Here is a 137,974-nt window from a genome sequence, read left to right as displayed (position 1 = left end):
TTTATTTGAAATTAATGAAATAGAAGAGAAAGAAAAAGAAATGTGAGAAAGTGAAGAAGTTGAAAGATGTGATACGTTGGATATGATGGAAAAGAAGGAAGTATGAGTAATTTTAGGTAATCAATGACCAAAACTTATCATTTTTTATGAAGGGAAATGCATGGAAGATGATTAAAATTTAAAATCAATAAATAAAATGAGACACGCGATGAATTTATTTTATTATATATTAATTTATTATAATACTCTCACATTTGACGTTTTAACAATTATGCTATGATATTTTATTTAATTTTTTTAGTCAAAATCCATTAATTATAAATATCTGTGTGAAATCTCTTTTAACACGTTTGATTATCTTTAGAATCAATGATTATCTCTATAACCTTAGACAAAACTTTTTTTTATGTTTTATCCCACTCACATACTTTATGGAAAACTTTCCAAAAAATCATTCAAGAAGTATTTGTAATTTTAGGCAAGTTAATGAGTAAAACTTATTCTTTAACATGAGGGGAAATGCATGGAAGATGATTAAATTTTGAAACCAATAAATAAAATGAGATACACGATGAATTTATCTTATTATATATTAATTTATTATAACACTCTTACATTTGACATTTCAACAGTTATACTATGATATTTTATTTAACTTTTTGTTAGTCAAAATCTACCAGTCAGAAACATTTATGTGAAGTCCCTTTAAACATGTTTGATTATCTTTAAAATCAATGATTATCTCCATAACCTAAGACAAAACTTTTCTTTATATTTTATCCCACTCACATACTTTATGGAAAACTTTCCAAAAAAATCATTCAAGAAGTATGTGTAATTTTAGGTATCTTAATGAGTATAACTTATTCTTTAACATGAGGAAAAATGTGTGAAAGATAATTAAAATTTGAAACTAATAAATAAAATGAGGTACACAATAAATTTATCTTATTATAAATTTACTTATTATAACACTCTTAAATTTGACGTTTCAACAGTTACACTTTATAACACTATATTCAAATTTTTGCTAGTTAAAACGAACGTGTAAAACCCTTTTTAAAATATTCAATCATCTTTAAAATTAATGATTGTCTCCACAAATCAAGACAAACTTTTTCTTATGTTTTATACTCATTCACATACTTTATAAAAAATTTTCTAGAAAATTATTCATTCTTAAATTATTTTGTTTTAAACGATAAGTTATTAAAAAATAAATATATTTTAATGATATAAATAATATTATATGAATTCCTTTACATCATTATCAACTATATAATCTCCTAAACTTTTTATTCTATTGTGTCTCACATATTACACTTATAAAATAATAAATTAAAATATATATATTTTTTAATATTTCTTATTCATGGCGACGAATAAACCAATCTTACGATACGTATATTACATAGCATATGTATAAGGTGAAAACGAGTCAAGCTTTGTCTTTTTTTTTTTTCTTTTTTAATGAATTACATGTAAATAAAAAATATTATTGAAAATCTAAAATCATTATGTTTATTAATTTTTATAATAATTATCTTAAAATTTAAATCAATAATATTTTTTATTGATAATATATATTTTTTATATTGGTAATACATAAAATTAAATTCTTATTACTTTATCATTGTTGCAATTATTTGTAAGACTTTTTTAATAAGAAATAGGAGGATAAAATACAAAAATATGATAATTGACACAAAATAAACTTTAATAATTTTTATAATTTATTCTATGCGTAAATATTTAATCAACGGATATAACTTCATACCTTGCTTTTAGAAATGCATATCCTTCCTTTTAGACAAACCAACTTTATTTTATAATAATGGTAGCAAATGCATGTGTCAATTAAACTAATCTACCATTAAAATAATGAAATAATCTAAATATCTTTATACAAGCGTGCTCCGTGGGTTCGAAAATCTCACGTTACCAAAAAGGTCCATTGAGTTTATAATGTGAACCATATATTGTGATTTGTAACAATCATTGTAAAGTAACTTATCATAAAGAATACAACTTTATAAAGGGAGAATAATTAAAGACCTTATTCCGTTTTATTTTTGTATCGATTTCATGAAAACATCTTTGAAGCTATTTTCTTTTCTTTCTTTTTTTTTTCAGGTGGAACCTCATTTATCCGTACTTTATAAAGCATGTTTTTATGATTTGTGTAGAAAATATCATAAAAAATAAAATAAAAATTAAAGGTATGAAAATGAGGCCTAGTGAACTTTCACGTTGATATAATCAAAAACCAGATCAGTGTGTAAGAAAAAGGCTTTTCTATGATTTTATTAGCACTTTTTTAATTTTTATTTATTTTTTCTTTTTCTGAAAACATTAGCACTGTGAGAGACGTTTTGGCAAATCGTGGGCCGTCTCACAAAGGGCCCTTTACTTTTCAGGCCGACGGGTTTGTCGAAAATGGTTTCTTGCATAACTTTTTTAGTTCAACTATTTTTGTTTTTTTTTTATTTTTATAAATTTTATTTCTTGCATTACTTTTTTAGTTCAACTATTTTGTTTGTAATCACTTTTAGAATTTGAATTTCAAAACAATTTTGAAGCACATTCTAAGCCTATTTTTTTCATGAGTTTAATAAATTATTATTTTATTTTTTTGGAAATATCGATCATTTTAAAAAATTTGAATTTTGGAATACTTTTTAAATTTCAAATTTAGAGTGCATTTACAAATGTTTAAGAATTAAATTTCAGAAAGAATCATCTGATCTAGAATTTATTAATTTGAAAATACCAGTATAAAGCAAAAAAAAAAAAAAAGTACCACCTTAATGGTTGCTTGCTGGAAAAATTAACTCTAAAAATCAAAAATAGCTTTATTCTATTAAAGAAAAAGTTAAAAGCAAACGTTTTATAAAAAATCTAACTGTTAGAGCTTTTAAATTTATAGAAAAAAATTTAAAAAAATCAATAAAATACTGCTTAATATAATTATTAATGCTAGTTAGAACACGTATCAAGAGAAAAAAAAATTGACAACCACAAGAATAAACTTAGTGAGTAGGTAAAGAATGATTGGGATAATCAGAAACATAAGAACTTAGGTTCAATTTTATTGTGATCATCTTTGTAATCTTTCTTATCTTTATAAAAAAAATACTAATTAAATTCTTAAAATATATCATAAAATCTTCTTCCAAAGATGATGGGAGAAAGCAAAGCATAATTTATGATGGGGACAACATTGAAGTTATTTGGTTTAATTGCATGTGTTAGAAGGAGCAACATTAATCTGATATACAAGTTGATGGTTAGTGTTTAAAGAATGGGGTTGTTAAAAGCTGCCACCATCAACATAATCATTAATCCACACAAAGCATAGCTTTTCTTTAGGGCGAATCTTAATTTAGTTTCAACAAAAAGCAAAAAACATTTTCCTTTATAGTCCCTTTGTTTGGAGCAGGTGAGGCATAGTATCGCTAATATTTATAATAAATATGATTAAATTTACCTTCGAAAATTATATAAGCGTCATGAATGTTAGTAGCTGTTTGGATTTGGTACAATTATTAATATAAAAACGTGTTTTTTTATTTTGCTGGGCTAATGAAAAGCATAATAACTACGCTTTTATTAATGAAAGGCGACAAAGTAGAAAACGAGAGGCAAGAGCAGAGACAAAAAGAGAATAACAATTCTTATCGCTCACGCAAACACAACCTTTTCTTTAAATCAACATTAGGTACACCAATTCATTTTTTTTTTTGAACGGAGATTCATTTCCAGAGCTTTTTATTTAAATATTAAAAAAATTATCCAAATATTATACCATAAAATATATTTACCAAACTGTTACTTTTACTATTTATGTTAAGAATTTGATTTTCAATTAATCAATTTTTTTAATCTAAGTTTTTTAAAGAAAATTTATTTACGCATGGAAAAGTTGATTAACTAGTAATCAATTTCTCTATTGCGATTTTTTTATTATATAATTTTGTTTTTTTTAATATTATTATTTTTATGATATATATCTTTATTTAATTTATTAACTTGAAAAGTTAATTAATATATAAGTAAATTTATAACTTTTATTTTATAATTTTAAAGTTTTGTAAGAAGAGATTATAAACAATTTTAAAGATGTATAAATTTATTGTGTAATATAGATTAAAGAGTACACATACATCATCCAAAACAATATTTAAAAATATCAATTACATTATATACATATATATATATATGTATATATATATAAATTAATTTTTACACATATTTCGAAATCAAATTTATAACATACACTATACATGAGTAAAAATAAAAATAAAAAAAACACAAATAATTAACTTTAACACATACTTCGAAATCAAACTCATGGGCAACAATTAATGGTGCATGTATCCACCAATATCACATCTAAGAGGATTTTTGTACTTATTGGATTTTGACGTATTTGTGGTTGACCAATGAGAAAAGACAGGTAGTTGTAGTTGATTACAAGTTGAAGGAGCTTAGGGGCAAGTCCATCAGTTTAGTGAAAGTTCTTTGGAATGCAACTACTAATAAGGCGACCTGGAAGGTGGAGAGTTAGTTCAGGGAACAATATCTATTCCTCTTTACAGGTAAGCCTATTTTCGAGGACAAAAATTCTTATTTGTTAGGAGTATTGTAACGTGGTAAGTTAATTGTTTAGAGTTTAGTTACTCTAGAGAGAAGGGTATATAAGGTTTCCTTTGAAAATAGAGCCTTATAAGCTCATTCTCAGAAAATTCTAGAGAAAAGTTTTAGAGAGAAGGGCTCTGGATTCGTGAGCTTCTTTCTTTATTAAATTTATCTATTTGATTCTTCTTTTTCTGTAGATCACTAATCTCTTTTGTATCTTCTTTGAATTTAGGTTAGAAAGCTTTTTTTGGGCGATTGAAGTTTGTAGGATGGGTATTTGGAATTTCTTCTCCTTCTTCCTCTTCTAGGCTGTTATGAGCCAATTTTCAGGTGAGGAAAGCTACATTGTAAGTTGTTTGGTTGCATGTGAGTTCAGAAACTCAATTTGGGCTTGATTTTTGGGAATTAATGGCTGAATTGAGGGATTTTCCTACTTTGGGGTTTCGGGCCATTTTCAGGGTTTGGAGACTTTGAATGCAAAGGGGTGTGTGTTTGTTGAATCTAATAGCGTTTCTGGATTGTATGATGGTTGATTGATCTACGAGATGCTTTGCATGCTATTGGATTGTCTGAATTTGCAGGTTTGGATTGGATTTATGAGTTATGGGGTGGTGCTATTTGAATATGCACTAAGCGTCTGTTCATGGCGTCGGGCGTGCATTCATTAGAGGTATCCATTTTGTAATTGCGTCAAGCGTGATTCGAGATGGAAGCCTCTAGATGAATTGTGTCGGGCATGAGGTGGACCACACCGAGCGTGATATCAGATAATGGCTATGTGGGAGAATTTATTGATATGGCGTCGGGCATATGGCTGGATGCACCGGGCGTGGTTAACCCCTGTAGGTCCTTGGCCTTGGGGAGTTGGGTGTGATGTAGGTCACGTCGGGCTAATTTCCAAAGGATTAGCCTCTGCCAGGCTAACGCCGAACGTATAATTGGGTGCGTCAGGCATGGAGATCCCTAGAAGTCTCTAACTTCATGGGCATCAGGCGCAAGGCTGAGCGTGTCGAGTGTGTGAGTCTCCAACTCTACTGGGACAGGCGCAAGCAGGGCTGTGCTGGCCACAAGTCATACTATGTTGATGTGGTTGAGTTATGATGCTTTTACATGTATTGATGTTTAATGTTGGTTCATATATGTATGGTGTGAATAACCAATTTTATACAAAATATTTTATAAAGAATGAAAAATAAAGCTAAATGACAAAGCAGTTATAGGAGAATAGGACAATGAGGAAGTTAGCAAAAATCAAGGGAGGATGATGTAGTGGTTAAGTAGTGGCTGAAAAATAGGAGATAATAGTATTATTACGGTTATAAATGTGGATAGTAAAACAAGTTGTAACACCCCAATTTTTATAAATTATATTAATACGTAATATTTATTTTGATATTTTAATGTGTTTATTTGAAGGGTTTTTAATAATATTTAGCTATTTGATATGAGCTTTATTTTTATATAAAACATGTTATTTTTACTAAAAGGGAGAAATATATTTTATATTATTTTTCTATTTTATGTGAGCTCTATTTTAATACAAAACATAATTTTTAATTAATATTTGGATTATTTGCTATAAGACTATTTTTATGAAAATATGTTTTTATCAAGAATTATGTTTATGTCATTTATTAAAAAGAAGAAAATATGTTTAATTATTTTAATTATTTTATGAGAAGGGAAGGAAGGAAGGACGTTGTGGTCATTTATTAATGTTATTATTATTTTATTATTATTATTATTATCATTATTTTAAGTAAAATGGGAGGGTCAGGAGTCAATTTCTATGTTTTTCATTCTTGACTCTATTTATTTCCTTTTTATGCTCTTTGAAGACGAAGGAAAACCAGGAGAAGGAGATCAACCGGAGATTGTTGTCGCTTCATCTTTTGCTTATCAAGGTAAAAGCAGAGTGAGAAATCTCACTTGGGAGTGTGGAGATATATGTAGGGTAGTCAAATTAGCCCCCAATCCCTTGTCCGATGTATACCTATAAGAACAAACATTTTATGAAAGTTTTTTGTTTTACTTTTTGATTGTTCTGTTGTGTTTCTTGTGTGATTCGGAGTGTGGATATGTGTTCAATTTTAATAATGGATATGTTTGGTAGCGGGATTGACCTCAATCCCTTTCCTGATGCATGCTCTTAGAAACATACACTTTTCAAATGTTTAATGTTTTCGTGTTTGAGTTTTTTGCTGTGTTCCTTGATGGTTGTTTAATGTGAATATGTGATTAATTTAAAAAATATACAAGTTTTGATATGAATTAGAGTGCTATGTGGGTTCCTGTGAGAAACCCTATGAAGTGAAATTAGGGATATGATCTTTGGATGGATTTTGAGGCATTATATGTAAAATTGATGATGGATTCGTGTTTTGGGTAATATTTGGAGTGTTTTGACTGATTGAAATATTATATTAACGGGTTGGTCGTAGAAAATGCATGAAATCATGAAGTTGGTGGGTCTATGACCTTTATGCTTTGTATGTTATGAATTGCGAATTGAATGTTTATGATGTTTGATAATTTCCTGGTATGGTTTATGTGCTATTATGATGTATATGACTATGAAAAGTTCCTTGTATAAAACTATATGAATATCACGTGAAAATGTGAAAAGTGAACGTGTGACCTGTGACATAATATTATGAGATAATGTGACATAAGATATGATGAGACATGATAAGTGTAGTGTTGAGTCAATGAAATAGTGAATGTGTGACATGCATCATGTGCATATCTGAATCCTAGTGTGCCGCGTAGGCCACATGCCAATGTAATGAGCTATTTCAGGTGTGTCACTAAGGCCACATACTAGTGTATCCATGTGAAAGTCTAGGTGTGCCATAGGCCATCGGTGATATATGTGCCCCATGTATTACTGTATCAACATGCCAGTGATGATATCCATGCAAATTCCGTATGGCGCCACATGCATGCATTTATGAGTCGAGTCCATGGCTTCATTGCGTAATGAGTGTATGTGTATGTGATAATGTTTGTGTATGGATTGAGCTTGTTATGACTGTTGTGTGTGTTACTATCTAACCTGTATTTCTGCACCTAAACCCGAGTGAGACGTTTCTCACTCCCCTATTTGTTTTATATATGTTGTCCTTGTGTTGCAGATGATCATCAACTTGAGGATGTTGATGATGAGACTTAGGCTCCAGTGGACATGCTCTAATAGGATATGTGACATCGGAACTTAGTTAGGACTAGTTTAGGATGTTGGGGTAGAGGGTATCATACAAGTTATATAAAAGAAGAATGGGAAAAGACAAAAATTAAAACTACAGCAAAGAGAAAGGAAAAAAATTGGAATTGCATCGGAGAGAAGAAAGAGGACAAAAGGGTTCTTCAAGAAATTATGAAGATAGAAAAATTAATCAAATCATCTCTTTTTACTCTTTGTACTCAGGTTCCACTCACTTTCTTTTCTTTTTCTTTTTATATGCCGAATTTTCCTTGTAATATACTTACATTTTTCTTTCTGTAACCATATATGACATTGTTTTCCTTCTGTATAGGGTTTGCGTGATGTTATTGGTAACAATTATAACATTGAACATGTTATTAAATTTTTTAAAAGTTTTAATTCGTCCTTTTTTTTTCAATCATAAGGTAACAATACATTTAAATGTCTTTATCTTTTTTATAGTTAATTTTTCTCTTTTAATTAATGTGAGAATTAAAAAACTATAGAATAGAACTAAAGGTCACGTACATGCATATTCTTTTTTTTTTGTTTTTTTTTAATTTAATATGTATAATAAAAGTAATAGGATTAAAATCTTGAACTTTTATCTTTCTCATTAATTATAACGCACGGTTGTTTTCTTTTAGGACATTTATAAAAAAAAAATTTAATTTGTGCAATAATTCATTATAATAATGAAGTAACACTTTTATCTTTAATATTATGTAAATCATAAAAGTTTATAGAATAAGTATTTGTTATCATAAACTTTTACTCACAGGGTAAAATAAATTATCTTTTTTATGGAAGATTAAAAATGGTAACTATCGATAACACTAACATAATAATAATTTTATCCTTAATGTTATCAAATGTGAGAGTTTAATGACTAGCCATTTGCTAGCTTAAATTCTTATCCAAGTTTATTTTCTTTAAATAAAAACCCAAAAAAGGGTCTATTCATATATATAAGTTATCTTAAAATAATCTTACAATGATTGGTGATATTAATTAAGTAGCAATTCTATCTTTAATATCATCTAAATCAAAAGGTTTATGAAATAGTCTTTTACTATTATGAATTCTGTGCATGGAGTAAAATATGAATAGTCTTTTTCAAAAATTATTGTTTAGAAAACATTCAATATACAAAAATTAATAACGTCAATTGAATAACATTTTTTTTTATATTTTTGACGTTATTTGATTATGAGAGTTTAATGACTAGTCATTTGCTAGCTTAAATTCTTCTGAAAGAATAATTCTTTTATATATATATATATAATGTATAAAAATGAAAATTTTCATCTTTTGGTTATATATATATATATATATATATATATATATATTGTAACCCTAAACAATTAGTAACGTTAATTGAATAACTTTTCTATCTTTAATGTTATTGTAAGGGTTTAGTGATTAACCACTTGCTAACTTAAATTCTTGTGTAAGTTTTTTTTCAAAATAAAATAAAATAAAATGTACAAATATGAAAGTTTTATTTTAATATAATATCAAAGAATAAATATCAAGAACATTAATTGAATAACAATTCTATCATTAATGTTATTGCAAGGGTTTATTGATTAACCATGTACTAATTCAAATCCTTATGAAAAATTTTGTTTCTTTAATTAAAAATATTAAAAGAGTATATCCCATGTATAAATTATTTTAACTTGTGTAATGATTCACGATATTAATTGAGTAACATTCCTACCTTTAATATCGCAGGCCATGAAAGTTTATAAAATAGTCACATGCTATCATAAGCTTTTATGCATAAAGTAAGATAAAAGTTGTTTTTTTTTTACGAAAAATCAACAATTGTAATTATTGATAATATCATTTGAATAGCAAATTCTATCTTTAATTTTATCAAATTTTAGAGTTTAATGACTAACCCTTTGTTAACTTAAATTCTCATCCAAACTTTTTTTTAAAAATAAAAATACAAAAGAAGCCTATTTCACATTTTAAACAAAATACATTTCTTAGGGATAAAATAAATATTTGTAAATTTATATAATTTTACGTAATTAATTAAAGGTACTGTTTTTAACAGACGTTGTAGAGTGTTAATATCTTTCTTACACGTAATTGACTTCCGAATCCAACTCTGTTTTCAATGACCACATTTTCTAAAGGATTTTCCAATGTTTTTCCCCTCAAAATAAAAAATTGGTGGTGGCTTCATCAAAAATAATTTTTGCGTCAGTCTTGTCATGACTCCGGTTGCGACATATGGCATATGATGTGAAGTGATGCTCGATTCATATGTGTGCTTAGAAAGATATGTATGAATAACTTGATTTGATATGTATGTATGTATGTTTCTACATGGATGATATTGATCATGATGGTAGATTGACCATGTATGATGTGTGATGCATTATTTGCATATGGTGCCTTATGGCATGTGTCTAGCAGAGGGTTTGAGGAGAGGGAAAAAATGTTTTGAACTGGAATAGCTCACATAGAATCTCTTAAAAGTGGTGCTTGGATAGTCCACTAGTTTTGAATGAGAATGGTGCTTGGATAGGCCACTGGTTTAAGTGAGTTTCCTCTAAGTCCTTAGCTAGTGTTAGAGTGGGGTATGAGGTTGAGGGTTATTCCCTTAACCAAGTACTGGGGAAGGTGCGTTGTTTCTTGCGGATAATCGGTGGGTGAACTCCACAAGTGACTTGATAATGCATGCTAAGATCGTGGTAAGTCTGTACCTAACTATGCTATATCCCGATTTTGCTGTTAACCCAGCGGGGCGCTTCAGGCATAAAAGTCGACAGGGTAATTTCAGTAGATGAGATGTCACTTATACTGCTATGTTATTAGGGAGATCTCCAGGTGAATGCATGACGATGCATTAGATGATTGATACGTATGGATATTTATCATGAGTTGAATTTATTGCATGATTATGGTATGATAGGGTATGGCATAATGATTGTTGATTTGATGATTGTGTAGCATAAAATTTTATTCTTATACTTGTATGATTGTTTATTGAACTCTAGCTTACCCTTATGTTTTTCATGTGGATGGATTATGATGATCATACCTTGTATAGGAGCAGGTTAGGGTTAGTATGGAGCTGGCTGTTGTTGGATGTTGGAGTTTTGTTCTAGTGCCAAGGTTACCATCTTGGGTAACTAATAGGACGTGCTTAACCGGCACTAGGAGAACATTATTATTTTAGATGACTACACACACACACACACATATATATATATAGCACTCTATTTTGTATATAGTTCAGTGTTTTTTATAACTATTATTGTTATATATATATATATATGTTTATATTGTTATCCAGTTTAAAAGTTTCTCTTAGTTAACTAGTGTAGTTAGTGTGATTCCACTAAGCGTAGGGACCACAATGGATCGTTGCATTATTTCAACTCGAGACAATTATCTGTCTTCATGCTCAACACTACCAATCTTGTGTTCAACGTGAGCAAAACATAGTACCTCTGGTTGAAACCATGCTCGACGTTATGAAGGTGTGCCTAGTGTGATGATGAGTTTTACACTTATAGACTCATGATTTTGGCTTAAACCACCTCAAAACCAGCAAATTCCAAGCATGCAATCCAATATATCACATGCATTTATCATCCGCATCTTATTTCCAACAACAAATTCAACATGCAACCAATATTGAACAACAATCATTCAAAATCACCCCAATATGCTAAAGTGACCCAAAAACCTCACCATGCAATAATTTAATCTTCAAACCACCAACACATGCCAACAACTTATATTCAATTCAATATATTCAACAACCAACTCAATTAATGTTCAAGTTTTAGCTTTCTTTACCTCGAAATTGTTGAGATCTGAGAAAGAAGAAAAAGCAAAAGTCGAGCTCCAAGCAACAAAAAGCTCTACACCACACCTCTACAATGATAATCTTCAACTAAGGGTATCTAATCACTACTTAAGCATCAAATGGAATTCCTTTATGCCTTAAGGGAGCCTAGAAAGAAGAAAGGGAAGATTAGAATTCTAGAGACTTTCTCTCTAGTTTATCTCTCTAAGGTTCTCAAGAACTAAACTTATGAAATTTAATTCTTAAAAGAAATCGTATATACTTCTCCTCTTAAAAGTCAAACTGAACCTCTACCTACAAAAATCCTTTAAAACACTTAAGGACTCCTCAATAGTTTCCTTAACTTTCATAATCTCTCAATCACACATCAAAATAATTCAACACATAATTATTATCAAAAGATAATAATTAATTAAAAAAACTTACAATGTTACAAAAGACACAAATATTCTTTGAAAGTTTCCTTAATTCTCAAAATCTCTCAATTATATATCAAAATAACTCAACACATAATTATTATTAAAAGATAATAATTAAACAAAAACTTAGAGTATTACAAAAACACACAAATAATCTCATGTAAAAGTTAAACATGAAAATATGTTGTATTTATCTTTTTTCTTAAATATCAAATGATAATACAATTTTAGCTAGAAACCTAATTTGTTCCCTTATAATATTTGTTTGTTTCAATTTAGTTCCACTTTAATTTTTGGTTTCAATTTGGTCCCTAATAATTTAAATTATTGCAATGTCAGACTTCCATCCAAATTATTTAAACGGAGTTAACTATTGGCCACGTGGATGCCACGTAGATGCATAGGTGGATGCCAAATTTTTTGAATGCACCTGGAACCAGAACGGTCCATTCTGATACCAGAACGGCCCGTTCTGGTTGCACATGTTGTGTGTTAATTTTACATCTGGAACGGGTCATTCCAGATGCAAAATTAACACACCACGAGTGCAGCAAAACGGGCCATTCTGAAACCAGAACGGGCCGTTCTGATTTTAGAACGAACCATTCTAGATTCAAAACGGACCGTTATAGAACGCCAACCATTTACGTACGTTCAACAAAATGCCGCAATGTGATTCAAAAATTGAAAATAATAATTCATAACATATCATAAATTCAAAGACAGAAATATGGTTCAGAGACAGAAAATAAAAGTTCATAACATAACATATACTAAGAAAGTTCAAAGAAATTACTGATAAGGAAAATCATCTGGATAACGTTGAAGGTGCCAATAATACATCTTATCCACCATATAACACTGAATGACTGATAGGATATCAGCATTATCTAACTGTACATGTGGTTGTGTGGTGAAATGTTGGTCCTGTGTATCCTCTTCCTTTACTTCAGGTTGTACCTCCTCAAGAACAAGTTGTTGTTGTTGAGGTACATCGGTCAATAACTTCAAGGGAAAACACCATGTCGTTTCATCCTTGACTGTATAGTGTCAATTCGGTAGTAAGTGATTCACTCCAGTGTTTGAAATGCTTTGTACCGTGGGTCTTTTTCCTTGTATGATTCACAACCGTGAACTATAATCATCAACCGTTTGTGTTTGACATTTTGGAACCAGACCAGAATGGGCCGTTCTTGTTCCAGATGCATTAAAGAAATTTGACATCCACTTATGTATCTACGTGGCATCCATGTGACCAATAGTTAACTTTGTTTAAATAATTTGGACGGAAGTCCGACATTGCACTAATTTAAATTATTAGAGACCAAATTAAAATTAAAAATTAAAGTGAGACTAAATTAAAACAAACAAATATTATAAGCGACTAAATTAAGGTTTTAGCCTATAATTTTTTAACATATGTTTAACAATGTTTAAATTTAAAATATTTTTGAAAATAATAAAATAAATAATTAATATTTATTCAACAATCATTTTATTAAAACTACCAGAGTTAGATCTTTGCAGAGAAGATAAATCTTGCGGTTGGATTTTGTATTGAAAGAAATATTAACAATTGTTTCATCGATCCACATCTCACTCTTTGTCCTTTTCATGACAAGGCATTAAATAATGCAGATTTCAGACACCAATAATTGACTTCAGGACGATGTGCTGATTTCGTTAACTGAACCAATTAAATTCGGCCACATAAAATTCAACTTTATATTTGCTAATTAAATCTCAGACCTACACCATCACTTAACACATCCAATTATCGCACCTTCCAAAATTCCTTATTACCTTATGCTTTTTTCTCGGTAAAATCTCAGAGAAAATACAAAAGACAGAAAGAAACAGTGGTCTAGAGATGCCATAACCAATAGACAAGCTACTTTAACATTTCAATCTTCAGCTGAACCCGTTTCTCACTGAACACAAAAAAACTGAAACTTTTTTTTTTTAAAAAAAAAAAAAGAAAACTTAGCTCGTCGAGCTGCCCATTGCGATTTTGATTCACGAGCTTTTCATTTCCGTTTAAATTTTCAATCTTTCTGAAGAATAAGGCAACCCCATCTGTTTATAATTATATGGGGCAAAAGTAAACAAAAAAAAATTGATTGTATTTTTCGAGGGAATTCAGGTTTGAAGTTTGTAACGTGTCTTAGAACATGTCTTTGATTCGACGGAGAAAAGGGTCGGAAGCGGAAAAGGATCCAAGTCCGAGTTCGGAGCCGAAGATTCTAAGCGAAGAGGATAAGGAAGATGATAATGATAAGAACAAGACTAAGAAGAAGAAAGATGCGAAGGTGAAGAGGAACAAATGGTCGTGCATCGACACGTGTTGTTGGTTCGTAGGTTGCATTTGCACGGTATGGTGGTTTCTTCTGTTTATGTATCAGATGATGCCTTCTTCGCTTCCTCAGTATGTGACTGAGGCCTTCACTGGGCCCATGCCTGACCCACCGGGCCTCAAGCTCAAGAAGGAGGGGCTCAAGGCCAAGCACCCTGTGGTTTTTGTGCCCGGGATTGTCACCGGAGGCCTTGAACTATGGGAGGGTCATCAGTGCTCTGAGGGCTTGTTCAGGAAACGCTTGTGGGGTGGCACTTTCGGAGAAGTCTATAAAAGGTATCATCAAACAACCTTGCTTGTGTTTGTTTTTGTTTGTTACTTTACTTTAATGAGTTTAATTTACATGTTTAGTCAATTTTTACACTTTCAATCGATCACAAATCATGGTAGATGTGATATAACTTTTAAGGTAGTTATTGTAGTATTTATCAGATACGACAATCTGTGACGTGATTGGATTGTAAAAATATGCAAGTACTATTTACTCTTCTTTGATTTGGTGGTGATGCTTGGATGTGGCTTGTTTAGTTATGCTGCTAGGTAAGTGGTTTATGGTGTTGGTGTGTTGTGTTTTCTGTTTTTGGCTGTAATGATCAGGATGGTAATTGGTGATAACAGATTGGAATGGTCTTAAATAGGTAACGTTCGATGATGTTTGGATGGTAGGGTGATTTGGTGAATATGTCATTCTAGTTTCGAATTATTGGATGGATTTGCCATTTGTCAACTTGTTTCCATGATTGGCGAGGTCATTGGAAGCAGTTAATTGAAAGGGGATTCCCTTTTATGGCCTTGTTTTGGTTCATGATGAGATTGCTTGAGATGGTTGAATTTTTTGCTTTTGAGTTATTTTGTTTGAATTAACTTGTCGTAAGAAAGTAAGTTTGTTCTCAGAATTTGTCTTTATTTGAATAGTGTGTGGTCCAACATTGTTTTACTATAAACCCTTGACTCTGATCAAATTGTCCTCAATTAATGTTCCTATGCCACTACTAATATTCATCTGAGAAGAAAAATATTGGATTGACTAGTTTTAAGTTCACCTTTAACTTGTTTAAATGCAAGTCTTGCTTGATGGTAGAAAATTTAGTTTCTTCTGTATCAATTTTGTGAGTGGAACTATGGAAGGACTATTCAGTTTGAAAGTATAGAGAATGTTTTTGATTGACATTAGTTTCATTACTTTCACAAGACAGATAATTTCAAAAGTATTCAACGATTGATGGATGAAGCAATAGTCAATCACCAGTATGGTCAAACACTGAACTTCTGATATAGGAATTCCAGTATTTTTGAACTGCACCATTGAAAGCATACAAAAGTCCATACACTATTTATTCTTATTACCAGTAATCTTTTTTGAATTGAATTGTTACGGAAGTACAAGTATTGGTTATGGCTTTGGGATGCCACTTCTTACTTACCCGGAGACCAGAGTTCTTTTTACATTCAATCTTAATCTATTCTTTTGATACTTGTAACTATTATTATCAAACTCTCAGGTAAGAGTTTATGTTTCTAGGTAGAGAAATTGAGCTACCTTGTTGACAAACTCTTTTTTGAATAAACTCGGTAAACTCTTACAAACCTAAGTCAAGAAGCAATTTAGTGAGTTTAAATCCAAATATAATTTTTACCCCCAATGGACCACAACGATGGTGTTTTATGCTGCTTGTGCACCATTTTGTTAGCCAACATAATGCGACATTTTACTTACTAGGGCTTAGATCAACTGCACAAATTAATCAAATCCACATCAAATTATGTCTTCTGCAAACCAATTGAAGCTCAGTTGTAGTTTGAGTTTTGTTACTATCAAAATAGTGTTGTTAACTTAACATCCTTCTTTCATGAAAATGGCTAGAACCTGACATCCATCGTGAATTATCAGAACAACCCAAAGTTGTGAAGGATCAAGGATATGTAATTGTGTACTAATAGAAGGCTTTGTAAAAACTATAACTAAGCTATTTTGTGCCTTGATGTGTAATACTTTCTAGACAACCACCATTCTATCCTTCTAAATTCTAATATACCATGTTGAAAAAACTAATATAACTACAGTTTGTGACTTTTAACAACACTGGCTAGACCTGTTTTGGAGCCAAATTAGATGACAATTTATCATATTTACAAGCATGGAGATCTATGTTTGTGTATCCAATTATGGCTTGTGATGAGGTTTTCACCTTATGTTGTAGTTTTTTTTTTTTAATAAATGTTTTTATACTAGTAAACTCTTGCTAGTTTACAAGTTGAGTTTACGAGTCAAGTATACAGAAACTTCACGAGTTTACCTAAACTTTAGAGCTTGACATCCTTGTAACTAAATTCCCGTAGGCCTAGAAATGGTGGGATGAGGATTCATGTCTTGTTTCTTTATGGATGTTTTGTAGACCTTCATGCTGGGTGGAGCACATGTCACTGGACAATGAAACGGGATTGGATCCACCTGGCATAAGAGTTAGGCCTGTCTCTGGACTTGTAGCTGCTGATTACTTTGCTGCAGGATACTTTGTATGGGCAGTCCTAATTGCTAACTTGGCACGCATTGGTTATGAAGAAAAAACTATGCACATGGCTGCATATGATTGGAGAATATCATTTCAAAACACTGAGGTATTATTTACCTAGAGTTCTTATGCCTCATGGCCCTCACCAAAAGAAGTACTACATTCATTATTCACCTGTAATAATAATAAGATTGACAAGAATTACTGAATCTGTTTTTGTTCTCTAATTGTTAAATTACTTGATCAGGTTAGGGATCAAACACTCAGTCGGATAAAAAGCAACATAGAACTTATGGTTGCTACTAATGGTGGGAATAAGGCAGTTATTATTCCACACTCAATGGGTGTGTTGTACTTTCTTCATTTTATGAAGTGGGTTGAAGCACCAGCTCCAATGGGTGGTGGGGGAGGACCAGATTGGTGTTCCAAATATATAAAGGCAGTTGTAAACATTGGTGGACCATTTTTAGGTGTTCCCAAGGCTATAGCTGGCCTTTTTTCAGCTGAGGCCAGGGATATTGCTGTTGCCAGGTAAATTTACTTATTGGTCATGTTAGTTGTTAAGCAGCAAATTGTTGATTACTTGATGAGTTTTGGATTTGTGTGAATAAACTTCTACAAAAACACTTTGTTAAGTAAATAATAGTGTCCAACATTTTCTGCTTAGCCTATTAGTACTATCTGTATTAGAGAAACCATATTCAAATTTCATCTGGCACTCATGCTATAGAATTTTTTGTTTTTTGTTCAGCCAACTGTTCAATAACTTACACTATTTTTTTTTCTTTCTTGTTATATATCAAGGACAATAGCACCAGGATTTTTAGATAACGATTTGTTTCGCCTTCAAACCTTGCAACATGTAATGAAGATGACCCGTACTTGGGACTCAACAATGTCAATGATACCAAGAGGAGGAAATACTATATGGGGTGATCTTGATTGGTCACCAGAGGAAGGCTATCTCCCTAGAAAGAGAAAGCAAAACAATAACTATACTCAGTTGGCAAGCCAAGAGACAAATCAAACAAATGTCAACTATGGAAGAATTATATCATTCGGAAGAGACGTGGCGGAGGCACATTTCTCTAAGATTGAGATGGTTGACTTCCGGGTGAGCCTATGAATCTTGAAATAGGTCTAGTCTTGTATGCTTGTGAGTTGTGGTAGAAGTCATAGAACCAACTTGTTCCTATCAGCTATGTATGCTTGTTCAACATAAAGATGTATGAAAATGTTGTCAACTATGTATGCTTGTTCCTTACTAACTAACCCTATAACTTTATAAGCTTGTTCATGAATCCATTATGATTATAGTTTACACTAAGTTTATTGTTAACAGGGTGCCATCAAGGGTCGGAGTGTTGCAAATACCACTTGTCGTGATGTGTGGACTGAATACCATGAAATGGGATTGGAGGGAGTAAGAGCAGTTGCTGAGCATAAAATTTACACAGCTGACTCAATCGTAGACCTGCTTCAGTTTGTTGCTCCAAAGATGATGGCTCGTGGTAGTGCTCATTTCTCTTATGGAATTGCTGACAATTTGGATGATCCTAAATACAATCACTACAAATATTGGTCAAACCCCTTGGAAACAAAGTAAGAATTTTGATTCCTTACTTCTGTCAGTTTATTTATTTTGGTAGACAATGTGTTGATCACTTCTCATATGTAGGATTTTGTATTGTGTACACTTTATTCGGTCACCTATTTAATTGATGTCTTTTGCTACCCCAAAATAATTGCAGATTACCAAATGCTCCTGATATGGAAATCTTCTCTATGTATGGAGTTGGCTTACCAACTGAAAGAGCTTATATTTACAAGTTAACTCCCTTTGCCGAGTGTTACATTCCTTTTGAAATTGACCCTCACGCAGATGGTGGTAGTGACGAAGACAGTTGTCTAAAAGGTGGTGTCTACACTGTTGATGGCGATGAGACTGTGCCAGTTCTAAGTTCAGGCTTCATGTGTGCCAAAGGTTGGCGCGGAAAAACAAGATTTAACCCTTCCGGTATTCGCACCTACGTTAGAGAATATGATCATTCTCCTCCGGCCAACCTTCTAGAGGGCAGGGGAACACAAAGTGGTGCTCATGTTGACATCATGGGAAACTTTGCATTGATTGAGGATGTTATAAGAGTGGCTGCTGGGGCCTCAGGAGAAGAACTAGGAGGTGATAAGGTGTATTCTGATATCTTTAAATGGTCTGAGAAAATCAAGTTACCCCTGTGAATGAAGCACATTGTACTTCCACTCACACTCAACCACTTCTCTTGAAGGATCAGATCGGATTATTAGCTTGTTTGGATACAATTTAAAAGTGTTTTTGAAAAATTCTCATTTAAAAAATACTCTTTATATTTTTATTGGAAAAACTCTTAAAAACATTTAGTTTGTATCCAAACAGGCTTTATGTATAATTTTTGCAGTATAATTTCACTGCTACCAGAGTCCTGTAAGTTGCTCTTCGAATTCTTATTCTGCATATCAAATACCAGTTCCATGGTGAACTGTGTAAATTGGTTACGTTGAAAGAGCATGTATTGAATATAATAGTTATTGATGTAAGCATTTGATCAATCATTCATCTATGAGAAACCTAGCCTGGAGTTTGACATTATTCTTAATGAGATCAACAGTTTAGTTATGGTATACCAGAGGTACAACTTTGAGGTACAATCATTTTTCCTCATTCTTTATTTAGTGACACAGTAATCTCTAATCAGAAATGCTCTGAGAGACTGTTTACATCAGTCAAACGAAATGTTTGAATGAGCTTGTAACATGTTTTCAAAATACACCTTATAATCTAAAGAGACTAAATTTCTTTTGCAAAATAGTTTGACTCAAACATGTAATATTTTCGCCTCATATTAACAATTTAGTAAGTAGGATTACTTTTGACAAATATATCTTTTTTTAATAAAAAAATAATTTGTTCAGTTAGTATAATTTGTTTTAGGTGTGAGACCCATAATTTTTAAACATTTGTATTTTTGCCTCGAAATGATTTTGAAGGAATTAATATTAGAAAATTAATTTATATTTATGAATTAATTCCTTTTTATATATAATGGCAGTAAAGAAATGCAAAACTAAAATCTCATAAAACTACCCAACCTGCCAACCCACCACACTAACTAAGCCTACTTTAATGGAGTTATGAATCAATATTTTAAATGAGTTAGAATAATTGATATTCTTTAGATGATACAATACAGTCACTTATAAAATGTAAATTCATGCAATTTAAAATAAAATGAATCTTTCGCTTAAAACCATTTTTAACAAGGCCAGTATTTAATATATATATTATTTTAGTGGCATCAAATAATTTTAAATAAAAATTTCTATATTTATTTGCTTAATTTATAACCATAGGACACTTGACACATCTTATCCAGTATTTGATTTCATAACATCTTATATTTGTTTTCAGTTTTTCACACAACTGATTTTGAGAAACCATTCGATACACTCATTTTAAAATAATTAGATCTACAACTCTTGTAATGCACGATATAATTTTTTAATTAAACTCATAATACTATTAAGATAAGATTAACACAATATTTTAATATACATATATATATATATATGTATATATATATATATATATAATAACTACTCAATATATAAATATTATATAATATATCAATAATATTAATTTATTATATTAGAGATAGTTATATTTTATTTTTAATCATTCAAAAATACAATAACAACATGTGCATACTATTTTAGTCCTCCCCATAATATTAACAAAAACACAAACATGATAGTCTAAATTTTTTTTTTCATTGAAACAAAGGAAAAAAGAAAAATAAACATAATATCAATAATAGTGAAATATAAAAAAGTAACAACATGATAAAATAGAGATTCTGTCAAAAAAAAGAAAAGGAAAACACATGTAAAAAATAAATATATCATAATGGAGAAATTTTTTTTTCCTTTCAAATTCATGTGTACTTACATTTCTTTTAAATTGAATTGACAGCCAATTTTCTAAGATCAGAGTTTAGTCATTCAAAAAATTTCAAATAAGTAACCTCATTCATGATTACAGAAATGAGATGGTTTAGATCACCAACTCCGATTGAACCACTAGGAGATAAATCAACAAAAGAATGAAAACATATGAAAAATATTAAAAAAAAAAAAGTATATGAAGGTTATTTGTTGAGAATTTTTTCTAAGAATAAAAGAATGTTAATGAGAAAGTTGTTTCAAGATAAAAAGCATTTATATAATATTGTAGAAAAGAATATGCAAATAATAATGGAAGTTATATATGTTATACATTTATTCAATAACGGAAAATTAAAAATTAAAATAACAAATCAATGGAGAAAAGTTACAATTTTTTTGGAAATTAAAAATATTTAAGATAGACAACGCAAATCAGTATCTTAATCAACAAAAGTTACATAATGTATTATAATTAGTATAAATATTATTTAAAAAAATCTGTTGGAGACATTTCCATTATATTTAATATAGATCGATAAATTAATTTTATGTGTTTATATTTTTAATAAATTATATATTATTTGAAATAACTTAAATTGTTCGTAACATGAAATTTTCAATCAATGTTTTTTTGGTCAAATATTGACAATTAATATAAATATTTTATGTGAATTTCAAACCCAATAATTAAATTTAATAATAAAAAATAATAGTTAGTAATAACAATTTTTTGTTTTTATTAGTAATACTTTTCAATTATTAAATAAAAAAATGCTTATCACAAATTTAGTAATTATTGATACCGAATAAAATATTAAAATAATAATATAAGAAAAGAAAATAATTAGTCAATGATTAATAGATATATGATTTAATTTAATTCAATGGTAATTAAAATATTATGATTTCATAATTATATAAAAAGTAACGGTATTTTTTTGGTCATTAGGGAAAATTATTAGTAAATGTTAGTAATAATATTTATAGTTATTACTACTCATATTAAAACGGAAATTAATAAAATAATAATTTTTATTTTTAATTACATAAAATTAATATTTTAATCTATGCATTTCACATGTTAAATCCTTATTATATTTTACAACTAAAATTTATAATAAATTATATGTAAATAAATATTGTGTTTAATATATATAAATTACATTTAAAATTTGTAAATTTTTTAAAGTATATATATTTTATTTTAGATTCATGGTAATTAATTTTTATTGTGATACAAATTATTTTTATTTATTAACTAGTGAGATCGAAATACATTTAATTTAAAAATTTAAAAATAAAATAAAAGAATTGAGATTAAGTAATAAAGTATTTGATTAATAATTTGAGAATTTGAGTAATTATGAATGGTTAACTTATTTGAGTGGTGAAATATAAATAATTTTCAATTTTATCATTTAAAGATTCAGGTCTAATGTGGAGATGAAAAATCATTACAAATTAATGTATCTCTATAGATAATTTATTTGAAAAATATCAAAAATTAATTTATAAATAATTACAATAAAAAAAATCAAATTAAATAACAAGTAAAAAAAATCTTTAAATTTTTTTTATAGTTGAATAAAATCTACTAAAAATACATTCAAACAAAATAATCATCTTTATGTTTAATATATAAAAGCTGATTTATAATAGTACTGCACATAAGTTTACATTAAAATATAATATTTTGATTGTTACTATGTTTTGTTTAAATTAATATTAAATATTTTTACGGTACATCGCACAAGTATGTTAATTTATTTTATAATAGGAGATGATATATATATATATATATATATATATATATATATATATATATATATAATTGTCCCTCTTTTATTTTACAAAAATAACATAATGTATAACGATTAGATTTTGCAAAATTTTAATAATGATTAGTAATTATTAAAATATTTTTATCCAATTTTTTTAATTTTAGAAAATAATTTTCTTTTATATAAATTTTTTTAAAATATTTTTTATTTTTATATTAAACATGAACTTTTATCTTATAAGATAATGTTTTTAAGAATTTTTCTTTGACGATAGAGCTTTGACAAATTTTTTTAACTTTTCATTTAATTTAATTTTTATTTATCATAATTATTTGATAATTAAATTTTAATATTTAAAAATAAATCATTAATAAATAAAAATAATATTATGCTATGATATAAATTATTTATCATAAATCTAAAATATAATTTATATGTTTAAAAGTATCTATTTATAAAAATCTTAAATATGATTTATGTATTTAAATTAATATTTATTTATATATATATAATTTATTATAAATTTTAATAACAAATAATAAATATATATTCTTTACATTACACGGATTAAAATACTAGGTAGTAATAATACCTATTGAGTTTTAAAAAAAATTAATAACTAGCAATTACTAAAGTATTTTTATGCAATTTTTTATTTTAAAAATAAATTTATTTTACATATATATATATATATAATTATATCCAATTTTTTCATTTTATTTTGTAAAATTAATTTTTATAATGTTTAATGATTAAATTTTTTGAAAATTTAATAATCATCAGTAATTAGTAAAATATTTTTATATAATTTTTTAATTTTGTTTTGATATATTTATTTATTTTTTTATAATAATTTATCTTATAATAATACTCATATATAAAAATATTTATTAAAGAGTTATTTGAGAAAAATTTTGAAAAAAATATTTAAAAGGAAGTTATTATAGAAAATAAATTTTTTTTACAGATATTATTTATTTATAGATTCTTTATGGGCGGGGAAGTTTCATGGGAACTCTGCTACAGGAAATGGACTTGCACTCCTTAGTCAAAATTATATACGGTACAATTTACTGAGAAATAAGTATAGATAAATTTTATATTTAAGTACTTAATAAAATAAAAAAAATTAAATTAATTAAATTTATTATATAAGTTAAAATTAATTTATATATCTCAATTCATATAATTAATTAAATACACAATAATAATTAAGAGTATTTTATATTTTATAATTATTTAAGATGATTTTATCTAAAATATAAGAGTGAGATTATATAGTCATAAGATTATATTATTTGATTATATTAAATCACATATATCTTTATCATTTAACCTATTTATCTTATATATTTTTAAAGTCATTTATTATAGACAAATTATTATTATTTTTAATATATTGAGATTAATATTTTTAATGATAAATATATTATTTTGTAGGTTTACAAACCAAATCCATAAATTTGAAAAGATGTAAATTTTTTGTAAATTGATTCATATTAAGATGAGTAACTTCAAATCAATCCATCACAAGTTTAGAAAGTGGATGGGCTATATCTTAAGAGAATGTAACCAAATACATGATATATGTTTATTTTCATATAATTAAAATTTATAAAAAATAAATATTTAGCATATAAATAACTTTTTTTTAATTTATTTTTTATTTTTAATTTATTATTTTTTATCACCGATATCCAAACATAGTCTTGGAGTCAGGCCGGATTACCGGAGGAAACGGGTGAGTAACGAGAAGCAGAAGGTTAGACTTGAACCTTGACTCCCAATAAATTATTGATTTGAAGAAAATAATTAGTAATCAGAATTAACAATTATCTCTAATCCTTAATTATCAATAAAATAAAATAAAATAATGACTCTGTTAATAGTTGAAGTGCTTGGTGGCTCCTTTTTTTAATTGATTTTTGTCTCGGCATTGAAAACCGTGATTCTGATTCTCTCTCCGACGCTGCAATCCGTGCCTCCTTCACCGCAATTCCTATTCTGATCGCACTCCCAGGTATCCCTATTCCCTTTTTCAATTCCCTCACCACTTTGCTCCTTTCGTCTATGAATTCAATTTCCAAAATCAACCCACGCTAGCATATGCATTCGTTTCCTTCCTAGGTCAGCCAAATTTCTCGTGCATTTCTTCGTTCCTCAAGAATTTTATCGATTTATTAGTTTTTAATTGATGAGGGAGAGGAGTAGCAAATTGATCAGGGTAGAGGAAAAGTAGAAACGCAGCTTCATCGCCAGGAAGGAATGACGGCAATAGAACTTTGCCCTTGAAGGTTTATGTAGTGTTGCCCTAGGCTTTGTAGTCAACTGTTGGTGGTGTTTGAAAATTTGAAGACCTTCTTGTTAAGGGCATTGAGGTTCTGATTTCCGCGCTTTGTTTTGGGTTTAGGAATGGGGGAATGGTTTATGGGGTTTGGTGGTTGATTTGTTTTGTTCGAACATGGTTGAGTTGTAGTAAACTAAAACGGGTTTGGAATGAGAGGAACAACGTGGTGTGTATCAATGTGACTGGGACTTCAGATGATTTGGATTAGTATAATTACGGTTCTTTTGCTGGTAAAGGCCTGGAAAAGTTTTGGGGATGTAGGTTCTGTTGCTTATGAAGATGGGGCAGAATTTGATGCTGCAGATAGGAAAAGGAAAATGAGGGCCGAACAAGTTTGAGGAAGAGAACAGGAAAGTGATGAGAGAATAGAAACTCAACTTCTTTTTATTTTATTCTTAGATACAATGACGGCAACATAAGACTTGTTAAGCCTCTAAAAAATATCTTCACAAAACTTAAATTTCTGTGAAATACAGCTTAAAATATTATCTTTTTAAGAACCTTTAATGTAAAAGTACTTGGTGCTAGACTGCTAGTCCTTTGTAGATATTTGTCTTATATTATATAGGGCCTGTTTGGATTTCTATAAGCACTTATAGAAAAAGAAAATAAGAAGGAAAAGTAATTTTTTTCCCCCATAAACTAATTTATAAAAGCTCTCTTATATTAACTTTTCCAAAAACTTCTTTTTAACTTAATGTATAAACAAATTTTAACTTATGGGATAGATTATTTCATTTTTTCTTCATATTCTCTCTCCAGTAAGTGTTTATAAAGAAGTTTATCTAAACAAATTCATACTATACTTCTCTTGGCCAAATATAACCAGTCTGTTGCTACATGAATGTTGAATATGGATGGGCAGATAGTGAAACCCTTTGCTACGAATCCCACACTCTCCAAAAATGTGTTGTACTCATATCCAGTACTGATATGTCTTTGATACTCCTAAACATGTATTCAAAGGTGTATCCTCTAATTTTCTTATACATATTTGAAAAAATTATTTTGACTGATACATATGGGATACATATTTCTCTATCCTTTCTTTTCTGTAAATAATAGAATTATACAGAGACATACTTCTTTTGAATAAGACTAATGATGCTTTTTATGACATTCTAAGTTTCTAACAAATTGGGGAAAAATTATGTAATTCTCGTATCATGTTGATAGGGGAGGAATATATTGTGATATGAACAACAAAATGATATGTAACTATGGACCTGTATGGGTGAACTTTTTCAAAAGTACTTATAGGAGAAGAAAGTAGAAAGGAAAAAATGAAATTAGTTTCTCCAAAATCTAATATTAGCTTATGCATAAGCTAACTTGTAGAAGCTTTCTCATATTGATTTTTTCAAAAACTTTTTTTAACTTATGAAAAGCTCATTTTAGTTTATGGAGAAGCTAATTTCAATTTTTTTCTTTCTATTTTCTTTTCCTATAAGTGTTTTTGGAGAATTTTATCCAAACAAGTCCTATGTTATATTGCTATTATTATTATTATTATTATTATTATTATTATTATTATTATTATTCTAGTGCTTTTTTGTTGTTGCAAATTGTGGTTATCATCTCTAATATGATCATGCATTAATGAGAAAAAATCTGTATGTCTTTATAGATATTGTGCATTTATGTAAAGTGTTTCTTTAAATTCATGTTAACATTTAGGTCCTTGAATTTATATGTTTCTGCTTTGTAATGTTTAGCAAATTCTTTTGAGATTACTGTTTTATGAATATATATGTATACCTTTTCTTTGCCATCTTTAATGGAATGAAGTCTTGTAAATTAACTTTCTTAGTATTCTAGATTTTAGTGGGGCAAGGGCTGTGGGTGATGATGAATTTGCAACAAATTGGGCAGCCTAAATCATCTAATGGATACGGTCGTTGGAAATCGGAGAAAGAAGGGGCAACTAAGTCTGATAATAAGATCCCCTCTGGAAAATCAAATGCCAGCAGCAGATTACCAAGTACAGGTAAACTTCAGACCTGACTTATTAACTATTTTCTATTTTACTTACTGCTTTGCTGATATTTATTATTACAGGTTTTGTGACTGACAACAAAGTTGGTAGTTATGGGACTCCTTCACATGATCGACTAGTATATTTAACAACATGCCTTATTGGGCAGCATGTGGAAGTCCAGGTGAAAAATGGATCTATATACTCTGGAATATTTCATGCAACAAATACTGACAAAGATTTTGGTATGTTCTGTTATGTTTGTGTTATCGATTGATGATATTGGAGACAATAATATTTTTTTGTATTGTTGTAGTGCTTAATAGATTCCAGCTTCTGGTTTTCATTATTATCTTTATAGATCATTTAAAAATTGACATTTTTTTTTACTCCTTATGTTATCATTACTGTACTTTTAGGAATCATTTTGAAAATGGCTCGCTTGACAAAGGAGGGCACTTTGCAAGGACAGAGATCTGGTGTAGAATTTGTCAGCAAAGCACCTTCTAAGACATTAATTATACCTGCCAATGACCTTGTACAAGTTATTGTGAAGGTTTGCCACTTTTCATTTATTTGCACTCTGCAGTGTACTGGGAAAATAGTGTTAGTAATTCCAGTTTAAGTTTTGCTATGTTTTCAAAAAGAAAGATGCTGTATAGTAATAAGTGGTGTTGGGAAACTTTTAGTTCAGGAATAGATTTAGTTGCATTGAACACACTGTCAATTTGTTTGTTGATGATATTTTTGATGTGGCATTTTGGCAGGATTTGGCTGTTTCCAGAGATGGTCTACCTAGTGAATCTCACTATGATATGCAGCACGAGATCATGGTTGATTCAGTAATATCTCAATCTCGTCATGTTGAGATAGGTAGAGAGTTACAGCGATGGGTGCCCGATGAAGATGATCCACAATGCCCTGAACTGGAAAATATCTTTGATGGCCCTTGGAATAGGTGGTTTTATATTTTTCTTATTATTCCAAAAGGAATTCTTTTTTGAATGATAGGATTTTTTCCAGTGGACCCCCCACATATTGCACAAGCTTTATAGCATTAGGCTGCATATTTTGAGAAATAGAATTGTTTCTTTTCTTGAAGTCTTGATGCCTGAATGCATGCTTACAAGTCTCCTTTGTTAATCTTTAACTTAGAAGTTGGCTGAGTGAACCTTTTATTGTTTACATTTAGAAGTTTGTTAAAAAGATAGGATGTAAGATGTTAATGGAGTAATGGTAGATGTCTCAATATCACTCTTTGAATTTTTATTTGAAGAAATCTTTCTCCTCCATTTTAAAATTATAAATATGGATACTGGGGATAATAGAAAATATTGAAAGTCAAGACCAAGAAAATCATACCTCCCCTCGCCCGTATAATGGTGTATCATTGGTCATAGTGCAGTAGAATCACCTGTGGCAACATTCTGTATTTTTACCTATTTCTATTTTCTCCAGTCTAAAACCTGTTTACTTTCTAATCACACGTTTCTGGTTCATCTCTGTGACTTTTCGAAACTAGGTTTTTCATTAGGGACATTTCAGTTTGCTATGATTCGAAAATCTTTTTCCTTCTCTTTCTCAGTAATTTTTTTTCCTGAGTAATTACTTCAGTAAAACATGACTAATCTCTCTTTATAGGGCAGTATAATGATTATAGACTTAAGGATCACTGGACTAACATAATAGCTTGGATGAGATCTTCGCTGAAATCAGAAATGCCCTGTGGGATGTTCCTGTAACAAGTGAAGGAAAAGTAATAAATAATGAATTTTTGAATGATGAAGATGAACTTTGGAAGAGCTTAATAATTCCTTTGTTTATAAATGTTTCCTAGTTATTTTGTTTTTCTCTTTTTTTTACTTGGATGGCATTACTTTCATTTCTGCCATTTGTAGTTGAACTGTCCCTCCTTGAAGCCTTCTAATATTATGATTACTTGTCAAGACAAAAAATTGGATCAGTTTTCTTGTTGTCCCTATCTTATGGAAATATTGAAAGGATATTGCTTGTGGAAATATTGAAAGGATATTGCAATAAAATCTGGTTATGAATTATTCTCACATAGCATAAAGGAAATAAGGGATTTTTTTGAAGGTCTTTAGTTATAAGATGAGGCTTAATTGAGTACATGACATTGTTACTACTAATATTTATATCCATTTCTTTTTCATTTGTTTATGCTGATTGCAATTCTTAACAGCTCCTCTGTTTTGTTTTATGTTGACAATTATTTTTGACTCTTTTTTGTATTTTTCTAGGGGATGGGATCAGTTTGAAACAAATGAGACATTGTTTGGTGTAAAAAGCACATTCAATGAGGAAATCTATACAACAAAGCTTGAAAAAGGGCCTAAGACAAGAGAGCTGGAAAAGCAAGCTTTAAAAATAGCTAGAGAAATTGAGGGTGAAGAAACCGAAGATCTACATCTGGCTGAGGTATGTGTGGTTTCAATGCCCTTTTTCTCCCTTATATTTAGGTTTAATTACTTATGTGGTAACTAAGCCTTTGCCCAAGGGTGGTTTTTTCTCCCTAATTTTTTTTAATTGGGTCCCTAAACTTAAAAGTAGGTCTCTAGGGTTATCTTTGGTGGCTTGAAACTGCCAAAAAATGACAATTGATGGTGGCTTTAAAAATACTAGGGACTCGATCAAAGAAATTACATGATCAAGGACCCATTTAATTTTTTTAGTTTAAGGTTTGTATTTGAAAATTTCCAAATAGTTTAGGGACCAATTGAGCATTTTAATTTTTTATTTGTCTATTTGAATTCCTCAAATTCTGTTTTTCTCAACAGGAAAGAGGCCTTTATCATAACTTTGATATTGATGAAGAAACCAGATTTTCTTCAGTCTATAGGGGTAAAGGTGTTGATGATATTGGTTATGATGAAAATGAGGACAAGCTGTTGGATTCGCACAATTCTGAAACATTTGGTAGTATTTATGATTTAGCCATTACGAGACCAGGTGAAGCAATTGGTCAAAAAGGCAATAACGGAACACAAACATGGTCAAATTTATCTTCTGCGGTACCTCCTCAACCAGTTATTTACTAAGTGTTGTATTTTAGCAAGTCTCAATCATTTGTTGCTTTGGATATCACTGGCTTGTCTTTTTTGTGACTGAATCATACCATAACGTGTTTAACTGTTTATGCATTACTGATCTTCAGTAAACAATTTCTTTTGGATGTGCTAGCATCTGGCATTTTTCAGATTCATAAGGGCGTCACAGTGTAGTATTGTCTCAATATTCTACAATTTTGTGATTCTGCAATTTTAAATTAATATTAGAGTATGAGTGTCATAATGGGAAGATGTGTGTTAGTTGTTTAGGAGGTTAATGATGTTGCTGGGTAAATGATATATGTGTCTTATAATAGTTATTTGAACTCTATTTTTACCCCTCCTGGACTTCAAATTACGAGTGAGACAACTGCCAGGTGATGGAGGAGGCCCATGGGCCAAAGGCCCAACTACTAGGGCTATGGCCAAGAGGATTCATGAAGAATGGGCCCATGCTCAAGAGAAGCCCATAGTACTCTTCGCTTTGACTCAAGCCCAAGTAGAATAGGGTGTAGTATAGGTTTGGGCCTTTGGGCTTGTACTGTATTTTGGGCCTTGTATTTCGGCCACCTAGGTTAGGAATTTTCATTTCATTGCCATGTGAATTTAGGGTTAATCTAGGTTAGCATGTGCATGTTCATTTGCATGTAATTAGTAGTTCATTTAGTATGCATTTCGGCCATGTGCACACATGCACAAGGTGTGACTGAAATGATGCTTAAATGAGTACCAAATTACATCCAAATGAGAGGCGCACATGGAGGTGACCGGTTTGGCACCAAAATTTGAATTTAAACATTCAAATTTTGACGCCTAAGGTTAGTTAAACCATGGTATGGTTTAACTTAACCTTGGGTCAAGCCAAACTTGCTCACTACACTAGCTTCCCTATATATTCACTTTGGCCGGATATTGTAGCCACTTTTGGATATTATATGAGAATTTTCTTCTTGTGCAAATTCTCCACCGAAAGTCACTCAAAGATCCTCTCCTCTTCTCTACTTGAGCTCCTCCCTTTGTACAGTTAGGATCACCAATCTTCTAACCGGAATTGGAAGATTAACCTTGGCTACTCTTACTCCTTTTCTTAGCTTCAAGTCCTTGTATCCATCTCAAGGATCCGAGAAGGAGTTTTCTTGTGAAGCATCATGGAGTTTTCACCATTGAAGATTCCATCACCAGGCATTTGCTTCAGTGCTTTCAGTTCACAGTTTTATTTTTTTTTGGTTTAATTACCATGTTGGTTCTTGTAGTTTCATGAATTTTATCTTTTAGTTCCTATAATTAAAAATATTTCATTTTAGTCCTTATACATACAACTTTTGTTTCCTTTTAATCTCCGTAGTTGCATAAACTTAACCTTTCAGCCCCTATAGAAATAAACGATAGGACTAAAAGAGACAAAAAGAATGGTATTTATAAAGACTAAACTGGAATGTTTTTAACTATAATGACTGAAAGGTAATGCTTGTGAAAGTATAAGGATCAAAAGAGTAATTAAACCATTTTTTTTAATGTTCTGAAACCCATGAACTCTGTTTGTTCTGGGCCTTCATTTGAAATTTAACCTCTGATCCTGTTATCTTTCTACTCCTTTTCTCTTCCTTTCCATAATCACTATCATATGTAGATTTTAGTAATACAATGCAATAACTATGAAGTAAATTCCTAACTTCTTACTTGATGTTTAGTGGTATCATTACCTTTTTTAATTATTTATATTATTGCATTTTCTATGTTAAAATATCCTTTTATATTTTCAATACTCTCTATATTTCGATCACATGATTGATAATATTTCATCCCCACCCCACCCCTTAGGATCTTGGTTTTGACAAACTTCTATAAATCAATTATTTCTAAACCAATTATCAAATTTTCCTTTTTGTCCATGCTTTTGCTTTCTCCCCCTCCTTCCTTATAAAGTAATCACTTTATTTCCTAAATTCAGCTTAGTATTTTATGCTACTTTCATGCACAGGATTACTCTCAGTCAGGTACTGGTGTGGAATTATGTCGCTCTGGTTCTAATGATCATGCCAAGCAGATAGCATATGAACTCCCTGCCCAGAGTTGCTCATTTTCAGAAAGCAGGTATTTGTTTATTTATTTATTTGTATATAATTACTTATTTCATTGCAATTATTTGCATTCCCTTGCCCAAGGGTGGCTTTTGCAGCATAAAAACATAATTATCAACATTATCATTCATTCTCAAATCGACCGACAGGATTCAAGAGAACTCAGTTAATGATCTACATGGAGCAATTGATAATACAGTGGAAGAAGATTGGATAGTAAGTTGATATTACAGAGTTACAACTCACATATCTGCTCAAATTTCTCATGAGATTGCTATAATGTAATAATCTTAAATCTCATTTTTCTCTTTTTGTTTTATCTTTCATTGTTAATTGATGCAGCAAACTGGGGATGTCCAGCTGTCAAAATCTGAGGGTATGTGGTGTTTCTTTCTCATTTTAGTGAATTGATTAGATCTAAAGCATTGTGCTTGAAACTAATATTGATGGAAACTATACCAAAGCCATTTAAGTGATTATTCTGTTTATTATAAATGAAGTATTGAAGCTTTCTGTCAGTACTTGGTGGTACTTTCTGAATGGAGGCTCTTGCCTTCAGTTGAAATTTCATTTCAGTGATTGATTCCTTTATTATGTACTAGTAGGATATAAGGCACTCACTGCCTTTGAGAGAATAGGAGTTTTTTTAACAGTTAATTAATAAGTAATTTCTTTATAGTTATATATATATATATATATATATATATATTTTAAGGTAGTTAACTAAAGGGTAAAATTGAAAAATAAATTGTGGACACCAAAAAGTGGTATCCCTTTTATTATTAATATAGTTTATACTTATCTAGGGAATTTTTTGTGTAGATTTACAGTCATCACTTAAGTTGAAGAAAGATGGCTCTGATGAAGGTGGGTTAGCTCATAATGAGGCTTCCCGTGCCCCTTCTACTCATATTTTGTCAAAGACTCCTGAAGAAACTGGGTCAGTTGGGGAAAAAAAGGCTGTAATATCACGTGGAAGACTAGGTAGTTGTACATCGGGTTCGGATTGTGTGGCAGCATCCTCTGGTCGTGGTCTATCACCAAGTTCTTCAGTTGGTTCACTTTCTTCTGAAAAATCGACTCTGAATCCCAATGCCAAGGTGTGAAAGTACAAGATTGACTTTACAAAATAGAAAATAGCACCCACAAATGCTAGTCTATTATTTTAAGTCAGGCACATAAATTCTGGTTTTTTATGCTACTGGCATTTTTCAGAGCTCCCCCTTTTTTGTTTTCCCTTTGTTGTCAGGAGTTTAAGCTCAACCCTAATGCAAAGAGTTTTGTTCCGTCTCAAACACATGCTAGGCCTCGCTCCCCTGTGTCTGATGGTTCCTTCTATTTCCCAGCTACTGTATCCACCGTACCAAATGTGCCGACCATGCCCATGGGTATTGGAGTAAGTATTAAATGGAATGATATTCTCAATCTCCAACGAGGAAACTATGTTTTATTCTATTGTAGTTAGTGTTTCAATATTTTCACCCACGTTACTCAATGAGGTTTTCTTCCAAGGACATTATTGTATAATAGTCATATTGTTATAATAATAACATTTATGACTGTTGTGGTGAACTGATATCGAACGGATTGGGGCTTCTAATGTATTTCTCCAATCTCATTTTCTGATTTGGTCATCCAACACATGTTACATTAACCTGGGATGTGTGAATTTCCTGATGAGTTATGAGATGTAAAAAAAGACGAATATTAGTAATTACTTGCTTGTTCGTTTCATATATTTGTATGCCATGCTTTGAGATTTGCTACTGGGTAAGAAAAAATTAAGTAAACCATACTATTTAACTTTATGGTTAAGTGCCAAATTGGCCTAGCTCTGCATAGGAGACTATATGTAAAATTATTATTAAGGTCTAAAAGTTGTACCAAGTTACAGCTGACTTGCTTCTTTTTTATTATGTTATGTTGTTGTGCAGGTTGGAACTACTTTTGCAGGGCCACAGCAACCTGTCATATACAATCCACAGGTGGCACAAATGTCATCCCAACCATATTTTCATCCAAATGGACCACAGGTGGGATTTCACTTGTAGTTTCTCTCTCATTTGTGACTTTTATGCGAATATTGATGCTTTAGAAAGTTATTTAATATTATTAATCTTATTGCAGTATGGACAACTTCTTGGTCATCCTAGGCAAGTTTTATACATGCCAAGTTACCTACCTGTAAGGACTCACATGTCTTGCTCATAATGTTTGGTTTCTATTCCTTTTGATGGTTTTGTTTCTAGTTAATTTCCATTTTCCATTACTTAGGTTAGAAGACTTCACCTATGTCTGCTTTAATTTTATGTATCCTAGTGCTGTTGTCTTTAGCATTGTGATAAAGACATGATAAAATCAGTTATCTCAAATCTCAATAGTTTTATACCTGCGATGTATCATGATTCATGGATGTTGGACATCCTTGTAAGAGCCATGGAGCTGCCGGACTTTTCTTCATTTAGCCATTTGATCTGGATTTGAACAAACTTAGCTACATGTCATCGTATATTTCCTGGATAACTTTTACGGTCAGTATTTTGGGAACTCAATCTTCCAATTCCTTTTTTTTTTCTTTTTTTTTACAGGAGATGCCATATAAGGGACGGGATTATTGACCACTTAGTTGAATGCTTTCATGGCAACTTGGCTCTTTGCCTGAAAAGATGAACTATCGAGTGGAGAGCTAAAAGAGTTTCAAATGACAAAAATATATGCAGCCAGCTTATGGGAAGATTTATTTAAAAATTCGATGATTTGCAGGCAAGCTGGCTTATTATGTATGAGATATAAATTAATTGATCGTATATTAACTCGTTATCTTTTGGGATTTCTCAGTTTTCGGTCATGTAATAGTAGCTTAACGCAGATTTAGTATTATTATTATTATGCAACATTTACTTTAATTTGCGTCTTACCTAGTTTAACTACTACCATTCTTTTGACCTTTAGTCGTGTCTACAACCATTAGGTTATCTGTTAGATACAGGTATTAACCCCTTCTTTTTATGATCGTCAATCAATTAATTTCTTATACACACGGACCTTCAGTTCAGGTACGAATATCTATTTTTAACAAATGCTTTTTCATATTCATGGGTTTAGAAATTGAATCCTTGATTACCTACTTAAGAGCATATGCATCATGTTGCTGTAAACTTTTAAACTTTAAGTTGACAGTATAAGTGTTTTCTTTTGGTAAATTTAGTTCGGTTGTTTAAACATCATTTTATTTATTAAAATATGAATATCGATAATGATACATATAAAATTACTTGATAATATCTTTAAGTCAACATTTGATATGCAATAAAATATAGAGAAGAATGTGAGAGAATAGGAAACAGCACGATTTCCTTCTTAAGGATAGTGTACGATAAGGAGAGTTTTCAAGCAGGTTCATCTTATGTTTTACTCACTACTATTTTTTTAAGGGACTAATTTAAAATAAATAAAATATTATAAGGACTAAAAAAAGACATTACTAGGACAGACAAAATTCCATGGATCACACTAAAAAAGATTTTGCAAGGACTATCTAAAAAAAAATTACAAGAACTAAAATAAAAAAAGATGTATTATAGGATAAAAACATATTTATATTTTTATTCATTTAGTTTGTTCCCATTATTTAGTATCAACTTTCTATTTTCATTTATTTAGATTTGGTCTATATAATTTTTAAGCATCAAAAAATTAATAGTCTTTATTTTTTGTGAAAAAATAGTCTTTATTATTTAGCTTAAACTAATAATTCTGAACGACCAAAATCTCAACAATACAAAATTATAAAAAGAGAATGCTAAATGAAATTAAAGAAAATGAGATTTTCCTATGAAATTATATTGACTTAACATATTTCTACACTTACTACACCTTAATGACTAAGCAACGGAAAACATAAATGTCATCTAATATAGGATTATTATGCAAGTAATACCTAAATATTTATGTAATAATATATATGTATATGAATTAACTATTGAAATATAAAAATCCTTTATGAAATTACAATATAATCAATATACACACTATCAGAATTGCAAAACATAACATCCTAAGTTGTTGGTTAAATAACACTTAGCTGTATTAGAACAACCTCCACCAAAGTATCGTCATAACTAGAATGACACAATATCCAACTCGCTCTTTAGCCTAATTTTGTCCTACTCACATAATAATATGATTATCACAATCCAATAACATTAAAAAAATAAGGGTAAGCTTGTACACAAATATCATATAATATAAAAGTAAATTAGCTAACTATATATACAAATTCATGACCAAACAACTTTGTCACACAAATTTCAGCAATATTTTTACTAAACAGCACATCAACCAGTTATACAACTTATCAATATATTAACATAACAAACTACACAAAAACTTATCAACACATCTTTGTATGTTGTCACACATGTCAACTAAGAAATCTTTATATAATCTCTAAAAGGGAGATTAAGTCAACACAATGTCTGACATACCAATATCAAGTCAACACAATATGTGGCATACTAATGCTTATTAAACAATTTTACTGATTTCTCGGATGTTGCCACTTAGACTAGGAAGGTCCAATACCATTATGAGGAGTAGAACAATTTGGGTTTGGGTCTACCATGACATTAATATGCATTAACTAAGCCTACATGAAATTAGCCCGCTAACTACCCTCCAAATATTGTCCATTTTTTAGCAATCAATTAAGGATTTTACCCATCGATTTCATCCCTACTTGATTTTTTCATTTCTAAATTAGTATGACTTGACCTATTCGTCATATGATATCAACTAAGGACCTAGAGAAGACTCAAGGTTCCACTTCAAGAGTAAACTACTTGTGGACTGTTGTAGTTTCTTGAGTTTGATTCATAGAACTCCTTCGTCTAATCTTTAGAGAGAGAAAGTATTTGTTGGTGCATTAAATGCTTCAATTAATGTCTTTTACCTAGACATAGTCCTTATCTTTGATAGATCAATCTACTTATCAGAGTAGAGTAGCAAAGTAGGAACAATAAGAAGCAAAGTTAGCATGCAGACGAGAATGCAGTCCTTTTTCAGTGCCTTTTTCGTGAAATTTAGGATCTTTGTCTTTTGTTCTACTACTCTTTATGCTTTTATTCATTTTTAACATAATGTGGGTTCCAAGACAACAACTTTCGACTTGTTAATGTATAAAGCATTCATTTAAACATTTAAACTCGTCAGTCACAATAAATAATGATCATTAGAAACAGTTTATATGTTTCATCTAATTAGCTTCATCTTATAAATACTACTTCATCTTATATAGTCTAAAACAACGACTTTTACAATGCGTTTTCTTATTAAAAGGTGTAGTGTTTGTTATCATTAAAACTTATAAATCATGAAGGATCTAAAATCATCTTTTGACTTAACACTACTCAAGAAAGGTTTTTCAACAATTTAGATTCTCAAAGCACCACAATACATATTCACACTATGGGATATCTCATCTTTCAAAGTTTACAACACAACTCAACAACATAGGATAACAACGCAACTCAACAACACAACTTAATTATACAACACTAGAATCATCTCTGTTCAACTTCCTACAACATGATTTATTAATCATAACAACATATTTCAATATTATTTGATCTTATCTTCTCAACAATATCACAATTAACACTAAGTTAAAAAGTCACAAAACAGGGATCTTGTTGAGCGAGAGTACCCTTGTTGGGAAAACTAAGCTCTTTGGAGCTCCTCGCTAGGTGACACCACTTTCACTCAATGAGGGAAGTACTTTGCCACTTTCCTTGTTAGTTGGGCTTTTGGCTCGTCATGTAGCCAAAATCCCTTGGAGCTTGTTGCTAAATGTCAAAAGCTTGCTAAGTGATCAAATTTCTTTATGTAAATTCTCGCAAAACAAGCATATAACATTGAGCGACCAGGAGCCTTTGTGGTCCTTCCATTAGGCACAATATGTCTCGCTAGGCAATCTTAGCCACAAAATCATTCTCTTACTGTGCAATGCTTATGCCGCTTAGAAAGAATGCAATTCTAGATACATGTTCATCTATTCTTGGATGAGCATTGGGCATCATAAAACCTGCATTGAGCAAAAATTAAGGTTTTCACCCAAAAATAACATAAACCTTCTTCTTCTTCAACTCATCAAATACCTATCCAATTCAACACACAATCATCAATTTAACATCTTTACAACTTCTACAATTCAGATTCACCATAATAAACAACATGTAACAACAACACGATCTAAGATAATCAATTTCTCTTCCAACACCAAGAAAAACCCAACTACATAGAATACAAAGATTTCAATCTTTCAAATTCAATACAAATGTCATTCTAGACATGATTAACTCAACAAATCAACATATTTAACATAAGAAGATTAAACTACAAACTTCCTTCCTTACCTTGAATCCTCCAGAAACAATTCTCTCTTTGATTCTTAACTCATCAACTTTGAATCTCTCTTCAACTACAAAAATCTCTACTCCATGAAAGGATCATGACCCTATGAGGTTAGAAGAAAGAAAGATTTATTTCGACTCCAAAGTCTATCTCTCTAAAACTTTAAGAAATGAATTATGAGATTTAAGTTTTTTGAGAACCTTATTTACTTTCTCCAAACTTGGTCAACCTTAACTTTACACAAAGCAACTTCAAACAACTAAACTCATAAAGATTTATTAATTCTTAGAATTTTAAAATATCAAAATAATACATATTCATAAATAAATTAAATATTAAAATTTAAAATATACAACAATTCACAATATAGTGTTACAAAAATCATGTTATAAAATATATCATTGAAATTGATTGTCATGACTCAAGCCGTACGTATTTAAGTAAAATAATTGTAACTTCGATTGTATGATTAACCTATTTTATTGGTCACACTTAGATTATATCTAGCCTATATAATATAATATAGTATACTATATTATAATAATATAATGCGTGTAGAAAATATCCATTTAAGTTATCTTTATAATGGAACATAAGTTGTAGTTGTCTGTCATTAAATGTATTTGTAAAGAAACCAACATGGTATGATATGTAAATGAAAAGGACAATCACCTTCTAAAAAGAAGTTTAAAATATTATTACACGTCTATCAACTTTTTTAAGTAAATGTCATCCTGATCCTATCATAATCATCGGTAAAACACCTATTAATTATTGAATATCAACATACGACATGATGATTAGCTGCCAAAATATGGGTCGTCATTCTTTTCTTCTATTTTGTTTTTTACTTCCTTTTCCTTTGTGGAGATGACAACATTTAATCTTTGCTGATAATGTAAATTAGTATTCATTGTATATAGCTTTTGAGTTGTGTTTGGTATATTGCATTGATTATGTAATGGGGTATTTTATAATATTTGTTTAACAGATATTTTATGAGTGTTATTTTTATAAGGCACACATAATTTTATAATAATGAGATATTGTTCGTTTTGGGCCTAAGTTTTCACAATTTTGTTTTTAGTCATCACCCAAAGTGTCTCTCTAACATTGGAGTATATGTGTATTTTATAAATTGTTATTTTTTCTCTTATTTTATCAATGTGAGACTTGTTTATATCCCAACACTATGAAACTATAATTAAAATTAAATTTTGGTTTGCAAGAGCAAATTTAATTAAAAAAGTAAAACAAATGGTGTATACACGTCCATATGTATGATTTGTATTTTGGCCATCAAAATGTGTAAGTATTTTGTTTCTTAACTTACGGCACACAAATTGAATAGAAACGGGATTATCCATGTTGTATAAGATGATAATGAATCTAATAACCAAGAGTTTCTCAAGGTTCATGGACAGCAAAATCAGTGCAACGATATTAATTTAAAAACTAAGCAATAAACTCTTTACCCAAAAATAAAAAGCACAATGAACTAATATAAAAATTTATCAACAATTTAGTTAATATGTCTCTTAATTTTTTTTATCACCTTATTATTTGTGTAAAATATCATAACTTTTTCGATAATTATTTTTCATCAAAGAATCTAGTTAATTATATACAATGAAGTTTCTTATTTCAACTATTTTTTTCATACATAATACTCAAACTTAATATCTTATATAAGAGATTGAAGGCAAGTTCAATTCAAATAAATAACACGCGCTAATAAATATTTCTTAATATTAGCAATAAAAATTATTTATATATTTTATTATGCATCTATCAAAATATTAAAAATTTTATTTTTTAATTTTTTAACTGATTATTCAAGGTTAAAATATATTTTTCATCCCTTATTTTTTCACTAAAACTTTTGTTTTATCCTTTATTTTTTAAAAGATTTATTTTAGTCGATCTTTTATTTTTCAAAAGATTTATTTTGTCCTTTATTTCCATATTATAGTTCATGTTGTCATTCTAAAATGATAACTATTTTCAACTTTAGAGCATGATTTTTAAAGTTTTACATCGGTTCAAGACATAATTTTACTTATTATATTAATGAATAAAATATTTTTGAATTAAAATAATGTTTGAATCTCAAAGGGTTACAAGCATATTAAAAAGTTAAATTGTATTTTTGTCTGTTTATTTTTATTAATCTGTAATTTTAAATTTTTTATTTTAAAACAAAGATATTTAGTCCCTCTAATTTTAAAAATATAATTTTAATTCTTCTATCAAATTGACATATATTAATCATTAAGTTTTAACATTTATTCAAACTTAAGTGATTGACATTTAGAAATAAAAAAAAAATATTAATAAAATAAATATTAGTCTCTCAAAAAATATTTACAGATGAAGATCTTTTATATGTTATTTTTAATTTTTATACTTATGCGTTATGTCACTAAATAGCATGTCACTTAAGTGGTGACAATCTCAAAAAATGTTATAATTTAATGATCAATGATCAAATTAATGTTAGAATCAAAATTTCATATTTTTAAAATAAGGGAATTAAATGTCCCTAATTTAAAATAGAGAAACCAAAATTACAAATCTATAAAAATAGAGAGACCAAAAATATAATTTAACTTAAATAAGTTTTATGAGTAACCAAAAATAATTTCATATTAAAATTTTCAATTTTATAATTGTATATAAGATTTTATTTTTTATGTGATTTTCATTATGTATATAATATTTGTTAATTTTAATATTAGACAAATTTCTTAATTTTCATGTCAGTAAATTTAATAGAATAAGTCTAACATCTTAAATTGGTCTAAAAAATATATTTAAAACTATCTTTTTAAGAGTTAAATAATTAAAATGAGTCTTTTATGAGACAAATTACAACATCAACTAATTTGAAAATTAAATGGTCAAAACTTTTGATTTTTAAAAGTAAAAAATTAAAACAGATTTTGGTAAAGATGAAAAGCATATTCTAATCATTATTTAATATTCTCTTTTGTTACGTGTTAAATTTTATTGCTCATTTTTTTTCTCAATTTCCGTTTTGATGAAAGGTGAATTCTAGAATCCTCGTAATGTTTTTGAAAAATATATTAACTAGGTAATTAGCCAACTAAAATTAAAGGTTTATTAGTAAATAAAAATATTAATTATAAATTATTATTCCTTCTATTTTTAATTCTCATATTTTTAACAGTATTTTATTTTTAATTTATTTGTCATTTTCAAAATTTAAGAAAATAAATTTTCTTTATTAATTATAGTTTTGTTTCATATTCTTTATGATGTTGAATATAAGTAACAGAAAATATATATATTTATTGTTCTTGAATATAAGTAAATTTTAACTGAATTTACTTTATTTAATGTTACCATATTTAAAATACCTCTTTAATAAATTAAGATGGTATCTTTATCTTTATTATAATAAAAGGAAGGAAGTCTGTGATTCTTTTTTCCCGCTCAAAATAACAGTACTTATGTAATTTTATCTTATCATAATTATTCTGAATTTTATTTTTTTATTTTAATAAATTCTGAACATAAGAAAAATCCTTCATCTTCCTCTCTGCTTTATACGTTTCCCATCAAATTGTTTGCATTTTGTCTTCCACTCAGATAAGCAATTATGAATATCTATTTCCTATGTATTGGTTGCATCTTTTCAATGCCAATTAATCTCAACTATCCTCTAATTTTTAAAGCATTTTTATTTTCAAAACTTCATTTTGATTGTCCAGTTCCATCATACTCCCTATTTCTAAAAATACTCTCTCCATATATACATTGTCCACTTTTTGATTTGGGTACTTTTGTACTTCTAATATGAGGATTCACATTTTCTCTATCAATCATAGGAAAACCATTTTCAGGTAAGTTTGTATGAAATTTTAATTTTAAAGGTTGGTTGTTTCAATGTTGATGTATAGTGAACATATTATTAAAAGTTTTATCCTTTTTCTTTCATCTTTTTTTTTAAACTACGTGACTCAGAGGTTTACATTACTAAAGGACATTGCAGCGGAGAGAATTGATTGGAAGATAAGAGTTCGTATAATAAGATTGTGGAGGCTGTTAGAGTTTAAGAATCCATTGCAAACAAATTCCTTGGAGATAATTTGGGTGGATGAAGAGGTTTTTTTTCTCCATAAATTATAACAGTTATAAATTTCATTGTTGGATAGTGTAGTTTTTGTTTTTGTTTCTGTTTGAAGTTTTCATCTTCACAAAAAAAAATATAATTAGTAAATATATTATTTTCAGAATCAATTACAATGAGTCAATGATCTTAGTAAGGAAATTGATAAATTTTTCTGCACGTATGTTATTTTTTAGAAGCTAATGTATTTTTCCCTTTATTCTTTTAATTATTTTTACCTATATATAATTCAAATAATAATCTTATTTTAAAACAAATGAAATTAGTCTCATTCAAATCTTTCAATTTTTCTTTTTAACCAAATCTTACAACTCAATATCTTTTTTATAAAAAACTTACCGTCACTTTTGTATGTACAAATCATTTTATTTAAGGCTAATTACTACAGTAGTCATGTTGTATTCTTGCATTTTTAATTGATGAATTTTTATGTAGTGTTGCTGGATTTTTACAATTTGACCTTTATATTTTGTTGCCAACTCATTACATGTCCTTCACTTCAATTTTTTCTTATTCGATTTAATTTTGCCAGAGTTTAAGAATTCATTGTAAACAAATTCCTTAGAGATGATTTTGGTGGATGAAGAGTTTTATTTTTAGATTGTTATGTTAGAAGCTGTTCATTTCTTATATGTCATAGGTAGTATAAAGTTATTTATATGACAGAGGATAGACACTTTATACTTTAAAAGAGGTATGTGTTATGTTATTTATTTAAAGTATTTTATTAAAATACATTATTATAATATTATTATCCTCTCTTTATTTTTTATTTCTTCTTTTCTGAATATTCTTCTCTTAATGTTATTGTTTTTTTTCTCTCTCTTTGAACACAAATGATTCAATTGATGGATTTATCTACTGCATCGTATATACCATGAGTGATTATTGGTTTCTAAAATTTAATCACCATCCAAGCTGAACATGTTATGCCTCATACATATATTGAATTTTTTTTTGAAAAATTCTACTGTATATATATTTCTTCCTCTGTGACTATTCTTCTCTCAATATGACATTTTTTTTCCTCTTTCAATGCTAAAGATTCCATTGTCTCATTTATTTACTACCAAACATATACCGTGCATGTGATTTTTAAATTATCTAACCTTTTATTTGCTTGCCAAATTATAGTTTTCTAAATGTTTATGATTTTGATTCATATTAAAAAGACAAAGGTTTGTTGTATAACTCTTTATGATTGTTTGGAAGGTTTTAATTTTTAATTTAAAAAGGAAAAAAGGAAACTTAATAGGTGGGCATTTGACTTCTGTTAGTACACTAATACCCCCTGGTAATATTGTCCTTTTAGATTTGGCTCCCAAGTGAGAGTCATTTAAGAAAATAAATAAATAATTTTATTTATTGACAGGTTGAACTTCTTAAATTTGCTTTCAATGCTAAACATTATAAATTGTTTATAATAGATATTTAACATTTTCTTTAGTTTTTTCAGATTTTGAGTATTCAGAAACAAGTAGTGTTATGGATGATAATGTTGGAAAAAAGTGAAATAACTCCGGTGAAGATGTTCAATATTGTAATCACAGTAAATGTGTCAGAGTGTGTCATTCAAATGTCACCAATGGTGAGTGATAGTATGTCCTAATGTTACATATTAACAATAAGAAATATTTTTCTGTCAAAGTATTTAGTTATATAAAGCACTTTAAAATGTAATTAATATATGAGTGTACATTTTACAATTGCAGGAAATACTATTCCAAGTGATCATTCCCGTGAGCATTATCTAAATGATTTTATTGGAGGAAGTGCATCTAATAAAGTAGAATTATGTAGTATTCCATTGTCGGATATTACTAATGGTAAAATTAAATTTTGTAAAAGATGTCTCATTCTATTTATATGTTTGAAAATTAATAATTATTCATATTTTGTTATCATTATTACTTGGTGTCAACAGTCAAAATGTTTTCCCCTCTTTTGCTAGAAATAAACTATTATTTGATAAAGTTGCACGTATGCAACGTTGATGTAATATGTCTCAATCTTCTGATGTAACAACTGTCAGGTTAACAGGTTAGTACTAAACAAAATTTTTTGATCTATTATTTATTTCTCAAAATTATTTATGGAGAAACTTATTTACAAGGTTAGTTTTTTTTTTTTCAGTTAATGATCTAACACTGTCTTAAATAGAGTTGTTAGAAGAGGTGTATGTATGACAGAACAATTTACTCAATTTTCATTGTCGAATGTCACAAATGGTAATTTATGGAGTCTTATTTCTTTTAATATAACTATATTATTTAATTTTATAATGTTCATATTTACCATTTCTTATTTGATTATCCTTTTAGGTTGTTATTTTATAGTTAAGATATTATCTAGCCAAAGAGTAAACTACACATCAAATCAAAACAATGAATTTGATGACAAGTTGTTCGAAAAATGTGAATCACATCATAATAACCATGCACAAAGGAAATAACCACAAAAATTAATATGGAACAATGGTAGATTAATAAGAACTTCAGAGCAAAATGCACTCATTGATGGTATACATGAAGATGCATCCACTACCGATTGTATGTCTTTAATATTGTATTTTATTTTAAGTTTCATATTTTAACCATTAATCTATTACATGAAGGATTATTATTTTCTTATAATAATAATAAACAGTTTATTGCGATATTGGTAATCCTACTTGTAAATGCCAAGAATGTGGAGCAATAATGTGGTATTCTCAGAGAGTGCAAAAAGGTTACAATCTAGCAAACTCTAATTCTCTTTGTGTTGCATTCAAGGTAAAATAAAGCTTCCTGATTTGTTGCCTGCACCGCAATCTTTGACAGATCTTTACTTCAAGAATGACACAAAGAGTAAGCTATTCTTGGAGAATATTAGATCATTTAACATGATGTTTTCATTCACCACTATGGGGGGTAAGATAGATGGATCGTTAAATAATGAATCAAGTCCTCCAATTTTTGTCATGAGTGGTGAGAATTATCATAGAATTGGTAGTTTGCTTCCTAATCTAGGAGAGCAACCCAAATTTTCTCAATTGTACATATATGACACGGAAAATGAAGTTGCTAACAGGATTTCTATTGGTAGGTAATTATTGATACATTTGGATATATTATTTATTTCTTTTCTGAAATTTCTATACTCAATTTATGTGTTAAGTCCTTATCTTAAATGGTTTTTTATTCTATTATATTGTAGGATGGATAAAAATTCTAATCCATTACATACAGAAATAGTGTCTGACATTAAAGAGATGCTTGACTATCATAATCCTTATGTTCAAACATATAGGATGGTTCAAGATCGTCTAAAGGAAAGTAATGCATGCAACCTGAAATTGAAAATAATAGGGAAAATGGGAAAGAATGGTAGGAGGTATAATCTTCCAACTACGTCTAAGGTTACAACTTTAGTTATGGGTGATTTTGATGTAGGTAATGGTGAGAGAGACATTATTTTAGAGACTCAACAAGGATACCTGCAACGAATTTTTGTAGTAAGTTCTGCTTATTTACCACTGCATTATCCACTTTTGTTCCCACATAGAGAGGATAGATATAGTGATGACATTCCATTAAATGAAACTACAATAGACACTTCCAAAAAAAGGGAAAAGGTATCCATGAGGGAGTTTTTTGCTCATAGAATTCAACAAAGAGGAGATAAGCAGGTAGTTTTGTTGTACTCCAAAAGGCTTTTTCAACAATTTTTTGTGGATGCTTATAGCATGATTGAGTCAATCAAATTGAATTATGTAAAAACTCACCAAAAGCAGTTAAGGTCAGAAATATATAAAGGTTTAAAAATTTAATTTTACCATTAGTAGAGATTACCAATTCAATTTCTAATGCTGTAGAGATTAAATTTTTTTTAGATTGAGTGTTGAGCATCGGTGATGGAACTGTTGGTCAAGGAGATGATGAAGAAATGAACATTGAATTTCTTGAAGATTTGCTTATAAAGAATACATGTGACCCTCTTTCATCAATTGTTGATAGCACTTATTCATCATTGTTGTGAAACATGACTGACCACACGTTTTTCCAACATAGAGCCATATTAGCACCAACAAATGAAATTGTTAACCAATTAAATGATTACATACTATCATTGATTCCTGGAGAATTAAAGTCATATTTGAGTTCAGATAGTACATGTTCTACTGAAGGGCAATTAGGTACACCTAATGATGTTCATATCCCTGAATTCCTTAATACTATCACTGCTTCCAGACTTCCAAATCATGAGGTAAAATTGAAAGTCAGTGTTCCGATAATGTTGTTGAGAAATATAGATCAATCTTCTAGATTGTGTAATGGAACTAGACTTATCATAACTCAGTTGGGTAAATATATTTTGGAGGCAAAAGTGATATCAGACAACAATATTGGACAAAAGGTTTTTATTCGTCCATTGTCCTTAATTACATCAAATAAGGGAATTCCTTTCAAATTTCAACGTAGACAATTTCCAATAAATGTCTCTTTTGCCATGACAATAAATAAAAGCCAAGGATAATCATTGAAGCATTATGTCATCTATCTTCCACAACCTATTTTCTCATATGGCCAATTATATGCCGTAATATCTCGAATCACATCTCGCAATGGTCTAAAAATTCTTATTTGTGACGATGAGGTAAATGATTTAACATCGACTACTAATGTAGTTTATAAAGAAGTCTTTCAAACTCTGACATAGGTAACTTGTATTTTTTTATAGTATTATAAAAGGAAAACATGTATACTTTAGTTCTAATTTTACCAATTTTTCAGACATTTCACCAAGTTTATTTTTCATGATGGATGTATTCAGGAGTCATTTGATAATTAATGTATAAGGTAAAAAATTTAATTTTGTTTTTTTTTCTATTTGAATTACTACATCTTTATAGCATTTTAATATTACACCTCTTATAAGTTAATTATAAGGTTTTTTTTTCTTCAGGTTAATGCATTAGATCATATTATAGATGTTGATATTTTTGAAGTCGAGACATAATGCAATTTAGTTTTTCTAATACTTTATATTATCATGTTTTCAATCGTTTATCATTGTCATTTTATTTGTATATATATTTAGATATTTTTTTCATGTTACATTAAGTTTAATTAATTTTAATAATTTTATATATTAATTATTAAAATAAAATTTATTAACTATAATAATTTATTTTCTGTGCAATGCACGGGTACAAGTCTAGTTTCTAATAATTCTTTTTATTTTTAATGGTTACTAATATTTGGTGAGTACCTTGTCATTAGTATTATGCAATTCCCTTATCAACATGAACAATGTATAAGCAAACTTATTCTTATCTTTACAACCTAACACCTTAAAGATCTTCTCCATATCACAAATCAAATGATTAGCCACTTTTTGGATATGTATTTCCCTGAACTAAGGAAGATGACATTTCATGAACTCATTCATGTTCTTACTCTCTTATGATCCTGTAACACCCCAATTTTCAAAAAGGTTATTATTATTATTATTATTATTATTATTATTATTATTATTATTATTATTATTATTATTATTATTATTATTATTATTATTATTATTATTAGATGGTATTTGGTCATAATTATTTTAATAATTATAGAGGAATATTATTTTGTACGTTTTAAATAATTATTATTTTGGACAATTATTTTGTACGTATTAAATAAGTATTTTTATTAGCATTTTTAAATAAATATTTATATGTTTTAAGAGAAGGTTGATTTTATATGATATTTTGTTATTGAAATTATATTATTATATTTAGGGTCAGAAATATATTATTATTATAGAGAAAAAATATTTTATAATATACATGTATTTATTTTATTTAATTATTTTGAGGAAAATTAGAAGTGGGTTAGAAGAGAAGGAAAATGGGTTGGGTTGACCCAGTCCAATGGATTAATTTTAAGAAAGGAGTCAGGTGGTGTTAACCCTATCTGCCTCATTTGCGTTCTGAAGGGTTAGGGAAAAAAAGAGGGGAAACAAAGAGCTCTAAGGAAGAGTACTCAGGAACGATCTTAGATCACACCAAGACCATTCATCTTCTGCTCATCCAGGTACGGGGGAGATGGGTTTCTTCATATGTGAATATAGGGGTGTTCGGGTAGTGAGGGCAATCCCTAAGTCCCTCTAGGAACTCTATTTAAAATTCTAAACGATTATCTGTGCAATCGATGTTCTAAATTCTTAATTCATTTGGAAGAACTTATTTCTTGAATTGTCTTTGAATTCCATTGGGGCTTTCTTGTTAATTCTTTATCCTTAAATTTGATGACTTGAATTTTATGTGTTAAGAAGAGTTTAGATTTTTTTTTTGTAAAACCAATGGAAACCAATTTTTGAGGCTTGAGATGTGTATGGATTGATTTGGAACGTATGAAGAATATAAATGGAGTTAAACTGAACCAACGGGGTGTAGAAGTAGTGAGAATTGGTAAAAACCTTGTTGAAACTCGTAAAACGCAGGTTTAATTTCACAGAGGGGAGTCTGGGCAGAGATTTGGGCGCTCAGTGCCAGTTTTGGGCGTCGGGCGTCGGGACCCCGACATACGTTTGTAATTTTGAGATATCTTTCTGTGTAGTTATCCAAATCAAGTGCCGTTTGTTGTGTTAGAAACTAGACATCTGGGGCTACCATTTAGACACAAGAATCGTGTAAAAATATTAATATTTGATCAAGTTATGTGAGTTGCAATTTGAGCCTTCCAATCTGTGTGCGAACCACAACATTAATTTTTGTGAGCCCTGAATGGTAACCTAAACGACTTTATTAGGATTTGTGTTCTTCATGAAAGTTGTAGATATTGATGTTAGGATTCTAATGGAGTTGGGATCACTTAGAAAGGATATGTATATATCGAGTTATGGTTAAATTATTAACTGAATGTCATAGATATTGTGATGTGTGTGAAGAATTATGTGAAATTTGTGGTCTATGATGTTGATAACTTAATGATAGGTACCTAGCATGTGAGGATGATATTGCATGGATTGTTATTGACATGTGATGATGTTATATAATGGAGATGCATTAATTATGAGTTACGTGGGATGCATGAGTTGCATGAGACTTATGAGTTGCATGTGGTGCTTGAGAAGCCAGACGTGGCTATATTGCATTGGACCCTGGGCCCAGAGAGGGGTTGAGACAGGGGGGACCATGACGGGAGGCATTCCATGCGTGGGCCGTTGGGTGTTTAACTGCGCAGCTCACTGGCCACAGAGGGTTTAACGGTGGGTGGATTGCCTTTGCACGGGCCGCTGGGTGTTTAACCGTGCAACATACCGGCCCTGGGAGGGTGTGAGAACGGTATGCCCGCATTGGCAACAACTAAGGGAATTGACGAGGTACGCCCATTGTGCGGAGTGCCAAGTTGAGACTCTTAGGAGAGAAGATGTGTATGAGCATATAGTGAGCATGTGTATGAAAGCTTGTATGATTGAAAAAAAATGATGTTTGGTAATTATATGAGATGTATTTGTTGTTTATAGTTAATGATGATATTTTGGTGCACGGTGTGGGGTGGGAATTGGGTAGCTCTATGTTCATATATGATGTTATCTATCTCTCACCGTCCTGTTTTTATGTGGTTTTCTTTTAGGTGAAGATGAAGGCACTCATAGTGTTGAGTTCTAATGGGAAAGGGTTCTGCTCTAATAGGATGTGACATTGGGGCATGAATTTAGGATGCTTTAGTTATGAATTGTTATTTGTCGTTTGAGGAGACTTATTTTTAGGAGTTTTATATTCACCTTATATTTGTAAATTCTGGATCCCTTTCATTTTTCTTTAGAGACCTAATAATTTTCTTTTAAGAGTAAAACTTTATTATTATTATTATTATTATTATTTCTATTTATTTCAAGACTTGTGAACCTATGAGTTTTTATTAAAATATGTGGACCCTTCTTGATGTTATATTTATTGAATTATTCTTATTGTTGTTACTTATCTATTATGGGGTAGAAGGGTGTCACATTTAGTGGTATCAGAGCAGGTCGATCCAATCGGCCGTGAGTTATGAGTCTACTATGCTTGTTTGGTAGATGAATGATGGAATATGTTTTGCTTTATGATGAGGATAATGATGATGATGATGATGTTTCCCTTGTGTTGTTAGTGTTGTGCTTACACTTATATTGTTTTCTCAGAATTTGGCTGAAAGACATGATATAGCTTAGTTGAGGCTATTCATGATTGCTTATTTGTTTTGATACTTCTTGCTTACGTAAGAAGTAGTGGTTGAGTGATATCGCTCGTATTGCAAGCATATGTGCCAGTAGTAGTGGACGAAGCCTTGCTAATCAACTAGAAATTATTGGGACCTTAGATTTGGGTGAGACATTGATTTGTCGAGAGTTTACGGTTAATGGAGTTTCTAGAATCTATAGTTGTAGCGATTGAATCCAAGGAGGTTGTATATGAGAATTGGAGTTTTGGTATCCTTGATGAGAGATTGAAATGTTGGTAATTCCCTTGAGTGTTGGTGTTGGCATGTTTACCGTTTATGGTTTAGGTAGCATGTGAGTTTTATTTTCTAAGTCTGTTGTGCTAAATATGTGAGTTGTTTGGTTTAGGATTGTAGTGAGAAGCTTGAATATGAAGTTGAGGTGTGAGTTTGGAAGGGTTGATGTATTTTTGTGGCCTTAGATATATTGATATACTATTGCTGTTTGGTGTAGAGGATATTTTCGCTGCCGTTTTGTTGTGCCATTATGACTACCATATTGACAGATTTAGATTTTATGATCTTCATAAAAGTTGTAGCCTTAGACGTTATCTTTCCAATGGAATTGGAATCAGGTAAAACGGAGGTCTAGAACTCCAGTTATAGCTACTTTGGTGATCAAAGGTCTAGCTGTAAGCGCCGAATATATCTGCTGCGGTTTTTGAAATTTTTAGCTAAGAAGAGGATCTTTTAGAATTTTATGTCTTCATAAGAGTTTTAACTTATTCTCTTATCTTTCTTTTGAGATAGGTTTGAGATCATTTGGATGAGTATAACTCTCTGGGTATCATTTTCTTTGATCATTGTTGAAGGGATATGTATGGTGTCATGATATTTTTGAATCGTTAGACAATGCAAAGATAAAAATTGATTTTTGTCATGATTCTAAGATGTTAGGTGGATTGAGAGGTTGTTTAAGATTGTATGATGTTATGTGGTAAAGTTGATTCATGCTTTATGGTGTAAACGATGATTGATTCGTATATGCTTAGGGATAGTATATATGAAGATTTTAAAGTAGGTATTCTAATATGATTTGATATGCATGTATGTATATATGAGGATAGATGACTTTATGGATCAATTAGTGGATGTTTGTGTATTAATGAGATTGATCTTAGGATGTGATATCACCATATTAAGAGTTAAGTGTGAAGATATATCCAAGATAAATTTAGGATAGATTATCTAAGTATGATTTTTGACTGTATGAGATGAGTGTTCTAGGCCATGTAATTTTCTTGCGGAGGTATAACGTAGATCTATCTAAGATAGAAGTTGTGCTTAAGTGAGAGATACATGAGTCTATTAGCGAGGTTATGAGTTTCTTGGATTAGCTCATTGTTGTTGGATATTTATTGAGTAACTTTCTAAGATAGCATTACCTTTGAACATATTGAGTAAGAAGAGTGTTATTTTTGTGTGAGATAGTAAGTGTGATAGTAGTTTCCAAATTCTTAAGGAAAGATCGACTAGTGCGCTAGTGTGAGCATTGGCCGATCTTAGTAAGCCTTTTGTGATATATAGTTATGCTTCTAAAGATATGTTTGGGAGGAGTATTGTGACAAGAAGGAAAGGTAGTAGGTTATGATTTTAGGCAATTGAAAATTCATGAGAGGAATTTTCTTATCTATGACCTTGAGTTAGTAGCTTTAATATTTATACTAAGATTTGGAGACATTATGTATATGATTCTAAGCTTGAAGTATTTTTTGATCGTTAGAGCCTTAATTATCTGTTGACTGAGTAGTTAATTATGTGACTAAAGAGATAGTTTAATTTCTAGAGGACTAATATTTCAAACTTAGTTGTTAATTGAGTAAAGCTATTGTGGTGACCGATGTTTTGTGTAGGAAACCTTTATATTTATCTTCCCTTATGATTAGAGAGATGAATCCTTTTGGCTCAAATTAGAGATTTAAGTTTGGCTTATAAGGTTACTCTTAGTAGTGTGAGACTAAGTATGACTTGAGTAACGAATGAATTGTTGAAGGAAATTGGAGAAGCACAATTTTGGTGACAAGATATGAGGCTATAGGATAAGGTGATGGATAAGAGTTTGACTTGGGTGTAGATGGAGTGGTGAAATTAGAGATCTGATATGTATACCTAGTGAACTTACGCTTAGGTGCTTAATCTTTAGAGATGATCATAGAAGTAAAACCAATGTTGTAGCAGATGCCTTGATTATGATAACTTCTGGTATATCGTTTATGATGATTTAAGGGTTGGATTTGATTGAAGAATTTAGAGACTTATGCTTTGTGTGTGAGATTATCCTTAGGAGCATTGAATTGATTATGTTGAAAGTGACTAGTGAATTAATGGATGAGATTAGAGAAGCCTAGGAGTTAGAGTCTTTCTTAGAGAACCAAGTGGAAAAGATTGGTAGGAGTGTAGATAATTTTTTTGAGTAGAATCGATGTTATTTTGAGGTGCAAGAACAAATTTGGGTGCTTAGTAACCTTCAATTAAGAAAGATGATTTTAGAGGAAGGACATTCATTTAGGAGCTACTGAGATGTATCGGGACCTTAGGAGGATGTATCAGAGTGGTGCAGCGGAAGCATGGTGGCCTAAGGTGAAGAGAGGAGTAGAGAAATTGTATGCTCGTGTTTAGTATGCAAGAAGTCTTTTGGAATTTTGTAGCACTTAGACGTCCCATTTTGGAACTGTAATGGTGAGTGGATAGACCTTAATTGTAGGTTTGTCTGAGATACTTAAGAGATCGATTCTATTTGTGTTTTAGTGGATAGACTCGCCAAGTTTACTTGTTTTACCTTTAGATATCCTTTGGTGAAATTGATAGAGTTGTACATCAATAAGGTAGTGAGGTTGCATAAGGATTAGAAAGTAAGAAGAGAGAAGTCTACCATTACAAAAATTTCGGGGACGAAATTTCTTAAAGGAGAGGAATATTGTAACACCCCAATTTTCAAAAAGGTTATTATTATTATTAGATGGTATTTGGTCATAATTATTTTAATAATTATAGAGGAATATTATTTTGTACGTTTTAAATAATTATTATTTTGGACAATTATTTTTTACGTATTAAATAAGTATTTTTATTAGCATTTTTAAATAAATATTTATATGTTTTAAGAGAAGGTTGATTTTATATGATATTTTGTTATTGAAATTATATTATTATATTTAGGGTCAGAAATATATTATTATTATAGAGAAAAAATATTTTATAATATACATGTATTTATTTTATTTAATTATTTTGAGGAAAATTAGAAGTGGGTTAGAAGAGAAGGAAAATGGGTTGGGTTGACCCAGTCCAATGGATTAATTTTAAGAAAGGAGTCAGGTGGTGTTAACCCTATCTAACTCATTTGCGTTCTGAAGGGTTAGGGAAAAAAAGAGGGGAAACAAAGAGCTCTAAGGAAGAGTACTCAGGAACGATCTTAGATCACACCAAGACCATTCATCTTCTGCTCATCCAGGTACGGGGGAGATGAGTTTCTTCATATGTGAATATAGGGGTGTTCGGGTAGTGAGGGCAATCCCTAAGTCCCTCTAGGAACTCTATTTAAAATTCTAAACGATTATCTGTGCAATCGATGTTCTAAATTCTTAATTCATTTGGAAGAAATTATTTCTTGAATTGTCTTTGAATTCCATTGGGGCTTTCTTGTTAATTCTTTATCCTTAAATTTGATGACTTGAATTTTATGTGTTAAGAAGAGTTTAGATTTTTTTTTTTGTAAAACCAATGGAAACCAATTTTTGAGGCTTGAGATGTGTATGGATTGATTTGGAACGTATGAAGAATATAAATGGAGTTAAACTGAACCAACGGGGTGTAGAAGTAGTGAAAATTGGTAAAAACCTTGTTGAAACTCGTAAAACGCAGGTTTAATTTCACAGAGGGGGGTCTGGGCAGAGATTTGGGCGCTCAGCGCCAGTTTTGGGCGTCGGGCGTCGGGACCCCGACATACGTTTGTAATTTTGCGATATCTTTCTGTGTAGTTATCCAAATCGAGTGCCGTTTGTTTTGTTAGAAACTAGACATCTGGGGCTACCATTTAGACACAAGAATCGTGTAAAAATATTAATATTTGATCAAGTTATGTAAGTTGAAATTTGAGCCTTCCAATCTGTGTGCGAACCACAACATCAATTTTTGTGAGCCCTGAATGGTAACCTAAACGACTTTATTAGGATTTGTGTTCTTCATGAAAGTTATAGATATTGATGTTAGGATTCTAATGGAGTTGGGATCACTTATAAAGGATATGTATATCTCGAGTTATGGTTAAATTATTAACTGAATGTCATAGATATTGTGATGTGTGTGAAGAATTATGTGAAATTTGTGGTCTATGATGTTGATAACTTAATGATAGGTACCTAGCATGTGATGATGATATTGCATGGATTGTTATTGACATGTGATGATGTTATATAATGGAGATGCATTAATTATGAGTTACGTGGGATGCATGAGTTGCATGAGACTTATGAGTTGCATGTGGTGCTTGAGAAGCCAGACGTGGCTATATTGCATTGGACCCTGGGCCCAGAGAGGGGTTGAGACAGGGGGGACCATGACGGGAGGCATTCCATGCGTGGGCCGTTGGGTGTTTAACTGCGCAGCTCACTGGCCACAGAGGGTTTAACTGTGGGTGGATTGCCTTTGCACGGGCCGCTGAGTATTTAACCGTGCAACATACCGGCCCTGGGAGGGTGTGAGAACGGTATGCCCGCATTGGCAACAACTAAGGGAATTGACGAGGTACGCCCATTGTGCGGAGTGCCAAGTTGAGACTCTTAGGAGAGGAGATGTGTATGAGCATATAGTGAGCATGTGTATGAAAGCTTGTATGATTGAAAAAAAATGATGTTTGGTAATTATATGAGATGTATTTGTTGTTTATAGTTAATGATGATATTTTGGTGCACGGTGTGGGGTGGGAATTGGGTAGCTCTATGTTCATATATGATGTTATCTATCTCTCACCGTCCTGTTTTTATGTGGTTTTCTTTTAGGTGAAGATGAAGGCACTCATAGTGTTGAGTTCTAAAGGGAAAGGGTTCTGCTCTGATAGGATGTGACATTGGGGCATGAATTTATGATGCTTTAGTTATGAATTGTTATTTGTCGTTTGAGGAGACTTATTTTTAGGAGTTTTATATTCACCTTATATTTGTAAATTCTGGATCCCTTTCATTTTTCTTTAGAGACCTTGATAATTTTCTTTTAAGAGTAAAACTTTATTATTATTATTATTATTATTTCTATTTATTTCAAGACTTGTGAACCTATGAGTTTTTATTAAAATATGTGGACCCTTCTTGATGTTATATTTATTGAATTATTCTTATTGTTGTTACTTATCTATTATGGGGTAGAAGGGTGTCACAATCCCACTAGTCTAGCTGCCTCAGCCACAACTTGTTCACCTCCACTTGAGAAAAATGAGCATTTTGTTGCCGCATAGCCATGACCATCATCTCCATGGTCGAACTATCTGATCATATTGGAACCTAACCATCTTTTACAAAGATCGATAAATCTTTAAGGTAACACAATAAACAACAACAACCATAATACAACCTAACAACTACACAACAGAACCACAACAAGTTCACCCCCACAAAGTGTCCATAAGAGACTTAGCTCACTCTGATATCATAAAAGTGTAATGACCTGACAGGTTATTACACTTACTACAGTTTAGTTACTATGCAGTAGAAGAATTAAAAACATTAATCAACTAGCCTAAGGTAATCATGCAATAAATGTATGTATAGTGCAAAAGACAAAAAGAATTATTGGGCATCAGTTGGAAAACCTAACTCCCCTTAATAAGGTCACATGTACACTTTGTACATATATAAATAATCTACACAAAATATACCTTAATCATCGATCAAGTGTTTATACACGACCAAACTACATTAGAGTAACATCAACAAAATAAGTCATAATCAACATGACTCCCAACCAACCAACCTTGTCAAACCTAGTAATCTTATACTACTCTCATAACAAGTATGATCATTGTAGTTCCAACTACAAGAAAAAGAAAATGTAAGCTTGTGAAAAGAATCAACATAACATCAATAGAGTAAATTAATCACATAAATAACTTAAATAACAACATGCAACTATCTCATAGTCACAACTTCAATGATCACCAGCTACCACACATATAGTTTTCAACACAGCATATAACAACTTTAACATATCACATTCTCAACATTAACATCAAAGATTAATAAATGTGTCATTACATATATCAACTACAAAAATCTCCTACAATAAAGGTGAATAGTTTAAGTGGCTTGACTTTATTGAACCACAACAACTGATTTATTATAACTAGGTCAAGTATAAACATTGTTAGGCCTCAAAGAATGTTAATATACGACTTAAATTTGATTTATCAAGTTTCGTCATTTAAACTAGGAAGTCTAAAATTCTTATTAAGGTAAAACAACTTGGATATGAGCTTATCACAACATTAACTTGCAACACTAAGCCTTCTATGGGATTAACCCGCTGGCTACCCTCTAAAAACCACATCCTTCCGATATTTAGTTAGGAAACTAAGTCATCCAACCTTATACCTTACTTGATTTACCACTTTATACATGTATGTCTCGACCTAATCCACATATGGATTGCACATAAATCCTATAGGAGATCACTTATAACAACTACCTATTCAGAAACCAACTTACTTATTAAAGGGTTCTCAAATTGGGCTTTTAAAGCACCATAACTTATATCCACAAAATGTAATATTTTAATTTCAAAAACAAATTTTTCCCTCCTCTAATTTTTATGTATCTCAACAAAGAGATGTATCTACATCACATGCCTAACAACTTAACAGCTTTATCAACTATAACATCATTCAACTTTACAACTTTATCATCTATCAACTTATAACTTAACAACATAAACATCATTATATAGCATATCAACTTAAAAACATAATGAATTATCATCATACGACCTTCATTATACAACTTAATCACCATTCTTCAACTATTTAGACAACTTAGAATATCACATAAAAATCAAATAACTCACATCCAATGCCATCCCCTAGGTGCCCGATGCCATTGAGGAAAGGGTTTCCTATCTCACCCACGTTCAATGGAAAAATATTTATGTATAGCATGGATTAGGAAGAGAGCCTCCCACTCTTAATATAAGCTTGGAGTGGCAAAATTCACGCTCGCCCCCATTCAGGCAAAGGGCCTCTGCCTGACTCACATTCAATGTGACTCTATTGACACCTAACGTCAATTCAGACCGAGACAATTCTCTCTCTTCATATGCCGACGTCAAGAAACTAAGAATCCTTGACTTTAAGCCACGTCCAATGTTATGAAGGCGTACTCGGTGTGATGGTGAATTATGCACTTGATAGAAATTCAATCCATTCAAAACCACCTAAAACTCATAAATTAACCAAAATGCAACTTGTATTTCTACATTTAGACATCATAGGCAACTCAAAAACAAAGAAAAACAACATGCAACCATTACACTTAAAAATCACTAAGTTCTACTCATAAATAACTTCAAGAAACTATAACTTCATCAATTCTCATCTCATGGATTCAATCAACATTCAACTACAAGTTAACTAATTCTAATCATCAACTATCATCATGCATCAATAATGTGTTAAACCTCTACGATAAAAAATAATAAAATATTTATTACTTGGTCATTAGTCCTTGATACAAATTATAGAATAAAAACAAAGAATATAGAGTATAATATGAAAACATACCTCTACTTACAACCATTATTATCACAAAGAAATCCACACAAATATTAGAGATTTTTTTATAAAGAGAATAGAGAAGTCTTCTAGCCTTTACCTTTTTTGAATGTTTGAATCAATGGAGTATCATAGGCTTTATATAAGGAAGGCTAGAGACCCCTTCATAAATTCAAAAGTTTAACTACTCATTTAATTTGACTCCTCCATTAAAAGCCAATAATGCAAAAATTTGAAACTTATAATAGTTATATTAATTCATTGTGAGTCACTTAATGTTTATATTATAATATTCTCCCATTTGCCTCATATATTATTAATGATGATCTTTATTTTTGACAATTAAGTATGACCATAACATGTCAACTTAAACTTGATATTGTCACCAAAAAAATAATCACACATGAACTGTAGCAGTTATATTTTAGATTAATATTTTCTTCCATGTATTACAATGTGTAACCTTTTCTTAGTGAAATATAGAGTCCTAATATTATTGATTCAATATGAATTCATTCATGACTAACTTTAATGTGCACAAGGTCATAAAATAAAAAAGACAAGCTTTAATGCAAGCCTTTGAGTGTATGATCCTAAAATATTGTAGCTAACATTCTTATACTGAATTGTTGATTTTGTAATATACTAAATAGAGATTAACTCTCTTTTGATGTCAACCTCAAGCGTGTGGTTTAACGATAGGGGTTGATCCACGCTTAAGCAAGGTCAGGGGTTTGAATCCTGCCTTGTGTATGCAGCTACGTTAAATCTTGGGACCCATCACTACTATCGATGGTGGATACTCCAGGGACGAACAAAAAAAAAACTCTCTTTTGATGTCTATTTTATATCAATTTGTTTGCCTAGGCTTTCACCTTTAATATTTTTCAAAAGAATACTTAACCGAGAGTTCTTAATTGATTTTCAATAGAATTGAAAACTTTAAGACCGAAAACATTATGCCTGTGATGTTATCTTATAGCATCCAACAAATATTTTTTTTTAAAGTGATATTCAAGAGTATCATATACTTTCCCTTATTTTCTCAAATTTCACTTGTCGAGAATTCACTTTTATTATTTGACTTCCACTGACTTTTGGAACGTTTGTATAAGAACTATATATCATTTTCATAATATAAAATTAATGCTATGATAATTCATAAATCAGTAAATTCAAAAAATTTTATGCAAAATATGCACAAAATTTACAAACTTTATATATGGACAATAAATATCATAATAAAAAAATCATGCCTATGAGTATAAAAATATCCTATCATGACATTTAATCCATAACCTTAATTAATTATTTTTTCCTTATGAAATAACTCTTTTGTAAAATTGTCTAGGATGTTATGCCTACTCCCAAATATGTAATTCATATATTAATTCATGAATTAATCATTTATCATAATTTACAATAGAAACATTTGCAAATTACATAATTGCAAAGTTTAAACATGGTCACTCATTATTCATAATATGAGATAAGTGTAAATTATGTATAAGCCTATAAATTTGATGACATAAAACTTGTGTATGAGCTAAAGTTTTTCTCAATTTGATTCATTACATAACCTTATGATAAAACTATCAAATTATGCTCCTTTTGTACTAATTGATTATACATACAACAATAACTCATGTGAGATAAACTTATTATATTTAATTATAATCCATCATAATATTATGTCTAATTCTTTATATGATTTTAAGCAACAAAATATATAATTTAATAAATTAAAGATGCTATGTATAGTCAATAATTAATTGAAAAAATAAACATCACTAGACAAATATATTCTTTTATAAACTTTATGATTTTTAGAATCATCAAGATTTGAGACACATTATAACTCACAATTTGAATTGCATATATCATAATATGTGTCCAATACCAATTATCAATATCATCGTGAATTAAAATCAACGATTATAACTAGATTCAAATCATGAAAATAATCGTGATAATTTTAATTAATATAAATTAAAATTAAACTTAATTATAGCAATTAATGTGAATTAAGACACATTACAATAGTTGTATGTCAAATCACGTAATCTCCATTAAGATAAATATTAATTGAATTCTAATAGATTAACAAACAGATAAATATTAATTTAAATAAATAAATGCAAGACTATTTAAAAGAATTTTGATACAATTTTAATCTGTATATACATTGGTATATTTATTCATAAATAAATTGATTCCTTTTTTTATGATTAATCCATAGACGTAAAATAAATGAATAAATAAAATTTAGTATAAGTATGATCCTTGCAATGGTATGTAGCCAAAATAACATAATTATATATATATATATATATATATATATATATATATATATATATATGAATAAAATGGTTGTAAGTTTAGCTTTGATATCAATTGTTGGATCTTAACGATAAATATAATAAAATATTCTTTTGTTCTTAATACATATTATAGATTAAGAACAAAGAATTTAGAGTATAATGTGGAAACAAACCTCTATTTACAGTCATTATTATCATAAAGAAACTTACACAAATATTATAGTTTTTGCATTTTTTGAATATGTGAATTTATATAGGTAAGATCAGAGACCCCTTCATAAACTCAAAAATGTAATTATTCCTTTAATTTGACTTTTCCATTAAAAGTCAATAATGCAAAAAATTTGAAACTTATAATGATTATATTAATTATGATTATGAGTGTTTATATTCTAACATAATGATTCAAACACAAAGTTTCCTTTACCTTTACATGTTTAGAAATCAAAGCAAGCGGAAGAAAACTCGAAGACTCTTGGTTGTTGTGTGACTCCTATAAACTTAGATTTTCAGCTTTAGGGCCTTTGAATCTTCCACTCAGTCACTTTGGATAAGTTATAGGGAAGAGTTGAAAAAAGATTTTCAATGGAAAAAGAAGAAGAAAGATTCGGTTTGCAAATAACTTTTCTCTAACTTCTCTTTAACTTTGCTTATAACTTGAATTTATAAGGTTCACCTTTTTAGGGTACCTTGACCAAAGTTCTAAAACAACAACACTAACAATAACTTACAACTAATCATACAATTAAATTAAAATACCCCAAAACACATAGTATTAAAAAAATCACAAATCATATCTCATTTGACTAATCTCTCATAATTTAGTAGTAAAATTAATATAAAAAATGTAATTTTATTAGAAATATATGTAAAAAATAAGGTTTTTATTATTTCTTTTATTACAAAATAACTATAGTTTGAAAATTTTATACACAAAATAAAAAAAAATATATCACTTATGAAATAATTTTACTAAAATAGTCTCATTTTCTTAATAAAATGTATTACTTTTACACAATTTGATTATGTAATTTATGTGAGAGAAAATTATGAAAAAAAATTAATACTTACATTGAAATATAAGATCTTCCGTTAGGAAAAAAAAATCAAATGTTAGAGCTAAAACTATAGTCATTGAAAAACAAATATAAGTCAATATACTTATCATTATTATAATTACTGTACTCTGAAAGCTGCTTCAATATTTAAATGATTAGTTTGATTATTTTCTATCAATTTTTTCAAATTTTTGTTTTATACATATGATTATGAATTGAATCTTAACTAAAATGATTTAAAAAATATTTAATTACTTTTTATACATTTAAAAATATTAAATAGAAACTAAATCAACTCAAAAATAAAATTAAGGATTTTTAAATAATATTATTACATAAATACTAGTTTTCTTTACATTCATCATTAAATTTTTATTATAAATTTAAATATATAAACATTTTTTATAATTAATATTTGTCATTTTATTTTTTCTTTACAATTTAAATAAAATTATTAAAGAAAACTAATAATTATAAAATGTAATATAAAATATAAATATTAATAATATTTCTTATTAAAATTATGTATATGTGTGCACGAAATAGACGAAGATTGCAAAAATAAAATTAAATATTTTTAAATAATATTATTACATAAATACTATTTTTCTTTACATTCATCATTAATTTTTTATTATAAATTAAATATAAAAATAATTTTTTTATAATTAATATTCGCCATTTTATTTTTTCTTTATAATGTAAAAAAAAATAATCAAAGAAAACTAATCATTATAAAATGTAATATAAAATATAAATATTATTAATATTTCTTATTAAAATTGTGTACATTTATGTGCGCACACATATATAAACTATATTATATATAAATATGAATATATTATAAATATAATATTATTTGAAAGAAACATTTGTATAAATTAAAGTAATATAAATTATTTTAATATTCATAATTATTTTATAATATTTTTAATTATAATGTAATTTACATATTCAAATATATTATTCATTTGTCTCTATACTTTTTGTAAATTTTAATTATATATAATAAATATTTAATTTATGTAATTTATAAACTAAAATAATAATAATTTTAAAATAAAGCTAAAAGGTTAAAATATTAATAATTTTGAAATAAAAATATACTGTATAATTTTGATGTAAAGTTAAGACCTTTTTTTATTTTATTTATCAAGTATGTAAAGTTAAGACTTGAGAGTTTAAAATTTAGGATTAAGTTAATTACATTTTATTTCTTATTAGCATGACAGAGTTAGAAAGATAAGAAGAGAATTTTTTTTTTTTAAAAAAAAAGTGTTAAGAAAAGAAACGTGTGGATTGGGCGAAAATTGAAGGATCTTTGAATGCATTTATGACGAACACAGAAGTCTATGAGTAGGAGACATCACAGTCTGATGTGAGGTTGAAACTTGCATTGCATTTGCAGCACTCAATTCATTTCAAATCTCCCAACTCACCAAAAGACAAAAAAAAACTCATTTGCATCTCTTCATTTTCACTTGTCTTATTTTTAATCACATCAAGATGTGATCATAGTCATGTGTGATATGTCAATGTCGTCATAGAAAAAAGTTATTAAAAAATGGATTCTTATTAACACTATTTCATAGTACCTTTTTCTTTTTCTCTCTCTAATGTTAATAACAACAATTAATAATAATAATCATAATGGAGAATTAAGAAAGGTAGTGTGACCTGTGGAAGGTGGGGTGGTGAGAGATTAGATTACACTTGAACTTGATAGACGTGAGTTAATGCAGAGAGAGAAAGACTTTATATTTTGTTTATTAAGTCTTTGATGTACTTAAAAGAGACCAGACATCAGTGAAAGTTTGAATAGTGAGTAAGTGAGTGGTGATGAAGTGGATGAGTATTAGACACTGTGGAGTACCACTTTCAGTTTCAGTTTAAGATTCAGATTGAGAGTTTTTTCTGTGCTTTTAAGTACATACATGTACATGCACAGCTTTTGGTTTGGTTAGTATCAAAATCTCATATCTTGTTCCTCTTCACTTTACTGAATTTTCAAGGTCTCTTTCTCTCTTTTACTATTCTTTTTGCTTTTCTTGGTCCATCTTCCTTTGTACCCTTATCCCTTTACTATTGTTTTTCTGATTAAGATTTTAAAAAAATAATAAAATAGAAAACTTGAATTTTTGTGGTGTGATAGTGAATCTATGACAGAGGACTTCTTGTTATGGGTAAGGCAGGAAGGCTTTAATTTGTTGATGGTTGATAGGGTACTGTTGATTTTAACAATAACTTTGTTTCTTGTTTATGTGAGTGTTCTGGGAATTAACCATTAATGAAGAGTCTGTTCAATTTTGACATGATTTTTATGATGTCAAAAGTCTTAAAAAGGAAGAATTCCTTTTTGTTCAACTTCTCACTCTTTTTTTTCCTCATCTTTTAATGTCCCGATATATTTTTTTCTTTTATCTTTTCACAAATATTTAACAGTTCACATGCATTCTATCTCTCTACTCTGTTATGTTGATTCAAGTTGTTTTTTTTTTGTTAGATTGCTTTCTAAAGGTTTGAAACTTGTAAATGATTCCTAGACTTTTATGCTTTTCAAAGGAATTAACTTTATTGTTATTGACACTTCTTTATTATCAAATGAAACTCTAATTTGGTGCTTCCATTTCATTTTAGACAAGTTCCAGTGTCATGCAAATTGTTTCCTGCTTTTGATGACCTACTACATATTGTTCATTTGTTTTCATAAAAGAACATATGACGAAAATTCAGGTGTCATGCTTAATTCAGAATAGTAGATTCTAGATTTAAAAAGATTAACCAGTACTTTTTCTGAACTTCTATAGGAGCTTCTGCATGTCACTTCTTATTGTCTGATCTCTTTGTTCATACTGTTTTTTTTTCCCCATACATCTCTCTTTTCCAATTCAGAGCATGAGTTTATTTTCTGAATATACACATGCTCCAAGTCCACATGCAAAGATATTTATACAATTGAGCATACATAGATTATATGTTGTTAAACTGGTAGTTACCTCAACTTGTTTGTCTCATTTGTATGTGCATGTATAAATTAACATGTTCATTTATATTTTGGTATATTACATTATTTTGAATTCTCAAAATTCCTGCAGTTTCCTCGAGTATTTTGGTTGCTATTAGTAACTGCAGCAACATTCCGATATGTATAAGTCATTCTAAGAAATAGCTGCTGTTGATTGAAATAAGGCTGTAGTGCAATCCTGATGTTAAGATCATAGTTTTTATATTTTTTGAAGGTAGGTGAATTTTTACTATAATAAGCAAGTCTTGGTCCATAGTGGTAAATGATGAAGAACTTATGGGAGAAAGACTCCAGTTCTACCCATTTAACATCTCCTTATGTTCTTGGACGCTCATCATGGGGGACTTCATCTGACTCTGATGTGCAACAATCATCTATGTCCAAAAGTTTGACCTTGAAAATGGGTGTTTTTCCTCAACAATACCGTAATACCAAGTCATTGAGTTTTCAATATCAAGACCGAGATTCTTCTTCAACTCAATCAACAGATCAGTCTTACCCAGAAGTGGCTTCAGCACAATCAGGTATTTTTAACAAAATCTTTTATATGTCTGATCGTGCTTGTTGATTTGTTTTTGATGTTTATATATCTGTATATTTTTTTTTATTGTGAGCTGTCACCGGTGAAAAGAAGTAATACAAAATTTATGATTTTGATGAAGTGTTAAGTAATATCTCCACACTTTGCATATGATGTAGGATAATAGTGATAGTCATACTTTGTGATACATTTTCTCCTTTCAAAAAATGGAATAGATCTTGAATAGCTTATGTCAGTATCAGAAAATACTTAATTACTTCCTTATGGACATTGATGAATACTTTCTTTAGGTCAAATTTCAGTCCGGTGTAGCAATTCTTCTGTTTGTTCAACACTTAACACAACTGGAGGAAAGAGTGTGGAAAGTGTCATCAGGTCATCTATGGGGAGTCAGGATTTTACCTTCACTCCTTCACAACTGGGTCACAACCAATCACTTGTAAGTAGATATATGATTGTGTCCTAATGAACAGAGGTTATTTGCAAATATTTTTCTTAGAATTTGTGTTTCAGACTCATGCTGCATTCCACTTTGCTGAGCCATGCTTTGGTGGCCTACTACCTGCTGCATATGGACCACAGCCAAATGTAAGATGTTAGAGTGTATTCATTTAATTTTTCACTATTTTGTATTTTTGTCAGATTGTCTTCAGCACAGGGAGATATATCATAAAACAAAAGGTTATAATAACTGTATGACAGACTCATGGCATCAGATCTAGGCTTTATCTGGAAAGTATTTTGTTTAGATCTGGTATAATGAGGTTTTTACTTTACAATTGCTTCACTTTGGTATAATGCTATGTTTTCTACCGATATTTTTGAGAATGGCTTAGGCTTTGTTATGTCATTGACTTAGAAATAGGGTAAAGGTCTTTTTGGGAAAGCTTGATGTTCTTGTTATATATAGTTTTCTTTTGATAAGAATAAATCCTGTGCAATACTTTTTGAGAAACTTTCAGATAGATGTTGGTAGGAGTAAATGCTGCTGTGGTTGAATTCTGTTGATGCCTTTATTTTGCTTATTTAAATGAATGATTGAATAGTCCATAGTATATGCTCTCTCAAGATGTTCAATTTACACATCCTTGGAAATCTTTTCAGACAGTCATCCATGCTTAATAAAACTTTACTATTTTTTTTTTTGCTGTTAATAGCTTGCCAACCTTACAGATTCTCATAGTTCATAAAGTAGAATTTATGAAGAATCTTTTTATTTAAAAATGTTTCTTATCTTTTCCTTTGCACCTCCTTTGTTCTTATTCTTTCATTGCTTTTATTATTTATTAAAATACTTTTTCTTATGGTGGAGAACTTGTTTCTTATCTCTGACTCAGGATTTTCTTTATTATAAACTTTTAATAATCAGATATGCAATCTTTACAAGGCAACACGGTTATTCTTGTTAACCTTTTTCCCTAGTTGATGAAAAAAGACATTGGTCTTTCTATTGATAATAAGAATACATTTCAAGCTTCAATCGTTTGATTCTCATATATGACGTGGTGATTCTCTAATTTTATTTATGGTCTAAAGAAGTTACACAATGCCTTGAAACTTTCAGTGAGTTGCATGTTTGTAACACCAACACAAATTCTGTCTATTACTATATTCTGAAACACATGCTACTAAAATTTGGCCAGGTTCATCATGCTCAGCTAGTAGGAATGGCTCCTGTTCGAATTCCTCTGCCGCTTGATCTTAGTGAGGAGCCCATCTATGTGAATGCAAAGCAGTACCATGCTATTCTGAGGCGCAGACAGTATCGTGCCAAACTTGAAGCGCAGAACAAACTCATCAAAGAACGGAAAGTAAGTGCTTTTTGGTTTACAAGAATGGCTGACAACACGTTCTCTAACACCCTTTTTTGAACACTTTATTATTGGTTGAAATTATTGGTAAGGACAGAATTTGGTGGATTTTACTTCTTATTCAATGAGACTTGTTTGTAATGTCGTAGTTTTCAATGAAAAGAGCATGTTAACATTCTTCTTTTGTTTCCTATCCCATTTAAGGTCAATTTCTCTTAACACTATCAACATTGTTCTGCAGCCATATCTTCATGAGTCTCGCCATCTTCACGCACTGAAGAGAGCTAGAGGTTCTGGTGGGCGCTTCTTGAATACCAAAAAGCTCCAAGAGTCAAAGCTCACTCTGGCGAACCGTGGCCTAGATGTTTCAAGCCGTACTCAACTGAATCTTGGTGGAAATATGTCAGAAACTAAGGTGCATCAAGTAAAAAACTTGAACTACAGAGATGGTGTTTCCACAACCACCTGTTCTGATGTTACTAGTGCATCTAATAGTGATGGTGTCTTCCAGCAACATGAGTCAGACTTTAGGTTATGTGGTTACCCTTCTCATATTGGAAGGAACATGCAGGGTTACTCTGCCGATATCAGTGGCTGTGGCGGCGGCGGCGGAAATCGACACCGTCTATCTGTCCTTATGTGACAAACTTTTATGACACACTAGCAAGTTTTTCTTCAGCATTCACATGGAGAAAATAATTGCAGTGTTCCATGGGGAAGTCATCCTTGGCTCATTTAGATTATTGCGTCTTACTAACATGTTAATGTTAGTAAAGATATGGACCTTTGCTAGATTTCATTTTTATATAATATTGCTGCCTGGAAAATGTTTGGGCAAAGAAAGCACATTTAGCTGACTAGTCATAAACAATAGTATTTCCTTATGTTGATGTCACATTTGAAAATGTCGTGTTGAGAAACTAATGTTTTGATTGTGGTATCTCTTTTATCTTTGTGTACTAATAATGCTGTGTTGATTTTGCCTTGGCTGATATTATTGTTGTCTTTGATAAAATCGATTGTGTTGGGTCCTTGTCGTCTTATGCTTTGGCTTATACGGTTGTGAAAAGCCTCCACAAAATTTTGGTGGATAGGTGTTTTGAATAGAACTTGCCACTTGTATGAATGTGCCAAGATCATAGATTCATAGCATCTTTTGATTTGCTAGATATCACTTCTCAATTGTGCTTTGCTTTACGCTCATGCCAACCCTTCTCTTCACCACCAACATTTTGTACATTTTTTTATTATAATTAATTTGACTATATATTTTGTTAGACAAAATGAGAGGTTCAAGATTGTAAGTTAGACTAAGACTCTAAGAGGGGTAATCATGTCTGACCCCAATACACTAACTCATTGAATGATACCAAAAACCAACTTTAGGAATGATGATTGTGAATTTGTGGTTGTATAGGTGTTCTAATTTTTCTGTTATATAATTAGTGTTTTCAAGGGATGGGAGTGGAATATAATTGCTAATAGGATTGAATGAGAGGAAGTTTTTCCCAGATCTTTTTGTTTACTGAACACATCTTAATCTTGAAATATATGAATTTATAAATATAAATTTGGATTGTGTCGAAAAAACAGGTCTGAATTTTGTAGTATTCGAAAACCTTTGTTGAAAACGTTTATGAATTCGTATACTGTAGAATTCGTTGTAGATTTCTATTTCACATTTACATTCACATTTTTGTTTAACCGTGTATTCTAGTATTATTAAATTAGGAAAGCCTAGAAGAAAAGGTGTGAATTTGTTTTTGTAGGAAAGCGTTTATTAAAAGTTGAATAAGTTATCAATTGTCTTTTAATTAGTACTCGATTAATTTTTGAAGTAATAGAATTATATAAGTATTTTTTTGAAGTATTGAATATTTATAGGTTAGTTCTTAATTTATATATCTAATTTAATTAATTTGAAGGGTTTTTTTTAATATTTAAATAATTATTTAACATGATTTATAATATTTTATTATTAGTTTAAGTAATCTTACTAAGGATAATTTAGGGAAAGAAAAATAATAATTTATTTACCAAAAAAAAGGGAGAGAAGAATAATATTTTGATAAATTAATTTGGACTTATGCAGTAAATTATATTAACATTAAAGGGATTGAAACACTTTGTGATACTTATATTTTTCTATTTTATCTTTTATCTAATTTATTGTATAACTAAACAGGTAAAAAAAGTAAAATAAAAAAAAGAAAAAAAAAAAGAAGAAGACAAAAGTAGTGATTTAAAAAGATATTTCCTAAGTTATAGATTATAAAATTCAATTAATAGATATTTCATTAAAAAAAAAAAAACAATCACATATCGTAAAGTTAAGGAGATTGGATTGAGTATGAGTACTTTGTTTTGGGTTAATATGTGTTAAATGATATGTTTTAAATTCTTTTAGAAAAAATCAAGTCTTTGAATTAAAAAAAAATATAATTATTTTAATAATTTTTTTTTTTACATTTTTTGTAATAATATAGGATTTAGGGTTTAAAATATAATTATTTTAAAGTTAGTTTTCTAGCGATTTAAATAATTAATAAAACAATTTTTTTTACGATTTTATTAACTTTAAGAATTTAATTATAAATAAAAAAGTTGTTAATTCAAATGATTTGATACTTTGCTCTTTAATAAAGGATGAAATTTGTCTCCAACTTTAAACATAAAATCATAACTAAAGGTATTATTTTATCTTTATATAGAAATTTCGTGGAAAGAAATTATAACTCTTTATCAAATAAAAAGAAAGAACTCTTAAAAAATGATTGAAGTTCAAGACATAATTGTAGTTTATTTTTAGTTTAGAAACTTAACTAAATATTCTCAAATAATTTAGAGACCTTTTTATAAAAAATAATTTAGGGACTTATGAACGTATTAAACATACTTTTAAAAAGTTTATTTGTCATACATTCTCACTATAAAAAATTTATAAAATTAATATGTAACTTGTGAATTTGTACTTCATATAATTCATATGTACTCTATGATTGATACATGTAATATATATGACATGAATTGCAAATTAATTGAATTAATTGTAAATTTATGAGATTCCTACTTTTTTTAGGAAGTACTTAATATAATGCATGTTGAGGGTTGATAATAATTGAATGATACATGTGAATATGATGTTAAATTTGAGTAATTGATAATATAATATAGTAATTTTAAGCATCTATTTATATTTTTACTAATTAGAAATTTTTTTGAGATTTTGCTAGATTTTTTTGAATTGATATTGCACTAGATGCAAATTTATGACACCAAAGGTGATAATTTGTAATGATTTATTTAAAAAATCAATTAATATTTATTTATGTAAAATAATTAATTTTATCATTACAATATTATTTTGATTTTATTTGAAAATTATTCTATAAATAATTAAATTTAGTACAATCTATAAAACAGTTCCAATAAAAAAAATATCTAATAGATTTTTTTAAGAATTAATAGATTCAATTTATTTACAATACTATTTAAATAAAAATATTTAGTTCTCTTCTTTATCTTGTATTTTAAGATATTACATCATTTCTTTATCTTGTTGTCTACATTCTTATTCATAAAAAAAAAAATAAAAATGCTTATTAAGTAATAAATAAAAATTATTTCTCTTTGCTTGTAAAAAACAAGAATTATATTTTTGTTATATTTTTGATAGAATAAGAATTGCTCCTTGAAAAATAAAATATATTTTTTGAATTTTTTAAATAAACAAATAAAAAATAAAAATTTACTTATTTTGTTAAAAAAGTTTTTTATTTATTTATAAAACTTAAACAAACAAGTCCATCATTATGTAGAAATATTTTGAATAAAAAATATCAAGAGTTAAAACAAATAAGGCTACAGAAAAATTTTAAAATACTAAACAATAACAAAACTAAAGTTGAATGAGAGATTTCTTAAATTTAACAGTAAGGAAATTTATTTAGAACTGTTTAAATAAACTTTTTATAAGTACTTCATAAATAATTTATACATAAATTAAAAAATATATATTTGTAAATTCATCATGAAATAAGTAAATAATAAAACTAACGTGATACTCTTTAAAACACCAAAATCAAATATAATTTATTTTTTTTTATTTTTTTTACAACAACTCCCACCTCTTACCCAACTAGTTTCTTGATACTATCATGTTTGTAGTAGGTGATTTATTTGCAGGAACATGAAATATAGATAATTTATAATTTTATAAATTGGTGCTGGTGGTGTTTTGACTACGCCGGCGCAATCATGTTCCCTCGAGATTTTATTTATAATTTTCGATTTTGGACCAAAAATATTAAAATTAAAAAATAAATAATAAAAAAAAACTAGTGAGTGAGAAATGAGAAATAAAAAGAAGAACAAGAAGAGTGTGTGTGTGTGTCTTGTTGTAGTTGTGCATTGTGCAGTTTGCAAAATTTTGTTGCAGAGGCAGAGAGAGCCACCACCACACCACACCACTCTCTTCACTTTCGCTCTTTCTGCAACTCCCAAATCTCTCTCTCTTTTTGACCTAAAACACTTTCTTTCGCTTTTTTCCTTCTGATTTGGGTTTCAGAGGGACCAATGGACTCGCGCACACAGTATAATCCCCGCACCGTTGAAGAGGTTTTTAGGGATTTCAAGGGCCGAAGAGCTGGTCTCATCAAAGCCCTAACCACTGGTTTGCATCTTTTCTCCTTTTCTTTCTTTAATACTCAATTTATGTTTTCACGCCGTTTTTCTACTCCAGTAATGTGCTTGGCATGTCAAATTCTCGATTTTTTTTTATTTTGGTTTTTGCTTTTACTTAATGGGTTGGTGAAAATTTTCGTGGGGGGGTTTGGTTTCGTGAACGCGTCGCTGTTGCTGTTGTTGACACATGACAAGTTTTGTGTTGGTGTGAAATTTTGGGTTTAATGTACTGAGCGTTTGAAATTTTTTAAAACTTTAATTTGGGGTGGAAATTTTAGGTTTTGTGTGCCATGTGTAAATTTTGGTTTTTGGGCTGTTTTTTTTTTTGAAGTTTGTGCTGTTTGCATCGAAGCTTCCGTGTGAATGGGTTTGGTTTTCAAACTTTGAATGGATGGTTTTGAGTGGTTAATTTTCATTTCATTTGATGTGTGTGACAAATCATGGCTTCTCTATTTGTGTTGTAATGTGGTTTGAGGAAGAGGCACCGAAAATACCATAGTGGTAGTGCCTGTGGTTTTTGAGTGTTGTTTGATTTGTGCTTTGAAAGGATTCCACGTGTTTCTTCCTTTTGTTCTTGTTATTTTCCTTCAAGTATTTTTTATTCAGATTTGCTTAGCGCTTAATGTGGGTTTTTTTTGTTGTTGATATTTTTAACCTGCAACTGCTATATGTGATGTGTGTTTGTTCGTGTTATTTTCTTGATTATTTTACGTACAAGTTCATTTTCAACATTTGAATATGACATCCAGCTTTTTTGTATTTGTTTATCTTTTAAAATTTATATGTATGAAGGTTTCGAAAGCTTTTCCATACTGATGGATTTTTTCTTCTTTGTAATGCTGCTGCAGATGTTGAAGATTTCTACAACCAATGTGATCCTGGTCAGTTGTGCTCTTCTTTTCATGTAGTCGTTGCATGCCATATTGTTTGTTTTTGAACAGTCAATTGACTTTGCTGGAAGGCTGAATTCAATTGAGGCTTTTTAAAAAATTAACAAATAAGTAATTATTCTGTTAATTTACTTTGATGTTTGAAAATAAGTAATCTTTTTTTCTGAATGTGGGCTTAACTGTTATTGCTTTTTGGGGTTTGTACTTGGTTCCTTGAATACATTACTTGTTCACATCTTCTTCCTTTAATATATGTAATGCGGTCAATTTTCTGTGAGAGTACTGTTGTTGTAAGAATTTTACTCGTCCAAGTTACCTGTTCTAATGATTAATGTACACCTCTCTTGGTTCTTGCATAAAGGAACATTATTTAAAGTCAGCTTATTATTATGTCGTTTTCTTTTGTAATATTATTTTCTTTCTTTGTGATGTCTTGTTCAATTGTAGCTTAGTCATGTGTTTCAATTGTAAGTTACCTGTTCTAATGATTAATCATTAATGTACACTTGGTTCTTGCACCAAGGAACATTATTTAAAGCTAGCTTATTATTGTGTCATTTTCTTTTCTAATATTAATACCTTTGTGATATCTTATTGAATTGTCACTTAGTCACGTGTTACAACTGGAAATTAACTGTTATTTGTCATGTGATTAAATAGTTTTGAATAATGATTTCCTTTTGGGGTGGGAGGCTGGGAATTGCATTCCATATGATAATCAAAGTGGCCATAACTTGCATTTCAGTAACTCGCAGATAGTTTTCAAGCATGTTGTAAAATTTGACTATTGTAATACAAAAAACTAAGACAGAATGACAATAGGGATTGGCATGATGCGTTGTTTTCCCTATAAAGTCCATGAGTGGTAATTTCATTATTGAATTGTGATTATCAAGTCTGATTATTGACTGAACTTAAGGGGAATGCATTTACCTTGTCGACATGTCATATCCGTGTCAATGTCATTCTCCTATAGACATTCTTGTATGCAGAGTAAGGTTAAATTTGAGTGCCTGGTGCTTCTCAGTCTCTTGGTGGTAATCTTTTGTTAACTTTTTTTTAGAAATACAAATATTATTATGCAGCGCTAGCTGCAAAGAAAAATACCATAGAAAAAGGATTAAGAATTGTTTTGTAAGGATTATAAGGCTTTCCTTCTTAGATATTCTATTTGATGCTTGTGTTTCATAAATCAGTTACTTTCATTCTTTCAGAGAAGGAGAATTTGTGCTTGTATGGCTTTCCTGGTGAGCAGTGGGAAGTAAATTTACCTGCTGAAGAAGTACCGCCAGAGCTTCCTGAGCCCGTGCTGGGCATCAACTTTGCTAGGGATGGCATGCAAGAAAAAGACTGGCTGTCTTTAGTTGCTGTCCACAGTGATGCATGGTTACTTGCTATTGCATTCTATTTTGGAGCCAGATTTGGTTTTGATAAAGCTGACAGGTATGTCATACTCTTTCCATAAATCATATCTAGTTAACTTAATTTGGTTGATAATAACAAAGCAGCCGGATCCTGTTTACCTGATACTCTGATTTATCTCATTGGTTCAGTTTTTTTCTATACATATCTTATTTATTCACGTACTCATGATTTGCACATGTAATGCAGGAAACGTCTTTTCAATATGATCAATGAACTGCCAACAATATTTGAAGTTGTTACTGGTGCAGCAAAGAAACAAGTTAAGGAGAAGTCTTCAGTTTCAAACCACAGTGGCAGCAAGTCTAAGTCCAGCTCTAAGGCAGTAATAATATATTCTTACACCTCTGCATGACATAAATATATTTTTCATTCATACATTTTTTTTTGTATTGCAGTGAAGAACTCGGGTTGATTTTCAGGTGTTGTCTGTTTCTAGATACTGACCCCATTTAACTTAAGTACCTGAGGTCATTAAGTTAGTTAATTTTTAGGAGAGTTCAGTCTATGACATAAAAATAATGGTGTAAATATTATGAAATTGTTGAAAGGATGTATAATAATGTATGTGGAAAATCTATATATAAATCTTCAGAAGATAATTCTAGTACCAAATTGGATGGCTATCATCTGAATGTGCGTTGTTAGGTGGGGGTTTAAAATTGTGGTATACTATCACCTAAGTGTAAACCTGAACAGAAATTATGGGTAGTTATGGTTAGTACTGTAGCATTCTCTTGTATGCTCTAAATAAAAATAATATAGAAAAATTAAAGATAGCTGTAGTGTGGTCAGAATGAGAAACTTTATGACCTTGATCAACTCTTAAGATTAAGCTATGATCTAAAAGACGGAAATGTTGTTGAAGTGGAAATATCTCTATACCTGACGGAAGTTTTAGCATTGACCTTGCAAGCTGTTGTACTTCTGCGGTGAAATTTGGTCTTAAAGAGTTATGACAGATGAACTAGTATATATTGATTTATAAAATTTCAACCTTGTGTTCCTTGCATTTATAAACAATCTATTTGGATTTTGGACTCATAATTACTACCACCCTCGTTCCTGTAAGAAATGGGGATATGAAAAAAGGGAATAAAGTATCTGAACATGTTATCATGGTATTGTAATAGTTGTTTTGAATTCTAATCTAGATTTTGAGAATTTCATTGCCTGAATTTCTGGATATGGTAGTGGTACCACTACCACATTGATGTTTTCAAAGTCTGTTGAATTCATGGTTTAAATGGAATACTTATGCATTGTAACTGTTCTGTAAATCTATGACAATGTGTGGTTGTATAGAAATATCTGGCTTATATTTTGCATGGTGTCATAAAATTGTGCTTCTCTTTTACTCATCAACTAGTTTGCTTTCTCATATAATTGTTGTCTTGTGCACAGCAGCAGCGGGCTCCGGAGTCTCAGGGTAGGCAGTCAAAGGCGTTGCAACCAAAAGAGGAGGAAGAAGAGCTGGATGAACAAGAAGATGATGAACATGGAGAGACCTTGTGTGGGGCATGTGGTGAGCATTATGGCACTGATGAATTCTGGATTTGCTGCGACATCTGTGAGAAGTGGTTCCATGGTAAATGTGTGAAGATCACCCCTGCTAGGGCAGAGCATATCAAGCAATACAAGTGCCCATCATGCAGTAACAAAAGAGCTCGCCCCTGACTGACATGAGCCAAGTTCCATCATTGACAGTCATTGTTGGACTCTTTGCTGATATTGTTATTATGCTTTTCTTCGTAGATGTTGCAGTTAATGGATAGTTTGTGTTTGACACATGTAGGTTTCTTTCTAGTTTGTAGGATTCTGCTGTGTTGGTTTTGTTAATGTCAACTGCAATTCAGTTGATGCCTTCTCGGATTTGATCAATTTGTAGTTTATGCATTGTTGACTTGGGAAAGTGAAGTCTTTTCCTTAATGTCATTCTAAAACTAGGTTAATGAAAAACACAAATTGTTGCTAGTTCACTACCCCTCCCCCAAAATTGAATGTCAGTTTTTGGACATAAAATTGTTTTTCTGGGCAGCCATGCGGGCATCTAAAAGCTAAAGATGTACATTCTCACTTGAGAATATCAGCAACATTGTTGGTAGGCTAGCGAGTACTTACTCAAGAAATGAATTTTTTTTTAATATGTAAGAATGGCAGTGATAACATGATTTGAATCAAAGACTTCATAGAAATGTTTGTTTTGAGATATAATATTGTACTTTCGAGAATTTTATCCTCAAGAATGTTAATTATGTGTGTGTTTGCTTGACATGGCTAATTTTAGAAATTTTTTTATTTAATTAAAAAATTAAAATAAATGAAAAAATGTGGAATAATTAGTGGAAAGAGTTATTAGAAAAAGTAATTTTTATTATGAAAATATAATATATCCATACTTCTATACTTGTGAATATCTTTATATAAGTTTCTTGAGAATAGATATTCTCACCTTCATGTTTTTGGAAATAAAAAAATATTATTTGAAACAAACGCATTTTATGTATGATATTTTAATATCTTATTATTAAGCCGATTTTAGTGGTTTTAATGGATTTAATCATGAGTTGGATTGTTTGAAATTGAATGCTATATGTGAGATTAAGTGGCAAAGGACTAAAACTCGCAAAAACATTTTAGAGCTGATTATTTTCTGTTTTCAGCTTTTAGAAATAGAAACATTAGTAAAAGTTGTTCGAAATACTGCTTTCTCTTAATGATGTTGCGTTAAAAATAGTGTACAATTCTATTGACGAAATGTAGTATGAAACAACGAGACAACTGCAAAATGTTCAAAATTAAGGATCTGCTTCAGGTGGCGAACAAAGTGAGAGTGTTTGTCCAACAAACATGTGAAGGTGTGGGGACTGGCAAAGTTACTCAAACACTTTGTGTTAGTTAGTGTTAGGTGCATGTCTCAAGTGGCATATTGGACCTTAGATTGGTCCCTAAACCCTATAAGGGAGTTGAGTGATTAATAAATCAATTAATTGTTCATATTCAAAGTGAAGTAACTCATTGTCGCCATGAGATTTTCATATTTTACGTAATTTAGGACAGTTATTGGATCAAAACATTTTGTAAGACCATCCTAAGCTATTAATCTCTGATAAACATAGTAGGAGAAAGTCAGAAAGAGACATTTTCTATCCTTGCAGAATATGACAACATTAATAGGAACCAATTGTTTTGGCATTTAAACAAAAATGGGAGAAAAGGGGGGAAACAATCATTATGTTTATAATTTGGATAAAAATGCACTAACTTGCTAATTGAGTTACCAAGTATTTCTTATAAAGGAACAAGATTGTCTGACTGACAAGTGACAATGACATCAAACAACAATAAGAACACAAAAAAGAAACAAATTGTATGAATTATATTTTTTATTTTATAAACTATAGATATTTTGTCGTAAATAATTTTGTTTGAACATATAAAATACATGAATCATACTTGATTGAAATAGCCTAACTAGGTGATAAATGTTCTCACCTCGATTAAATCTTCACATCCATGGCAGGAAATTTATCTACACAACACAAGGCTTTCTATATTTTGCAACTTAATGTACCCTACAAGAAATTTTAGAGGTTAAGAAGGACCGTTAAAAACAATAGTACAAGAGTAATGCTTTTCATTCTAACACCAACATGTTTTACAAGAGAGAGAGAGAAGAAGGCAAGTGCGTAACAAGATGAGTAATGTGATGGAACTGGGGAGAAACAGTAAAGAAGTGTTGTAAGAAAAAAAATCCTGTACACGTTGTTAAGAAAATATGAAATAATTAACCACTTCCCACATAAAACAGCATACAATATTGTAAATGATATAAAAATTTAAATACAAGCAAGCACATAAATACATAATATCGATACCCATATTTTAACTTTCTTCTAGTGTCCAATATGAAAAGGTTGCAGCATGCATATGTAAATCCAAGCTCAAATATTTGCGAAACTTCTGCCAAACTACATCACCAATTATTGACTTTTATTTTTTCTTGTGTAAAAAAATAAAGTAAAAACAAAAAATGGAAACATAAATTAAAGTATTAAAATTAAACCACCCTTAGAAACCCAAAAAAAAAAAAAAATTAACTTTCCATTTGATTGGTGGGAAAAAAAGAAATTAGGACTGCCCTTTCACATTTTTCTCATCTGGGTCTCCATCTTTGGCGAGCTTTCTGAAGAAAACGCAGTCTCTTTTCCAATTTGAAAAAAAGGTTGACACGATCGGACGGTTAGTATAAATGTATGATGGAATCCCAGTTCTTTGACGGCTTAGATTTAAAAGATTGAATATTATTTTCGGGGATTATTAATTATTAATTATTAATTATTAATGGAATGGAATCATCATTCATTGGTAAGAAATGCGTTATCCTTTCTAGCGGGAAGAAACGGTTGGAGGTTGACACCGTCAACAACAACAATGGTGTTGGCATGTTCTGCTACGCTTTCTTCCACACTATTGTTTCAAAAGTCTGTTCCTTTGACTTCTCAAATTTCAGGAACAGCATTTGGTTCCTCTTTCCTGTTCAGGAGAGAGAATGGCTCTGTTGTTCCACTTCTTGTCGTGTGTCATGCTAAGAAGAAACTCGGTTTTATGGACCAAATTCTTGATTACATTGAAGGTGGCTACTTTTCTACTCATACCTCATCTTTATCTTTTGTTCTTATAATTAAGCGTCCATCCAAGGTTTTCAAAAGCATTTGAAGTTTTGAATTGTGATTTTTTTACAGTCTTTGGTATTGGGGGAAAATTGTGATAAATGTGACTGATGTGGCTGTAATTCAATTGCGGTTGTTATTTGGTCAGGAAACTCTAAAATTCTGGATGCTCTGGTCACAATCACCAAAACCTTGTTTGCACCTTTTTGTTTTCCCAGTTTTGATGATTATATGTTCATTTTCAGGGGGTCCCAAATTAAGGAAGTGGTATGGTGCACCTGATATCCTTGAAAAAGATGGTACTGCCATAGAAGATGACGAGGATGATTATCCGGGTGAGTAAGTTTGGGCATAGTGATCCATAAATGGGAGTGCTTATATTTGTATGAGTTATCTTCGGAAATGTTTGGATAAAATTCTACAGAAATACTCTTGCGAAGAAAAAATATGAAAAAAAAATTGAAATAAACTTCTCTCCATGAAACAATACAATAAAGCATCTACAAATCAACTTATATATAAATTAATTTTAACTTATGAGGATATTTCATTTTTCTTTCTTATTTTTTTTTTCTCTAAAAGTGTTTCTGAAAATTTTTATCCAAAAAGGTGATTAGTATCATATGTTTTTAGAATTGGTGATTTTATCCTGACACATGGTTCAAAACAGAAGATGAGGTCAGGGATGCAGTGCTGGTAACAGATGGAGATAGTGAGATGGGTCAGGTCTGCTTGCCTTTTTTTACAAGCCTTGCCTGATAAGTTGATGCATCAGAATATAGAAATTCTGATTTTATATTCTTGTTAATGATAGATATAATGAATAGATATGTTGTAGCATGATTGGTTTACATTAGCAAATGGTTTTTCACTTTTTAGCCTTCTTTTCTTGGCTTATGTAGATGGTGATATTGTCACTGATTGTGAAAAAAGCTCGAGTAAAGGCACTGGTGAAGGATAAACGAGTTGCACTTGAAGCCTTTGGAAGTTATGTTGAGGTGGGTGGAGTTAATTTGCAAAACCACTAGCAGATGGTAACTGTATATTTTGTTTGTAGTTTTGTCTATTTTTCAGTTTCTTATTATTGATCACATGATGCTTGTTGCAAAGTCAATGTCAGGAGATACAAGTGACAATCGGTTCCTCAAGAAAGCTCTGAGAGGAGTTCGCACAATCATATGCCCCAATGTATGCACACTATGCCATGCCTCTATAGACAATCTTGCTTTGGTTCAAAAAAGTTACAATTGTTACTAGATATTTTTAAGCTCCATGAATCAAAGTTTAGAAGAGATGGATCAAACAAATCAAACCCCCACAAACCGGATTTCCTTATTTCATGGCTTTTTCAACGAGGTTTAGTTTTCTGTCAATGCTGCATTCTCTATGTGGAAAGAAGTGAAGCTACTCTTATGATGTACCTTTCAAATATAAGGTGTCATAAGTCATTGCTATTCGAAGGTTGATTTCATTGTAGAATCCCAGTTCACTTTAGCAAAAATTAGCAACTCAACTACTCAAGACTCTTTTTGGCTTATATAGGAAGATATTATTGAAACTTGTAATATGGAGACTGAATTTCTCAGACATGACTTTTATGGAATGACCGAAAGTAGTCATCTAGCACGGTCGTTATCAACTTAACAGATATAGAACAACTTAACAGTGTTTTACTTGGAAAGGAGGGGAAAATCATTTTGATATAAATTATAGTCCAAGTAAAGCATGTTTTTTAATTCAAACAACTTACCTGTCCTTGAATTTGTTTCTTTTTATTTTTCTCCTATTTTGGGAAACAATGGTGAGAATTGGCCTTCAGACAATTTTTCAGAATAAAAATTTGAACTATTTCATTCTTTTCCAGGAGGGTTTTCTTTCTAGCGTTGGGAGCCTTCAAGGGATACAACATGTAATTGTCCTATCTCAGGTACTTCCACCCACACCCAAATTAAATTCCTTCTCCCCACAAACACACTCTTCCTTGTGTTTTAACAAAGTTGCAGTTGTCAGTTTATAGTGGTAAAAGTGGTCTTCAATCCATGATGAAAAGCAATGCAAAGAAACTGGCTGAGCAAGATGAATCAATATTGAAGACCTCCGGAATCCCTTACACCATAATTAGGACTGGTGCATTACAAGACACGCCTGGTGGGAAACGAGGCTTTACCTTTGACGAGGTACAAACTAAAAGCTTGTTTGGATATAAGCTTAAAAGGGTTTTTGAGAAATTTTCTATTAAAAAAAATTCTTGACTTACAAAAGAGGAGTTTTTCTAAGCTTGTATCCTATTAGATTTTAAATGTCTCAATTTCTTCTTTTGATGAACAAAACTAGTCAAGACAAAAGAGATGTTTCAAAGGATGCTCTTAATGATCAATCATGTTACCATTCTTAAGCACACATGCTATTGCTAACTGAAATTTTGGAAGCATTGGCAAATAGATACACTGTTTGGACCATCATTTATCGCTTCAACTTGAAATCTCCTAAACAAAAGCAGGTGCTGGCTATTAATGATATCATAGTCAGAACTATTAATTTGATTTGATGTTTATTACAACAGGGTTGTGCAGCTAGAGGAAGCATAAGCAAAGAAGATGCTGCCTTTGTTTGTGTAGCAGCCTTGGATTGTGTCCCACAAACTGGATTCACATTTGAGGTGGCCAATGGGGATAACAAAGTTTCAGATTGGAAAGATTGTTTGGCCACATTGATGGAGAAAGCAAGTCAACAACTTCAGTGACTATTGACAGTGTATCACTATTTAATTCTTTGTGTGAAGGCTGGTCTCAAATGGGTTTGTATTTCACGAGAGGAAGAAGAGCCTTGTGCTTTTCTTTACTTTCCAGTGATCAAAATTGTTACTTGGAAAGGTTAATACGAGACTCCTATAAATTAATTTATATCAAACCGATTTTTCATTACATTGAGCCTGTTAACTAGTAGATTAGATTGGAAAAAAAAAAAGGGCATGCACAGTATTAATTAAGGGATTGTATCGATTTTTACCTACTTTTCTTGCAGTGGTTGCATGCTAATAAGTTGTGTTTAATCATTATAAGATAGAAAAACAGGGATAAGAAATCCACCTAGATATGCAAGAGAAAATAAAAACAAAAGAGGAGTGGAGTGGGTGGCCATAAAATTCATGTAAACTACTTTGTCCCAAGAGAAAAGCTCGAGTTTCTTGCCTTCGTTAGAAACGACGTTGGCGGTGTCTTTTAGGTTACTATTTCGATCTCAACTAGATACAATTTCTTTCATTTTGAATGTCCTCAAAAAGAATTTAATTGTCTACGAATGGTAATTCTTATTAGTATATATAGTTTTAGGTTCAAATACGGTTCCTTATTGACTATCTTAATTTTAATTTGTCTCTATTAAGATTTCACTAGAACAAAATTGTCATATAGTGACACACACCCTATAGTGATACTATATATGTTACTAAAAATTATTTTTACCCACATAATAACTATAATATATGTTGGTATATTATTAAAAATTGTAGATATAGATTATAGTGACACATAAAATATATTGTTAAATTTTATTCAAAATCAACACTAAAATTATATGTAACTATATATCAAATAGACATATACCTATATATATTGTATATATAGTGACACTTTTTATATGTTACTATATGTAACATTTCTTGTAATGTTTTAGTTTTATAAGATTTTGTCTCATGCTTGTGTAAAAGCTTTTAAACTATTAATACATCATAAATATTTTTTTAATGGAATTTTTAAGGTAATTATTATAAAAAATTAATAGATGTACCATATATATTTTTTCTTTTGAAAAAGACTTTTTCAATGTCAATGTATATATTATTTTATTTTGATTTTACTTTCTAATTTTATTAAATTTAGATTATATTGATACACATGAGTGTGCTTTGTGGAGCAGGTGTTTTAGGCATATACATGTAGTTGGGACTTTATTTATTTTTATAAGAATCAAAAACTAAACCTTTGACGTAGAGATTCAAATCAAAATTTAAGTAAATTATAGGAATAAAAAATATTTGAACATATATTGGTAGATTATATAAATACTAAACTTTATAATAAAATTTTATAAAATAATTTTTCTTGGAATACCCTTGTCCCCGAGATTTCCCCCCGTAACTATTTGTATTTTTATAATACTTTATTTTGAAATCTTAAAAAGCTAATAATAGATATCTAAATCTAGTCATTAACGATTCTAAGAGAAACACCCAAATCTAAACTATTTTAAGTAGCCAGTCATATTTATAGATTAAAATATAACATCAGTTTCTTAGAGGATATAATATTCCTATATAAAAAGGAAAGACAATATAATATCAACATCAACAATGCTTAAAGGAGATAATATAATTTATAGTATAAGTTTTCAATATCATGACAATATTTTATTATAAAACGCTAAACAAGTTACACTTATTTATTGAATGCATTTTATATTTTGGTGCACTGTCCATTTATTTATACATTATTGGTAAGAGTTTCATTTATTTTATTCAAGGGGTTACCTACCCACCTTCTTATCACTACTTTCTTTTTACAAGTCCAAATCATAACTAATATATAAAGTCAATTTTTTTAAAATGACATTAAAAATCACTCTTTTTTGGGCAAGTGACACGTACATATATATGACGGTTATTTCAATTAGTTATCTTGCAAGATACATGGATTCTTCTCGTAAAGAATCTACCACTTTATTATATTCCAAAGCTCATAAAAAAAATAGATAGAAATCAAAGAAGCGGAATCCAAAACACGTATCAAAACAAGAAAACGAACTAATTTGAGTATTATTTCAATTCATATTAAATGTTGAATTAATTAATAAATGGAAGATATTTATATTTTTTAACACCGCGTGTAGATATAAAAATGAAATGATTTATAAGCTGTCTTTTTTGATGAAAACTTATGGGGCTAAACCTCAATAAAATAATAACTTAAATCCATTCAAGATTCTAGAGTACAATGACGTTTGCGAAGAGGCAATAGTAATTTCATTTATTTAGCAGTGGGTAAATAAGGAATTTCAACTTTCATAAATGGGCCAACTCCCAGGCCCACCACTCAACATATATGTTGGTAATGGTAATGGTAGCCCCACCATTGGATTAAAGCTATCCACTACAAACCAAACCTAGATGCAGATAAAATAAATGCATAAAAGTTGTTCCCACTTCTTATTAACTTGCGTAGATCTACACAAAAGATAATATCAGTAGAAAAATACATGGAAGATTCTTGAATGCTCATGTGACTGCTATGCTCAACTCAACACTTTTTTCTTTTTGGTTTGAAAAGTTTTCAGTAGATCACAAACAAGACTCGAGTTGAAATCAACATGATTCTTGTGTTTTCAGAGTTGCAAAGTCAGCTAGTACATGCTATTCAATTTGGAAACCAGAGTGATTCATAATTATCAAATCAAACCTCCGAACAAACAAGAAGCCTATGCATAATTTCTATGGTGACTATTGACTAAGAAACATAGATGTGTTAAAAGACTTTTTATTTATGTAAGAACCTGAAATGACTTGCACTGATCAAGCAGTCATAATTCAGGCAAGCCAAAAGAGAAGAAACAACATTGACAAGCGAAGAAAAGATAAGAACAGATAAACTAGCAAAGAACGGAGGAAAGGGAAAGATCAAAGAACTTCCTCTCTTTGTTTATCCTTTTAGCTGTCATTATAAGCCTAACCATCATGTCAAAACCTCTTGATTCTTGGAGGAAAGCCTTTTGAGGAACTCATAAGTTGTGATCATAGTTGTTGCAGACATTGACATTGAAGCCCATCTAGGTCCCAATCCTCTATAGCAGGCCATCCAACCCCCTTCCCTAACCAAACTCCTCACCGTCTGCATAACCGTCGGCCCTCGCCGGCTGCCGTTGTCATCGCTGTCCAAGACCTGCAGTCTTGTCTTGATGGTGTCCAGTGGCATGGTGATCAAAGCAGACATGCCACCAGCCACAGCTGCACTGACTCCCTGAACTGCCATCACAGTCTTTGTATCAGGCTTCAATGCAGTAGTAGTATTATCACTTCCCTTGCACAAGTAGTACCCAACTCCACCCCAAACCATTCTTTGTGCAACAGAATATGAAGCCCACCAAACTGCATTTGAAGGGGCATAGGTCAAAATTGAGATCCCAAAACCCCTATACAAGCCCCTTAGACCATCACTGCTCAAAATCTTCCTGAAGGCATCAATCCCATTGATGTACCTAAGACCTGAAGCCTTAGGGTTTGTGGAATCACAACCACCTTGAACCATCAGCCTCTGGCTCACAACATCAACAGGGGTCCACACAAGCTGAGCTGCCATTGCAGCACTCAGGCCAGCAGCTGCATTAGCCACTGCAGCTGCAGTGGGCTCAGCAAGCCCAAACCTAACAGTGGCAGTGCCAACATTGCTCTTGGTAACCTCTAATGCAGCCATGTAAAGAGCCCTAGCAGGGATTGTACCCATCAATGAAGTCCCAAATCCACGGTACAATGCCCTAAAACCCTCACCCCTAATCAGTGAAAATGCAGTGTTGATGCAGGAAACTTGAGACTGAGCCACTTGCTGCCTTGTCTTCAACACAACAACAGGGTATAAGGTTGCAGAAACCCCAGAGAAAAGTGCAGCACCAAGGAAGAAAAACTTAGACTTATCAAGCATTTGCCAATCAATCTCCCCCGGAACATGAACCTCTTCACCAGATTCATCCTCAGCCACACTCATGCTCATCTTCCACACTTTCTACACCAAGGTTTTAAATTGCAGCCACAGTTTCAACGCGTTCTTTTGCTCTATATTTTAGATACACTCAGCTGATGCGGTTACAATTGCGGTTGTAAAAACCTAAAATCCTTAACGTTGCAACCAAAATGACGGCCTTTTACAAAACCTCGTTCTCCACCACCCCAACAAAAACCCAGAATCAAAATCTGATTTTTCCTTCAAAAGCAACCTCCAACAACCCTCACCATCTAGAACCCTAACTGTACAATCTTTGAAAACCCGGCAAAGAAAATATTAAAATTAAACAGAAAAGAAATTCTAGCTGTACAATTCGCAAACTACAATCGAGTGTTACGAGATTGGAAGGGAAATATCCCTAGGGTTTATGGGAACGAAGTGGGTGGGTTTTTTTCCTCTTGTGGAACCAGGTTTTGGATCGAACGTGTGATACGATGAATAGATCTAGCATTTCTAAATCAACACAGGGGGTGTCGCAAACGGTTCATACCGGTAAGCGCATAAGCATCGGCGCCGGCGATGAAAAGTTTGACGGTTGCCGGAAAATTGGAGACACCCATCGTCATCAGAGTGGCATATATAGATAAAAGTTCAGAGCATCTAAACAGTGAGTGAGAGAGAGAGAGAGAGAGAAAGGTAACCGGAATGAGAGGTGGATTTGAAGGCGCGAGAAGGAGGAGGGACTACACGTGTCGGTTAAGGATTAGGGGCATGTGTTAGTTTGTTAGAGTGTTTTTGTTTTTGTTGTTGGTTTGTCAGATGGAGTGTTGTCCGAGAAAGTTAGTGTGACGTGGCAATCCTTATCCAGTGCTGGCTCGAGCTTGGTTCCCCTGTTACGCGTACCATGTGACTGCATCTGATCCTGCCTTTGTCAGATCATGTGGGAACAATATGATTTGTGTATGTGATCTGACTGTCTTTACTTAGTTTTCATACTTTATATAATTTAAAAGACTACAATTGGTGAGGATTTATGCAGTTCAGAAATAAACTGTAGACGATCCAGATCAAACTTACATGTGAGAATTTTTAACGTAAATAGAATTTTTTTAAAAAAAATTACCAAAATAGATTACACTTTATTTACCCAACTAGCACTGATTATTGTTCACACTCAGAATTCGGTTCTCGTGGGAATCGAATTCTGAACTTCAAATTTTCTTTTTTCTTTTTTGTGATCAGAATTCGGTTCTCGAAGAACCGAACTCTGAGTTATTTTTAATTTTTTTTTTTTTTTTTGCGTTTATGGCCCAGTCTAAGAGAATCTTGGAAGTGGAACGGACCATTCTGGAAGCAGAATGACCCGTTCTGCTTAAGCACATAGAGTATTATTTTTGAAATTGGAACGACCCGTTCTTCGCCTGTTCCAATTTTAAAAATAACACTTTATGTACTTAAGTAGAACGGGCCGTTCTGCTTCCGGAACAGAATGTTTCACTTCTAAGATTCGCGCACACTAGGCTACAAACGCAAAAAAAAAAAAATTGAAAACAACTTAGAATTCGGTTCTTCAAGAACTGAATTCTGATCACAAAAAAAAAATTGAAGCTCAGAATTCGGTTTCTCAGGAACCGAATTCTGAATGTAACAATAATCAGTGCTAGTTATGTAAATAAAGTGTAAAAGATACTATTTTTCTAATTTTTTTTTAAATTATTTACGTAAAAAATTCTACATATGACGGATACAAATGAATTGAGTTATTTATTTATTTATTTATTTATTTATTATATTATTTATTAACATATGCAAAGATGAATGGATAAGGTTCTTGGTGAAAGATTGAGATCTAAAGGGAGAGAAAAAAAAAATAGAATCGGGGTATGCAATTTGGATTAGTTTATTTTTCACTAATTCAATATCATCATATAAATATATATCATATATCATATCGTATATATATATGAAACTATAAACAAGTTCGAATAACACACACATCTCATATTCACATAAATTTAGATGATACATACTATATTTACATAAGTTATTACGTATTATTTATAACTATATAAAGGAGATATCAAATTTTAGTTTCTATTTAACAGTCAGTTTTTTTTCTTTAATATCATAATCACTCTGTTTATTTAATTATAAAAATGACTTTAACTTATTTTAGTTTTGACTCATTGATACTCTTATCTTCACAAATCAACCAAATTTCTCGATACTAGTAAGTGGTTACTTTTTTTGTAACATTGTATCTTTATACTTTTGGTTATTTATCACTTATAATTATTTTATATTTTATCTTTTATTTAAATAAAATACATAAATATAATAAGTGTTTTGATTCTACAAATATTTATAAATATTAACGATACAATAAATGAATTTAATAATATATATATTATATTATAAAATAATCAATTAATATTAATTATAATATATTTTGAGATAATTAACATTTATAGTGTACAAATCATTGTCATTTTTTATTTATTTTTATTATAATAATTATGTTAAAACATATTAATATATCTAAAATTTGAAATTATATAATTAACTATATGATAAAAATATACGCATGTAAAAATATATTTTTTTAAATAAGATAATTTTGATTAATATCATAAATTATCTACAAAATAATCGATCAATGTTCATCATAATATATTTTGTTAAAATTAGCATTTACCATATCATATCATATAACAATACATTTGTGGAATCATTAATAGATTTGGATAACTCGTGTTATACTCATAGATGTTAGGATGACATGTATCATGTTCACATAGGTTTGGATGACACATGTCACATTCAAAAAGGCTTGTAATAACCTAGACACATTAAGATAAGAGATATTTAAAAATTTATATAGGTGTGAGACTTTACAATTAAGGATGATTTAAAAGAATTAATTTGTATTACCTATATCACTAAGATGCATCTACATTTTAGTAATTCATTACAAAAGAACTTCATAGTTAAACATGTTTGATTTAGAGACATTTTCAATGTGTTTGGTATGATAGAAACCATGAAGAAATGCTAGAGAGAGCGAAGAAATACGTGTGACGAAATAAAGTAGTCGAATTGTTTTATAAGAAATGTATTGGAGAAGAATTTTACAATCGTGAAACCCACCATTGTAAATTGCTCCCTAAAAAGCAAGTGAAATAGGGAAGAGATTTTGATAAATATTTATTTTTACACTTTTATCCTCATAAGTCATATCTCTGTCACCAACTTTCACATCTATCTCTCATTTAAATATACAAGAGATAAGAAACATTGTATTCAAATACATGGTTTCATATTCAAATGAATGAAACCATGAGTAAAAAATCTTATTTTATCCAAATGGAGGACATTTTACCTGAATGGGAGGACATTTTATTTAAATACATGGTGATTTATTCAAATGAGTGTTGTTTTATTTGAATGGAAGGGCATAATCTTCTTTTATTCAAATGGAGGACATTTTATTTAAATGGAAGGGTATTTTATTCGAATACATTGTGATTTATTTGAATATGTGTTGTTTTATTTGAATGAAACTCATTTCATTCAAATGGGGGAGCCTCCTATATATTTAACCACCATGTCTATTGGTAAATTCCAATTATTAGTTGTAAACCCCCTCTCATAGGCACACATATACACAAAAGAAAAAAAAAATTAAAACTAGAGTAGGATTGTATTGTTTATATGTATACTTCTAAGTTGATCATGTAAGTATAGATATTGGTGCTGATACTGTAACACCTTTTCTTTTTTTTTTTTTAAAGAAAAATATGACTTACGATTATTTAATTATTAAAATAAATAAATAGTATATAAGAAATTATTCAAATTACACAACCTATAATACCATGTAATTGGAGATAAAAAAGGATAAGTTTATTTATGATACATAGATATAATTACGAGTCATATTTACTAGTATTTTTACAACCTGCTCACAAAAGAAAGAAGGATCTTTTTTTTTATTATTTAATTGCTATTCACAAGCCCCCTTTATATTTGTTATGTTATTTTACAATAATAGATGTTATATATTATATAGTGGGTTGACGTGGTTTGTTGGAAGAAGAATGAAGTGATGCTTATAGGACCATCAAGGAAGCGAGGAACCTTATCCATGGAAGGTGACTATATTATTTTGTGTCTCAACTGTCCATTATATACTAAGGAAAAATGGCATGTACCAAAGTGGTTAAAGGTCCAATATTGGATGAATACATCTATATAATCAATTTTTAATACTTTTTTAAAACAAACAAAAAAATAACCCAAATAGACAAAAACACAAAAAAGGAAGAAGATCAATCATATAATCAAATAAATAATTAAGTAACTAAAATATAATCATAATTCTATATTTCTTTATATATATACATATTATTATTATTATTATTATTATTATTATTATTATTATTAACTCCTACTCCATGGAGAGATTTTAATTATTAATTTGTAGTGACTAGTTGAGATTAATAAATTTTACCATGATTTTGATAGTACAAAGATATCTCACCTCAATCAAATATATATATATTCATTTAAATTCTTGAGATTAAATCTCCAACTATAAATGAACTCAAATTTTTACTATGCATATATGATTATATTAATTAATAAAAAATCATTATAAAAATTTACTAATTATAATGAATTTCAAAATAATACTTACTACTATATTAACTATTATTATGACCAGAGGTTGGGGTAGTTAGAAGTATGAGGACCTAGGTTCAATCATTATTGTGACTATCTTTGTAATGTTTTCTTTACAAAAAAAAATATTAACTATTATTATTATTAGCTTTAAACTACACACACATAATACTATGTAGGTTACGGAAATTTTTTTATTACTATAAATAAGTAAAAAGAACATAATATAAACAACTAATATATTATAATATTATTTATAGAAATAATTTAAATGAATTTAGCATCCTTTTATATAACTAGAAACAAAAATTTAAATAAAGTATTTGCAAACAAAAATTAACATATTAAAATGAATTAAAAAGAATACACAAACAACATATATTAGATGTTAAAAGCAGTTAAATAATATATATATATTAACATTAGCTAACATAAAACAAACAAACAAAGTGAGGTTAAGGACACTCATCAAACAACTATAGTTATAAGTATCTTTTAAAATCATGATAAATGTATCCTCCTCTTATCTTAAGAGTTTTAACAATAAGAGAAGTATGGTGAAGTAGATGGTTGTAATAACCAAGGTCGCAACGTGATGACAAAAATATATTAAAAAATAGGGAGTTGCTATAAATATTTATTTTAAAGGAAAAATATTGAAAAAATCATAAAATAAAAAATAGTCTACGAAATCAGATCGAGTTCGGAAATCGATTACGTACAAGGAAGGTATTAATATCTTATAACACTCATCATAAAGAGTGTTACTTCTAATTAATTAAGCAAACTATTATAACTTTTTAAAATATTTATCTCATCACAAATTAATCAAAATTGACTATAATAATCAAATGTATTTTATTTAACAAATGCATTTATTTTACTTTAATGAATACTAAAATTATTTATTATTATTATTATTGATGTAAGAAATGAAATAATATTTTTTTTGATTGACGGGAAAGATTTCCTGGTCCTATGTACCAAAGTCAATTTATTAAAATATTTAATTTTGATTATAATTATTACCATTATATTTATTATGGTATAGAGATATAATCTTAGTTTAATATTTCCACTTTTGAAAAGTTAAAAGGTATCAAATTGTCATAACTTTTATTTTAAAACTCAAAGATTAAAAAGGTGCCACATCTAATTAATCATTTTTCAAATATAATTTTTGTTATGATAAATTTAAATATTTTATTAAAATGTTGAAGTGATATATTTTTTTTAATATTTATGATGTAAGTTTTATATTTTTAACTTGAAAAGATTTTAAGATAACAAGTTGTCACAACTTGTATTTTTAAATCCAAAATACTTTATTTTAAAATTTTTAAAATAAATTATCCTTTTTAAAAAAGTCATAATAATAAAATTGCCACAACTTATGTTTAAAAAATTTAAGCGTTAAAAAAACATTCAATTAATTCTTTTTAAAATTTTTATCACTGTTTTGTGCATGTATACACACTGGATTTCATTTATTACTTATTTCAAGATTAATAAATATCTTATATATTTTGTTATTATGATTAGTTAAATATAAAAGAAGTATAACTCAAACCTATATAATATGTTTTTTTTTTTAATTAGGAGCCACTTTTATTATTTCACCGGGCTAGCTTTTTCTATAAACATTGTGGTAAAACAAATCCTTGTCACAAAACATTAATAACATGGATAAAAACAAAAAACAAAAAAAAAAAAAAAACAAAAAAGCAAATACTGCAGTAAAGAAAATGAAATGGAGGTAACCACTACATTCAAAGATCCGCATCAAAGAAAAGAAAAATCTTGGAAAAAAGCAAATAACAGATACAAATTAAATAGCCATATTCACAGTGTAAATAAAAGAAAAATGTGGCAAATGAAATAATCAAAAGAGAAACCTGTACCAAAACTCCACAATGTAACGCCCGATTTAAATAATAATAATTATATATTTCTTTATATAATATTTTTGCAATTATATCATTAACAATATTTTTTTTCAATGAAGATAAAGATAAAGAAAAAGAATATTTTATAAAATTATTACATGACATATCGTTCTAAAAAGTTACAATAACGTACTATTTTATACATTATTTCTTTCTTTCCCTTCTATTACAATATTTACATAGATAGTGGAAAAAAATTACAACTGAAATAATATGGTTGACATTATAACAGATCCATCAAATAGCCTCCATATTCCAATTTCTCCCAAGTAGGACAACAGTAATAACAACTGTAAAAGGACCTGGTATGGCCGGTAGATCCATCTATTTTATAATATATTTAATTTTAAAAAATAAAAAAAAAAGAGGAGTAAGAACAATATCCAATAAATACAATAATTCAAAAGAATACACAAAATTATTTATAATCAATATTATATATATATATATATATATATATATATATATATAATATATATACAGATCATATATTAGATTTTTATGATACAATAAAATTTGAATTATACTTGTAGTGACTAGTCAGGATAAATGAGCATCATCATAACACCAACCAACAAAAGGATATTTCACCTTAACCAACAATAGGATATCTCACCTTCATTCCTTACTCATTTAAATCCCCAAGGTCAAACCTCCAGCTACAAATAATTCAAACTTTATCTTCTATGGCCATAGAACAATATTTATCTTCATAAATACATGAATAAATAACAACAAGAGTCCAAGATATCACAACTATATCATAGTTGATTATAACTATATTTACAATAAATATATTTACGTAAAAAGAATATATTAAGAATACCAATGATATAAATAAATATGACAATTATTATAAAATAATTAAACAAGATAAAAGATGAACACCTTAATAATTATTATGAATAAAAATAATCATAGGTTAAGCAAATAAATGAGGTTAGGGACACCCCACTAAATAAATATACATAAAAAATAACATAAATAAATATACATAATAGTATATAAAATTTTAAAGAGATAAGGTTCTCCTCCCCCTTACCTGGATAAGTAAGAGCTAAAACTTGGGCAGGACCTCATCCTCTAGATTCCCTTTTTTCTTTCCCTCTCTTTCTTTCTCTTTCTCTCTCTCTCTTTCTCTTTCTCTCTTTCTCTCTCTTTCTTTCTCTCTCTCTATAAGATTTTCACCTTCTCACTAAGTTATAAATTTTTCACCCCCTATGCCCCTATTTATAGGCATCCTGGCGCACCCGGAACGGCCCGTACTGAATTCGGAACGACCCGTTCCGGAGCCTTCAAATATACGCAAAATTTTCAACTGGAATGACCCGTTCTAAAATCAGAACGGCCCGTTTCCAAAAAGTAGAACGACCCGTTCTAAAATTAGAACGGCCCGTTCTGGAGTTCACTTTTACACAGGTTGACCATAAGGAGAACGGTCCTTTTTCAACTTGGATTTTTAGGCCATTTTGTTTATCTGGAACGGTCTGTTCCACTTTTTGGAACGCCCGTTCCGCTTTTAGGAACAGGCCGTTCTGCTTTTTGGAACGGCCTGTTCTAGGCCTGAAAAACAGAATTTCATTTTAAAAAAATAAAATTTTCATAAATATTTAAATTATTATTAAAAAATCTAAAATCTTCTAAAAAAATTCTTTTAATTAATTAATAACTATAAGAAAATAATTTTCATAAATATAAAATAATAATTAACTATTGTAAAAAATTTGGGATGTTACACACAACACGCGTATCATTGATCTATGAGTGTTGATAACATAACATGACTCCCATGGTGATGATTATAGTCTTAAATGCATAGTTTGTGATACATAAGGAAGTTGAGAACGGAGAAAGAGAATGAAGGGCTAAATATGTCATCCATTTTCGATGTTGTAATGCGTTCATACATGGGAATGAAAAATGTAGTGTGTTCTTTTAGTTGTGGTGAATTTTGTGTTAGAAGAGATGAGCTGCATGGAGAGTTATATATAGCATGTTGCATTGGAAATCTACAACAGTGTGAACAATGGTGTTTATGAATGCAAAGAAGGGAGTGAGAAGTGTTTTGTATTTTTATTTAGTGCTTGCTAGAAGCCCACCATGAAACATTCACGGTGGTTCAAATATGGGTAGTACCATGAATGCTTTTTCGTGTATTTAGTTAGAAAAGGAGAGGATAAGGAGATACTTCTAAGTGGATTTAAGATTCACCAATGATCTCAAGGTGTTTGTTTGCTAGAATGAATGAGATTTTGGAATGCTAGAGTGCGCGATGGGGAATGAAGAAATATGGGGTTGAGGGACTTGTGATGTTTGAAGAAATGTTTGTGGGGTGAGTCATGAGTGAATGCAAGAGTGTGCAACAATTATTCACCAGAAAGAGATCTTTGTTGAGCCTGGGCTTGTATAATGTTCATTGCGTGTATTGAAGGTGCTTCCCATAAAATGGAGATATTCACTAGTACAAAAGGGGTCTTTAACGTCGGATATTTGAAGCCTTTTACGTTGGAAAAGCATCCGACGTTAATACGGGAGACGTAAATTTACGTCGCCACTACTAGAAAATTGCAAAATAGCGACCGAAATTAGCGACCGAAATTTATCAGTCGCTATTTAGCGACTGATTTAGCGACCGATTATGAAAAATCAAAATAGCGGCCGATTTAGCGACCAAAATAAGTCGTCGCTAGAAAATTGGTCGCTATTTCGGTCGCTAAATAAAAAAAATTGATTTTTTGCGACGAAATTAAATTCGGTCGTTATTTCGGTCGCTGAACTATAAATTGATTTTTTTTAGCGACGGAATTTAATTCGGTCGCTAAATATTAGTTAAAATTAGCGACAAAATTGAATTTGGTCGCTAAATAGTAGTTAAATTTAGCGACGGAATTAAATTCGGTCGCTAAATTATAAATTTTGATTTTTTTTAGCGACGAAATTCAATTCGGTCACTAAACAATAGTTAAAATTAGCGACAGAATTTAATTCGGTCACTAAATAGTAGTTAAATTTAGCGATAGAATTGAATTCAGTCACTATTTCGGTCGCTAAATTATAAATTTTGATTTTTTTAGCGACAAAATTTATTTCGGTCGCTAAATAATAGTTAAAATTAGCGATGGAATTAAATTCGGTGGCTAAATAGTAGTTAAATTTAGCAATAGAATTGAATTCGGTCGCTATTTCGGTCGCTAAAGTATAAACTTTGATTTTTTTTAGCAATGGAATTTATTTCGGTCGCTAAATAATAGTTAAAATTAGATAGTAGTTAAATTTAGTGACGAAATTGAATTTGGTCGCTAAATTAGAAATTTTGATTTTTTTAGCGACGGAATTGAATTCAGTCGCTAAATATTAGTTAAAGTTAGCGACGAAATTGAATTTGGTCGCTATATAGTAGTTAAATTTAGCAACGAAATTTGATTCGGTCGCTAAATCACAAATTTTGATTTTTTTACCGATGAAATTAAATTCGGTCGCTAAATATTAGTTAAAATTAGTGACGAAACTGAATTCAATCTCTAAATCAGAAATTTTGATTTTTTTAGCGATAAAATTAAATTCAATCGCTAAATATTATTTAGAATTACCGATGTAATTCTATTCGGTTGCTAAATATTAGTTAAAATTAGCAACGAAATTCTATTCGGTAGCTAAATATTAGTTAAAGTTAGCAACGAAATTCTATTCGGTCACTAAGTAAAACTTAAAAAAATTTATAAATTGCTTAAAAGTGATGATAATATTTTTGTTGAGTATCAATCCCTTTTTTTTTTGTAAGAGCAAGACATTAATTTATATTAAAAAAAATATTTATATGCACTCTTACATAGTTAACACCAATAGTTATTTATGTGAAAAAATATTTACAGGTTTTCTTTTTACGATGGATTTTTAGGCAGTTTTTTAATTAGAGTATATGAATTTTAAATTTTCTTATTTATTTTGATCCATATTTATAATATATAACTTATGATAACTTTATTTTTAAATGAATTTTTATATTTAAATTTTAAATTAGTATTTTATTAATAGTTGATAATTAGAAAATAAAACAAGGATAAATATATTTTTTGAATTTTATATCTTAGATTTAAGATGAATAAATATATTAAGTTAATTAATAATTTATTTAAAATGTTAAAATTTAATTTATAAAAATAATATTTTAAAAGAGAAGGGTTATAATAACATCGGTGTAACTTTTACTAAGTATTATATCGCTCAATAAATTTATATTAAATGTGAATTTTATAAATATAACCGTTATATTGAAAGTTTTTTTACTCTTAGATCATATATACAGAATCTTATATGAATTTAAGATGATTTGATACTTCATTCTTGTAAAACAAAATTGACGTAATATATTCATTTCAAATAAAATATGAGCACTTTTATTATTTTTAAGTTGTTGTTTAATTTTAACAAAAATTGATATAAACATATAAAGTGATATGAACTTTCATTCTATCGGTTGAATTTACAAAATTCACATTTAATATAAATTTATTGAGCGGTGTAATACGTAGTATAAAAGTTATATCAGTGTTATTATAACCTTTCTCATTTTAAAATATATAAACTTACTTAAACTTTTAAATTTATAATAAATAATTTAAATTGTATCATAAAATTAATTTTAAATAGAAATAAGTAGATTGTTAATTATAAAAGTAAGTATATATATAAATAAAGATTAATTAAATATAATATAATTATTATTATTAGTAATGTAATTATTATTATTAGTAATATAATTATTATATATATTATTATATATTTATAACGGTCCGGATATACCAAAATGATAAGGATCCAAAAATAATATAAGTATGAGATTGGATAGTTGAGGATGACTTAAATGAATTAATTTGTACTACTTATACTAACAACACGCATTTGCTTTTCGGTAGTTTATCTCATAAGAACTTCACAGTTAAGCGTGCTTAACTTGGAGTAATGTAGGGATGAGTGACCTTCTGGGAAGTTTCCAAAAATTATGTAATTAAGGACAAAACATGCTAAAAACTTAAGTATTGTGAAATAAAATCCTTAAGAGGCCAAATATGAGTGGTTCATAACGACCAAATTTGCGACATCTATAAAATTTAATAAAATAAAAAATAAATATTTAACGACCGATTTAGCGACCGATCTATTCGGTCACTAATTTGGTCTCATACACTTCAATGACCAAAATCATTTCAACCATTTAGCGACCAAATTAGCGATCGAAATTTTCGGTCGCTATTTAATTTTTCAGTCGCTAAATAGCTTAGCGACCAGGGTTTTAGCGACTTATTAAATTCGGTCGCTAAAGTAAATAGCGACCAATTTTTGTAATTTAGCGATCGATTTTGGTGGTCGCTAAATTGCATATTTTTTGTAGTGCGTCTGTCAAAGACGACGTAAATTCACGTCGGAGATTTACCCAACCCGACGTAAAAAGGGGCCTAAAAAGGGCAAAAACATGCCATAATTTACGTCGGACATGGTCTTGTCCGACGTAACGTTTATTGTTTTTTGATATACTTAACACCTGCATATATATATAGTCCAGAATATCAAACCTAAACCAGGCAGTCCAGAATAGAAATTCAAATTATATTTCAAAATTGAATGACAAAAAGAAAATAATATATAAATCTTAAAAAGCATAAATTATGACAATATAAATCCTATTATCCTAAAAAAGCTATAAAACATATGTTTATCAATGCTATCAAACTATAAACATAGTATCTAACTAACTAAACTTAGAAATATAACTATTATATACTTTGAAGAAAAAAAGTTGCCCATTGTTCTCTTATCTTGATCATCTCATCTTCGGACAATGGAGATGGATCTTAAAAGACCTGAAACATTAATTTAAGTGTCATTAATATGCAATGTTAATTATCGTAAAGGTAAATATACTTAAATAAATTTTGATATGAATTACCTGCGCCCAAGAATCAGTAATACCCGCAAAAACTATGGCTCTCATCCAATACATGATGTAATAGCCACATTCAAACGAGTCTTGTTGCTTATTACACTAAAATGAGAAACAAATAATTATTATTTCCAAAGTCAATAAATTTAAATATTATTGGCTGTATTAATTAATTTGCTAACCTTAGGGTATATATATGAAGTGCAATGTCTTTGATGATCTGCTTCTTCCACTTAAAATATTAGCTCCAAACACGATTCTAATTAATTGAAATAAAAACCGATGTTAGCCAATATATATAATTACAATATTAAAAGATAATGAAAAATTTTAGTTACCCTTGTAATTGGCATTTAATTTCGTGGCTTGGTTTTCGATGTAGTGAACAAAGCCACACCACGGTGTATTCCTTAGGAATGATTACCATTAACTGCCAATGAGACCTACATTGTATGACAAACAAATTAGGTATAAAATTATCATGATTAAAAAACCAATTAAAAAACTAACCCGTCAATGTATGGAGCCATGTATATATCTCTTCGTGAGTCACTCATCCATGTTTGCATATATTGCTGGATATAGACCTGAGTGTTTCCTGATTTTTGGATGGATTGAGACTCAATAAATCCATATACTTATACTTGTACCTAACACAAATAATTATTATAAGTTAAATGTAATTATTGTAAATTTAGACTCATAAAAGAAAATATGACTTACATGGCCCACAGCTATATGATAGATATATTTAACATGGAGTTTCCCCCAACAATCTCTAATGCATCAGGCAGGGATATGTATAGTGGAACATCAAAGCTATCAACTCCAAAAACTCTAATGTCCCACTACAATTGAATTGGTTTCTTCTTTAATCGTGGTAATATGGATAGAAGCCTAGATATGGGATCATCCTCAGCTTCTACGATATTAGCATGATCAACATGAGGTTCTCGCATGACCTCTTTACCACGATTGATAAAATCCTAAAGAAATAATCAAAATTAGTTAAACAATAATAGAATTATAAGAATATAAAAGAGTAATAATAGTATTATCTTTGCCCATGCTGAAAGAGGCATGACCAAACGCTTTGGCCAAGCTAAGAATGTGCCGGTTGTCTGCCCCACTAGTTGAACCTCTGTATTGGGCAAAGACACTAGAGCAGCAGCATCTTGAACTTGGTCAACCACAACCCGTGTCCAATCTGGCTGTAGAGGGACACCATGGATGGTTGAGCCACCCTCAAATACTCAGCCAATAGCCACTAACCGTAGGGGGTCATCCTCAACATATAACTCACACTGGTTTGGTACATCAATGTGAGTCTGTTCCGCTGAGGGATCTGGAGTAGCACAACTCCCTTTAGTGCTGACTCGAACACCATCATGAGCAACTGCAGTCTGTTGCTGAGAACGAGCCAAAAGTTCAAACTTCTGTTCAAATTCTTCTCGAATGTTATTCAATTTCTCTTCAAACTGCATCTCCATTCTCTGCATAGCCTCTTGACTGCAAGAGTCAACAGTGCTCCTCGATGATCGTGCACCAAAGAAATCTCGGTGGCTCCAAGAACCACCAACACCACGCACACGGCCTGCGTGCTCTGGCCTTCCTATGGCCATTGTGAGGATATCATCCCGACCATGGGAAACAAATGAGCCCTGGGTGGTCTGCTCAACTAAACCCTCCTGCAACATATTAACAATAAGTATACCCTAAACTACACTTATGAATTAAATGAGTTGAAATGAAGAGTCTTAGTTTGTATATTTTTACTTACTATTTTATCAACAACGACCCTTGCAAACTTAGAAGTCATTTGCCCATCTGATTTTGTCCGGGCTGCTATCCACATCTCATGGCGGGGAGGTGACTCCACACGGTCAGCAGACTCAACCCCTGCTACCTCTACCCTAGCCTTTTTCATTTTTTTTAATTCATATCCCCCTCTTGACAATAGATGGGGTGCATCATTCTTGCTCTGTCGTTCTTGGGCAACTATTCTTTTGGTCTGCACTAATAAAAAAAAGAAAATGAGATTAATTAAAATATACTTTAAGTATTTGTGTCAATGTAAGAGTTATCAATAACTAACCTGCCAAGAAGGATCCAATCGAGTGGCACAAAATTGCATCCACTCCTCATCAGTGATCTGGTACTTTAGACAAGGAGTCTCATTTTGTCGCTCTCCAAATACATACTGTTGAGATTTCCGTTGAAGTACTTTTGTTCTAATTGTAAATTCTCTTCATTCTATCAACGGTCTCAAACACGGCAAGTATACCGGCCGTTCAAGTAGTAAAAATATCGTATCCACAGGGATTAAAAGGTGAAATAAGCATTTATTGACTATTCGTGACTAAAGAATAATTCCAATCTATAGTTTGTCATGTAAATGTGAGTTGAAGAGCATGACTATTGGAATGTTAAAACTATAAAAAGTATTAGTTTTAGAATGGAAAGGGGTAGAAATGGGATAATGGTATTGTGAGGTTGTGGGGGTTAGATTTCACCAAACGTAACACTAATGAATCCTTAATCTCTTGTTACATACATTGCTTAGTCAACTCATAAGTTTACTCAAACCTAATCCCTTAGAGAAAGAGCCTAGGTGCGGATAATGAATATCAATCCCTTGAGTACCCAATATCTACACCCGCATTACGGGCTAGGGTTTAAGACTACTAATGGGTCAAGCTCTATCCCTAGATACAATCTCCACTAGGCATATGTTCCATAACTAGTTTCAAAGGTTATTTTCCAATACCCAATGGAACCTTAAATTATGCAAAGGGTGATCAATCCAAGCAAGCATTAAGCAAAGAAACAAACACAACAATGAATGAAACAACATGTATATATATCATTAAAACCATAAACATTACAATAGAGTACGTTGGTTACATCTAACCCCACAAAAATGGGTGAAACCACTCAACAAAGAGGGTAAATACAAAATAGAGATGAGAGGAGGATGAAGAACCGAAGGAAAGATTCGCACACGGACGATCCCAAGCCTTGGGAATCCCTTCCGCAGCTCCTGGAGGCGCCCAATGTGAGAATGGGGGTTTCTCCCCCGAAAATGGCTTCAAATACGAGCTTGGGGAGTCAGATTAGGGTTTCGCGCCCGGCGCATAAGTCTTCGCGCCCGGCGCGGGGCCTTCCAGATACTCTCCGCCTTAGGACACGCCCGGCGCAATTCACATTACGCCCGGTGCAATGGCTCCCAGAGGTGAGATACTCTGTTTTGCTCGCCTGGCGCGGATCACCTTGCCCCCGGCGCAGAATCTCTTCTCTGCTCCTTAGCTTCTTAGATTTCCAATCCTAAGAGTCTTCAATCCTCAAGTCCCTAGCTCAATACCTGCACAAAAAATGAGGTGTATTAAGGTATTGTTAGCTAAATTTGGGTTAGTTATATCTGCACACAAAATGAACCAAAAAGAGAACAATTATATTGCAATGGTTCAGAGGATGAGTGGAATTTGTTTAATAAGTCTCATCCAAAAAGAGGTAAAATTGAGACTTAACACATACTCCCGTGTCAAGAAAGTCTTGAAGTCTCTCCACCTGGTGGTAAGGGCAGATAACATCTTCCTCCTCATGAACTTAGTGTTGAAAATGTCAAAATTTTGCTATGAAAATAACAACAATTAATAAATAATGTATTTAAGTTATATAATATTGAAGGGATGTGAAAGTATATACCTGAATATCCTGCCACATGAGATTCTTGTCAGCCTCCTAAACGTCATCCCATGATGGAATGATAATAGAAACATGTCGTCGAGCTAGGACTCCCAAATAGCTCTTAAACTTGGTAGCATTTGGGCCTGACGCCTTGCCAGAACGAGGATCCACCTCAACCGGTGTCCTCTCCTTGGCAATGCGTCCAGCTGTCAACCCAGACAATCGGGTGACAGATCTACCTTCCCTCCTTCTACTGCCAGACCTTGAATCCTCCATAATCCTGAAAAAATTAAACTCTCATTATTAAAACAACGAATTAACTTAATAGACAAATAAAGTAAAAAGATAATAACAATATAGCAACAAAAAAACTAATAAAAAAACAATGAATACAAAAACAGAAACCTATTAGGTTGGAATGTTTTCCCATATTCCTTCATCATGATCACTTCGAATAACATGTATTTCTTCCACTTCATTGTCCGCAATAGGACCAAATGATCTGCTTGAGAAAGACGGTGTCTCATGCATATCTAGAGACTCATCTTCGTGGCTTCCATGCATGGTTCTTCCTTCGAGGACCATTGACCATTTCTCATTACATGGATCCCAGACATAAAAAATTTGTCTTGCTTGATATGCCATAATAAAAGGTTCATCCTTATAACTAACCTTATTCAAATCAATCAAAGTAAATCCTAAATCATCTGTTCGCACACCCATATTGCCACCAACCCATTTACACTTGAACATAGGTACTCTAAACGTAACATAATCAATTTCTCATATGTCTTGTATGACTCCGAAATAACTCATGGATGCTGTAATGGGATTTTTATCTTTAGAACTAGCAAAGTGCACAGCCTCAGCCTGAATTGTAACCCCACTGTTTTGTACTATACTTTTGTCATCTTCTGTCTTTGTATAGAAACAATATTTGTTAATGTCATACCCACCAAATGTAATGACATCGTTGTTAGGCCCACACGCGAGTCTCAAAAGTGTATCAAAAACATTAACCTCACCGTAAACCTTTTTCTTAAACCAAGCTAAGAAACTCTTGTTATGTTCATTCAATACCCATTTCTCATTCATTCGGGGGTGTGCTATCTTGATTTCATCTATATGTTCAGATATGTAAGGAATTACTTCATCAATGTTGTTCAATACGTACAAATGTGCTTGGTCAACTTCTATTCGACTCACAGTTCTAATCTTCAAACTTCAGTACCCTTACCAAATTGTTTTCCATCATGTCGAGTCTTGAGAATTCCTATTGGTTCTGATTTCGACATGTAGCCTGAACAAAACTCAATGGCTTCTTCTACAATGTACCTCTCCACAATAGAGGCTTCTGGGCGGTATTGATTCTTGACATATCCTTTTAAGATCTTCATGTATCTCTCAACAGGGTACATCCATCTAAGATAAACCGGGCCACACAGTCAAATCTCCTTAACCAAATGAACAATCAAATGCACCATGATATCAAAAAATGAAGGTGGAAAATACATTTCCAATTGACACAAGATTGTGATTGCTTCATTTTCTAACTCATCTAACTTTACAGGGTCAATTACTTTGTTGCAAATGACATTGAAGAATAAACACAATCGAGTAATAGCAACTCTAACAAAAGATGGTAAAATGTTACGAATAGTCACATGCAAAAGTTGTTGCATTAAGACATGACAATCGTGAGACTTTAAACCAATTAACTTCAAATCTTGCATAGACACCAGACTCTTAACATTTGAGGAGTACCCTTGTGGAACTTTCACACTACGTAAGCACTCACAAAAGCTTTTTTTTTTCTTTTTTTGATAGAGTATGACAAGCTGGAGGCAAGTAAGTGCGTCTTCCAATAGATTGAGGATGTAACTCAGAACATATACCCATGTCCATCAAATCTTGTCGTGCTTTCACTCCATCTTTAGTCTTTCCTTTGATGTTTAGCAATGTCCCAATTACACTATCACAAACATTTTTCTCCACATGCATCACATCTATGCAGTGTCTAACATCTAGCTTGCACCAATAAGGAAGATTAAAGAATATTGATCGTTTCTTCCAGATATTTTTCTCAGTTGACTTCTTTTGCGTCTTTCCGAACACAATGTTAATATTCTTCACCTGCTGATATACTTCTTCACCATTGCGCGGTGTCGAGGCAATTTCATCCTCCTGACATCCATTGAATGTTTTCTTCAATCTACGGTATGGATGACTACGAACAAGAAACTTTCGATGCCTAGTGTACGCAGTCTTTTGCCCATGTTTCAATTGGGTATAACTTGTGTTTCTTCACATATAGGACATGCATAATGATATACCCACTCAAGTTACCATATGTTGGAAAATCATTTATTGTGCAAAATAACATTGCACGCATGGTAAATTTTTCTTCATGATATGCATCAAAGACCTCCACTCCTGTCTCCCACAACATTTTCAAGTCATCAATCAATGGACTAAGATACACATCTATGTCATTTCCTGGTTGTCGGGGTCCTGATATCATCATAGACAACATAATATATTTTCTCTTCAGGCATAACCAAGGAGGTAAATTGTAAATGACCAATAAAACTGGCCATGAACTGTGTTTACTACTTAAGTTCCCATAAGGATTCATGCCATCTATAGCTAGACCAATTCTCAAGTTTCTTGACTCTGCACCAAATTCTGGAAATGTTTCATCAATCCTCTTCCATTGCGGAGAATCAGCTGGATATCGAAGAAAATTGTCACATTTTCTACCATTTTCATGCCATGTGAGGTTTTTTGCATCCTCTTTAATGGAAAACAATATTTTAAACCTAGGTATTATTGGCAAATACCATAAGACCTTAGCAGGAGGACCCTCTATTTCTTCCTCACCACTACTTCCATTAGTTTTCTTTTTGAACCGCGAAAATCCACATGTCGGACACACTTTCAGTATAGCAAAATCATTTGTATACAATACACAATCATTAGGGCACGCGTGTATCTTCTTATAATCCAAACCCATTGGACATAGTATCTTTTTTGCCTCATAGTTGCGATTAGGTAACGTGTTATCTTCTGGAAACATCTCCTTCAACGACTCCAACAATCTGTGAAACTTTTATCAGTCCAGCCATTTCTTGCTTTTAAACTAAACAATCTTAAAGTTGCTGATAATCTTGTAAACATACTGCATCTTGGGTACAATGGTTGCTCAAAATTGTAACATTGTTAAAAAAAAGGCTGATTTAGTAGCCCAGAACGGGCCGTTCCCAAACTGGAACGGGCCGTTCCACACTACTGAATTGAACTACATATTGTAGTTGAGAACGAGTTGTTCTAGGAAGGAGAACGGGCCGTTCTAGGAAGGAGAACGGGCCATTCCGGAGGGAGAACGGGCCGTTCCAGATGAGTGCTGGAACGGGCCGTTCTGATTTTAGAACAGGCCGTTCTGGGCGTGGATTTTGTGCGTGATCTGGGAGTTCAGAACGGGCCGTTTCGGTATCGGTACGGGCCGTTCTGGCCACTCCAGATTGCCTATAAATAGGGGTGAGGGGGGGCCGTGAAGAGTTCTGGTTCTAGAGAGAAGTTTTATAGAGAAGGTCTCTGGGTTAGTGAGCTCCTTTCTCTCCCAAATTTCTCTGTTTAACTCCTTTTCTCCTCTAGATCAATAACTCCTTCTGTCTTTTCTTGAAATTCAGATTAGAAAGCTTGTTTTGGGAGGATTGAAGTTTTGAGTTGAGCCTCGAGGGGAAATTCTACTTTTGTTCAATCTTTGGCTATCTGAGCCAATCTTCAGGTAAGGAAAGCTAGATTGTTTGCATGTAGCTGAATTTGTTAGTTTGGATGAGAGTTTTGAACTCTCCGAATAGTTTTAGGCCGGGCGCAGGTTGAGCGTGTCAAGCGTGGAAGAGCTTAGAGCTCTTGGGTTGGTGTTAGGCCAGGCGCGAGTTGACGGCGCTGTGCTTGAATATATTTATGAATGAATTGATGCTTATGCATGTTTGAAGTTGAAGTTTTAGATCATGTATGTATGATATATGATGTATGGTGAGGTGTGATTCATATGTATGCATAGTGATGATATATATGAATGTTTGAATATGATATGTTCATATGGTATGTATTGATCATAATGGTAGGTAGACCATTTATGATGTATGATGCATTATTGCATGTGATGTCTTATGACATGTGTATGGTTGTTGATCATGATGGTGGGTAGACCATTATGATGCATAATTGCATGTGATGCCTATGGCATGAGTCTAGCCTAGGACTTGAGGAGAGGAAAAATATTTTCAAACTGAAAGAGCTCACATAGAGTCTCTTAAGAGTGGTGCTTGGATAGGCCACTGATATATGAGAGTGGTGCTCAGGGAGGCCACTGGATTTGGGAGAGTGGTGCTCAGATAGGTCACTGGGTTGGGTGAGTCTCCTCTAAGTCCTTAGCTAGTGTTAGAGCGGGGTATGAGGTCGAGGGTTATTTCCCTTAACCAAGTACTCAGGAAGGTGCGTGGATCCTTGCGGATAGTCGGTGGGCGAACTCCACAATTGACTTGGTTAATGCATGCCAAGGTCGTGGTAAGCCCGTACCCAGCTGTGCTATACCTGACGGTGGATCTGGACTTCCAAGTGTGTAAGTGACATCATCCGAGTAAACCCGAGTGAGGATTATATATCATGTTTAGCTGTGACCGAGCGGGCACATTGGGCGTGAAAACGGTTAGGGTGGTTTCGGTAGGATATAATGTCACCTATACAGCTCTATTATTATGGAGATCTCCTAGGTGCGTGACGACGCAATAGATGTTTGATATGAATTGATATCTGTCATGAGATGCATTTATTGCATGATTATTAATATGATGAAGTGTGGTGTTTGACTTCATGTTTGATAAATGAATGATTGATTGAGATGAAAAGGTCTTTAGGGGCAGGATTTGGGATGCATGTGTAATATAGATTTTATTTTGTACTTGTACTATTGATTTTTTTTGAATTCTAGCTTACCCTTTTGTTTCCATGTGGTGTAACTGCGATGATCATACTTGGTATGGGAGCAGGTCAGGGCTAGCTTGGAGTAGATGTGATTGTTGTGAGACGGGGAGCTGAGTCTCGTGTTTTGAGTTACCATTTTGGGTAACATTTTTTTGTATGTGCTTGACCGGCACTAATGAATATTTGGGATGACTATACATATTTGGTGCTATATTTTATATACAGAAACTTAATTATTTTGATCTTTATATTTATGCCTGTATGTATGTGTTATCCAATTTAATATTCTCTTAGTTAACTAGTTAGTGCGATTCCACTAAGTGTAAAGACCGTGGCGGGTCGTTACAAAAATCAGACTTTAAGGTATCATACACATGTGCTATTTCAAAATTTTCTTCACCAACATCACGTATCATCTCTTCTAAGTTATCGTCCATCCCTTCAAAATTTTCAATTGTTGACACTGTTGGAATGTCTAATATTTCTCCGTGCCATGTCCATACTGTATAACTCTTCACAATACCATATATAAACTGGTGACCACGTATTTCTCCAACTTCTTGACGTATCTGATTCAAACAACGAACACATGGACAATAATATGCCCCTTTGACGGGTTCCCCATTTTCTCTTGCAAATTCCAAGAACTCTTCAACTCCATTTCTGTACTCTTGACTAATGCGACTTGCATTCATCCAACTTCGATTCATTATCTATATATTAACACAAATTAACTATTCACTTAGTTATTCATAATTTTCTAAAATCCTAAAAAATCGATAGTAATTTCGGATAAAATCCATAAATGTTTCAACTAATACGATGGTAAACTAAAGGTCAATTAATGCCTAAAAAAGTCCATCTTTAATGCATCTGGAACGACCTGTACTGAAACCAGAACGGTCCGTTCCAGATCAACAATTTACAAAACAAAAAATTTAAGCAGAACGACTCGTTCCAGATGAACAAATAACAGAAAATAAACAAAAAATTTGCGTAGAGAAAAATCTAACCTCAAACGTGTAATGTGCAGACTCTTAGGGACTTAGAAACGTGCAATGTGGAAACAAAGACACTTGGAAACTTAGAGAATAAGAGAAGAAGTAATAGTAGTTTTCGTAAACAATGGGAGGCGCGGGAAGAGAAATGGAACGTTGGGTGTTTTAGGGGACTAATTTACGTCGAACAAGGGGGGTCCGACGTAAATTAGTCCCTCTATATTTACGGAACTGCCACCGCATTTTTACAATGTCGGGTGTTCTAGTTTCTAACGTAAATGAGGTGACGTAGTAGCCCTTTTTTGCATTAGTGATTCTCTAGTCTTTTTGAATTCGTCCCTTTTACGTAAAATGCACTCCTATTTGTATAATATGTTATGTATGTGTCAGACCCCGCCAAAGGGAAAAAATCTAAAAAGAGATTTAGAGTCATTTATTTTTTGTGTCAATTTAGGAAATTTTTTTCCCAGATATTCCAAAAAAAATAAATAAATACCAATCTAAACCTATCCCCACTTTATTTACCAAGATAGACCTCTTTCCTACAACAACTCAAAATTTGATCCCTAAAAAGCCAAATTTTGAGTTGCATTGGAAATACCTTCATCCTTTGTCGGAATTCGGTCCCTTGGGATCCGAATTTCGAGCAAGGGTTATATATATATATTTTAGGTCCTTACATAAGCTTGATATTTGAGATTTGAGTTCTCATCAATATTAATACAAATGATAAAAATATACACTCATATTGTGTTTGACTTGTTCAATTTGTGAGGAATATCACAAAATTTTGAATAATGATGTAGATGTCACATGTAAAAAGATTCAAGAGTTGTGCTTTAAGTCAAAAAAATATGGATAGTCACAATAATGATAATCCCACATTAATGAATAATGGTGTTAAGCATGCGAAGAGATTCAAACATAAACTTGACTCAAAGACACATAAGATACTAAAAGAGTTGGGTTGAGCTTCAATCCAAAAGAAGAAGAAAAACGCCTAAAAAAAGACCTGAGATATATAAATTGATGTATATTTTGATTTTTTTAATACTTGATAACTTTATGTATTGTCACTTGTTTTAAATTTCTATATTTATTTTAGGATAAAGAGTTAAGAAATCATCAAGCACTTGATGTATATTGTTCAATGTTATCAGTATATGATTAGCCCCTTCAAACACTTGATAATCATTTTAGTTGCATTGAATTTTTATGGTAATTAAGGGCATTATAAATTTATAATTATTTGGAATTGTATTTTTTTTTTATTAGTTATGAAACAATTGACCTCATTGACAAACAGTCTACCTTTTGTGTATTTGTGTATTTTTTTTTTGTTTTTTTATACTTAATATTGTTTTTGTAGAATGAAAGTCAGTAAAATGGTGTTGGTTAACATTTAATTAAGAATTTGCTGATATATTATTGGAGGAAGTTTTTTTGATTAGTAGTAAGACAGATGAAAGTTTATTGATCATCTAATTAATTGCACACGATAAGCCAACAAATTAAACAGGTTTTATTGAAATAAAAAATTAACTAAACTAATACAACTTGTACCAAGTTGGTCTGCCAAGATCACAATACAAGGATTTCATCCACCTGGTACACAACAATGGAATATAGTACACGACCAAAAAATTTTGATCGCACAACACTTGGATTAATGAAGCAACACTAATTAGATTTAGTATTGAACCTCTTCAGATTTATTCAGTCCAAAACTGCTATTTTAATTCACTCCAACTCCAACAAATTAAATTAGACCAGCATTCCAGTGACCTAGCTAGAACTCAAAATCGCAGGTCCTTGCCAGCCTTGTTGGGAACATAGATCACAGAACTCTTTATAGGCTCAGTGTCTTTGTTGGGAATGGTGGACCATGAAACCAAGTGAGATATTTCTTCAGTTATGTCCAATGCCTTTCTATCCGTAATTAGTTCCATCAGAACTATTCCAAATTCGTACACATCTACTTTGGCATCACTCTTCTTGTAGCTGCCAAGAAACAAGATTGCAATAATATTACAAGAAAAGGAATAATTAAGCAACCATCTAGCCGGGAGATCTATAAGAAATCACTAAATTTACTTGGAAAAATTATCATGAAACAAGAAAATTGAAGACAGTATAATATTTAAAGGCTTTCCAAATATACATGCATATTCAGGTGCCATAGTTTTTGAAAAGAGAAACAAGAAAAAGAAAATAACGTTTATCCAAATTTATTCGCAGGAGCAAAACACCAAATAACGTTTTAATTAATTGGAGATGTGACTCTTAGGATCATAAACAAAAAAAAAAGAATGAATATATATAAAACATTTTGAATTCTGATTCGAGTTAGACATCGCACCGATTAGAATGAAGTTATATGACGTCTTTTTGGCGAGAAGCTTGATCACAGGCACAGCAGCATCAATTTCCGCGTTCTCTTCTCAGTTCTCACAGATAGTGACAACAGTAAGTTGATGTGATGTTTCATAACTACATATTTTTGGTTATGTTATCGCATCTTTTTTTAAGAGAGTTGTCACATTCTTATACCATACTATCCCCCATTTTAGATAGGCTAAAAATTTATTTTGGTCCCTTATAATCTTTTTTGTTTTAATATAGTCTAACTTTTATTTTAGGTCTCAATTTAGTCCCAAATTAATTAATGTGTTTCAATTTAGTCCCAAATTAATTAATTAGTTTCAATGTGGGACTTCCGTCCAAATTGCTTTAACGGTGTTAACTTTTAGCCACGTGGACACCACGTAGATACATACGTGGATGCCACGTGGATGAGAATTTTTTTGAAAACACCTGGATCCAGAACGGCCCATTCTGAAACCGGAACGGGCCGTTCTGGGTGCACTTTGGTGTGTTAACTTTGCATCCGGAACGGCCCGTTCCAAGTGCAAAATTAACACACCGAAAATGCAACCAGAACGGCCCGTTTCGGTTTCAGAACGGGCCGTTCCGGTTTTATTTTATATTTTTATATAAAAAATATTAATAATTTTATAAAAAATATATTATTAATTATATTTTAATTATATTATTATATCTAATAAAATAAATATATTAATATTTTTTTATATTTTATTTTATTATGTTTATCTTATTAATTTTTATCATTTTATTCTTTTAATCTTAAATAAGTTGCAAAAAATTATAAAGTGATATTTAAATATTTCTTCAAACAGAAAGAGCAAAAGAAAAAATTATTATATCAATAATATTATTAATATATTTATAGATCAACTAATATTTTGATAAATATAACTGGTTATATATTAATATACTTTTACAAAAATATAAGTATATTAATTAGAAATATATAAATGATCTTATATATTTATATTTTTATAAAAATATATTAATATATATTAAGTTATATTTATCAAATTATTAGTTTATTTATAAATATAGTAAAAATATTATTGATATTAATTTATCAGTAATATTAAAATACTAATAATATATAAATTTTATTTATTTATTAATAATATATATATATATATATTAAAATTTTAAAATTATTAAATTTTTAATGAGAAAGACTAAAATTGCACAATTATGATATTTGAGAGATTAAAATTGTTCAATTAAAAATTGTGAGACTAAAATTACACAACTATAATCTTTTAAGGACTGAAATTACTCAATTAAAACTTTAGAGATCAAAATTGCATAATTATAATATTAAAAACACAATTAAGTAAAGAATATTTTATTCACAGTTTTGGAACGGGCCGTTCTGAATGCAGAACGGGCCGTTCTAAATGCAGAACGGGCCATTCTGGTTTCAGAACGGCCCGTTCTGCTTCATTGATGGTGTTTTAATTTTGCAACCAGAACGGTTCGTTCCGGTTTCAGAACGGGTCGTTCCAGTCCAGGTGTTTTCAAGAAAAATTCTCATCCACGTGGATGCCACGTATGCATCTACGTGGCATCCACATGGCTAAAACCAATTAATTAATTTGGGACTAAATTAATTAATTTGGGATTAAATTGATACCAATTAATTAGTTTGGGACCAAATTGAGACCTAAAATAAAAGTTGGACTACATTGAAAAAAAAAATTATAAGAGACCAAAATAGGTTTTTAACCTTTTAGTTATATATGTTTGATATGACTGTTCAATTGGGTAAATTCATCGTTTATTTCATAACTATGTTATTTATGTAGTTAAAGTATTTAACTTTCGTATTCATCGTTTATTTCATAACTATGTTATCATGTAACTAAAGTATTTAACTTTCGTTTAACATAGGTATGTGACATAATGATTGTACCAATAATGTTATTAGTAGTTGGGTTAGATTAAATTTAAACAAATTTATTATTTATTTTGATTAAAATTTATTAAGTTTGGTTGAGTTGAATTTGTGTATTTTTTCAAATTAAATATAATCTAGTATGATTATAAATGAGTTAAATTAAGTTAGCTATTAACATAATTAAATTTATTTATTTATTATAAAATTTTCAAGATTTTATAACAGATGTAAATCATTTAATATTTTGTTATAAATAAAATGTTATTGATGATAAAACATATAATGATACAAAATAATTTCTAAAATAAATTTGTTGATTTTTTTTATATTATTATCAATTCAAACGATTAATATTAATATAAATAAAATTAATATTTATATATTAAACATGAATATCTATCTTATGTGAGGGAGTTTTTAGGAGTTTTTTATCCACAAGAGAATTTTTCAAAGTTTTTTTTTTAATTTCTTATCTAATTCAATTTTTATTTATCATAATTATTTATGAATTAAATTTTAATATTTTAAAATCAACTATTCATAAATAGAAATATTATTGGTCTATAATATAAAATATTTGTCAAAAATTAAAATATATTTTATATATTTAAAAATATCTATTTATAAAAGTTTTAGATATGATTTATATATTATACATAATATTTATCTGTATATGCAATTTATTATAAATTTTAATCATACATAATAAATATTTGCATAGATTATAATACCATTTTAAAATAAATATTTTATATTACTATAATGCTATTAATCCAAAAATACAATACTAATTGTTGAAAAAGAGTGAAAAAGAGTATTATTTTAAACAAATGATCATACTAACTTATTATTATTATTATTATTATATATGATCGGATCAAATTAAATTATAGGTCAAAAAATATAAAATTCATTATTATCCAATTTGTATAATATCAAATTTTGATCAAATTGAATTGAATATGAATCAAATACTAAAAAAAATTTATTCAAACTTATTTAAATAGATTTAAATCGGTCCAGATTTATTAATCATCTATACTTGCTTACACTCCTAATAACAATCGATTCATGATATATACACCTCCTTTTTTTTTTTTTTTTATAAATACACCTCCTTTAAAAAAAATAATTAAAATTTTAAAATTCTTAATTTTTTTTAAATTTTTTTTTTACATCCACAACATTTAATTTAGTATTTTTTTCACACATTTTTTTCTCTTTTTTCCAATTTTTACATGCACCCCCTTATTTTTCCTTTACCTCACCTATTTTAGTAACATGTAAAAATTGAAAGAGAAAAAAAAGTGTGTGAATAAGAAGAAGAAAGTAAAAAATTAATAGTTAAAAGTGTAAAATTAAATTTAGAAAAAAATAATATTTTATAATTTTTTTTAAAAGGAGGTGTACTTATAAAATAAAGGAGGTGTATATATCATGAGCCATAACAATCTCTCTATAATCTTTGACTTTATCAAGTGAGCCCAAAATGCAACATATAAGATAGTAGAAAGGCACATGATAAACACACCTCCACTCTCTTATAAACACACCCCCTTTTAAAAAAAATATATATAAAATGTCTAAATTACCCTTAAAAAAAATAAAATTCTTAAATTTACACCCCCTTTCCTGCACTCCTGTTTCCCGCACCCTCCTTCCTCGCATTCCATACTCCCCTTTCCCGCACCCTTTTTTTTTTTTCTGCAACTTGGGGATGAGGAAAAGAAGTAGTGGAAAATACAGGCAACGCAAACAGGGTTTGGGAAGATCCAAAGACAATTAGAATACATATTTAAAAAAGACAAGAGAAAGCAAAAAAGACAAAATCTGAGACCAGTTACAATTCTGCAATGCTTCAATTGAACTTATGAAAATGGTGATTGCAACCCAACATGTACCAGGAGCTAATTATTCACCAGTCACGGTGCCAACATTTGACAAGCCATCATGATAATTTAAAATGAAAAGACTCAGATATGTGAACCTTCTAAAACTGTATCTATTACTCTAAATAGGAGTAAACATTTACCCCAAAAAGTGGGCAGAGATTACCCATGAGCCAGAAGCATCTCCTTGAGAGTGAAGAATGTTAATTCCATTCAGAAGAAATCCATATAGCACTACTCACCAAAAGCATACACCTTAGCATCCCATCACTGCGCAGTTATACACAAAGCTCCCTGATTGCCTGCTAGCAAACAGGTTCCACTGTGGTTCACCTTCACCAGGAACACAAGCATTGATCTCAATTACCCTTCAATCTAAAGCTCTTGGCCCACCAATAACAATTAGACGATTTCCACATGCACGAAAGGCTAATCCCCAACCATTCATCGATACTATCCGGTCAGGTAATCTTCCAATAGTGATCCATGAATAACGATCCGTGAAGCTCATGGTAATGGGGGTGTGGGGTGTGGGGCTGCGGGGAAGGGAAAGGGGTGTGGGGTGCGGGTAACGGGATGAAAATTTAGGAATTTTATTTTTTTTAAGGGTAATTTAGATATTTTATATATTTTTTTTTAAAAAAAGGGGTGTGTTTATATGAGAGTGGAGGTGTGTTTATCATCTGCCTAGTAGAAAAAGGGAGTGGAAATAGTATTGGGCTTTCATTATGATTTTGGCAATGGGCTGCATGTACCCATGTTTTATTGTTTAGGTTACGAATTCTTGCTTGTGCATTTGACAATGTGGGTTTCCCCGGATTGTGTGTGGTTCTGTGCATATTCTTTCGTCTTTATCTGTTCACTATATTAATTTTGTAGCTTTTTTCTATGTTTTGTAAATGAATCTTTTGTTATTGTTTGTATCCATATATGTGGGACCGTGATATCCCCTATAATACAAGGCCAAAGAAAAACTTTGCTGATTCAGAAATTAAACTAGTTTCTCTCTTACTATATCTTTTTTTTTTTTTTTTTTTTAATTTACAAAACCATCGATTAAAATGAATTTGAATCCTTCCTTCAACGGTGGTGTCTAAGAAATCTAATGCGAATTTCATGAAGAAAAATAACCTAGAAATATTGTAGAAGTGGTGGGCACAAGTTCAAATTCAAACCATTCATAAAGCAACATCTATGTACAATTATTACATGACTTAGGGTGTATTTCGCTATTCGTTTGAAAGTTTTGCCTAAGTTTAGGCAAGTTTAATTGAATTCAACTTTTATCCATAACACACGCTTAGAAGGTGCAAATGTTCAGGCCCATGACCACACACACGTTCACAGTTTCAAAAATAGAAGTGTTGGATCTCCACAAAGCCCAATTGCTACATATTTTGGATATGGCAGATGATAAACACATCTCTACTCTCGTATTAACACACCCCCTTTTAAAAAAAATATATATAAAATGTCTAAATTACCCTTAAAAAAATAAAATTCCTAAATTTACACCCCTTTCCCGCATCCCCTTCCCCGCACTCCCCTTCCCCTCACCCCACACCCCCCTTCCCCGCAAACAATGTACTGATCTAAAATCAGACATTGCAATTAATCTTAAGGATGGTATTATTTGCTCTATTGTCAGTGACAGATGAATATGAGGGTTTGGAACTCATTATGGATAAACAATGTATTGATCTGAAATCTTTGTTTGTTTGTTTTTTTTTTTGGTTTGCAATTTTATCTATTTCGATTTCACAGTTTCGTCACTGCTCAATACCCTTTGCGGCTTTGTGTAATTTCTTTAACAAATCTAACTAAGATGATTCGAGACAGTGGAAGTGAATCTAAGATTTTATATAATTTGAATTCTATTATTTCTTGACAGAGATATTCTATTATGGGTGGCCTATGATTTTGTTTGTACTTTAGTTGGTATGTCTTTCAAGAATTAGTACAAATACGAACACAAAATAGTTACTTCGGCATATTCCAGGGTCAGAGTAGAACTTTGGAGTTAAGTTTAATGATTTGCGTGATAAAATTTTCTTCATCTACCTTTCTGCATTTATATTCATATATGAACTTCTTTTGGAAATTATTTTCTTTTTCTCTTTCAATCTGATTCAACCAGCAGATTTTGTGAGAAACATAGCTATTAGTTATTACTGTTAACTTTGATTGCTTTCAAGATTTAGTTTGCTTTCTTCGAAAAGGTCACGCAAGTTTACTTATGTCATACGCAAAATGGGAAGATATGCAGGGAAGGAGAAGGAGGTGAGGGCAAGGGGAGGCGGGAAAGGGAGTGTAAATTTAAGAATTTTTTTTTAAAGGATAATTTAGATATTTTAGATATTTTTTTAAAAAAAAGAAAGTGTGTTTATATGAGAGTAGAGGTGTGTTTATCATCTGCCTTTGGATATACTAAACCATTCGGCTTCTCAAATTAATATATTCGACCCAGATTAAAAAATTATTGTATGTCCGAAATTCTAAGTAAAGCAAGGGAGCATTTCAGTCAAATATCTCTCGGAAGAAGTAACCAAGTTTCAGCAGAGCTGCTAGAGAGTAGTTTTTCAAGTATGTTGACAAAGTTCCATATCTTAATTATATGTATCAAGAAAATTGTTGAAAAGAGAAAAACTCAATTGTATTCATGTTTTGATAAAAATTAGTCTCCGACTTTCTATTCAGAGATATCCTTAGTTTGTACTAAAATCAATTTGGATGGGAAAGGAGGGAAAAGTTTTTTAAAATATTTTTAATATAATATCTAGAATATCCTTACCTGCTTTTTAATATAATATAAGGATAATTTCCTTGTTTTATTAAAATCTCTTTCTTCTTCTACTTGTAATCAAACATAATTTCTAACCTACTTTCATTAAAATATTTCTTTTCTTTTAAATCAAATAGACCCTAATATAGTATTTAGTTGGAAGAAAGAAAAGATATTTTATAAATATATATTTTTTAGTTTTTTAGTTTTTTTTTTCAATTTAAAAAATGGGAGCTAGAGAGAAGTAAAATCCTTCTTCATCTAATTTTAATTCTCTTTCGATATTAGTGGAATTTGGACGAGAGGAGAGATTTTAAAATAATTTTAATATAATATCTAAAATATCCTATTTATATTTCTAAATTTAAAATTATGTAATTAATTAATTTTAAAATTTTTTTTCCGTGAATTATATGTATCATACAAAAAAGAGTTATTTTCTCTCTTCTTAATCCAATAAAATTTCTAACTTCTTTTTCACCTTTCCTCTTTAGAACCAAACAAATTGCAGGAAAAAATGAGATTGAAAGAGAAAATGATTTATTTTTGCATGACATTGTTACATCTGTCAATCATCCAAATAAGGTTTAGGGTTTTTGATTACGTCTGTCAATCCACAAAGTGACAATCCAAATAAATATGCGAAGGGAATGTACAAAAGCGACAAGTCCTAACAGTGAAATCCAAATATAAAGAACTATTCGAAAGATGAAAAAGTTTTCAACCCAAAGGTCACCTGGGCTGGTCATATCCACAACAGAGAGGTAAGTAAGTGTGAGGCTAGAGATGGTGATGCACATGCCTATTGACAAAAGCCAGGTGAAAAATCGGTGATTCAGAGGAAAGCCACTTACAAGCAAGAGACAAACTGCTAGAGATGAAACGAAACATGTTGTGTTCCAAATAAGGAATAGCTCGTATTCATCTTCTAAAACAACAGCTAGGACAGACTGTCCAGGACACACAACTTGTCCACATTGGCTTTGTTTAATTTTTTCACGAGCTATTGGCATTGGTGGCCTAACGCCACCTGGTGGCCAAACGCCACCTGGTGGATTCATTGCACTTTGAAAGGTCATTGTTGCGATTACAGTAGCCACCACACATAGCAATCCTCTCATGTCCTTCAACCATTTAACCTTATCCTTGTGTGCCAGCCAATTTCCAACATTTTTAATAACTCTTGTCCACCATTCTAATTTTGACTCACTTTCTTCGTTCATCGTAATTGATATATATCTCCTACCTACCAGCAAATTAATTAATTAACAACTACTTGCATGTCACATCTCTACTGCATAAATAAAGTCATTTATCAAGGTAAAATTATCATATCATTCACTAACTAACAAAAAGGAACATACCTGACTTATACAGTGTTTAGTTGGAAGGAAGAGAGAAGTGAAAAAGACATTTTATAAATTCTTTAGGTGTGGTTTAATTGTTAAGGAGAAAGGAGAGTAGAAGAAGCAAAATATTTTTTCTGATTCTTTCCTCTCCTCTAATTAAATCAAACAAGATTAATTAAGATTTTAGATAAGCTTTAGATGTATAAAATCAAATTATATGAAACAAAAATGAGAATTAAACTAGTTAGCAAGTAATTATATAATTGTATTTAAGTTTTTCCTTTTATTTATTAGGGATGTCTCTCTAACATATGAATGTAAACACTTGAATATTATATCTTTTAAAATCTTGTATATATATCAACCGTGATGAATTTAAGATCTGACAATTTTTTTAGTAAAATAAAAATTAATAATTGTTATTATCATATATAATAAGAGTAAGACATAAATGTCAAAAACAATCTTAAGTAAATTTAATATATAAAATTAGAGAATACAAAACATAAAATTTTTAGATATATACTACTGATTTAATTAAAATGGAAAAGTGCATATGCATACCCTCAACCCTAAACCCTATATATCAAAACCAATATTAATAATATATTGTTACTCTCTAACACATATTCTAATACATCTTATTATTAATTAAAATTTATTAAAAATTATAAAGTTACCAGAGATTTATTAAATAAAATATGGGATCTGCAAAATTTTACAACTTAAAACAATTTCCAAGAAATGAGAAAATAATATGTTAAAAAATATATATTAAAAAAATATGTTATTAACATTTTTAGGATATATAATTTATTGACTACAAAATCAATCTTACGTACCTGCGGTTGCTTCTGTATGATAGCTTAAAAACCCAAGTGAATGGTGAAGTGTGCTTTTGAGGCCAGGAAAGGCAGATATATATAGTTGCAAAATTGTTCATAAGCTAATAAGGGTAAGGTGGGAATTTTCTATAAATTCAGACGTGTTCGGATTAATTAGTTGTGAAAAAGTAATTCAATGATTGATGATGATAAAACCAGTTTTATGTTTGAATATGTTTATCGAAATTAATAATTTATTTATAAATAAATTAATAAAAATATAAGATATAATTTATTTTTATGTTATATATGATGATTGACGAGGTTTGAAATTAATGAAAAAGGGGAAACTTATAGTAAAGAAATCATACCTAAAAGAATGATTAATCAACTGACTAATTATAAATATAATCAAATGCAGAAAAATGAAGATATTAATTAATTTATTTTTTTTCAATATGAAATAAATAATTTATGATTTTGTCCACTAGTTTTTTCAAAACATCCCATCATTAATTATTAATTACAAAATAACCTCTATTAATTTTCCTTTTTAATCTTTCTGAAGCTATTGGTAATGTGGACATGTGGTCAATCTAACGTGCAGACTATGTACTGTATTGAGATTTGCATCTAAACCAGAATTCTTAGAGATTTTTCTAGATTGAACACAATATTAGCAAAAGCGATCCAAAATGTAGAATGCTTCAGAATTTCTTCCACGATTGAGAATCCTAAATAAAGTTTAGGACCCACACACCAAAATAAAAGCCACAATTATTTAGTGGAGGATTTGCTTTTATGATTTGTGTTGGAAGAATATATCCTCCTCCAGGAGCATAAAGATCTTTTATATAGCAAGAACAAGCAGAAAATTATTGTTAATTATATTTTGAGTTTAAACCTGATTATCATCTATAAAAAAAAAAAATGAACACGACAAAATTCATGAAGTGAAACTTCTGATTATTACATAAACGTAAAATGAAAAACAAATAAGTTTATATTTCAACCTAAGTGCTTCTATAATTGTCTAGCTATATATATATATATATATATATATATATATATATATATATATATTTAAGAAACCCATCAAAATAACTAATCTCACCGGATGTATATATTAAAGGAATAGACGAGTTAGTTCAATTTAATTTTGAGTTTAATTTCTATTCATTGGTATTGTAAAAAACAAAAATTATATACTATTAATTACCCATAAAAAATTAATTCTAACTTTTAAAAATGATTATTAAAAGAGTAACAAACTTACAGGAAAGTAACCCTACTAAACAACTTAGCTGAGTGCCTACCATTTTTTTCGATTCAAATATCAACCAGTAACTTTCCTACTAATTATATTTAAAAATAACACGCATAAACTAACATACTTAATTAATTTGCTACTTTAATTCTCAAATAATCAATAATTATATATTAAAAATGAATAATTTTCTTCCACAAAAGTATTTTTAGAAATTTTTCTTCAGCAAAAGAGTTGCTAGAAATTCTTTTAACTTTTTATCTTATTTGATTTTTATTTATCATAATTATTTATAAATTAAATTTTATATGTTTAAAATAAATTATCAATAAATAAAAATAATATTATATTATAATATAAATTATCTATAATCTGAAATGTAATTTATATATTATAAAATATTTATTTAATTTTTTTAAAATATAATTTATATATTTAAATATAATTTTTTTATTTGTATATAATATATTATAAATTTTAGTTACATATATTACTTTTATATCCAGATTGAAATAGAACATCCAATTATTTTAAAATACTTATCCTTAAAATGAAGTTGATTTTGTTCCGCTAGCTCTTGGTTGTAAACTTGAGATTAACAAATAAATTAATAGTAAAATGTAATGAAGAGTCGAATCAAGCTCATTTCCCCTAAAACTAAAAGATAAGAAGAATCCTTGACAAGAATGCACATGCACAATTATTCCGATATATTATACAAGAATAATATCATTTTTAAACTAAGCTACTTGGAAGGCTTGCAACCACTTCTTCAAACAAAAGAAAAAGCGTGAAAAGCCCCACATATCTCATATCTCATATCTCATATCACATATGTAGTACAAATATTCGAAACCACTCAAACAAGCCATTTTTGAAACCAGATAAGATATATCCTACGGAGGATTGATTAAGCTCATTTTGGAAGTTTGCAATTACTTTCCCTCGTGTAGGGATGTTTGAATTTGATGAATCAACTTATTTAATATATGCTTAAATTGCCTTTTGATTTTTCGTTTTATTTAATTTATTCTCTCTATTGAAATGTGTCATGTTTTCTTTTTCTTTTTCACAGAAGTGTTTGAATTCTATATCCTATATTCATGGGGTGTAAATGAGGCTGAGTAGCACTTGTCAACACATTATCTACAAATTTTATGGTTTTCAGCAATTTTTACACTTGAGTTATACTCTGATATAAGTCTAGTCAACTTTTTTTTTTCTTTTTCCTTTTATAACTTTTTGAATTATAAATTTATTAATTAACTAACTTTGATGATATTCGATCAAACAATTTTAACATCTCACTCTTTATTAATCTCTTCAATCACTATTTCGCAACGTAAGTGATCTCAAATTATCCTTTTTCTAATTTTTTTTGACAATATAAGAATAATTGTGACTATAATTAATAATATTCTATAAATATTATATGTAATAAGAATTTATTTTTTAATACAATTTAAAATAATAAGACATTAATTTATTTTATTAGTATTATTTTTTAGTAACTTCAATTTAGAAAGAAAAAACATTCAAGACCACTAAATTAATATCAAATTATGTTCCCTAACTAAAATTTAAATTTGTTTCATAATTAATATAACCCTTTCTATATATATAAATTAGGATAAATATATTGAATAAGAATATTTTTAATTTATTAGAGAGAATTTGTTTTTTTCACATCTTTAAGAAAAATGTTCGTACGACTTTTTCTTCAACGAAAACGTTTTGGAAATTTTTTATTAATTTTTATTTCTTTTAGTCTTTTCCTTTTCAACTTTATTTGTGAATTGAAATATTCTTTAGAATAAATTATCAATGGTTAAAAATAAAATTGTATCACAATATTTATAATTTATGCAACCCTAAAATATAATTTATACATTCAAAATATTTATTTATTATAAATTTTAATTATATTAAATAAATATTTATCATGTACATAACATATGATAAAGTACTATATCATATTTTTAATTTATTATATTTAAATGTTTAATTATTGAGATTAAATAAAAAAGACAAAAGTACTTTCATATTTTAAAATTTGTTCATATAAATTGTGGTGTAGAAACTAAATATATCTTATATCTGTTAATTTTTAACTGATATGTATAAAGTATGTTGCTTTTATTCTACATTAGTTAACAACACTTACACTAATCATATAACTGATGTGAAAATATTTTAACCAATGTAGAATGTTGTCTTTGTATTAATGATTTTTATACACTCATAAAATATGTAAATTATATATATATATATCATAAGTACTAGTGAAATCAAAACATTTGATATATTTATTTATTTTTTATAAAAAAATTTAGAAACAATTGCGTATCATTTATAACAAGAGATAAGAAGAGAGAAATAAAAAAAATAATTGTGTGAGTAATGAGAAACTATCATCTATAATAAAAATGTAATTTGTAGTTAAAAATGTTAAAAGATTAAAATGTAAAAAGAAAAGTTTTCATTAATTTATTTTTTTAAAAATCATACAAGATAAAATAATCTCATTAAAAATGAAGATAAAAAATAGTTAAAAAGATATATTCTCTTTTATATGTCGTTATAAATTACATATAATACAATTTATCACAAATATGAAACGCGCATTGGACCAACTACAAAGTTCAAAACTAAAATAAACCCAACAAAACTCATAAAAAATAAAATAAAATAAACCCAACAAACCATTATAGAATAACATTGATAGTTGAAAAACAAATCTACCATGTGACAGTGACATGCACCGAAAGGCAAAATTATATATGTATGTGATCATTGATATTGCATAACAACGTACTATAGTCCAAAAACAAGGAAGTTGGACATGCGATTGCCTGAATAAGATTGGATGTCATGGTTTGCATCTGTTAATGCATTTAGTGACAATCCAAACAAATAGGCGCAGGCAAAGGAAAAGTGTGAGGAGTCCTATGAGTAAAATCCAAATATAAAGAACTACTATAAACATGTTGGAGGTTGCACTCAAAACGGGGTGTGGGGTGGTCATTTCCGCAGCAAACCAGTAGGTTAGAGTGAGGCTGGTGAGGGTGATGCACATCCCTATCGAGAAAAGCCACGTGAAAAATCGGTTATTCAGAGGGAGTCCACTTACCAGCAAGAGACAAAGAGCCAAAGATGAAACCAAACATAACGTGTTGAAAAATAGGAAGACAGCATAATTGTCTGGTTTGATAAAAGCTAAGACAGCTTCTCCAGGACATGGATTCGGAAATACTTGCTTGTATGATGAACATGTCTCAACTAAACCCTCCTTTGTTGGCCAAACACCACCTGGTTGGAGAAATTATTAGATAATCATCTCAAGCAAACATGTATATATATATATAGTCTTTAACTTTTTTATACATAAGTAAGTGTAATTAATAGTTTTTCGCAAGTTAAAAAACTTGAATACATATCACCTAGTAATCCTTTAGAACATGGACACTTGGTGATGTTAAACTACCTATTAATTTCTCACCTGGTGGATTAAGAGCACTTTGAAAGGTCATAGTTGCGATTACTGTAGCCACCAAGCTTAGCATCCCCCTCATGTCCTTCAACCATTCACCATTATTCTTGTGTTCCAACCAATTCCCTACTTTTCTTAAAACTCTTCTGCACCCTTTCATCTCTTCTCTAGACTCACTTTCAACGTTCATTGTAACTGATCTCTGCTATATATACCTTCAAGGAAATAAATTGAATGTGTAGGTTTAATTGGTTTAAAATAAATTTCATTTTGAGCAACGAAATTTGGATGAGCACTGTCAAATCACATCTATACTTTTAATAATGATACGTAAAGAAAAGAAAACAAAAATAAATTTATTCTGTTTATTGAATCCTGGCTAATGAAAGATTAATATCATCGATTATTGGAATTAATGTGTTCTTTAAACTAGTATTCTGCTTATTCCTCCTCATAGAAAATTATTAATTTTCACATATCCGGTCGCTAATTGGATCTTAAATATACCATTTTAAACCCACAAATTTTGTTTTTTTTTTTTCTTGAAAAATAAAACTGAATAATCTAAAGCTTTTGAGAAACCTTAAAGTAAAATTAAGAGATCTAACTTAATCACGAATTACTGTAAATCTCTTTTAATACCAAGTTTGATTTTGATGGATAAAAAAAAGAAGATTTCCATGGATGAAAAAAGAAGAAATAAAGTTTTTTTTTTTTATTTTTTTTTATTTTTTATATATTTATAATATCAACTTTTGTAAAACAAAAATGAGAGCAATTATATTCTATGTATTAAACAAACATATATACACTTATAAATATAAGTATAATATGCAAATATAAATAATTAAAAAACAAAGAAATTTATTTTAATTCACAGGAAATTAATTTATTAGTAAGAAAATATAAATTAAAACATTAAAAATATAAATGTTTGCAATGTTCAATTTTTAAAATATAAAAAAATCGGAAATTGGTTTGGGATTCCCGTGGTGCTTAGTTGGAACTGATTGAGATTGAGTTTACATATAGTTAATTTTTTTTTGGATAAAGTTAATATATAATTGAACTTTTTTACTAATTTTAGTCCATGGAAAGCAGCTAGTTAATTTCATTTTCTTAACTATTTTCTTATCTATAAATATTTTAGGGGAAAATTATTCTTAAAAAAACCCTAAGACACATATTAATTACATACCTTGGCTCAAGTATGGTAGCTCAAGATGTTATTTGCCCTTTTGCAGCAGCAGCCAAGCAAATGTAAGAATTATACTTGCAAATTAATTGCTGAAGTGAATGGTGAAACTGAAATGTGCTTTTGAAGCAAGGAAATATATATATATATATATATATATATATATATATATATATATATATATGCAAAATTGGTCATAAGCTAAGAAATATGGCCGGCTCAGCTTTATATATATATACACACACTTGTATCAGAAACTCTTTGTCGTCGTTGACGTATCTTTTCAAGTTATCTTAAAATGCAATTTACTTTCAATATAATAAAATAAAAGAAGGCATTAATCAAATCTTCGTTGTACTACCCCAGAAATTTTTTCTAATATGATATCATTTTGAGTCAGACTAAAATTTCATATTTGTGAGTGTAAGCCTATTTGACGTATATGCAATATTATTGTAAATTTTTAGATGGAATTCAACCATATGTAACATCTCTTACTACAACATATATATATATATACCTATGGTTTGTAGTAATTGTAGAAATAAGTTTGTTAACATATATATGTTATATATTACGTTATGGTCTGTCACTGAATTAAGCTAAGAATTTTTTTTTCGGTACATAGTAAGCTAAGAAGTTTGACACATGCGAGTGACGTGGAGGAGCAAAGAACTAGATTAGATCTCATCGTTTATGTTTGTCCATCCATACATTTAGTGACAATTCAAACAAATAAGTGCAGGAAAAATGGGACAAAAGTGACGATAATCCCTAAGAGTGAAATCCAATTATATAAAGAACTAATATATATAAAAATAAAACAACTTGTTTCAGTATGATATATAGCTCAAGATGTGAGGTACGTGCGAGTTTCCATCACTGGACGCAGAGAAAGTTGGTAAACACAAGTATTTCATTGACCAGTAGAGTCAATTTGGATAAAATTTTGTGTGATCCAGTGTTGATTATGAATTAGATTTGCAAACAAGCTACGAGTATTCCAAAGTTGATTATGAATTAAATTTTGTTGTGTATTTATGCATGACGTGCAAAACTTCCATTTGAAAGGATTTAAACGGTTATTCAAACACACAAATGTCATGTTAATTTTACTAACATCATTAACAATATCAAAGATAAGAAAAAAATTACATCAGACTTTAAATAAGATTCAGATTCTTTAACTTAAGAAAGCGAACGTTACGGTGCTCTTCTCTAATTTCAAACCGTTGGATTATTAAAGTTAATAAAATTTTAACACGTCAGTGATTATTTCAACCACGTACTTATTTTATTTTACTTCTTCCAAACTTGTTCATTGTTATGGTTGAAATAACAGTGGCCAACAGCGCATTCCATCCATCGTTAATTAGGAACACTATGAGCCAAAAAGTTTCTCCTTAAAATAGGAGAAATTCTATGGTACCCATCTTATTTGAGAGGGTACCGGTACAGTTTTTTATATTTTATATTTTTAATATTTTATTTAAATAATATTTATGATATTTTATTCTTTTAATTTTTAAACTATTTAGTTATTTTATTTTTATTTTATATATTCTAATTTATTTGTAATAATATTATTATATATTTAAATAGTTTAATTTTAATAAATTTTTAAGTATATTTTTATCTTTTCACTTAAAATTTTTGAATTTCTATATTTTAATTTTAATAATTTTTTATTTCTACTATTTATTAATTTTTTTCTTTTTTAATATTTTATAATATTATTAAAATCTTATAATTTTAATCTCTATAATTTTATCTTATTTTTTATTTTATAAGTATAATTTGTATTATTCACTTTATAATTAACCGAAAGGGCAGTTTTCTATAATTATTCAAGTTACAATATTCAAATTCTAACTTCTAAGGTACGCGTTTGGAATTTTTCTTTTTTAACAAATTCAAAACAACAGAAGTCTATTAATGTTGATGCCATTCCTCCGGTTTTACAATACAAATAAACTCACGATATAAGACACTACAAAAAATGTGTGATTTGTGGCGGTTATTTTGGCAGTTTCTGGCGGTTAAAAACCGCCACAAATCGCATTACCGGCGTCATCAATAACCGCCGGATCTACGGTCGCCAAAAACCGTTTGCGGCGTACATTTTGTAAACGCTGGTTTTGGGCGCCAGAAAATTCAATCTCTTTTGTGGCAGTTTAAAACCGCCACAAAATGTATTTTTGTTTAACTTGTTTGAAATTTTGTGGCGGTTTAAACCCGCTACAAAATGTATGTAAACTGTTTCTTTTTTTTAACATTTCTGGCGGTTTTAAACCGCCACAAAATCGCATTTTTTTTCTTTATTCAACATATGAATAAGTGGTCAGTTAAGATCCCAAAAGTACTGAACAATTTACAGCTAATAGTGAGCTCTTGGTCCTAGATTGCATAAGATTGTTCAAAAGATATTGATGAATGACAATATATATAAGGTACTGAGCAGCAACAAAGGTGCCTGGAGGATAATTTAGCATTTCAACCTTGTAACGTTTTATATGTAAATAGCAACACAAAAGATTTAGACAACCTGGTTGTTGTAACATACAATAGCATAATTCAAATGGTCCAAAAGATATGGGAAGATACAAAACATAAACGTTTGCAAAAGTACAACCAAGGAAAGTTTGCAGGTTTTATTAACTATAGAACATAATAAAGTTCAACAAAAGGAAAATTTCCTAAGGAATGATGTCTTGGTTTACAGGGAGGAAAAATATAAGTCTTACCTGATTTAAACAAATTTTAACTAAATAATTGGATTATAAAGAATTTTGCCAATAAAAAAATAGTGCAGGCAATTATCCATGCTGCAAACTTGAAATCCCTATTTAGCACTTGATAGCATAGCATAAACATTTCTTCTAAAATATGAGACACGTAAAACATAAAATCCAATAAAAAAAAATCCAAGAAATGGATGCAAGGAATCATTAAAACAATATTTAAATGACTCAAAGAAATTGGAAAACAATAGTGCTTTTGAAATTAATTGATAAAGAATGAAGAATGATCAGTGAAAAAGATTATTTTCAGAGATCCAGTTAAAACACTTAATTGTAAACAATACCTGCATAGAAGTTGGCTTGAGTTGAGCTTTCAGTTCCTATACTGCAGACTGGAAATGTTTAGACAACCACATAAAAAAAGATAAATTAAGAGGTTCTAAGATAAATTAATTCAATTTGCTAGTTTTGCATTTGTATATCTAAGATTCTAAGGTCTCTTTACCGCTTACCTTGGATTAAGAGGTTTTGCATCCTTCTTCTCAGGTTTCACTACTGCTATCTTCAATGCTCTCATGTTGTTCTTTGACTCAACCCCTGTAGGAAGGATTTTAACCCGAGTAAGATTTCAATCCCAATGGGAAAAAAAATTAAAGAGTTTCCTTTTGTTTGTTCCATAATATTTTAATCATGTTTAAAATTTTGATCAATTTTTTCTATCTTGCAGGCTTCATCAGATTTAAGTATTTTGGACTTTGATATACCTTTTTCCATCACTTTTGTAGCGGCTGTTCCAATTGAAATTGTGGCGATAATTTATATAATGGTTTCCATAACATGGCACGTTTTCATTGTTGTTGTTCCTACAATGGTTGCATCAAAATATGTTCAGGTTTATCAACCTTCTAATTTTTCTCAGTTTTCTATTTTTGTCCCTGCTTAGTTCCGAAAGTTAACAATTTCTTAATCTCCTTTACTCCCTAAAAGGGATATTATCAAGCCTCTGCAAGGGAATTAATTAGGATCAATGGAACCACAAAAACTCCTGTCATGAATTTTGCATCTGAGACATCACTTGGTGTAGTTACTGTAAGAGCATATAACATGGCAGACAGATTCTTTAAAAATTACTTAAATCTTGTGGACACAGACGCAACACTGTTCTTTCATTCTAATGTGGCCATGGAATGGTTAGTTTTAAGGATTAAAGCACTTCAAAATTTGACAGTCATCATTGCAGCTTTGTTGCTTATTCTAGCTCCTCAGGGATATGTATCTCCAGGTATAATTATATGAAATGTTAATTACCTCGATAAGATTTTGTGCATGCTATTAACAAGATAATATTTTATTAGCTACTCTTAATCAAAGTCCATCTCAATAAATGCAAAATTCAGCCTCTAAACCACCAAAACGAAAAAAGGAAGCCACAGTATCATAAAGGTTTTACTTAATTAAGATATTCATTAGAGAAATCAGAGGCTGTCAAACATTATAAGAGTACACTACACTATGTTGCTAAAAAAAATAATGGTACAAAAAATCAGTGGAAGGACCAATGGATTAAAGTATAATATTCACATTATTTACATCTTACAATTTCTACATGATTTCAAGTTATACTTATGTGAGTTTTATACTATTTCGACTTTCAAGGTGTAAGTGACACTCACACATAGGGGCTATAACATAAATTTGCTAAGCACTTTTGAAGGAATCATGAAAAAAATAACAACATAAAGGTCCCTGTATTTCATAATGGCTCTGCAACCAAATATAAGCAGGCGTGCAAATTTTCCATTTTTTTAATAATGGGTGTTAGCTTATTATATATCCAGTAAAACATATCATCATAAATTCCGATTGTTGGAGAGAGAATTTTTAACTGCAAAGCTGTTTTGAACAATGTTAATCAAATTCAAAACCAACAAAGTACCCGCAAAATTTCATTTTCTCGATCACGAGGCCTTATGCTTTGGTAAAATCCACACCATGACTCCAAACCCTCTCCAAGCTGTTGAGGTGTTCTAATATCAGGTGAAAAGAAGGATCTCCCGATTGGACAAAACCTTTAGAAAATGCAGATTTTGTGAGAAAATTTAAAAACACATACTTTGAGCTCCAATTTTCCCTCAATTATTATCTGGTAAAATTACCTCTTAGATGATAGCTCTCTCAATACAATGTCAAGAATCTGGAGTGCTTCCTGTGGAGCATCAGCACGTTTACCAGCTAAAAACTGACCCAAGTGGTGCAAGTTTGCCCTGGCAACAAACTTGATCACCACTCTATATTCTCTTTCCCTTCTGAAAATGTAACATGTCAACCATCTTTGTATATGTAACGTGTCAAATCAAATTGATTCACAAACATAAAAACAAACCATATTGAGTGTTCTTCGAACTTTTGCTTCCACCTTTCTTCATACACCTCTTGAAATATGTCCTTAAATCTATAATAATGACAAACAACAAATTATCTCCAATAGCAACAAAACAAATAAAAAAAGGTTGTCTGAATTACAGAGAAGTTTATCATACAAAGGTGACACTTCAAGACTATGAAAAAAAAAGAAGTAAAAACAACTCTAGCTGATGATGCCAAGGCATCATCTATGTTACTCACCCATGGTCGAGTAAAACAACATCTGTTGAGTGAAAATGCCATTGAATTGTCCAAGATATAAACTTATCCAAAAGTACTTTTAAGAGAGAGAAAAAATGAAGGAAAAATGAATAAACTTCTCCATTAGCTAACATTAGCTTATTCAGAAACAAATTTGTAGAACTTCTCTCCTATTATCTTCTTCAAATCTTAATTTTAACTTTTACATAAGTTGGTTTTAATTTTTTCCACTTTCAAGTGTTTCTGAAGTTTACTTAATCAAATCCTAGATAAAAAATTATAAAAGGAGTTCCACACCTCCACCTCCACTTTGTATATTATAGATAGATAACGTAAACACCTAAAAATCTAAACAAAGAAACAATAATCAGTTGTTATATACGAAAGGAGGAAATTATCTACATGTAACATCCTCCTAATGCAACAAAAGCTAGTCATAAAATGATGAAAATACCTTCTGTCATATCTAGACTGATTCTTCTCTCTTTTCGACATTCCATTAGGGAGAAACATTAGTTTGGTTTTCTGGCTCCCAGCAACATTCCTTAAGTTTTTAAGGGGATAAGGCAACTTAAAATATGCATAAATGCCCAATTTGGTTCTCATTCTATGAGCAGATTCAGCGACCCTCTTCACCTCCTCCAGCAAATTATAATCTACACACAGAACATCACAAAATAAATAAACATAGCGAAATTAGAAAAACAGAATTGAAATGAAAACCATTAAATAGTAACGAGTTTTTAAATTATAGGCTAAAATATATATTATTTTTTCTATTTTCTTATACATAGCAAGTGCTACACTTGGGCCTTTGAAATTGTAAACATCAAGCTCCGTTGGAGCATCACCATCTTCTGGGACTAAATTAGACATAAACACAAGTTTGTAAACTACATGCTTGATATTCTAATGAATAAATTAAAAAGTTTCAATTCCATTGAAAGCGAGGCTTTGGAAATTAACATACCAAATACCAACTTAAGCTTCCCTGGTTTGCTGATTATTGCGTCAGTGACCCTATACTAGTCACCAAAAGCATGCCTACCAATACAAATGGGTTTTTTCCATCCTGTAAACTAAAAAATAAGTAAATGGTGCTTAGCTGTATTTCAACTCCATTAATGATCAAACTAGAGTTGAGGCATTACCAGAAACAATTCTCGGTATGTTGCGGCATATTATGGGTTCACATAAAACAGTACCTAGAAGGAAACAAAAAAGAAAAATGTCACGGAAAATTTTGAAAAAGTTTTGGAATAGAAGAAAAATTTTAAACAAATAAAGAACAAATTCCAGAAGTATCTGCATGCTTCAAACTAAATACTCATCAAAATATGATTCCAAACCGTAGGCCCCAAACCATTTGGATCCCAAATTCCAATAAAATCATCAATAACCCTAACAGAATTAATGTTTCCAACACAAAATACCTGTAGATTCATCATTTGAATGCCAAATTATCGCAATCAACGAGCGAATCGAAGTAATAATCACAAATGTTGCCTCCGAATATGCCCAAGCTCGAACGCACAACTTTTTCAAACCGAAACCATCGAGTCTGCCTCTCTCCGTCAACGAATCTATGTAACGTCTATGTGAATTGAATGCTCACGCATGGCAGTAGCATGGAGAATTTTGAGCGAAGAAAATGCTTTAACGCAGGAGAAGTTTGAACCTGCCCCTCATCGCTCGAACATTTTTACTTTTATTCTTTTAACAATAATAAAAAATATTTTAATTGAATTGGCCACGTGGTTGCATAAAAGCTGGCAATAACATAGATAAGTATTTTGAATATTGTGGCGGTTTTAAACCGCCAAAAATTTAAATTTTTTGTGGCGGTTATAATAACCGCTAGAATTACAACATTTTTTAGCGGTTTACTAAAATCGCCAGAAAATAACCGCTATTAACTACATGATTTTTTGTAGTGAGATAATTGATTTTTTTTTTAAAAGGAGGATTTTATTCGATATGAAGGTTTATTTTGTCTCATTTTTTTTTATCATTTTAAAATTGAATTCAAACCACTTGTTTTTACTTTGCTTGGACTATGTTCCATCTCGTTTGGATTAAATTTTGGATCTTATTTTAAAAGCTGAACTAATTAAACTTCATTTCTTAAGATATTATTATTATTATTATTATTCACCCCCTAAAACTAAGTAGTTATCTCTTGAATTAAAAAAAGAAAAAGAAAAGTTTAACAGAACCACTTATATTTTCATTCAACAGTAACCATAGTTCAGCAATAGACTGAAGTTTTTAACAGACGTCAACCTCAGAGACTCTAATTAGAGTTCATAAGCTTGGGCATCCACTCAGCAAGCAATATTCGGACAAGGGTTATTTGTTTTACTCCCATTTGTTTTCGATACACCTTGGGACACTCATTGATAATAACATAACTACAAATTTTTAGTCAAGTAAATATTTTATATTTTTAAATATTAATTAAAAAATAAAAAAATAAAATTTAAAGAGTGATGAAGTGTTTTGTCACGTAGTGGATGTCTTTGAAACATTTTCCGTTGTACAGTCATGGTGAAGGGATGGTACAGTGGAAAAAGGAGCTACTACGTCTCCTCATTTACGTCGGAAACTAGCACACCCGACGTTGTAAAAACGTGGTGGCAGTTCCGTAAATAAAGAGGAGGAAATTTACGTCGGACCCATCTATGTCCGACGTAAATTTCCCCCCAAAAACCCCAACATTCCTTTTCCCTTCCCGCACCTCCCATATTGTTTACGAAAAATATACTGTTACTTCTTCTTCTTCTCTTATATTCTCTAAGTCTCCAACTGCATTTGATTCCACATTGCACGTCTCTAAGTCCCTAAGTCTGCACATTACACGTTTGAGGTAATTTTGTTCTCTACACAATTTGTTTTTTTATTTTCTGTTATTTGTTCATCTGGAACGGGCCCGTACTACTTGTAGAACGGGCCGTTCTCCTTGCAGAACGGGCCGTTCTGCTTAATTTTTTGTTTTGTAAATTCTTCATCTGGAACGGACCGTTCTGATTTCAGTACGGGCCTTTCCAGATACATTAAAGATGAACTTTTTTAGGCTTTGACTTTTAGTTTACCATCGTATTAGTAGAAATATTTATGGATTTTATCCGTAATTAGTATCGATTTTTTAGAGTTGTAGTTTAGGTTAGAAAAATTATGAATAACTGAGTGAATAATTAATTTGTGTTAATATATAGATAATGAATCAAAGTTGGATGAATGCAAGTCGCATTAGTCAAGAGTACAGAAATGGAGTTAAAGAGTTCTTGGAATTTGCAAGAGTATCCATGTGTTTGTTGTTTGAATCAGATACGTCAAGAAGTTGGAGAAATACGTGATCACCTGTTTATATATGGTATTGTGAAGAGTTATACAGTATGGACATGGCACGGAGAAATATTAGACATTCCAACAGTGTCAACAACTGAAAATTTTTGAAGGGATGGACGATAACTTAGAAGAAATGATACGTTATGTTGGTGAATAAAATTTTGAAAGAGCACATGTGTATGATACCTTAAAGTCTGATTTTGAGCAACCATTATACCCAGGATGCAGTATGTTTACAAGATTATCAGCAACTTTAAGATTGTTTAGTTTAAAAGCAAGAAATGGCTGGACTGATAAAAGTTTCACAGAATTGTTGGAGTTGTTGAAGGAGATGCTTCCAGAAGATAACACGATACCTAATCGCAACTATGAGGCAAAAAAGATACTATGTCCAATGGGTTTGGAGTATAAGAAGATACACGCGTGCCCTAATGATTGCATATTGTATACAAATGATTTTGCTACACTAAAAATGTGTCCGACATGTGGATTGTTGCGGTTTAAAAAGAAAACTGATGGAAGTAGTGGTGAGGAAGAAATAGAGGGTCCTCCTGCTAAGGTCTTATGGTATTTGTCAATAATACCTAGGTTTAAAAGATTATTTGCCATTAAAGAGGATGCAAAAAACCTCACATGGCATGAAAATGGTAGAAAATGTGACAATTTTCTTCGACATTCAGCTGATTCTCCGCAATGGAAGAGGATTGATGAAACATTTCCAGAATTTGGTGCAGAGTAAAGAAACTTGAGAATTGGTCTAGCTACAGATGGCATGAATCCTTATGGGAACTTAAGTAGTAAACACAGTTCATGGCCAGTTTTGTTGGTCATTTACAATTTGCCTCTTTGGCTATGCATGAAGAGAAAATATATTATGTTGTCTATGATGATATCAGGATCCCGACAACCAGGAAATGACATAGATGTGTATCTTAGTCCATTGATTGATGACTTGAAAATGTTATGGGAGACAAGAGTGGAGGTCTTTGATGCATATCGTGAAGAAAAATTTACTATGCGTGCAATGTTATTTTGCATAATAAATAATTTTCCAGCATATGGTAACTTGAGTGGGTATAGTGTGAAGGGTCATTATGCATGTCCTATATGTGAAGAAAACACAAGTTATACCCAATTGAAACATGGGCAAAAGACTGCGTACACTAGGCAGCGTAAGTTTCTTGTTCGTAATCATCCATACCGTAGATTGAAGAAAGCATTCAATGGATGTCAAGAGGATGAAATTGCCTCGACACCGCGCAATGGTGAAGAAGTATATCAGCGGGTGAAGAACATTAACATTGTGTTCGGAAAGACGCAAAAGAAGTCAATATTCTTTAATCTTCCTTATTGGTGCAAGCTAGATGTTAGACACTGCATAGATGTGATGCATGTGGAGAAAAATGTTTGTGATAGTGTAATTGGGACATTGCTAAACATCAAAGGAAAGACTAAAGATGGAGTGAAAGCACGACAAGATTTGGTGGACATGGGTATACGTTCTGAGTTACATCCTCAGTCTATTAGAAGACACACTTACTTGCCTCCAGCTTGTCATACTCTATCAAAAAAAGAAAAAAAAAAAGCTTTTGTGAGTGCTTACGTAGTGTGAAAGTTCCACAAGGGTACTCCTCAAATGTTAAGAGTTTGGTGTCTATGCAAGATTTGAAGTTAATTGGTTTAAAGTCTCACGATTGTCATGTCTTAATGCAACAACTTTTGCCTGTGGCTATTCGTAACATTTTACCATCTTCTGTTAGAGTTGCTATTACTCGATTGTGTTTATTTTTCAATGCCATTTGCAACAAAGTAATTGACCCTGTAAAGTTAGATGAGTTAGAAAATGAAGCAATCACAATCTTGTGTCAATTGGAAATGTATTTTCTACCTTCATTTTTTGATATCATGGTGCATTTGATTGTTCATTTGGTTAGGGAGATTCGATTGTGTGGCCCGATTTATCTTAGATGGATGTACCCTGTTGAGAGATACATGAAGATCTTAAAAGGATATGTCAAGAATCAATACCGCCCAGAAGCCTCTATTGTGGAGAGGTACATTGCAGAAGAAGCCATTGAGTTTTGTTCAGGCTACATGTTGAAATCAGAACTAATAGAAATTCCCAAGACTCGACATGATGGGAAACAATTTGGTAAGGGTACTCGAAGTTTAAAGATTAAAACTGTGAGTCGAACAAAAGTTAACCAAGCACATTTGTACATATTGAACAATACTGATGAAGTAATTCCTTACATATCTGAACACATAGATGAAATCAAGATAGCACACCCCCGAATGAATGAGAAATGGGTATTGAATGAACATAACAAGAGTTTCTTAGCTTGGTTTAAGAAAAAGGTTTACGGTGAGGTTAATGCTTCTGATACACTTTTGAGACTCGCGCGTGGGCCTAACAATGATTTCATTACATTTGGTGGGTATGACATTAACAAATATTTTTTCTATACAAAGACAGAAGATGAAAAAGTAGAGTACAAAACAGTGGGGTTACAATTCAGGTTGAGGCTGTGCACTTTGCTAGTTCTAAAGATAAAAATCCCATTACAGCATCCATGAGTTATTTTGGAGTCATACAAGACATATGAGAAATTGATTATGTTACGTTTAGAGTGCCTGTGTTCAAGTGAAAATGGGTTGATGGCAATACGGGTGTGCGGACAGATGATTTAGGATTTACTTTGGTTGATTTGAATAAGGTTGGTTATAAGGATGAACCTTTTATTATGGCATATCAAGCAAGACAAATTTTTTATGTCAGGGATCCATGTAATGAGAAATGGTCAGTGGTCCTCGAAGGAAGAACCATGCATGGAACTCACGAAGATGAGTCTCTAGATATGCATGAGACACCGTCTTTCTCAAGCAGATCATTTGGTCCTATTACGGACAATGAAGTAGACGAAATACATGCTATTTGAAGTGATCATGATGAAGGAATATGGGAAAACATTCCAACCTAATAGGTTTCTGTTTTTGTATTCGTTGTTTTTTTATTAGTTTTTTTGTTGCTATATTGTTATTATCTTTTTTACTTTATTTGTCTATTAAGTTAATTAGTTGTTTTAATAATGAGAGTTTAATTTTTTCAGGATTATCGAGGATTCAGGGTCTGGCAGTGGAAAGAAGGAAGGTAGATCTGTCACTCGATTGTCTGGGTTGACAGTTGGATGCATTGCCAAGGAGAGGACACCGGTTGAGGTGGATCCTCGTTCTAGCAAGGCGTCAGGCCCAAATGCTGCCAAGTTTAAGAGCTATTTGGGAGTCCTAGCTCGACGACATGTTTCTATTATCATTCCATCATGGGATGACATTCAGGAGGCTGACAAGAACCTCATGTGGCAGGATATTCAGGTATATACTTTCACATCGCTTCAATATTATATAACTTAAATACATTATTTATTAATTAGTTATTTTCATAGCAAAATTTTGACATTCCCAACACTGAGGTCATGAGGAGGAAGATGTTATCTGCCCTTGCCACCAGGTGGAGAGACTTCAAGACTTTCTTGACACGGGAGTATGTATTTGGAGAGCAACAAAATGAGACTCCCTGTCTAAAGTACCAGATCACTGATGAGGAGTGGATGCAATTTCGTGCCACTCGATTGGACCCTTCTTGGCAGGTTAGTTATTGATAACTCTTACATTAACACAAATACTTAATCATTATTTTAATTAATGTCATTTTCTTTTTGTATTATTGCAGGCCAAAAGAATAGCTGCCCAAGAACGACAGAGCAAGAATGATGCACCCCATCTATTGTCAAGAGAGGGATATGAAAGAAAAAAAGGAAATGAAGAAGGCTAGGGCAGGGGAAGTAGGGGTTGAGTCTGCTGACCGTGTGGAGTCACCTCCCCACCATGAGATGTGGATAGCAGCCCGGACAAAATTAGATGGGCAAATGACTTCTGAGTCTGCAAGGGTCGTTGCTGATAAAATAGTAAGTAAAAATATACAAACTAAGACTCTTCATTTCAACTCATTTAATTCATAAGTGTAGTTTAGGCTATACTTATTGTTAATATGTTGCAGGAGGGTTTA

At 30.4% G+C, this 137,974-nt stretch overlaps 9 protein-coding genes and 2 long non-coding RNA genes across 18 annotated transcripts; 6 read left to right on the top strand and 5 right to left on the bottom strand.

The window, feature by feature from the left end:
* Positions 1-13,876: 13,876 nt before the first annotated feature.
* Positions 13,877-19,621, top strand: LOC109802310 (phospholipid:diacylglycerol acyltransferase 1). Its single transcript, XM_020363622.3, has 6 exons — positions 13,877-14,726; positions 16,847-17,069; positions 17,211-17,494; positions 17,768-18,077; positions 18,306-18,565; positions 18,715-19,621. Exons 1-6 carry the CDS (start codon positions 14,269-14,271, stop codon positions 19,199-19,201), a joined length of 2,022 nt encoding a protein of 673 aa, XP_020219211.1. The 5' UTR covers positions 13,877-14,268; the 3' UTR covers positions 19,202-19,621.
* A 4,805-nt stretch (positions 19,622-24,426) lies between these two features.
* On the top strand, positions 24,427-35,099 carry LOC109802173 (polyadenylate-binding protein-interacting protein 3). Of its 3 annotated transcripts, none has more exons than XM_020363410.3 (15): positions 24,427-24,484; positions 26,888-27,056; positions 27,128-27,289; positions 27,464-27,600; positions 27,812-28,002; positions 29,306-29,483; positions 29,843-30,076; positions 32,094-32,206; positions 32,343-32,409; positions 32,536-32,569; positions 33,016-33,293; positions 33,443-33,589; positions 34,128-34,226; positions 34,321-34,377; positions 34,782-35,099. In XM_020363410.3, exons 2-15 carry the CDS (start codon positions 26,915-26,917, stop codon positions 34,809-34,811), a joined length of 1,869 nt encoding a protein of 622 aa, XP_020218999.1. In that variant the 5' UTR covers positions 24,427-24,484; positions 26,888-26,914; the 3' UTR covers positions 34,812-35,099. The 3 variants fall into 3 exon arrangements, with proteins under 3 accessions (XP_020218999.1, XP_020218998.1, XP_020219000.1); XM_020363409.3 differs by lacking the exon at positions 24,427-24,484 and adding an exon at positions 24,549-24,742; XM_020363411.3 differs by lacking the exon at positions 24,427-24,484 and having other exon boundaries at positions 26,916-27,056; positions 27,128-27,228.
* A 28,455-nt stretch (positions 35,100-63,554) lies between these two features.
* Positions 63,555-68,480, top strand: LOC109802307 (nuclear transcription factor Y subunit A-3). Of its 4 annotated transcripts, none has more exons than XM_029271998.2 (6): positions 63,555-64,085; positions 65,366-65,675; positions 65,995-66,131; positions 66,206-66,280; positions 67,336-67,503; positions 67,745-68,480. In XM_029271998.2, the coding sequence occupies exons 2-6, from the start codon at positions 65,414-65,416 to the stop codon at positions 68,144-68,146; spliced, it is 1,044 nt and encodes a 347-aa protein (XP_029127831.2). In that variant the 5' UTR covers positions 63,555-64,085; positions 65,366-65,413; the 3' UTR covers positions 68,147-68,480. The 4 variants fall into 4 exon arrangements, with proteins under 4 accessions (XP_029127831.2, XP_020219208.2, XP_020219207.2 ...); XM_020363619.2 differs by having other exon boundaries at positions 63,558-64,138; positions 65,983-66,131; XM_020363618.3 differs by having other exon boundaries at positions 63,560-64,085; positions 65,983-66,131.
* Positions 68,481-71,794: 3,314 nt separating this feature from the next.
* Positions 71,795-76,477, top strand: LOC109802133 (PHD finger protein ALFIN-LIKE 3). 3 transcript variants are annotated; one of them, XM_020363357.3, is made up of 5 exons: positions 71,795-72,175; positions 73,035-73,067; positions 74,291-74,519; positions 74,688-74,820; positions 75,903-76,477. In XM_020363357.3, the coding sequence occupies exons 1-5, from the start codon at positions 72,079-72,081 to the stop codon at positions 76,173-76,175; spliced, it is 765 nt and encodes a 254-aa protein (XP_020218946.1). In that variant the 5' UTR covers positions 71,795-72,078; the 3' UTR covers positions 76,176-76,477. The 3 variants fall into 3 exon arrangements, with proteins under 3 accessions (XP_020218946.1, XP_020218945.1, XP_020218944.1); XM_020363356.3 differs by having other exon boundaries at positions 71,802-72,175; positions 74,688-74,823; positions 75,906-76,477; XM_020363355.3 differs by having other exon boundaries at positions 71,803-72,175; positions 74,688-74,823.
* Positions 76,478-78,853: 2,376 nt separating this feature from the next.
* LOC109802397 (NAD(P)-binding Rossmann-fold superfamily protein) lies at positions 78,854-82,095 on the top strand. The gene is made up of 8 exons (XM_020363752.3): positions 78,854-79,134; positions 79,417-79,506; positions 79,842-79,897; positions 80,074-80,169; positions 80,282-80,359; positions 81,036-81,098; positions 81,175-81,348; positions 81,735-82,095. Exons 1-8 carry the CDS (start codon positions 78,933-78,935, stop codon positions 81,912-81,914), a joined length of 939 nt encoding a protein of 312 aa, XP_020219341.1. The 5' UTR covers positions 78,854-78,932; the 3' UTR covers positions 81,915-82,095.
* A 2,593-nt stretch (positions 82,096-84,688) lies between these two features.
* On the bottom strand, positions 84,689-86,623 carry LOC109802044 (uncharacterized). The gene has a single exon (XM_020363247.3). The coding sequence runs from the start codon at positions 85,927-85,929 to the stop codon at positions 84,898-84,900; it is 1,032 nt and encodes a 343-aa protein (XP_020218836.2). The 5' UTR covers positions 85,930-86,623; the 3' UTR covers positions 84,689-84,897.
* Positions 86,624-109,623: 23,000 nt separating this feature from the next.
* On the bottom strand, positions 109,624-111,048 carry LOC114916133 (uncharacterized). Its single transcript, XR_003804472.2, has 2 exons — positions 110,482-111,048; positions 109,624-110,123 (listed from the first exon to the last, which is right to left on the bottom strand). It is a non-coding gene; the product is annotated as an uncharacterized LOC114916133 (long non-coding RNA).
* A 3,119-nt stretch (positions 111,049-114,167) lies between these two features.
* On the bottom strand, positions 114,168-119,350 carry LOC109802583 (uncharacterized). Its single transcript, XM_020364003.3, has 2 exons — positions 119,261-119,350; positions 114,168-118,315 (listed from the first exon to the last, which is right to left on the bottom strand). Exon 2 carries the CDS (start codon positions 118,290-118,292, stop codon positions 117,657-117,659), a length of 636 nt encoding a protein of 211 aa, XP_020219592.2. The 5' UTR covers positions 118,293-118,315; positions 119,261-119,350; the 3' UTR covers positions 114,168-117,656.
* A 3,848-nt stretch (positions 119,351-123,198) lies between these two features.
* On the bottom strand, positions 123,199-124,595 carry LOC109802615 (uncharacterized). The gene is made up of 2 exons (XM_020364033.3): positions 124,009-124,595; positions 123,199-123,818 (listed from the first exon to the last, which is right to left on the bottom strand). Exons 1-2 carry the CDS (start codon positions 124,187-124,189, stop codon positions 123,379-123,381), a joined length of 621 nt encoding a protein of 206 aa, XP_020219622.1. The 5' UTR covers positions 124,190-124,595; the 3' UTR covers positions 123,199-123,378.
* A 5,300-nt stretch (positions 124,596-129,895) lies between these two features.
* Positions 129,896-132,557, bottom strand: LOC145957711 (uncharacterized). Its single transcript, XR_014433721.1, has 4 exons — positions 131,994-132,557; positions 131,531-131,765; positions 130,092-131,216; positions 129,896-130,004 (listed from the first exon to the last, which is right to left on the bottom strand). It is a non-coding gene; the product is annotated as an uncharacterized LOC145957711 (long non-coding RNA).
* Positions 132,558-136,818: 4,261 nt separating this feature from the next.
* Positions 136,819-137,740, top strand: LOC145957790 (uncharacterized). The gene is made up of 5 exons (XM_083074195.1): positions 136,819-136,823; positions 137,019-137,059; positions 137,156-137,280; positions 137,352-137,555; positions 137,639-137,740. The coding sequence occupies exons 1-5, from the start codon at positions 136,819-136,821 to the stop codon at positions 137,738-137,740; spliced, it is 477 nt and encodes a 158-aa protein (XP_082930321.1).
* Positions 137,741-137,974: the final 234 nt, after the last annotated feature.

This window comes from Cajanus cajan, chromosome 5 (genome assembly GCF_000230855.2).
Source record: "Cajanus cajan strain Asha chromosome 5, NIPB_CcT2T_4, whole genome shotgun sequence".
Classification (NCBI taxonomy): Eukaryota; Viridiplantae; Streptophyta; class Magnoliopsida; order Fabales; family Fabaceae; genus Cajanus; species Cajanus cajan.
The sequence above is the reverse complement of the archived record's forward strand: the minus strand, read 5'-3'. Positions and strand labels throughout refer to the sequence as shown.

Bases quoted from the DNA above. Each gene is read 5' to 3' on its own strand.
- LOC109802310 (XM_020363622.3), top strand. From the start codon at position 14,269: ATGTCTTTGATTCGACGGAGAAAAGGGTCGGAAGCGGAAAAGGATCCA. The intron at 17,495-17,767 runs GTAAATTTACTT...TTATATATCAAG, and splicing joins AGGGATATTGCTGTTGCCAG to GACAATAGCACCAGGATTTT. The intron at 18,078-18,305 runs GTGAGCCTATGA...TATTGTTAACAG, and splicing joins TTGAGATGGTTGACTTCCGG to GGTGCCATCAAGGGTCGGAG.
- LOC109802583 (XM_020364003.3), bottom strand. From the start codon at position 118,292: ATGAACGAAGAAAGTGAGTCAAAATTAGAATGGTGGACAAGAGTTATT.
- LOC109802397 (XM_020363752.3), top strand. From the start codon at position 78,933: ATGGTGTTGGCATGTTCTGCTACGCTTTCTTCCACACTATTGTTTCAA. The intron at 79,135-79,416 runs GTGGCTACTTTT...GTTCATTTTCAG, and splicing joins AATTCTTGATTACATTGAAG to GGGGTCCCAAATTAAGGAAG. The intron at 80,170-80,281 runs GTGGGTGGAGTT...CTTGTTGCAAAG, and splicing joins CCTTTGGAAGTTATGTTGAG to TCAATGTCAGGAGATACAAG.
- LOC109802307 (XM_020363619.2), top strand. From the start codon at position 65,414: ATGATGAAGAACTTATGGGAGAAAGACTCCAGTTCTACCCATTTAACA. The intron at 65,676-65,982 runs GTATTTTTAACA...TACTTTCTTTAG, and splicing joins AGTGGCTTCAGCACAATCAG to GTCAAATTTCAGTCCGGTGT. The intron at 67,504-67,744 runs GTAAGTGCTTTT...ATTGTTCTGCAG, and splicing joins AACTCATCAAAGAACGGAAA to CCATATCTTCATGAGTCTCG.
- LOC109802615 (XM_020364033.3), bottom strand. From the start codon at position 124,189: ATGAACGTTGAAAGTGAGTCTAGAGAAGAGATGAAAGGGTGCAGAAGA. The intron at 123,819-124,008 runs GTGAGAAATTAA...TTCTCCAACCAG, and splicing joins AAGTGCTCTTAATCCACCAG to GTGGTGTTTGGCCAACAAAG.
- LOC109802133 (XM_020363355.3), top strand. From the start codon at position 72,079: ATGGACTCGCGCACACAGTATAATCCCCGCACCGTTGAAGAGGTTTTT. The intron at 72,176-73,034 runs GTTTGCATCTTT...ATGCTGCTGCAG, and splicing joins CATCAAAGCCCTAACCACTG to ATGTTGAAGATTTCTACAAC. The intron at 74,520-74,687 runs GTATGTCATACT...CATGTAATGCAG, and splicing joins GGTTTTGATAAAGCTGACAG to GAAACGTCTTTTCAATATGA.
- LOC145957790 (XM_083074195.1), top strand. The intron at 137,060-137,155 runs GTAGATCTGTCA...GCAAGGCGTCAG, and splicing joins TGGCAGTGGAAAGAAGGAAG to GCCCAAATGCTGCCAAGTTT. The intron at 137,281-137,351 runs GTATATACTTTC...TTATTTTCATAG, and splicing joins TCATGTGGCAGGATATTCAG to CAAAATTTTGACATTCCCAA.
- LOC109802173 (XM_020363410.3), top strand. From the start codon at position 26,915: ATGATGAATTTGCAACAAATTGGGCAGCCTAAATCATCTAATGGATAC. The intron at 29,484-29,842 runs GTATGTGTGGTT...TTTTCTCAACAG, and splicing joins AAGATCTACATCTGGCTGAG to GAAAGAGGCCTTTATCATAA. The intron at 34,227-34,320 runs GTGGGATTTCAC...ATCTTATTGCAG, and splicing joins TTCATCCAAATGGACCACAG to TATGGACAACTTCTTGGTCA.
- LOC109802044 (XM_020363247.3), bottom strand. From the start codon at position 85,929: ATGAGCATGAGTGTGGCTGAGGATGAATCTGGTGAAGAGGTTCATGTT.